Source organism: Peromyscus leucopus, chromosome 18 (assembly GCF_004664715.2).
Source record: "Peromyscus leucopus breed LL Stock chromosome 18, UCI_PerLeu_2.1, whole genome shotgun sequence".
Lineage (NCBI taxonomy): Eukaryota > Metazoa > Chordata > Mammalia > Rodentia > Cricetidae > Peromyscus > Peromyscus leucopus.
In genome coordinates, this window is record NC_051078.1 from 44,896,600 (window position 1) to 45,040,778 (window position 144,179).

The 144,179-nt window shown below is 45.8% G+C and overlaps 1 protein-coding gene and 2 pseudogenes across 1 annotated transcript; 2 read left to right on the forward strand and 1 right to left on the reverse strand.

Annotated features, from left to right (window-relative positions):
- The first annotated feature begins 9,920 nt into the window (after positions 1-9,920).
- Positions 9,921-49,779, forward strand: C18H12orf75 (chromosome 18 C12orf75 homolog). The gene is made up of 7 exons (XM_037196893.1): positions 9,921-10,095; positions 28,860-28,884; positions 44,698-44,733; positions 45,338-45,417; positions 45,692-45,724; positions 46,530-46,592; positions 48,931-49,779. Exons 1-7 carry the CDS (start codon positions 10,050-10,052, stop codon positions 48,939-48,941), a joined length of 294 nt encoding a protein of 97 aa, XP_037052788.1. The 5' UTR covers positions 9,921-10,049; the 3' UTR covers positions 48,942-49,779.
- A 13,460-nt stretch (positions 49,780-63,239) lies between these two features.
- LOC114703019 lies at positions 63,240-66,002 on the forward strand (annotated as a pseudogene).
- A 30,877-nt stretch (positions 66,003-96,879) lies between these two features.
- Positions 96,880-99,775, reverse strand: LOC114702985 (annotated as a pseudogene).
- Positions 99,776-144,179: the final 44,404 nt, after the last annotated feature.

Consider the following 144,179-nt stretch of genomic DNA (forward strand, 5'->3'; position numbering starts at 1 on the left):
TGCCCACACAAAACAATGGCTAGTAATGGCAACCGTATCCCTACACTACTTTTCTCCTGCAATCAAATCCTCGTTGGTATTTACCATGTGACCTCTACAAACCCACCCAATTCTCAGAACTTGATGCAGGTACTTATTTACCCTTTTGACAAATAGGGAAACCGAGTCACAGAATGACCAAGTAACTTACTAGTAGATGGTGAGGTCAGAATTTGGACAAGGAGATCTGGCTCTTGAGGTCTTGGTCTCATGGGTTCTGTCCACGCTGTAGGCAGAAGAGCAGAGGGACTGTAGGTCGGTCTGCCACCAGTGGTGACTGCTGTCTCTGTGGCTCCCAAGTTCTAAGCCTGAAATTTCCTGCCCTGTTCTAGTGTAAACATAATGTGAGCAATCACCAGGGTTATTGCAGAGACACTCGGAAACTGGATTTCAACTGAAATAAAGCACCACAGGGAGAAAGCTGATTCATGATAGGGATAGAAGCAGCTGGTTCTGACTGCTGTTTACAAGCTTCAGTGAGGAGGGCTGAAGAAAATCAAGATGGGAAACTGAGTCTGTAGGGACATGGGTAGAGACTCTGGGGCTGAGGAGCTGGCTCAGCGGGTACAGTGCTTGCTGGGTTCTGGTGAAAAGCAGGCACAGTGCTGAGGCTGGTGGAGATAGGCAGTTCCCAACGCTCAGGAGCTAGGCCATCTAGCTAAAATAGTGAGCTCCAGGTTCAATGAAACAGCCTGTCTCAAAAAACATTAGGGGTGAAGTGATAGAGGAAGACTGTGATGTTGACTTCTGGCCTCCACACACACATGAGTAAGTGTGCCTGCATGTTCACGTCTGCATGGGTACATGAGTACACACATGCATGCGCACACAAGCACACAGAGGCATGGGGACTCAGAAGCAGGAAGCTTTGAGCTAGGGTTTTCCGCCTGAAACAGGTCTGGAATCACCTTTTAAGGTCCCTAAGCTTGGGGACACTGCAGTAGTTTAACATCAACGTCCTTTTATGCTCTCCGACATCTGCTGTAGCATTTCAGATTCGAGAAGAATGTCCTCATTCTGCCTCTACACCCGGCCCTGTCGCCTCTGCTCACAGGACCTGCCTAAATTCGGAAATTGCTTCCTTCGGAAATCCCTCTAAATCCAGGTTCCCGACTCAGGGCTCCAAATGCCTTCTGCTAATGACTCAGTGGCAGCTCTCCACCTTTCCTTCCTCCCTTCCGAGCAATTTAATCATCACTGTCCCCGAACATTGTTTACTTAGTCATGGCAACAGAGCCATTTCATAGGCCAATTAGCAACACAGACACGATAGACATTCTGGCTGTGTGAGGCGAATTTATGAGATTCTAGCATAAACGTTTGACTGATTTCCATGCAGCTCCTAAAACTCGGCTGATGAGGGTGTGGCAGCCAAAGGAAGACTCCATCACATGCATTTGCAAACCCACTTGTAAGGCAATCATGAGGGGTGAGAATGCCGCTCTCTTGGTCTCCTTTAAAGTAGCCTATGAAATAAGGATGTATGGGGAGGGAGTCCTTTGAGAGAGGAGGACTTTCCAGGAGAAACGCCTGTTCTAGAATTTCAGGACCAAGCTTCTTTTCTTGTCCCGAAAAGAGAAAAGAGAATATGAGAGAGAGAGACGAATATGCAGCTGTTAAAATTAGGTTTTTGAAAACTGAACTTATAAAATAACAAAACACTATGATAAAGACTTCAGCGCATGTGCATTCCAGCTACTGCTCTGGCTCCTTTTAAGATTTCGTAGTATTTTGCTCTTTAAATATTAGAGCTTAAAATGAGATTCGAATGAAAAGGCTACATTCAGCAAATAGTTGTAGCTGAATACTAAATTTGTTAATGGACACACACAAATATATGTATTATATAGACAAATTTATAGAGTTTTTGTACCTTTTTTTATCATTAAAAATTATCCAACCATATTTCAAATCTTCCACAATAACATGTGAAAATGCATAAATAGAAATTAGAATACAAGATTTTTTTAAGACAGGGTTTCTCTATGTAGCCCTGGCCGTCTGGAACACAGAGATCTGCCAGCCTCTGCCTCCCGAGTGCTGGGATCAAAGGCATGCTCCACCACTGGAATAGAAGATTTTAAATGTGTTCCATTCTGTGTGTGAGAAGACCAGTACATTTACCATGACTTAAACATTATATGATGTACACATGTCTTGAAATACAACACGGTAACCATATGCATGAACAATTTTTAATGTAACCAAGAGCTAAAATTTAAAAATGTAAACAAAAAATGTTCAGGCAAATTCGTTCCTGTCCTTGGTTTGAATCATAGCTTGATACTTCTCCAGTTTCCATGCACTTACATGGGCTAATAGATGCCTATTATATGGTGAGCATCCAGTGCCTAGGCAAACATGCTCTCAATGCCTCAGAAAGGAATATTTCCCAAGTAATTTACTTCCAGGAAAAGGACATGATGTCATTTATCTTACAAGAGTGCTAAACCTTCATCCAGGTGCTGAGTGGAACCAGGCAATGGGTTTGTCTAGCTGCCTGCTGGGAACCATCCCTCCTTTCCTCTCTCCACTCCCCTGTTAGAGAAGCCCAGCGACGGTGAACAAACCTCTCACTCCAGATCTTAGTTTGCCCTGAGAGTCAGTGAGTTCATAGGAGCACAAACAACATACAGCTTTGATAGGGTATAAATTCCACATGATCCACGTATAAAATGTAGCAGCATCTCTACTTGTATGAAACACCCAGAACAGGCAAATCCATCAAGACAACAAGTGGATTGGTGAGTGTGGAGTGAGGGGTGGGGTATGATTGCCTGGTGGGTGCAGTCGAAAGTTTTCTCCAGTCCCACCCTGCCCCGAGTTCCTGCAGCCTGCTTATAAAATAATCACTCAGAAACTTATATTAATTATAACTGCTTGGCCATTAGCTCAAGCTTATTACTGACTAGCTCTTATACTTAAATTAACCCATAATTCTTACCTATATTTAGCCACGCGGCTTGGTACTTTTTCTCAGTTCTGCCTTGTCATCTTGCTTCCTCTGTGTCTGGCTGGCAACTCCTGACTCTGCCCTTCCTCTTCCTGTCTCTCTCCTGGATTTCCTGCCTGGCTATAACCTGACTCACTATAGGCCAGAGTAGCTTCTTTCTTAACCAATGGGAACAACATATATTCACAGCATACAGAAAGACATCCCACAGTAGGTGGGTACCAGGCTCCCTTTGGGGGAGGTGGCCATGTTCTGGAATTAGATTGCGACTTTGGAAGCACAACGTTGAGGATGTGCTAAATGCCACTGAGGCATACACTTCACATAGATTAATTTATGCTTTGCAAACTTGTGCAGGCTGGTGATACAAGGATATAGATGCTTGGTGAGGGGTCTACTGCCTGGTTTGGGTCTCCACTTTGCTCTTTCCCTTTCTGAAATGGCAAACCATGGGGACAAAGTAGACAACTGCCTAGACATTGTGGGACTGAAATGGAATCCCAGCAGGCATCTCATGTCAGAATTCTTCCTAGATCTCTTTTTCTCCATTATCAGGGTCTACCTGAGCTGTGGTTCCAAACCTTGCATTCTGGATTCTCCTGGTGTGTGTGTGTGTGTGTGTGTGTGTGCGCGCACACACATCATTTGATTAAAAAAGAGCCAAGGGGCTTTAAGAACTGTTGATCTAGCTCTTTGAATCCTCAGATGTCCCTTTAAATGTCCCCATTACTACCTGAGGGCCTTCTGACCTTGTATTCCCAATCTTAGCCCTGTGTGTGGCCAAATAGCTTCCATGCACTCATTCCAACAAGGTGGTTTAAGGTCACTATTTGTATTCCTTTGTTTTCTTGTCTGTCTCCTCTAGAAGGTGGCCTTGGTGGGAGCCAGATAAAGGCTCTCCTCCACTATTGAGGTCCTGCCTTGGCAACATGCTAGTGAGACCACAGAGAAGCCAACCATCCTGGTCTTGGCATCCACTGGGAGAAACAGAGTCACACACTGACAGGAATGCATACTGCCCTCAGGTTCAAGCTGTCACTGGGAAAGTGGGACAAAGTTTTTCAGAAGAAATAACTCCCAAGCAAAGCTTGAAGTGTGAGCAGAAATTAATTTGGTGAAGAGGAGAGGGATAGATATTCAAGGCAGGAGACAGCTTTGTGTTGAGGCACAGCGGTGGGAGAGTATGGAGAGTCCAAGGAGCTAAAAGATGATGGGAGGAAGGAGAGATGGATGTGAGCTTATCGCCCAGCTAGGCACTTTCATTTTGCTCCTAAGAACCATGGGAGCTAGAGAAGACGTCAGGAGAGCAGGAAGTGGTAATTCAATCACATTTGCACCCGAGGAGCGTCTCTGCAGGAGGAAATGCCAAGGGAAGGACTTCCTGTGCCTGGATGCGAGCTACCATTTGTTTCCTTCTCATTCTCAGCAGTCACACAGTCTGAGTGGACAAGCTGCAGGAGATTCTGGGTTCAAGTTCTTGCTCTAAATGAGGGGGTCAACCAAGAGTGAGACTTCTGTGGGCCTCTATTTCCTCATGCTCAGACGACAGTGCCAGAGTCAGTGTTCTTAAATCAACATTACACACTATGGGGCAACAGCCTTTTTAACTACCCAGAAAATGAACTTTTTTTTAAGGGTTTGGGAAGATTGTCTTGTCCTGTTTAAGTCACCGTTGGTCCTCTAACATTTTGATTTAAGGGATGACAGTTTGTCTTTCTTCCTGACCTCAGAAAGTGTTCACCTTAGGCCTTCCCTTTGGGATTTTGAATCTGGAGAGAGTAGCATGTGGTTTAGAACAGGTGGCATTGGGTTTGTGCGGGTGGTAGAAGCTGAGTGTGGTGGAGAAGCCTGAAATCCAAACCTTGGGAGGCTAGAAAAGACCAGAAGTTCAAGTCAGCCTTGAGCTACAGCAAACTTGAGAGAAGCCTGGGTTACACAGGACCCTGTCTCAAACAATCCTCCCTCTAAACTAACTACAGTAGTTGCTATATCTATGTTTATCTTATCAAAGACTCCTGTGGATGCCTGAAAGCACAGCTCTGCTGTCTATGTTTTTCATAGATGGTACACAAACACACACACACACACACACACACACACACACACACATGCACGCACACACACGCACACATGCACACACACACACACATGCACACACACACACACATGCACACGCATGCACACACACACATGCTCATGTGTGCACGCGTGCAAGCACTAGAGTTTAAAAGAAAGCACACTGAGAGCTTATCAATAACCAATAACAAAATAGAACATTAAAACATTTAAAAGCATTTATTGATTTTTATTTTATGTTTGTGAATGCTTTGCCTGCATGTATGTGCACCATGTACATGTCTGGTGCCCATGGAGGTCACAAGAGGACATTGGATCCCCTGGAACTGGAGTTGGATAGTTGTGAGTACCATGTGTTCCGGGAACTGAATCCTCCCTCACCTGGAACTGGGGTCATGAATGTTTGTGAGCAGCCATGTGTGTGTGGGGAAGTGAACCTGGGTCCTCTGCAAGGACACCAAGTGTTCTTCTTCACACCAAACCCTCTCACCAGGGCCAAATGAGGACAATTTTAATCACCTTTAATCATCATAAGATGTGAGCATGCTGTCCCTGGTTCTCAACTGTGGCTCCACACGCCATGTTGGTACTTTTCCTTGTGAGGGTGTGAGATGGAACCACCGTAGAGACGACAAGATAAATGAGAAACATTGGGGCCCAGTGTTAGGCTACTGACCTTCTGAGGATCCCTCAGAAGAAGAATGATGGAGAAGTATGCTGGGGTCTCCCAACTTTGAAGTGTACACAGAATAGGAACTCTGATTTACAGAGTGTCTTACATTCATAGCAGCCAAGGCAGCCATCTTGCAACTTGTCAACAAAGAAAGAAAAATGTAAACAAAATCCAAGCCCTCCAGCATGGTTGGGAGTCCTGTCTGGGGAGGAGAATCAGGAAAACAGACTTCCTGTGCCTCACACCTTCTTGTCTCCTACTCAGCAGACTCAAAATCTTTTCTCTCCTTTGCACAAAGCAGTTGCTGTTCGAAGGCAGGAAACCACAGCTGGATGGTGTGGTTTTCCCACCACAGAGAAAGAAGCTGGCAAACGGGGCGTGCAGTAATGATTTTCTTTGGACTAATTATGTTTAGAAGCATTCCAAATGCAGCAAACCTTTATCTATAAGATGACAAGACACAACAAAACAAACACATCCCTAAAGGGGGAATGAAAGGCACTGTGCTTGCTCTTCCCTCCATATTTCATCCCTTCAGAACTTTTCATGCATTGTCTCTCAAATGATCCACACCTGTACTAGCTGCATGAGGTCATGCCTGCTCCCCAGCCTCACCCCCTGCTCCCCAGCCTCACCCCCTGCTCCCCAGCCTCACCCCCTGCTCCCCAGCCTCACCCCTGCTCCCCAGCCTCACCCCCTGCTCCCCAGCCTCACCCCCTGCTCCCCAGCCTCACCCCCTGCTCCCCAGCCTCACCCCCTGCTCCCCAGCCTCACCCCCTGCTCCCCAGCCCCCAGCCCCTGCTCCTGTCCTCACCTGGCCTCTAGCCTGGTTTCTCTACTGAGGGAGCATACTCAGCACTCTCTGTCCTCAGGGCTCCACACTTCTCATTCTTTTCTTTTCATGGATCTTGGAGACTACATTCCCATCCATCAGACTCTCTAAATACCCATGCCTCTGTGACCACCTACTCAAAATGGTGCCACTTCTCTCTCCATCCTGAGTCTCTATTCCAGCGACTCGCTGTACTTTTTCCTACATCGGATTTCTAGTATCTGAAATTGCCTCATTTGGTTTGACTTCATGTGCTCTCCCTAGATTTTTTTCCTCTGTCTTGCTCACAGCCACCTCTGAAGCACGTAGAGGGGTGGCTTGCCCTGCAGGAGATACTGAGCAGTGTTTGTCAGAAGAATGGAAAGATTACACACGCTACAACCTTTTCAGGTGGAGTGCAAGGGTCAGTTACATCCTTCTAAAGATCCCCAGGAGTGTACCTATAGTTGAGCAGGTTGGGTCTATGACTGCTCTTTCACACACACACACACACACACACACACACACACACACACACACACACACTCACACACACTCACACACACACACACTAGCTTCATGGAGAGCCATCCATAAGAGGTTGTGAGGCAAGAGTTTACAGGAACTCACTAGAACTTTAGGTTTCTGTTGCTCCTAAGCCTTTTAACAGTCATTTTGCTGGGATTTAGGAAGCAGAATTTTATTTTTTTTTCTGGGTTGGATATTGTCAGGATGCAGGAACAATCCCATGGATGTTCTGAATACACCTCCTAAGTAGGTCAGGAAGACTAGACCTAGAAACAAACTATCAGCAGTTGATAAGGTGGCAGCAGCCGCTCATACTGCCAGGACAGGGCATGCTCTCTGCTCATGCAGTGACTCATTGGCAGTACCTAGACAAGATTACTGCAAGGTTGTGGTTTGTATTTCTCATCTTCAGTTATAGCCTTGGTGGTATTGCTGTACTGTGCCACCACACTGAGTGGATACTGCAGAGGACTAGCTGGGGGTGTTGGGCCAGTTTCTGGATCTCCTGGTCTGCTTTCACTGTTCTCACAGGTGTCTCCAGAATGAAGCCCAGTGTCAGAGACCATAGAACTAAGGAACAGTCATTCCTCTGGCTCGCTGGTGTGGTCCCACCCCTCTAATGTAGGATTTATTCAAGGGTGGTCACTGAACCCAGACAGCGGAGGCCGAGGAGGAAACCAGTACACTGTGGTTCAGTCTCAGGTGGGGTGTTACTTTGGAAGGCTGTGGGACCTTTAAGAGGCGGAGTCTTGCTGGAGGAAGTGGGTCATAGGGTGCAGGCCCTGAGGTTATCTTACAGCCCAGCCTCTTTTCCTGTCTAGTTCACAGTAGGCCAAAGGGAAGAGGGCTCATAGTGCAACTCCAAGTGACGCACGTATGTTACAGTGGGAATGGATGCTAGAGTTCAAATGGAATGCGAGGTTTGCAACAGTGAAGCCAGGAACACCGAGTACGAGAGACAGAGACACGTGTAGCTAGAACAGTCAGGAGGACTTGATAAGACTCAGGCAGACAAGCCACGAGGAACAAGACCAGCCTTGGTAATCTGGTTAGATAGCTTCCATGAGACACCAGACTATCTATCTGGTAGACAAGAAACAGACACTTGCTGCCACTTCTTGGTAGCTGCGAGGGCAGAGGGACCTTAGAAGAATGTGCATTTTAGGACATCCGCAGGGTAATGCTGAGAGCTCTGCTTGTTCTTTTTACTAAACGTATCTTGGGAGCCTGCCTCATTTTCCCTTAATTTCTTACTGTTCTGTGTATCTCTTAATAAAGTTTACCTTCTTACTCCTTCAAGTGTCTGCATCTTTAATCTTTATTGGCATAAGACAATGACCCTGGGCTGGCTGCCTCAGGTGGACATTTGGTGATGTTAAGTGTCTGGTACCTTAAGCCCCTGGGTCAAGCCCCACTGGCTGAGAAAGGCTGTTGTTCCTAAGGCTTGCAAGAATCTCACGCACTCTTACCACCAACCCTTCCCCACCAAAATGGACTCTATTCCCATCTAACCATCAGTCAGAATAAAACTTTGGCTTCTTAAGTCGCTGCTTGTCAAGCGTTTTATCACAATGACTAGAAAAGAAAAGTAATACATAGCTTTCTTCCAGAAGCCAACTAAAAAGTGCCCCCATTTTGTCCAAGAATAAACAGCATCTCATCCCAAGGTCACAGATGCCTAAGTTTCAAATGGAGGTGGCAGCATTTCTCATATCCTGATTAATAAGGTTCCCAAGATCTGGTATCACAAAGGCCGTGTTCAGAAGTCCATCGGAGCTTCTGGTCTATGTGTTTCCCCCAGACATCTACATCATGGTGCAACTTCAAGTGACGCACATATATTATAGTGTTAAGCCTTCCCTCCCTGAATCACTCTGTTGGTGTCCCCGTTGCAATGTAGCTAATCTGTTTATACTCGTCCCTCTGAGGAGACTGTCTCCCTTGTGTTTGTAACCCCAGAACTTAGCAAAGAACTTGGCACATCCTGGGCTCTCTATAAATACCAAGCGAGTTTAAAATGGAGCATTATTTCCTGGCTTGAGTTCACCTCTCAATGGGTTTATTGATTCTGCACTGTGAGCCAGGCGGACAGTAAGAAAGGAAGGATCCTCATCTTTAAGGAATTTGTATTCCTGCTCAACAGTCCGGGATCCATAATAGCAGCTGACAATGACCGGGCACAGGCGTTGAGCCAGTAGTTTACACACATCTGTGATTCTACCACTCCTGAAGCCACACAGCTGTCAGGGGCTGTGATCCCAGTTGCACGTGCCCAACAGTTAGGTTGAACGCGACCATGGACATTCGCAGCTCTGCCTTAAATCAGAAAGCCGGGTGAGCCTCTAGTTTCAGGTCTGGTAGACACTGATTTTGAGGAAGACGTGGGTCTGACCAACCTGGGGGTGGGGGAAGTGGGTTTTCTAGGGGATGAGGTTGTGGGGACGGAGCTGTCTCTGCTTTCTTGGAAAGCAGGAAAGGTTCGGGTTTCCGTCTTCAGATTTGAACACCGTTTAGTCTGTCAACCTTAGCCTTACTAGACAGGCATCCACAATGTTCAAAGCAGATGTTCCCTGTCACGCCCTCTCCTCTACACATCCTGAGGACAGAGAGGGGAGGGGAGGAAAGAAAGGGGAAGGCGCAGCGGAGGGAGGGCAGGCTGGTGAGCATCCCAGGCTTAGTGAACCTGCTGAGGACCACGCCCTCGGCCTCAACCTGGTACCCCAAACCCCACTTTAAACTCCCGCCCCCTCTGAGCCACCACCAATGCCCGGCCGAGGAGCGCGCAGGAGGCTGCGGATTGGTGAACACGGCGGTTGCCGCGGTGACGGGTGGGTCCGTGGGGGTCCCCGCGCAGGGCGGGGCTAGGGCTGTCCCTGGTCCCCGGCGCCTCCTCTGTCTGGGTCTCCGCCTCCGGGACCTGCGGCGGCGGTGAGGTCCGGAGCGCGGCTTCCCCGCGGGCGGGCGGCGCGATGGGTTGCGGGAACTCCACGGCCACCAGCGGGGGCGCGGGCCGAGGTAAGCGGGGCGGCGGGGCGTGGGTCCCGCGGGAGAGGCGGCCGCAGCGGGGGGCGCACGGGTGCCTTGCCCCAGCCCCATTTTCCAGACTGGAGCGTTTCCCTTGCTTCTGGAAAGACCGAGAGGGAGCCGGTGCCCCATGCGGGGGCGGTCATTCCCGAATTCAGCGAGGACTGTCGCCTGGGTCCTGCAACCGAACTCTGCACCCTTCTGGGGACCTGTCTCGGGTCCCTGGTCTCCCCTTTCCCTGGCGCGCCTCCAGGCTATGCCCCCGACCCCTTGGCTCCCCGACCCTGCACCTGGAAAAGTGCAGCTGAGCGAGTCAGGACTTTTCTGGGGATGGGGGTGGGGCCGAGTGCCAGTGGCTCCAGAAAAGCATCCTGTGGGTCTGCTTGCTTAAGATCCATCCACCGGGCTGCGCGCTTAGGCTCCCACTGAGAAGCTACCTAGCTAGGTGCTCCGATTCGAGTGACAGAGCTTCGGCATACATATATATATATACTGATATATTTTCATGTATCCAAACTTGTCTATGCACTGCTTCATTTCGATGATTGGCAGGGCAGGGCTTCGAGATTCCCTGGCTAAGCCAGGCTTTGTATCAAGTGACTTACTGTAAGATTCAGTACTCTGATTAAACTAGCCAATGTTGGCTTTGTTTAGAGGTATTCTCTGCTGACGTATTTTAGCGTGTTTTTGGACAGGATTCCCTGGCTTCTCTAGCTGAATTCAGTTATGCCACAGTCCACCCTAACCAGCAAGTGCAAACAGTGCTCCGACCCTGCACTGTTCATCAAGCTGATGAGGATGCCCTGCTAATGACTTTGAAACCTTGAGGCTGCCAGTTCCCTTAGTCAAGGCCTTGAGACTTGGCAGTTATTATTATTATTATTATTATTATTATTATTATTATTACTATTTTCGTTGATTGAAGAACTCAGACTTGAACTCAAGGTCTGATATTGCACATGTTGGGCAGGGCTTTGATGATGGAGCTGTTATTCCCTGTATTGCTTTTTATTTTGTGATAGGGTCTCACCAAGTTGTCCAGACTTGCCCTGAACTCATTTTGCTGTGCAGGTTGGCTTTTAACTTGCAGTTCTCCTGGACCAGCTTTTCATGAGCCAGGATGAAAGGCCTACAAAAGCCAGCCTGGCTAAACTTTCAGCATTTGTAGTATGGGAGCCAGCATGGAAATCTGCCCAGATCATTGACCAAATTTGGTCTATCCTTTTTGGCTGTCGGTGCCATACTTGTGGACCGTTTCAAGAGCCACAACTAAGACACTTGAAAGTCTAGACCCAGGAAAGTTATCTGTCCCGTGTGGCCTTCACTGTCTTGAGTTAAGGTCTGCCTCTGTGTTATGCAGACAGCCACTGGGAAGCCAGTCTTAGATTTCCTACAGCAGTGACTCAGCTTAGTGTCATATGCGGATGAGAGCAGGATTCGAGCCAGGAGTGGCTGAGCTTCCTTGCAAGGTGGAAGTCAGTAAAGTGTCACAACCTCAACAATTGTGTATGTCCAGGTCCCATACAAACCTATTGCATATGTGCTAGGCTGGGGAAAAATGGTTGAGAATGTTAAAAAACAAGCAACAACAACAACAACAACAACAAAACCCACACAAAAACTGGAAGAAGGATCCATAACAGATTTCCTTAAAGGTGGGGCAAGTTAAGTGCATTACATTTTTTTTTAAAAAATTTGTTTTTATTTTTATTCATGTGTCTGTGAGTCTGTGTCTGTGCTATGTGCATGCAGGTGCCTGAGAAACCACAAGAGGGCACCACACTCCCCGGAACTTTAGATACAAGCTGTTGTGAGCCACCATGTTGGTGCTGGGAGCCAAACTTGGGTCCTCTGCAAGACCAGTAATGCTCCTAACTTCCCTGTGTTTTTACATTTTCATTAACAGACCCCTTGCCAAATTTTTGGGGTAGAGGGAGAAATATCATTGTTAAGTGAAAACTGGACCCATGATTAGGTGCAAATTGCATTTCAGTGGCAGTGTGGCCAAGCAGTCTAGAAATTGTATTCGGGGCCGAAGATGTAGCTCAGCTGAGAGTGCCTGCCTAGCCCACACAGAGCCCTGGGGTCTATCTTCAGCATAAACTGAGCATGGGGTGTGGGTCTGTGAAGCAGGAGGATCAGAAGTTCAAGGTCATCTCAGTTGACCCTCACTTTGTAGTGGGTTCAAGCTATCTTAAAAACAAACAAACGCGCCCCCCCCCAACCCCAACAAACCATGAATCCTGTTTCTTCTGCCAGTGTTGGCAATCTGTGCCTGTAATCCTGTACTCAGGAGACCGGGGCAGGAGGTTCGCTCCAAGTTCATGGCCAGCCTGGTCTATATGAGGAGTTCCAGGCAGCCAGAACTGTATCTTAAGAAAAAAAGAATACTATTTCTGGGGAGGGGGTGTGATTCTCTTTATAAATATTCGATTGTTTTTTTTTTTCTTTTTGAATAGATCTCTTGTTGGGTAAAGGAAAATATAGTTACATTGAAAAAAAAAATCCCTCAAAGTGCATGTCCTTAACGATCGCTTTTGTTTGTGAAGGACGAGCATGCGAGAGCATGCTGTTCTCTGGCTTGCTCTTCACTGAAAATTACTTTATGTTCAGAGAGAGCAGGGTAGGGCGTACACGCTGTTCACGGGCAAGGAAGGCACCGTGAGTGGGTGTGTCTGCATCATCTCTAAGCAGGCTCTGCCCTTGGCTTTGAGAAGTTGTTCCCAAGTAACCCCCAGCCTGTGTGTCCAGCTGGCTAGTTTCAGGATTCGGTCATTGTTATTTTCTGTCTGTCAGCTGGTGGTAGGGATTTGAGTTTCTGAAAGGAAATGCATCAAGATGAGAGCTGGAAAGGCAGGGAGGAATGCCATAACACAGAGATAAATCGGTCCCAACCGTGAGCTGTGACTTTGGTGTCACAGTCCCTAATGACCAGGCTGCGAACCTGTCCCAAGCCTGTGAGATTCGGTGAATAGATGATGATGTCCCAGACCTCTAGGTATGAACAGAGCACAGCTTCTAAAATGTCCCAGAAATCCTGCTTTCAATATTTCATGCTTTTCAGGAGCCACTGAAAACAGTTAAATAATTGAAAAGGCAGAGAGAGGTGAAGGAGCGCTGGTGACCTTGGACCCGGGGAGTCAGGCTCACTTGGCTTTGATGCTCTTCCTGAGCCCTGGTTCCTTTATCTATATTGTTGGGGATAATTGGATGTACCCTGTGTCCTAGGGCCAGTGTGAAACTCAAATCAGATAATGGAGGGAAACACTGTAAAATGAGATTATTATACTGCAGTAAAAAGTTATTAGTATGTTGAAAAGAAGATGGCTTCTGTGAATATTTTTCTAAAAGAAAATGACAAATCTACTTTTGTCTCAACAGGCCTGAAATCACCATTATAAACATCATTATAATTTTTTTTTAGACAGTCCCACCATGTATCTCTGGCTCACTTGAAACTTTGAACTTGTTATGTTCATCGGGCTAGCCTCGAACAAATCCTATTTTATTCCCTACATATTCAGGCAGATCCAGATAACTATTTCTCTTTTCTGGAAGCTATCTGGACCATCGCTTTTCTTGGCCGTGGCCTAGTGAACTTAGCTTATATAACAGATTGGTATGTCGCCATGAAGAAGGACACACATCGCAGCCTCTTCACGGTTCAGGTTCCCCTGCGGCCTTGACTTCAAGCTTACCCGTGGTCCACGTCTCTGTGCAGAGTGCTCTGCCGTAGACTTTAGGATGGGGTAGGGCAGCCAGCAAGAGAGGATTGGAGAATGGAGTCAAGCTTTCTGGCTGTTGAGGGGCTAAACATGGAGGCTTAGTGTGAGAGAGCAATTGCAGAGCAGTGTACAGTAGAATACATGGAGAAGATCCGCATTTGGGGCTCACCAGAGAAGGCTTCCTGGAGGAGGCTTGAGCTGTCGATGCAGATGTGAGACCCTTTTCAGCCTGGGGAGCTCTGTATTTTAAGGGCATTTTTGGTTTGTTTTTCATTTTCCTTTGTAGTGCTGTCCATCCCACTCGGGACATTGTTCATTTGTACCCGCTAGACCAGCACTGTACCAACCACCACTTTGCGGAGTTATCTATTTGCTTATTTGATTGTGGATCCCCTCATTCTCTTGCCTTAGTCTCCACATGCTGAGTTCCAGAATTTCCCCATTCCTCTCAGGCACAGCTCATCTTAACGTTTTGGTAGGAGCACTTTCTCCCTGCAGGAATTTGATTTTTCTCAATGCGGAGCTATAGAAGGCAGATGCTTATGTTTTCTGTTTTGTGATGTTTTAGCACATGTCTCCAGAGAAACCTCTGTATGAAGTGGTCTGTCCGGAGGTGTTTGGTATTTATTCCAATACAGGGAGCTTTGGGGGTGCCCTGTCCAAGCAGCCAGGAACTCTTCCTGTGCGTTTGGCCTCCAGCTCTTCCCTCAGGAGGCAAAGACTGAAGTCCAGGGTGGTAAGTTTTAGGCCTCCTGAAGGCCTCTCCGCTGATGGAGCAAACCAAATCAGACTGAATTGGAAAGCCCAGCTTTAATGGGTAAAGCGCTCAATCTGGGGTGATCCCCCAGCCCTGCAGAGCAGAGAGGAAAGGGGACGCAAGACGGGAAGAAGCACATGTCTGTGTTCTGGGATGCCGCTTATATCCCCTGTGGGAGTGGTCTTGAGCCTCTCTGGGGGAGGAGCTGTGTTTGGCAGGCTTTGAAGGGGTGGGTTTAGGGAAAGATATGGGGAGAGGAGTTGAGGTGGATCTTCCACCAGACTGCTTCCAAACATTCCAGACTCTTTGAGTGTTAGGGATGCCAGGATGCCAGGGGTTGAGGTGGAGCTCCCACCCAAACACAGGGGTTACTCAATCTCTTTAAAAAAAATCATGGAGAGGGCCTGCACAGTGGCATATTCCTTTAATCCCAGCACTCTGGAGGCAGAGAAAGGCGAGGCAGATGGATCTCTGTGATTTTGAGGTTAGGCTGGGCTACACAGAAAGTTCTAGACCAGCCCAGGATTATATAGTGACATCTTGTCTCCAAATTAAATAAATAAATAAAAGGAAAGAAATTACACGGAGAGCTGGGGTTTGGGCTCAGCTGGTAAATGCTTGCCTTGCAATTCCCGAAACCTGAGTTCGATCCTCAGAACCCACTTAAAGAAAGCTAGAGGCTGGTGGCATGCATGACCCCAGCACTGGGGGAGAGGAGACAGTGGGGTCTCTGCTGCTTGCTGGCCTCCACTTCCCCATACCTTGTCAGTCCGGGCCAGTGAGAGATCCTGTGAATAAAGATAGATGAGTCTTGAGGAGAACCACCTGAGGTTGACTGACCTCTGACCTCCACATGCACATGTGCACTCACACATACAAGTCACGTAGGTATATCCTGTTAAGTGAGTCTTTGGAATGTAAGCAAGAAAATCCCTTTTTATGTAAGTCAGAAAAATTCTGTAAAAGTTCCAGTGGGAGCCTGGGAAGATTGCTCAGTGGTTAGAGCATTTGCCACATGAGTGTGAGAACTGGAGCCCAAATAAGAGCTGGGTGAGTGTGGCAGCCACCTGTAACTCCAGTTAGCGATTCTTCCATCATTTTCCACTTTATTTATTTATTTATTTATTTATTTATTTATTTATTTATTTATTTAATTATTTATCCATTCATTCATTCATTTATTTATTTATGTGTTTGTTTGTTTGTCTTTCGAGACAGGCTTGTTCTTTGTAGTTTGGGTGTCTGTTCTGGATCTCGCTCTGTAGACCAGGCTGGCCTCGAACTCACAGAGATCCGCCTGGCTCTGCCTCCTGAGTGCTGGGAATAAAGGTGTGTGCCACCACTGCCTGGCCCTCCACTTTATTTTTTAAGTCAAAGTTTCTCTCTGAACCTGGGGCTCACTATTTTGGCCTGGAAACCCCAATGAGCCTTTTGCCTCTGTATATGCTCCACCCCCAACAATGCTGGGGTTACAGGCGAGCTGGCTAGCCTCAGTGATAAGGTGGAGAGGAAGACACTATATCAACCATGGGCTTCCACATGCATGTGTACCCATACACATGAACATGCAAACGTGTGCATATACGTGCACACACATGCATGTGAAAAAGGTCCCAGCATTCCTAGATATCTGCAATGCTCCATTTCAGTGCAGACTAATTCTTTACCTTCTGGGCAGTTATTTTAGATGCATTTGGTGTATGACATTTGAACCAGCTGCAATTTTACCAGAGGTAGGTAATGGGCAACCATCTGGCCTTAATTCTGTGGGCAGTTTATTGTCACAATGCTTCTGATTTGTAGATGAGAGTACTCAGAAGGGGAGGAGCTTAGCAATCACCTCATTTTATCCGTGTACCTGGGGAGTTGATAGAATGCTATCAGGTCCCATTATTTAGTCCTCACACTGCCCTCAGTTAGCTAGGAATTGTGTTCCCTTTCATGTAACCACAAAGGTCTAGCCTTGGCTGGTGACAGCAGCTGGCTTGATGGTGTTGGAGCGAGGCTGCCGGTGCTTAGCATTAGCCGATGCCTGGTGGGAAATGGTAGAAGACCCTGGTGATGTCATCACAGTGGCCATTTATGTCTCACCTCACTCTCTCCTCCTGCCTCCGATGCTGAAAGGGCCGGTGGCACTTCCTTCTGCTCTGTGAGCAGCTGCACTTCATTTTCCCTGGAAAGCACGTTTTGCTGGAGAGCTGCTGTTTTGTGATCTCTTGTCTCTTGTGTTTTCCTCCCCCATGGGATATCCTCCTGAGATCCCCTTATATTTTATTCATAGCAGTATCCTTGGCTTCTAGACCAATCTCTAAACTTAAATAATTTGTATTTTAATCAAGCAATCAATTAATCAATTAATTTGTGTGTTTGTTTGTGTGTATGTGTATGTGTGCACATGTACAGATATGGTGACCAGATGTTGGGAGTCTTCCTCTATTGGTTTACACCTTACTCTCCCAACTCCCAGCCAGAGACAGGGTTTCTCTATGTAGCCCTGGCTGTTCTGGAACTCGTTCTGTAGACCAGACTGGCCTCAAACTCACAGAACTCTGCAGGCGTCAGCCTCCCGAGAGCTGGGATGAGACACGTGCACCTTACTTTTTAAGACAGTCTTCCTGAGCCTGGGGTGCAGGTTTGAACTAGACTGGCTTCCAAGAACCCTTGACCCTACTTCCCCACAAAACTGGGGTAACAGGCATGTGTTTCTGTGCCCGGATTTCTGCATGGGTCAAATTCCTTACGTTTGTGCAGCCCATCTGCCCAAACCCCTCAACCTCAAAACTTCCAATGGAATTTTTTTTTTTTAGCTTTCTAAAAATATCTATTTGAATGAATGAGTATGTTTGGGAAACAAATAAGATGGAAAATGAAGTTCTAAATTGTGTGAGCACACTGTGACTGATGAAGTAATTGGGGGAATGAGATGAAACCGTGAACAGTCAGGAAAGCCTGCTTGCCAGAGGCGGGACCTGATGGGTTTTGAACAATCTGTAAAATGTGAATAAATAGAATATGGAAGGGAGAGCACCTTTTGGCTGTGGCCTTTCTAGGGTATAGGGATCCAGAAGTCAGCCCAGGGGTTCCCACACGCTAGGCAAGAGTTTTACTGCCGAGTCCCATCTTTGGCTGGGGGGCGTCTATAGTGTCCTCCGGTGTTCTGGAGACAGAAGAAGTGGTTGTGGGTCATGTCTAGGCAGTGAGAACCTGGCTTAGACGGTTCAGTTGCTTTTGGTGATGGGACAGAAGTAGAAATGATTGGGGTGGTGTGCAGATGGAGAGGCACTGAGGCCTCATCACTAAGAGCGAGTTTTGGAGCCCCGAGGAGCCCTGCTTTTGCTGTCCTTCTGCTGTGACCTTGGCCAACCTGTCTAAGCTATCTGTGATACAGTGTCTTCACCTCTAATACAGGGAAGTAAATAACCAAGTCTTTGTAAATGAGTTCATGTTGAGAACCGAGCCTCCTCCATTGAAAGTGCTGAGTGCACTCGTTAGTGTTCTATAGGAAAGGCATTTACACTGGCATTGAAGGACAGAGAACCACAGAAAGTGTGTGCTTACAGAAGGGTAAGATTCATGCTGAGAGCATCTGGGCCAAGGCCAGGGGGTGGAGGTCCTGAGCTCAGAGCTGAAAGAGGGATGCAGATGTGGATGGAGGAGGAGGGAACAAGTAAGTAAAGCTGTTTGGGGAACAGGAAGGAGGTGCTGCCCACGGTGAGACAGAGAGGAGGGACAGAGATCTGCCTGTTCTTGGATATATACACATCAGAAATGGCAAGAATGAAGAGTGACATGGTTACCTCTGCTTGGCAGTCATCTCAGATGGGCAGAACCAGGATATTCTTCCATCACTCATGTCATCCAGAGCTGACACTGTGACCATGTGAGAGCTTCCTAAAGGTGTCCTGCTGAGTTTACCTGTCCCACTATGAGGGACTTGCTATGGAAGTTATGTTACAGCAGCTAAATGTCATTGTTTTGCCTTATCTGACTGCCTTTGGTGTGTGTGTCTGTGTGTGTGTGTGTGTGTGTGTGTGTGTGTGTGTGTGTGTGTGTGTGGTGTGGTGTGCCTGGATGCTTGAGAAAGACATCAAATACTCTGTTCTCTCATTCTCTACCTCATTCGAGTGGGTCTCTCACTGAATCTGAAGCTTGTCACCTGGGTTAGACTGGCTGTCTGGCAAGCTACAGGAATCGACCTGTCTCCAACTCCCCAGTGCTGGAGTTGAAGTCACACTTGGCCACACCCTGTTCTTATGTGGTGCTGGGAATTTGAACTCAGGTCCACATGGGTTTGTAGCAAGCTCTCTTGCCCACTACACTATTCCCCTAGTCCTGCCTTTGTTTATTTTTCTGTTTTACCAATCTAAAATTAAAGTGTTTAAGAAGGACAACCTAGAGACATGGAGTTTTTTATGAAAGTGTCTACACTCATCGACATAATTGGCTATTTCTAGGACACATTGACCTGAAATTTTCTCCTCATTATTGGAAGAAATACAGCTTATGAATCGGTATTGTTTTTACTGGCTTAAAAAAAAATTGTTTTGAACTAATGAGCTGTTGTTTTATTTCCTTTGGCCAAACTGAAAATATGACCTAGATTTAGAACCATTGCTGGTCAGAGGGACCAAATTTGAAAAAAAAATGTTAATATTAAAGAGAAAGTTTATTTTTCTGTAGATTACACAGTTCTCAGCAGGATATTTCTTTTAGAAAACAGAGTGAGACATTCTGCACTTCTTTATCTTTTCCCCAAAGTACCAAAGGTATTTGGGTTTCTTATTGCTTCTATTCTAAGAAGGTTTGTGAGGCTGTACTAGATCTTTTTCTAATGTAAAAATAAATGTATGTCATTCTCTTAGAACTGATAAGGGACTGGAGTGTGGCTCAGTGGTAGAGGTCTTGTGCTGGGGTGTGGCTCAGTGGTAGACCTCTTGTGCTGGGGTGTGGCTCAGTGGTAGACCTCTTGGGCTGGGGTGTTGCTGGGTGACAATTCTCCTGCCTGGCAATGCATGCATATGGTCTACTTTTGCTGCCCAATGCTTCATATTGAAGTGGGAGGGAAGACAAGTATTCTTTTGGCTAGTATGAGGAATTTCTCATATTAACAAGTGTGCAAATTTTAACAATATTAAGAATATTCTGGGTAGCCTGACTCATTCTTCTTCATACTTACTTTGTATGGAGGAGCCTCAAAGGGGCCTCTGCCCATTGGAACCAAGATGATATATGTTTCTTCCAGCTACCAGGCTGATATGCTATCTTGCTGGCCTAATGGTTCTCTACAAATAACATTTTGTTTGTGTCCCTGGAATGTGAGACATGTCACAGTAAATGTAGTTCCTCCAAATATGAATTTTCCTATGAATTTCTTTCTCAAAGGGAAATAATTAATTAACTAATTAATTTAGTGATACTGATGTTAATCCCACTGGTCAAGAATAAGACCACTACCACAGCTTAAAGCCAAATTTGAAGCAAGCTTTAATTAAATACTGGCCAGGTGGATGGGCTCTGGCCAGATCCATACTTAGGTTCCCAGGAAATGGCCCTGAGTCATGGTTTGCAGTGTCTTAAAGTATTTTCCATCAGGTCCAATTAGGGGCAAGTGTATATTTCCTGATACATTTCCTTCCTATGTACCTCCCACCCACATGTGATCAAGTTCATCTGGTGCAGATGGGTCAAACAAACTTGTTTAGGGGAGTGGAAACATGTGGCTTGTTATCTCCCACAAACAATAGCCTCCAGCATTTCAGGAACTATCAGTCCTTGGGCGAGGCTAACAGGTCAGAGGCTTTTTTGCTTCATGGATCTCTAAGGTACAATAATTAAAATTTAAAATGTAACTTTGACTCTCACATTCCCCACTTGAGTTGTATCCTGAGTCAAATTCTTGACTCTGTAATGGGTACCTGTTTATATTTGGATCTAATAAACATCAGCTTAATGGTACCCAGACAGGAATTATTTAGTTAAGGCATCGATGATGCAAGAGCCAACAGCAATTAGCATAAGCAGAAGGGCCAAAGGCCTTGTGATGGCTGACATCAGAGTTACTATCTAGAAGGAGCCTGGAAAGGAGAATGGGGACCAGTCAATTACTTCATGTTCAGGTCCCCTTTTATGCAATGATTTTTTTTTTTCAGTACAGCAAAATTATTTCTAATGATTTCTGAATGGTTTATATAGGAACAATTTTCTTAAAACTATACAATAACTATTTTACATAGAGCAAGTTGAGTACCCTATTATATTGTAGAACTATATCAGTTAATAAATCTATCTGTTGATAGATCTGGGTCTATTTGTTTTTAACAGGTACCTTTCCTGGTATGCCATAGGCACTATAGGTAGCTTTCCCACCCCCCCATACTAGAGAGTTTCCTTTGGAGCTAATATTCTAGCCTGTTGGGGTGAAGTACTGTCTTCTGTAACTACTTCCTGCTGAAACTAGGATGTTGTTTTCAGGGTCCAGGAAGCTGGAATGTTAGTCAGAGGTGGAGAGGGAATTCAGGCAATGAGGCATTCATCAGAAACACATGATTCTCTGACCCAGCTGAAGAGACAGGGAGAAATCACATCAGCTGGACTGGTCCACATCAGCTTTCAGCAAGTCCAGGGCTCACAGTCATTTGGAACAGGTTGTAGTCAGCAGCTGATTCCTGAATGGTGTCTGTCAGCCAAGTGGAAATCTGCTGAGAGAGATATAGACTAGGGACAGAAGTTTAAAATTTAGGAACATAAAGGAAAATATTACATTTGGAACTTTCAGGTCCATTGTTCTGGTAGTTGGGGGAAGGGAGGAGTCCCAAGACCAAGAAAGAGAGAGAAAGAGAGAGAGAGAGAGAGAGAGAGAGAGAGAGAGAGAGAGAGAGAGAGAGAGAGATCCAATCCTCAAGAATAGACAGGTGAGGAAACTCAGGCTGTACTTATCTAGAGTCCATTTGACATGTGAGAGGTGGATCCAAGTCTTATGACTTCCTCAATTCTCTGAAGCTTACATGAATTTTTCAGTTTACAAACAGACATAAAACTTTTAGATATATTAACATTACTAATATGTATTGAAATCCACATTGTAGAGAAATCAGGTAACAGGTGTCTGTAAAACATCAGGAGTAGACTCACACCTTTGAGTTCAAGCAAAAGCTATAGACTTGGGCTAAAAAGCATGAAATTTTTTCATCTGTCCAGAGATTGAGATACAGATTAGACAACAATGTCTTTAGCCTGAAGAGAAGCACCTTAAATCTATACTTAGAAGACAACCTAAAAGAATTTAAAATCTTGAGCTTGTAGGTAGTCATTGCTCCACCAGCTTATCAGAACTCCATTGATCAACACTAAAACTCTGAACTTTTGAAATCTTAGTGTAACAATAGCATAGGAAGGGGAAAGAAATATGAAACATTTCCATTTTCACATTCCTTTAATCACTTATACCTTTAGAACTTGCATTTACACACCTTAAATCATTTTCTGAGACCCTCAGAACTTAAGCTTTCATAACCTCAGACCTTTATACATCTTAAAACATTTTCTTAGACCTTCAAAACTTGAATAGACCTTTTTCTTTCCATCTAATCATTTACTAGAGACACAAGTAGTTATTACTGAGAACAGTCATTGCAAAGCATGTTCCTTCAGTGATCTGTTTATCTTTTAATATGAAGCCTGTTAGCAAGACAAACCTATCTGCCTTTTCTCAACAGGAGACCTAGTAGCTCCAGAAAAAGTAAGGCTTGATTTTTACTTATGAAATGAGCTAACAACATGGCAGCAGCCTTGGGGAAGAACCTGGTTGTCTGCTACTGCTGAGCTGACAAAGCTGTAGGTAGCCTAGCCATCAATACCATCAGAGATCCAAGAAGGATAAATTCTAGTAGAAAGTATAATCCAAATGGCCTGTATATCAATTAAGATGACAGAGACTAGTCCATTACTTAGACAGTCATCCAGGCTGCTGTGATCTCCATGGTGTTGGGGGAAGAGGCCAGGACAACATCAGTCTTCAGCCACCAGGTCCATAAGGTGAGAGTTTTTCCTGTGTAGAAGGAACATGGTGGGGACTGACCTTATTTTGTTTAGGCAAATTGTCCTGCTTGTCCACAGTTTGGGCCAGGTTCTGGCAACAGGTGTGGCATTGCGGTGTTCTTGCCCTGTGGTTAGCGTTACCAAATCCAGGTGAAATCCTCATGGCGCCACATCATCTCCTTTGGAGATCATTGGGTCACTGCTAGGAGCTGGGGTCTCTGTCATAGTAAGTTTTTCCATTAAATATTTTAAAGGCCATGTTCAGCAGATCTCTGACAAGTTTGAGGACCATTATCTATTAGTATATCTAAGCTAAACAAACCTTGCTTGTTTTTAGTTACTTGCTTTAGGCTTAACCTTGAAAACACATACAGGAAGCTAAATAAAGCTTTTTCCTGTAGTTAATTACATTAGTGCTTAGCATGACTACAAGTACAGTTCTGAACACATTAAATAAATTTGGTCATTTATAAGGTGACTATTAACTTGCATATCTTAATTATCTTTAACAGTTTATAATTATAAGTTTTTATAAGAATAGGACTTTATAGCTTTATCTCTGTTAAGCTTGAGCCTTAAAAAATAACAATTTCTGAATTTAAGTTTCTTTTAGTATCAAAATAATTAACTCATATATGCCGGGCGGTGGTGGCACATGCCTTTAATCCCAACACTCGGGAGGCAGAGGCAGGCGGATCTCTGTGAGTTTGAGGCCAGCCTGGGCTACCAAGTGAGTTCCAGGAAAGGTGCAAAGCTACACAGAGAAACTCTGTCTTGAAAAACAAACAAACAAAATAATTAACTCATATAAACACAGTGATAGACTGGGAACTTTTCTTGTTCTTTTATAGTACACTATTATAGAATAACAGTTTCTTATATGACTCAGTTTAATAAAAAAATAGCTTAAGCTTAATAAGGTTAGCAAAGATAAGGAGGCTAGACATACGTTTGTAAGTGTAAATAGACCTTAGGTAAGGAGAGACATTTCTCTGAGCCAGTGGCTCTCAACTTTCCCAATGCTTCAACCCTTCCATACAGTTCCCCATGTTGTGGTGACTCCCCCAACCACAAAATCATTCCCGTTGCTAATTCATAACTGTAGTTTTGTTACTGCTATGGGTCTCAATGCAAACATCTGACAGGCAGGTGGTCCTAGGCTACCCCTGTAAAAAGGTCTTTCAACCCCCAAAGGGTCGAGACTTATAGGTTGAGAAGCTGCTCCAAGCCCTTTGCCAGACTGCTTATATCATCATCCTACTGCATCATAAGATAGGAACATCCCAATTTCTAGTGTTTAGTATTTGGTGCTCATAGCTGTGGTCCTAATTTTTACCTTTTTAAAATTTCAAATATTAATAATATGAAACATTTTATAAACTTAAAATGTCCCATAGCCTTTAAATTTAAATATCTTAAAGCTGTTCCTTTAAAAAAAATCCAGTTTTTTATTTAAATTTTCTCTAAAACTCCAAAATTTTCTCTTAAAAAAGCTTAAATTCTCTCAACCATGTGCTCTTATAATATCAAATATAAAGTACCTTTATATACTTAAAGAAGGAGACAACAGAGCACAACCATAATCTGTATGGCAAAACCAAGCTCCAACAGTGCAAACAATTCAAAGATCAACATTTGGGATTCATTCACACCTTTTGGTTTTCTGGAGGTGCTTGGATTACCTCTTTGGCTCCACCCTCAGCAGCACACACATAGCCTACCTTCTAGGTCTCAGCCTGCTCCATTTCACTGTGGCTGGTGCTTCTGGTGACTAGCACATGGCACTAGCATTTCCAAAACTACTAAGGTCCACCATTGCAACTGTACTCTCTTTAGGAACTCTAGCCCTGCCATACCTTGGTAAGCCTTGGCTGTTCCCCATGACCCTTTCATGTCTTTAAAATCAATATCACCTGGGTGACTCTTATGTTATAAAGTCTGGCTGCCAGCACAAGGTATATTCTTGCATAAGAAAGCATTGAATTGCAGCCTTAATACCTTCTTAAACAAGCATTGTTTTTAAATTCTCTTTCATAAGCCTTGTTTTTAGGACAGGACAGAAATTATACAAAAATCCATCCTAATCCAAAATACCTTGGAGAACTGTCATTGCCTCATTGGTAGTCCACACCATGTGGTCACCTTTAATCAAGATGGTAGTGAAATCACATGACATCCATTTTCTCCAATCATAGCAAAGATGGCTGCCAGCAATGTGGCTGCCTAAAGATGGTGGCAATCCATATCTTACTTATATCCCAAAATGGAATCATGCCACATAGTTCCTTTAAGATTGCCTATGCATAGATGTATAGATTTTTAACTATTAAATCCCAGTGTTACTAGTTTTGTTAACTTTTTCCACATATTTTACAGATTTTTAACCATATCCAATAATATAAACTTATAAATCTTGATTTGTAATTGTACAGAATGTTCACATAAACCAAGTCGAATGTTTTGACTGTTCTGCTTCACTTTCTTTCCACTGTCAGAGTGTCAGGTAGATCAGCTGGCAGATCTTAAATATGCCTGGGTCTGGAGAAGGGAGAGCTATAACCCAAATCTAGAGTCAGCTTTCCAATGAAGTAGAACAGCATAAAACAAATTTAATGCCATCCATACCAAAAAGACATCTGAACTCCTGCTAACCTGCTGTGGATATTGCTCTGTATAAATAAAACACTGATTGGCCAGTAGCCAGACAGGAACTATAATCGGGACTAACAGAGAGGTGAATTGAGGGAACAGGAAGGCAGAGAGAGAGAGAGAGAGACACTGCCAGCTGCTGCCATGACAAGCAGCATGTGAAGATGCCGGTAAGCCACGAGCCACGTGGCAAGGTATAGATTTATGGAAATGGGTTAATTTAAGATATAAGAACAGTTAACAAGAAGCCTGAGCCATTAGGCCAAACAGTTTAAATAATATAAGCATCTGTGTGTTTATTTTATACGTGGGTTGTGGGACTGCGGGGACTTGGTGGGACCTGGAGAGAAAGACTCCAGCTACACTAACCCAAACCCAGTGACGAGAGAGCTCAGAGATAAATTCTGAGCCCCAGCCATAAACGCAGCCATGGCAGCAGTGGTGACTGGTGGCTGGCAACAGAGACAGCAAAAGTATCCGACCCATTTCTGTCTCAGCTCCAAGTTTGCAACAATACTTACAGACACACCAGGAAACACACAGACAAAACTTTCCATGGGAAACAAACAAAATTTTCTAACCAACCAGACCCAGGTGGGCAGGCGACATCTCACTGTTTGCCCTGGATGAGAAAACAGTGGGGCCCTGTCAAACCCCCTCCATGTCCCAGATAGGGATCTCACAGAACAGAACCAGCCTGCAACTCACCAAGAGGCCTCTGTAAATGCTGCATTCCTCAGTGTGGCAGTTGACTTTCATAGTCCTCAAACTGAAGGGAGCCTTGGAGCCTTGGAACATCTCAAGGCTCGTGCCTCCTGAAGCAGCCCCTCAACTCCGGATGGAGTGAAAGTCCAGCTTTAGAATTTGGGTGGGTGGTCTGAATCTTGCTGGGGGCTCCAGAAAATGTTAATCCCATCAGCTCAGAATAAGACCACTACCATAGTTTAAAGCCAAATTTAAAGCAGCTTTAATTAAATGCTGGTCAGGTGGATGTGTGAATGTATGTGTGCTTACCCGTGCTTACCTGGTGTCCTGTGAGGTCAGGAGGTATCATATCACCTGGAACCAGAGTTATGGATGCTTGTGAACCATCATGTGGATGCAGGTGATAGAACCTGGATCCTCTACAAGAGTAACAAGTGGTCTAAACTGCTAAGGCGTCTCTTCAGCCCCTCCCTATCCCTTGCTTTTTCCGAGGCCTGTGACATCAACTCACAAATGCTGTGTTTTAACAGGGACAAGTCAGTCTGGCAGAAAATGAGGTTGTTTTAACAGAGATCCATGAAGTTTGAAGGATCTCTAGGGATGATGAGGGATGCCCGGGACCCATGGAGAGGTTGATGCACCACTCTATTTGTTGAATCAATTACAAATCAAATGGCTTGGAGACATGGTTTAAAGCAATGGGGCTTGGTTTGGTTTGTTTTGTTTGCCACTCTCTGGATGATTCTTGTCAAAGCATTTTTGACATAAATTAGATGAGAGATCTTGATCTAGTTTGTTGTAATTAAGCAAAGCAGGATGGGAAGGCTACTGGCAGGGCAGCCACTGTCTTTTTCATCATTTTGTGATTTGTCACTTTTCTAGGATAAAGTAGGTTTGAATGGCACAGTTCAAGTACCTATGTGCTCTGATAATTTCGTCCTAGGTTTCCAAACATTGTACAATTATTTTAAGAAAAAAAAAAAAAGAAGAAACTCTGAAAAGAAGCGTATGTGGAGTCATATTCTCCCTACCTGGTTGTTACTTGGCTTCTCAGAAACATGATTCCTTCCCCATCTGAAAATGAGGTGCACTTTACAATCCTGCCTGCACTTGATGTAGTGTGGCTCGGTCCCCCTCACCCCAGCCACAGTCATTAAACAAGCTGCCTTTCCCAGTGAGGCACATCTTAGAGAAGAAAAGGGCCTGGCCCTCCTTTCGGAAGGTGACACCACTCATTCCCACTGAGCCTGCTGCTAGCTTGCCCAGCAGTGAGCCCAGCAGGGAGACTCTCTAATGGCACCCAGGGCCTGGTGCAATCAGGGTGAAGCAGATGGAGAGTTCCTGGTGGCTGATTGAAGCGAGTACTGACTGATTACACAACATGCTGCAGCTTTTAAAATCCTCGGTCCACACGCGCTATTGCACTGTGCCCTAAGCTGCTCGGTCTGTCCAACGTGTCCCCATTCACTGGACACGGGAGCATAGTGATTTAGTGACTGTTGGACAGACATTAGGAGGACACAGACACCATGTGGGTCAGAATGTTGCCTTCTGCTTCTATGCTGAGCCTGCCCTGCACACCTCTGAGACGCCACAGGAGACTTCTGTTGCTTGCCCACCGCAATAGTCCTATGTCTCTTCAGCAACTGTGGACTCAAGATGTGTGTTCTTTGTAAGACTCTGAGAATCACAGTTTCCCACACATCTAACTGTCCCCTCCCCCACCACAAGGAACAGGAAACCACTTTTTCCCCTTCCCATGAATAAAACTAAGGTTATTATTTCTTTCTGGTCTTTCTTCGAGATCCTCTGCTTGTTTTAACTCTGAAATAGCACATTTCTGAGGCATTGTTTATTATTTATTTATATGATCAAAATACCCTGTCGCTGGATATTATAGTCTTATTTTTTAATTTTAGGGTGATGTTTTAAAGGATTTTAAATTACAAAGTGTCTCTGCCCACTTGTCTGTCTATCTGTCCCCTTTTTCTCCCCCCCCACACTCGTATACACACATATATGTGTACATAATATATATATGTATATATATGGATCCTCTCTTGACGTTGCATATATATGTATATATATGGAAGACACAGAACTTGTTTCAACCCTGTCTGGTTCCATGGCATTCAGTATCTCTTCCGTATTCACCTACTCTGTAAGCACACCTTCCATTCTAGGGAATGCTGTGACTGTTACAGCTCATTTTATTCACTTTGAGAGGGCAATCTTTTTGCCCTTGTTCGATTCAAGAGGGAAAATTAGATCTCAAGTTCTGTAGGACAATGTGATGTCTTAACTAGTAAGGGCAGGAACCAAGGTCTGAGTCTTCCAGGTAAAGGTGGGTGCAGGGCACAGAAGAGCCTTGGGCTGTGTGTGATCTGTAGCTAGAGTCAAAGGAAAGTCCTGGGGCCAGGCTGGTGTCAACATGGCTTATGTCATTGTGTCCATCCCCTCGGTCTTGTTTCATGATTAGTGTGTAGTGTGACCCCAGTAGTTCAAAGTAGACACCAGTGAAATGGTGAAACGGATGGAGAGGTTTTTTTTTTTTTTTTTTTTTTTAACATTATTTTAAAAGTAGTTTTGGGCCAGATGTAGTGGCACACACCAATCCCAGTACTTGGGAGGCAGAGGCAGAATGATCTCTGTGAGTTGGAAGCCAACCTTGTCTACATAGTGAGTTCCAGGCCAGCCAGAGTTGTGTGTCATCTTCAAATTCTCTCTCTCTCTCTCTCTCTCTCTCTCTCTCTCTCTCTCTCTCTCTCTCTCTCTCTCTCATGCACATGCACACATGCACACACATTTCAATCCATTTAGGTACTGGGCTTAATTTGTAGAGGTACTATCACATTAACAGAAATCTTTTCATTTCCCCCTAGGTCCAACAGGAGCAGTTAAAGATGCGTAAGTACTTGACATTTTGCTATTATAACCCCTCTCTCTGAGAAAGGCTGTTTTTCATGCTTCTGACCTTTAGGAGTCTAGATATGACTGAAAAGACATGGGACATTTTCTGTGCTGTGTACTTGTAGACATCATTTGATTGACAGCTCAGTGTGATTTGAAGGATGTTACTAATTTTGACTTTTCATATTAGCCCTTCAGTTACACTGGCTTTCTCACTTAGCATGTCAATAAGAAGGAATATGTTTGTCTGTCCATCTCAGCATGTGCAGAGACTTGAGTTAGCAACAAGTGATGATGAGACAGCCTAACATGTCACCCCTAGGACTCTGTTGTGTCTGAGAGCCGTCCAGGGAGGAAAGATTACTCATGTGAACACTCACTTGTTTTGGTGGTAATAACTAGATAATCCTAGATACACTGGAGGTCTTCCAGAGTTCTTGTGTTGGAGAGTCAGTCCTCAGATTCCTGTGTTAATACTTGAAAGCTTTGGGGAGCTAATTAGGGTTCGTGGGGTTTGATGCTGGAGTCACCTTCTTGTCATTAGTGGGTTTCTAAGAAGGGGAAGAGAGACCAATCAAGTGTGTCTTTGTCTCACGGTGTCCCCAGCAGAAGCTGAGCATATGCCACATTGTGCTCTTGGACCTCACAGCTTCCAGAAGCACAACCCAAATATACTTCTATTATTTGAAGGGTCTCAGGTGTTTTGTTACAGCCATGGAAACTGGATCAGTTTCCTTCTGTATAATCTGTGTTGAACTGATCGTCAGGCTGTAGAACTTAATAATCAGGCTCCTCAGTGTGAGATTTCTCCTGCTCGGGATTGTTGTCCGTGTCTCCATTGCATCTTCTCTGCATTCTGCTGAACTGTATCTGTAATCTAGGTAGCATAAGGCTGGGACAGGAGCTCACTGTTTCAGGGGGTTTCTGGTTACAGTGCTGCCCCAGTTTCCTTTCTGTTGTGGTTATAACATACCCTGACAAACAATTCAAGGGAGAAAGCGTGACTTTGACTCAGTTTCAGAGGGACACAGTCTGCCTGGGCAGGGAAGGCAGGCCGCAGGGACAGGAAACTGACTGGTCACCATGCATCAGCACTCAGGAAGCAGAAGGAATAGGAAGTGGGACCCACCCTCAGGATAGCACTTCCTCCAATGAGGCTACACCTCCGGAAAGTTCCACAATCCTCCCAAACAGCATCACCAGTTAGGGACTGAGTGTGCAAACACACCAACCTGTGGGGACACCTCACATTCAAACCGAAACCATGAAGGTTGGGATTCACCTTCCCGTCCTGAATTAGTTAGATGATGGAGCCATGCAACGTCAAGAGAGGATGCAAAGGTTTGGTGTTTATTTGGTGAGGCTTTCTGGGGAGAACAGGGTTGCACACAGGTGGTCCACTGAGATTGGGTGAGGGATGGGCATTCCTTTGGTTTGTATTGTGGTTGGGAATGGTTAGGGTGAGAGATCCTACACAAAGACTGGGTTTGACTTTCCTGAAGGCCAGGGGGAAATGTCCAGGCTTTCATACAGCATGTGCAGATATCATGCTAGAGGGGGAGGGATGAGATTTGAAAACTGTCAGTTTTCCAGTATTAAAAATAGTCAGACTTTTTTTTTTAATTACAAAGGAGAATTCAGAGAAGACTAGAGTGGGGTTATAAAGACTTCTGGGAATTAAATAGCCATTACCTATGAGACTTTTGGGCACAAAAAAAGCAGAAATCACTTGCTTCAAATTCCTGGCATAGCGCTTGAGTTTCCAGTGGTTTCTGAAATTACTCTAAATACATTTCTGCCCTTGTATATTGTGTATTAAATGAAGTGGCAGTCTAAGTGGCATTTATTATTATAAAATAGAATATGATAAAATGGAAACTGTTGAGGATCCTGGATGTCCTGCAGTGTCAAATAGCCTTTTAAAAAAGTTTTTAATATGTTTATTTATTTATGTGCATGTGCACGTGTGTGTAGTGTGTGTGTGTGCGCGCGCATGTGCACTTGCGTATCACGATGGACATGTGGCAGTCAGAGGACAACCTGTAGAAGCTGGTTCTTTCATTATACATCAGCCTTGGGGACTAAACTCAGGTCTTCAGGTTTGTCTGTAAGTACCTTTCCTGCTAAGCCATCTTGTTGACCCAAGATTTGGTTCTTTAGATAAAAATAAATAAGCACACCCATTTTATCCGTGAACCATTTCCCATTTTTAATATATGGGAAAATTAAATGAACTTTAAGAATAAATTTCTTTAAAATTTATAATCAGTGAATGTTTGTACACTTATTTTATGTTCCAGTATACTTGGGGTCACGTGATGATTTCTTAGGCATAAGGGGGCATCAAATAGAAAATGTTCTAGAAGTCTAGCTTTAGGGAAGGTCTCTAGTTCTTACCATCTTTTCCTTTTCCTATTCTGCTGTCTGTTTTCTGTGTGCAAGAATCCAATATAACAAAAGGTACTTTAGTCGACCACTGTCTACTGGTGGCCAAGATATAGTGATAACGACTCCTCATGAAAATAGGCAGAATGTATGCTGGGCTGGGGCTTCCTGCATGAGCAAGAGTTCATGCAGATAAGAGGAAGAAAGGTGAGCCGTGCAGAGAGGAGAGCATGAAAAAAGGGTGCAGGCTTACAGAGCCTGGCCATCTTCTAAGCCCCCCTGGAGCCTCTGGTCCAGGACAGGAGAGGTGTAAAATGGGTTTGAGAGTAGCCCGTGAAGGGTCTCTCCTAACAGGCCAGTCATTAGGCTTCATTTGTGAATGTTTCAAGGGCCACTGAAAGTATTAAGTGGGAGGAATTAAGTGGTTCTGTTTGTGGTCTAGGGTGCTGACTTCTGGGATTGTGTGATATGGGGAAGAAGGAGGTACTGAGGTGTTCTGAACTTGGAGCCACAGAGGTCAGCCAGCAAGCGGGCTGTGAACGGAGAGGGGCTGTATCATCACGGTGCATTAGAGACAGTCCCTGTGCTGAATGACCAAATGGAGAAGGAAGAGAAGGAACAGTTTCTGACTTGAGCCAGGGATGTGGGTGGTGATTGCTCTAAAGAGGGCAGAAGGATAGGTAAAAGAAGGGGACCAGCTGGCTGTGGCCATCACCACATCTATCCCCTCAGCATGGCGGTTTCAGCTGAGTGGAGCGAGTAATAACTGAGTCAAATTGAAAGGAGAAACACTTTTAACATGCGTAGCTTTACTCCAGAAGAAATAGCAGGTTCAAATTGATGTTTCAGGCCTGTAACCCCAGTGACTTGACAGGCTGAGACAGAAGGATGGCAAGTTCAAGGTCATCCTGGGTAACTTAGTGAGAGCCTGCCTAGAAAAAAATGTACAGAGCAGGTTGAGGCTGTGGCTTCTGTAGCTCCATGGTAGAATGCTTGCATGAAGAAGAAGAATATGCATGAACCTTCCATCCCAGTACCACCAAAACCAGAACAAAAAGCAAGAATATCAGGAAGATTTGGAAACCATAGAAAAATACTATTTTTTTTTAAAGTGAAAAAAATCAGCTATGCCATGACCACTAGAGACATCCATGATGAACACGGTTAACACTGGAACAGTTAAACACAGATTTTGTTAGTGCTTCATTGTGGTCGTGCATGGCTTTTGACATTGAAGTCTGTAACTGATCCTTGTTTTACATACAGGAGATGTGTGTAGACCTCCAGGCTAAAGAGTAAGAAAGGCTGTTTAAGTTGAGGGTTGTCTATGCTGGAGAGAGTAATTGATAGAAGTAGGTCCTAGGCTTGAGGAATTAAAACGTAAACCATAGATAAGTGACAGCCTGTGTGAAGGTATCTAGAGGGTTAATCTCCCTGAAACATACCTGCTTACAGATGTAAACTCTTTTACTGGTTAGCTTCCTGTCTCTTTAAATCATTGTGCAGCTACAAATAACAAAATATTTGTAATTCCCTTGGCTGATTCACACACTTGCAAAAATCAAATGTGTGTGTGTGTGTGTGTTTTTCTTTTATTTAGTGTGTTATCTGAGCTACTTGGCACCGATAGGTTGTATTGGGATATTTTGGTTGGCCATGGCAGAAGTCCAGCTTAAACTTGGTCAAAACAAACAAAGGAATCCGCTGGCATGTGTTGGTGGACAGGCTCCAGGGGTCTGGCTTCAGCCACAGCTGGATGCAGGTGGTCAGACCCAGGAAGCTGCTCTCCCTAGCTGACGGATGCTGACAGCTTTTCCCAGGCCATGGGGGAGATGACCATTGGTGCCCTGTTAGCTTAGCAACCCTGTGGGAGCAGTCCCCTTTCCTTTAGTTTCATCTGAGACCTCATGGGGGGACACTTTGCTGGTCTAAGTCAGGGGCCTGGAGAATGTGGAGTTCTCAAGGGCCAGGGCCAGGCCATGTGCTTGATTTTGGGACAGCCTCATCTACCACATGGCCAAGGCTGGGGAGGGGAGGTTTCTCAAATGAAATGTGGTGGTGCGGGGGAAAAAGGGGGCAGTTCTGAACCTTAGCGTCGATGTGTTCCCAATGTCTGTCACTTTTCATACTTTAAAAGGCATTTGATTAACAAAACTATTACATTAGTATTAATAGTATTAATATTAGTGATACTAATGATAGTACATATATTAATTATGTATGATAATGTTTCCTTATGACACCTTCACAAAGGTGTATGATATATTTTGATCATATTCACTTTCTGTTACCCTCTCTTGCCATTGCTCAAGAATGTTGATTTTTAAAGATTAAGCATTGTTTGTAAGACTATTATGAATGTTTCAGAGAAGATACTATTAAATAAGTTAACTCAAATTTAATATTTGCCTTTGAAAACAAACAAAAAATCATAGCCTTCAGATTTAAACAAGCTAACTCAAGTTCTTTCACTTAAAACTTAGAGAGTGAAATTTTATTATGATTCTTTTTTAAACAAAGCTATTTTATTGCCACTAAAGGTAGTGAATATAGAAAAAATATTCAGAAAACACATTGACATGTAGCCTTAAAAATTAAATTATGAATATCCAATCTTGATTTGTGTTTTGTGCCGTGTGTGTGTGTGTGTGTGTGTGTGTGTGTGTGTGTGTGTGTGTGTGTATTGTCTGTCTGTCTTTGTGGTGCGTGCATGTGACACACCCATACACATGGAAGTCAGCAAGATGTCAGGTGTCCCCACCTATTGCTGTCTGCCTTTCTGTCTGGAAACAGGTCTCCCTCCCTGTTTTATTAGGCTGGCTGGCCAGCAAGCTCTCTGGATCTGCCTGTCCCCTCCCCAGTGCTGGGCTTACAGACACACAGAGCCATGTCTAGGTTTTCACAAAGGTCCTGGGGGGGGGGGGTTAAACTCAAGTCCTCATGCTTGCAGAAGACGTCTTAATGTCAACGTCATGGCCTCTTTATGTACACCCATGAATGAATACACACACACACACACACACACACACACACACACACACACACACACATTAAAGTTGTTCTGTATAATGGCTATTTCTGGTTGTCAAATTGAGTACACCTGAAATTAACTAAAACCTAAAAATGGAGGACATAACTGAGAGATTTTTGGTTAATTTGAAGTAGGAAGATTCACTTCTAATCTAGATTTTTGAGACAGTAAGACATGTCTTTAATCCAGATCTTTTGAGCTGGGAAAACCCAACTCTAATTCGGGCCATGCCTTCTCCTGGAAGTCTATATAAGGACAAGGAAGAAGGCAGCTTTTGCTCTTAGCCTGCTTGCTCTTGCTCTCTCAGGGAAAGTTCATTCCTTCATAACCAGCCATTGTTGGATTAGCTAGACCACAGCCTCTATAAAGAGGATATATATATATATATATATATATATATATATATATATATATATATATATATTCATCCTATGAGTTCTGTTACTCTAGAGAACCCTGACTAATACATTCATTCTGTGTTCTGCAATATCAAATATCAGCCAAGACTTAATTCATTATGGAAGATTATGAAAGCACATTCATCTCAAATGTATACAGATTTATATTCATCTTAATACTTAAATTATATTTATATCAAATAATTATTTTAAATATACTTATTTATGATCAGTGAATGTTTTATTTGTATATTTATTTTATATACCTCTATACCAAGAGTTGTGTGAAAATTTCTGGGGAGAAAAGAGGCTGGGAGGTGATACATGGCCTCAGTGTGTGTTGACCTGGTGAATGGTAGCCATAATTATTAAGGGCTTAAAGACTGTTGAACACAATCATCTGAGGTTCTGTCATGAATACCTCATGGCAGAAGGCACAGAACAAGGAAGGCCTTGCTGTGAGTGGAAGCCATAATTCTCATTGGTCGTCATTGTTGGGTTTCCATAAGTAGGACCCAGTAGAGTAGGAAGAGGGAGGGAGGGAGGGAGGGAGGGAGGGAGGGAGGGAGGGAGGGAGAGAGAGAGAGAGAGAGAGAGAGAGAGAGAGAGAGAGAGAGAGAGAGAGAGAGAGAGAGAGGATCATTAGGGATGGAGAAGGATAGACGGTGACCAACCAATGTCTGACTGTAAGCGAAACCAGGCAGAAAAGGAAGGGGAGCCCAAAGGGCTGATGCATGGGGGAAATGGGACGTGGTGGACATGGACTGAAATGAAGGCAGAGCTAAGAGCATGGCTCTAGGAAGATCAGAGAGAGAACTGTTTTCTCCCTTCGGGTGGGATTTTTTACTCCAAAATGTGAAGTAGTTTCATGAGTCAACCCCATGGGGCAGCATGGGATAGTGTCACTAGTGTTGTGGGAACATTTAAAAACCTGTGATGGGTGTGCTGATGGACAGGTCTTGGTGATCAAGTAGCACAGTTGTCTTAGTTAGGCTTTTTATTGCTGTGATAAAACACCATGACCAAAAGCAACTTGGGAAGAAGAGGGTATTTGTGGCCACACTGTGTCACTGAGGGAAGTCAGGACAGAAACTCAAGGCAGGAACCTGGAGGCAGGAACGAAAGCAGAGGCTGAGGGCGATTGTTGCTTACCAGTTTGTTCCTCGTGCCCTGCTTTCTTACATTCGCTAGGACCACATGCTCTGAGGGTGGGGTGGGGACAGGTGTTAGAAGAGCACCTCCCACGGTGAGCTGGGGACTCCCACATCAATCATGGGTGAAGAAAATGCCCCCAACAGGCCAGTGTGGTGGGGACATTTTCTTAATTGAGGTTTCCTCTTCTCAAGTGACTCTAGCTTGGGTCAAGTTGGCAAAACACTAGGCAATACAATGTCACACTGTTCTCTATAAATGTGTAAATGTCATTTTAAAAAATAATTTAAAACTCCCGTGATTTATGTAATAGTTAAGAAAAAAAAAAAGGAAAAACAGAGGGGCTTAAATAGTGAGACAAAGGTTGGATGATTTTCATGGGTTTCAACACTAATAGAGCCAGTGATGGAGAGACAGGCTTTGGGTAAGAGCCAGAATCTTTAGTGCTTTTGGAGTTTTTATAGCAGGAGCAAGACTCCAAAGAGGGGATGTTCTGAGTGTTGGTGGAATTGGCCCTGTCTGAAGCTCAAGGAGCTTAGGAGCACTTGGCTCCGTCTTGTGTTTGGAGATCCTAGGCTATTTGAAAACAGCTGTGTCCCTGAGGGTTTGAGCAGAACTGGTCCTGCAGAGGGAAAGGCGAGGTTTCTGAAGGTCAGGAGACAGCATTTTCCTGCCTTGCTCAGAGCAATTGGTACCTCTGTCACCCACCTGAGATGACCCCTAACGCGGTAGGTCTTCCTCATGGAGAGAGCAATCAGTACATCAGGGGAAGGCTGGGGATGCCGGTTAGCTCTTGAATCTCTCTCCTCTGGGCAGAGGTTGAAAGGCCTGGCTTTGACCTCAGCTCACCAGGAGAAAAAAATGCAGCCAGTCTTGCCTGAGGAGCTCGTCCAGGAAAAGAGTGAGAGCTAGAGGAGCTGAAAGAAGTTTTGAAGTTTTAATGAATCGCTCCGATACAGTCCATGGCAGCAGAATAATTCAGTTGGAAATCACCTATAGCCCTTTGGTGGATTTGATCTGAACCGCAGTGTTGGTTACGTTTCTCGTGACCGGTGTTGCCTGAGCATTAGTCCCTCCTGGCAGGGAGGGCGTGGTGGCAGAGCCTGTTCATATCACTGGGAAGCCGGAAGTGAAGCAGGAACAAGAGGCGGCTCTGCCTTCAAAGGTCCACTCCTTCTATCAGCTAGCCCTACCTCTTAAAGTGTCCACAGCCTCCAGAAATTGTGCCTTCATGCAGGGCGGGGCACAGGTGTTTAAAACATAAACCTATTGGGGGTCAATTCCAGGTTCAAACCTGAGGAGCAGGGGGCACCATTCATGGAAAATTCTAAAGAAAGTGAAATGATTAGGTTTGCACATGGAGAATTATAGTATAATTATAGCAAATACAATTTGGAAGCAAATGTATTGTTAAATAATAAGCCTGTTCCAGCTGGCTGTGATGTTCATGCCTGCCACCTCAATGCTCCAGAAGCAGAAACAGAAGGGTTACAGAGGGTTTGAGGCTAGCCTGGGCTACCATGTGAGACTTTGTCTCAAAAACCAAAACCAAAACCAAAGCAAAATAACCTCCCCTTCAACAAAACTAAAAACTCTTTCAAAAGATTATCATGGAAAATAAAAAACAGACAACCAGAATGGAGTGCTGGCTCTGGCAGCTTCTGCATACATCTGTACTGTTTACAAACTGAGGTGAGGTGAGCCTCCACAGTGCCACAGTCATGGACGGGGGAGGCGCAGTCAACGGCTTGTTTTTCTGCTTCTCAGAGCAGCTCTGTAAGCAGAGCTTTATATTTAGAACGTTTTTTTCTTGATGAATAAGTAAAAAAAAAAAAAACATATTATGTTTTTGCCCTGTAAATGTTTGTTCTGGGAAGTGAGAGCCTCCTGGTTTCCAGGCAAACTGGAGAGGAGGAATTAGAGATCATTCATTGGAATGGCTGCTGTGTTAGTGATTTGCCATTTGTTTGGGAACATGACATGGTTTCGTGATTTTACTATCAAAGTCTTTTAACTGTAGTTCATTCAACTGCAAAGCCAAGAAAATACAATGATGAAGATATTTTGATTATCAGATATTACTGGTGAAGAAAAAAATGATGTGTACACATATTTTAAAAATATATGCCTGTGTATTGGCGGTTCTGGGAATTGAACCGAGGGTTTTGCATATCCTAGGCAAGCTGAGTTATAGCCCAGCCCCTCTTCTTATTTTCAATTTTGAGACAGTGTCTCACTAAATAGCCCAGGCTGGACTTGAACTTGTAACCCTCTAACCTCTGCCCCTCTTCTGAGTATTTGGGAAAATGTACTTGGGTCTCCAGGCCTGCTTGTAGTTTATATTTGATGGATTAATTCTGAATAAAGTTTATTTTGGTGAATGTGCTAGTTGCTGATAGAATGAAAATCATAGTATAAAATGATTGAAAGGTTTTTTTGTGTCCTCTACAGATGGCTGTTTTTCAACGGTTGTGTACAAAATACATATTGAAAAGCTGGGTGAAGGGAAGCCCACCTTTTGCTGAGCAGCCACAGTCTGTGCCCAGTTGGAGGTGGTCTATCTTCTGGAAGCCAGCTTACCAGAAAATAGAGCTTATTTATGGCCAAGGAGACGTTCAGTATCTGCTTCACTTAGGAACAACCTACAAAATGAGGATGGAGCAGAGGGGTGTGTAATTATCTGCAGCCCCTGGGTCAATGTATGATTGACTTTGAGACAGAGAAGACAAGCGCCATGCTGGCTTTGGCAAGCTCACAGGAAGTAGCTGCAAGCAGGATCAATAGGCACCATCTATAATCTTAGACGGGATGGTTGCTCCGATACTCGGCAGAGTGAATCATGTTCCCACAATCCCAAGACGTTAAAAGCAGGAGGGATTTGAGTTACAGTGGTCTGCTCTGCTTTCAGTAATACCTGCTTTTGCAAACAATCTCACTGACGTTGTGACTGGAGTTCTGAGTCAGAGTTCTGGGAGCTTGTGATCTTAATCTTGGAGATTATTATACTCAGTGGGCGACTTGAACCTCGACATCTTTCTCCTTGAAAACATATTCTTTGGTAAAAAGAAGCTAAGTTGTTGCCAACAAAAAGAGACCTCATCTCAATGAAATGCTCAATGTATTTTCTAAGCTTGGTTCCCAATGGCTAGTGGTTGATTCTTTGAAATGTTTCTATGGTTTAGAACATTTTAGGCTTGCCTCATAAACTGACTAGGAATATTTCACTCATTTTTTTTCAAATATTAAACCACATTCCACATAGTTTTCAAAGGGTGGGGATGATAAAAATGAACCACAATTTTGATACAAGAAAAAGTGTCATGCTCCATCTGGGGAAGAAGTGTGTCATCCACATTATTTTCTAGCTTAGTTGTTTATGTGTTACTAGAGAATGGAGTAATACCTCATTAAGACTGATGTCAAGTCCTTTGGTGTTTTTGCTCTTGGAGAAATAAGTCTTCTTGGTAAGATGGGTTCTGGGTGCAGCTGTAGATGTTTACACCAAAGGCAGCTCATGGTTCCCGGCCCTGGGCTCTTCCCTGTCTCTTGCTGTCTGGCCTCTCCCTTTATTGACTGAGACATTCATGACTGATAATGGCTGACTTGAATTTGTATCTTTGGCCAGTCAACAGGTGATAAACTCCATTCAAATCTCCACCTCTCTAAGCCTTTACAGTTACTGAAATATGACTGGTGAAATGGCTCAGCTAATGAAGGCACCGGTCACTATGGCTGAGGCCCTGGGTTTGATTCCTGGAACCCACATGATAGAAGCAGAGAACTGACTCCTGGAAGTTGTCCCCGATCTCCTCTGCATACCAGGACCTGCATGTGCACATATGCACACACAGAAATAAGAACACAACAGCAATCTTTACAAGTACTAGGATGGGCAGTCACTGAGATCACTGCATGGACAAGGTCATCCTGTAGGACTCTGTTCATCTCCCCTTTACTCTGTGCTTAGCATGGGAGATAGAAATCAAGGTGGGCTTGTGGTATATGGTCATAAAACTGTGTCAAGTTGGGAGTGGGGCATACTCAGTGGAAACACGCAGCTTAGCGTGGGCAAAGCCCCGCCTTCGATCCATCAGGCGCAAACCCAAACCCCAAGCCAAAAGACTCAAACAACAATAGTGCTTCCCAAACCCCAGCTCTGACACCACAAACAAACTGAAGGGCAGCTTTAGATTCTGTGCCACCCACGCAGCTGGGGTGTCCGGAAGCCGTTTAGGCTCTGGTTAGGTAAAGGACAGCATATGTGGTTTCCTCTCTCAAGAGTGCTGGGCGGGCCTAAATTAGAACAGGTGAAATGAACAGAGACAGCTGGTTTCCTTGCGTCACTCTGCCAGCCAGCAGTCTTAAGTGCCTGCCATGCAGCTGCTGATGGACAGTGTCTCCCGGGGTCCCTCGCTGGGGCAGAGGTGGGGGCGGCAGGGCTCGCCTTGCTTGGCCTGCTTAGTCTCCATAACAGCGGCTCCAGCGTCCTCATAGTTATTAGATTCGACAATCACCTCTCTGACCCGAGAAGTCAGGGCCATCGAGGTGGGCGGAATTGAGACCCCAAAATGAGAGTGGGGATGTGACCGTGGACAGACAGACTCATGGGGCCCGGGGTGTCCCCCGCGCGGCCGTGGCGGGGACAGCGTTTTGGTGATGGCCGTGGCGGCTCCTCCCCCAGGAGGTTCCTCTGCATCAACCAGCCGCTCTGCTCCGCCTCAGCTCGGACCTGGTTTTTCCAGAAGGTTCTATGGAAACAGCCGTCAGGGCAGCCCTGGGGGTGGGAAAAGGACTTTGTGAGAAGATGGTTCAGGCTCCAGCTGCTCTGTTGTGGCTTTAGTCCCCGCAAGACCCACGGAGGCCCTGGAGCAGCCGGGGAGTCGGGGAGGTGGGAGCCAGGGACACTCGGTGCCTCCTTAGCTGGGTGCCTCCTGAGCTGGGTGTCTCCTGAGCTGGGTGCCTCCTGAGCTGGGCAGGCACGGAGGCAGCTTCACCTCGGAGAAACCCACAGTGATGTCCTCCTGAACTTGGTTTCCGGTTTTTCTCTCTCCACCTGACAACATATTCGAACTCCAGGTTCTCTGCACTAGTTTCTGTAGAAACTCAGAGCTGTTATGGGCAAGAGCACAGATGTATCTCATGATACCCTGGAGGGACTGGGTGATACTGGCGTGTTTTGTTTTAAATTTAGGCACAAGGTCTCTCTGTCCCAGGCTTGCCCTAAGCTCACCGTGTAGCCCAGGATGACATTAAACTCCTGACCCTCCTTTTCCCAAGTGCCAGAGTTCAGGTGTGTGCTAGCACACCCAGTGTGTGTGGTTCCGAGATCGAACCCTGGACCTAGGCACACGAGACAGACATTCCATCAACCAATTCCATCCTAGCCCCACTGAGGCGTTTTTTAAAGTCCAAGGCTCCAGTCTGAGAATTAAGAGTAATTATGTGTGGAAAATGGATGAGTTGGCAATCTCATACACACAGATGTGTATGCCAGACTTCATAGCGTTCTCTGAAGGTTTAGAAGAGTGGACATGATGTGTGTGTGTGTGTGTGTGTGTGTGTGTGTGTGTGTGTAGGCCCGAAGATGACATCAGGCTCAGTCCTGGACTGTTCCTCATTTTATTGAGGCTTCCACTGTCTCCCACTGAACGCAGGCTCCCTGCTTCCAGCTCTAGCCAGGCTGTCCTGGGAAGTTCCATGTTTCTGCCTAGCTCTGGCATTGCGGCATACCTGCCCCGTTTTGAACATGAATGCTGATGATCCAAACTTCAGCCCCCACATTCACACGGCAAGCACTTTATGCAGAGTTCCCACTCCCCAGCCTGACATTGGGTGTCTTATAACTCATTATACATGTGTTTTTAGAAAATTTACATCTGAAACTGTGTCATCATTTCCTGCCAGTCATATGTGTGCAGGTTGTTTATACTGAGAACACAGATTGGGGTTTACACAATTGATAAGAGAGAGATTTAAAATATGGACTGGATCCTGCCTCATCCAGCCTTCATAGAAGAGGAGGTGCCGGGTGTCACTGCAGCTTGATTGGTGGATGATACCATGGGAGGCTCCTCTGGATCTGAAGAGGAACAGTGGAGGTGTGGCTGGATGGTGGGGAGAGGGGAGCTTGGGTTAACTGGGTGGAGGGGATTGAGGGGAAACTGTGGTTGGAAGTAAAATAAAATATGGGTTGGAGAGATGAAGAACACTCACTTTGGACGCTCACAACTTCTAATTCCAGCTCTGATGGATGATGCCTCTGGCCTCCAAAGGTACCTACCTATACTCATGTGCACATGCTCACAGACAGTCACACACACACACACACACACACACACACACACACACACACACACAAAGTAAATCTTTTTAAATTGTTTTCTTGTATTTGGGAAAGTTAAAATTTGAGCCAGAGTTAGGCAAAAGAAGAAAGAGCTAAAACACACACGTGGAAACCCGATGTGAAAAGGCTGTGGCTGAGTCCGTGAGACATCACATGTGTCCAAACCTACCAGTGACATACAGCTTTACAAACGAGGGCGTCACAGTGGCATGAGCCGTTCTGCGCCACAGCAAACAGTTCTGATAGTCGTAGCCACCGAGCTTCTCACCACTCCTTCCCCTTTATCTGTGCTGCAGATTATGAGTCCATTTTAATTAAGGTAGTAAACACCACCTTATTAGGCCACAGCAATATGCACAACGCCATTTCTAATATGGTGTGACTCCGATACGCCCTGATGACAGAGGATTTGACTCTTCAGCCAGGGTGACTGAAGCTAATGATTGTGTGGTATGTAAACACTGGGCTCAGTTCGGTAAGTGACATCTCAGGATGGACTTAACACTGGATCTCAATGTCTCTGTGCTCGCTTGTCCCGTTCATCCGTGATGGTCAGATCCACTGACAGGAGAGCAGGAGCGTGCCCAGCTGTTGTTAAAGCAGCCGGCACTGGAGTGAGGCCACCTCTAGACTCAGAAGACTCGGGGAGGGGATTTGTGGGGTTTGCTGTGTTTTGATGGAGGACTCTTCAGATGACCTGAGGTTGTCATGAGTATTGTATTTCTCTAAGAAAAGTAACCCATGTGTGCTAACCAGGGCTTCCGTTAAAGACGGGCAGAGGAATTTTGGTGGAATGTGCGTTCCTCTTGAACAAGGACAAAGTGTGATAAAAGCATCCAGAGGCCTGAGGTCAGTTTCAGGTGTTGTTTCATAGGAGGTGTCCAGTTTTGTTTTGTTTTTTCCTTTTTGAGTAAAAGTAATACAGAGATTGGGTGTGAAATCCATCCTGAGATGTCATTTATTGAGCTGAACCCAGGATGCAAACGTACTGTGTAAACAGGGTGTGTGTGTGTGTGTGTGTGTGTGTGTGTGTACACATGTGTATGTGCATGCACACATCCATGTGGAGACCAGAAGTCAAGCTCTGGCATTGTTTTATGGGGGGGTGGGGGGTTTCCATTTTGTTTTTTGAGACAGTCTGTCCTTGGCAATATGGCGAGCCTGATTGGCCAGCAATCCCGAGGGGTTGGGCAATCTCTGCCCTCTAACTGCTGGGATTACAAGCACACACCATCATGTCTGGCTTCTGGGGGTCAAACGTGGGTCCTGCTGCTTGCACCCCAAGCCCTTGAACAACTGAGCTATGTGTCCAGCACTGACTATGCCCTACGAAGTTCCTTTAGAACGCTTTTCCCCTCTTTGTAGTAGAATGTGTGTTAAATGTCTCATCTTCTGAACAAAGGGAAATGAAATTGGAATGCTGGGGCATGGTCTTTCTGTACGCTGTGAATATATGTTGTTCCCATTGGTTAATAAATAAGCTGCTTTGGCCTGTGGTAAGGCAGGTGGGAAATCCAAGGAGAGAGACAGGAAAGAGAAAGGCGGAGTCTAGAGAGAGACCAGCCACCACCCAAGGAACAACATGCCAGCTGACCAGTAAGCCACGGAACACGTAGCAAAACATAGATTAATAGAAATGGGTTAATGTAAGATATAAGAGCTAGCTATCAAGAGGCCTGCCATAGGCCATATAGTTTGTAAATAATATTAAGCCTTCGAGTGATTATTTTATAAGTGGCTGTAGGACTGCAGGGTCGGGTGGGACGAGAGAAAACTTTTGACTACATTGGCATTTAACTCTCTCACTACTGCAGTTGGACCTCTCAAGTGGTACAAGGACTTCCAGGTCACACATGCTAGACCTCTTCCTTCATGGTTGAGGTTCAGGCAACTTGTCCCTGAGCGGGTGACAGCCTTCTGACATCTGTCCTCTATTTGGTCTGACAGTTGGGCTTTTTAGCATTTGCTGAATTTATCTATGTTGATATGTAGAAAATTGCCCAGTCTTAGGGGCTGGGCAGCGGTGGTGCACGCCTTTAATCCTAGCACTCAGGAGGCAGAGCCAGGCGGATCTCTGTGAGTTCGAGGCCAGCCTGGTTTATAGAACAAGATCCAGGACAGGCACCAAAACTACACAGAGAAAAACCTGTCTCGAAAAACCAAAAAAAGAAGGGAGGGAGGGAGGGAGGGAGGGACGGAGGGAGGGAGAAAGAGAGAGAGAGAGAGAGAGAGAGAGAGAGAGAGAGAGAGAGAGAGAGAGAGAGAGAGAAAGAAAGAAAGAAAGAAAGAAAGAAAGAAAGAAAGAAAGAAAGAAAGAAAGAAAGAAAGAAAGAAAATTGCTCAGTCTTTAGTATATGGTCAGGCAGAGTCCAGTGCTGGAGATGCACAGGGTGGTAATAAATGTGCATTAAGGGTGCTGTTACTGCAACTTTGCCTGTAACCGAAGAGGAGGTGTCTGGTGTAAACGGACAGGCTCATGGCAGGTGTTTCTGGACTTTCAGGACGGAAGACTCCATAACAGAGGACGACAAGAGGAGGTACGTGTGCTGTTGAAGCCAGTTTCACGTGAGTGATTTTGGTCATAGTACATGGATGTAACCCACACTAGCACAGGATGATGACAGATTCCATCAGGTGGGATGCTCGTGGGGATGTGCGGTCAGCGAGCTTGTGCTGTCGTGTGAGTGTGGCTCTGTGCCGTCCGTCCGCCTTGAGTCAATGACTCCCTCTTCACCTCTGCTTCATGTTCACTTTCGCTCTGCCCTGCTCTGCATTCCTGGGCTCTCTGTGTCATATTACACGTCTTTCCCTGTGAGGAAGTGACCTTTGAATGTCCACATTGCCTAATGCCACAGGGATCTCAGAATTTGTATAAACGGTGACTGACACCTGTCACCTTACTTGACACATCACTGTAGCTCACTTCTTTTCTTTCTCATTACAAGTAAAATATTTAAAAATGTCACTGATTTAATAGAGTCATTGTTCCCAAAGCTTCCTTTTAACACAGAAAACCAAGAATCTTTGAAAGGTCCTGAGTTACCTTTGTGATCGTATAATTGTTTGGAGTGGTTCACGCTTTACTGTCTGATGCTTCTCTCTCTAGCAGGCTTTAAATTGATCTCACTTCTTTTCTTAAAGAAACTACGGTGGCGTGTACGTTGGCCTGCCCTCCGAAGCAGCCAGCATGGTGTCTAGTCAAGCCAAGACAGTACGGAAAAGTAAGCAAGGGTTACATGGGGCTTATGTCCTCAAAAAAAGTGTGTGTGTGTGTGTGTGTGTGTGTGTGTGTGTGCACGTATGTGCATGTGTATGTATGGGTGTATGTTTATATGTGTTTATGTGTGTGTGTGTATGGGTGTTTGTGTATGTGTGTGTGTATGGATGGATATGTGTGTATGTGTGTGGCTATTGTTTATAGCTTTGTGGGAAACTATAATGAGCTTTTAAAATGATCTAAACACTAACTGTTCTTAATTTTCTCTCGAAGATTAGAGGAAGAAAACAGGATGACTGGATACTCAAGAGGTACTGTGCATTTCCTGAATTGTCCATGTGCTTCATCTTGATGAAGGAGCTGCTTATATTTCTATGTACATCTCACAGATGTTGCACGCCAGGGCGAGTGTCTCCTCCCATGACTGTGATTCATCCTAAAGAGATGGACGTTAGCTCCATTTTCTTCTTATCTACCACAGTTTCACTTCACCTTTCCACAAACACAGTGTAATTTGTTTAGTAAGAGCAAGCTGCGTGCCTGCCCAAAACAGCAGGGCTCCCCAGAACATGGGAGGGCTTAGGACTTGAGTGACAGCTGGGAGATCTCGGTCAGAGAGTCTCTGTCTAGGAATCAGGATTCACACACCGTGTATAGCAGCAGAGTTAGAGATGTGTCCATCACCGGTTGGGATGGGCAGTTATCCTGGTCGACACGGGAGCAGGTATGTGGGGAGGGAGAATGTCTATTCACTTGGTCCCATGGCACATCGTGTGTTTGGCTCTCCACTCGGTGCCGCTCCTGCCAAACACACGCAGCCTCTTTTGCATCCTCCACGTCCAGTGTTGTTCCCCTGAGAGAGCCCATTCTCTGTTGGAATCAGCCTCTTCTACGGGCTGGCTGAACAGGTTACCTTTCCTCCGTGGCCTCAGTCTTACAATCAAAAGAACGGATCTTTTGCTTAGACTTCAGGGTTGTTGTTTGGAGTAAATGAAATAAGCGGCAGCTTTTGCTTCCATCCTCTCACTCCTCTGCTTTCTCTTCCTAATCCTTTCTCTCCCTCTTCCCCTGCCTCCTCCTCTTCCCCTCCCCCTCTTCATCTACCTCTCCTTCTAGAACCCAGACTCCAGCAGACCAGAAACAAGAGGTCTTTGATGCTGAAGCAACCTCTTTTCCAGGGTCAGTTCTGGAGTGGGTATTTGGGAAGGGGTGGGCTGGCAGGCTCACAGGCAGAAGTTGAGATGTTTCCCTGCAGGAGGGCTGGGGCACACAGCCTGCTTCTTAACGGAAGCCACAGCAGCCTTGGAATCGTTCTGTGGAGAGTGGCTCAGCAGAGAGGCATCACAGAGGTCAGCCTGGAGTTCCCACTGACAACTCGCCAAAATTCACCAAGGTTTTTTTTTTTAAGTCTAGTATGCAAATAGAGCGAATCCCTTTCCCACATAGAGCTCTGGGTTTGCTGCCATTTTGCCCCAAGTGTGTGATGTGTGTGATCTGCCTCCTGTGTAAGCTGAGCCAGGGGAACACCAGCCTGTCATTTCTCTTGTGAAGGGTTTCAGGAGCGTAGGAACTGAGCAGAAGAGGTGTCCCATAGTCCAATCCCAGGAACCTAGTTATTGGAATTTTCTCAGGGGCCTGCCCTGAGAAAATCCTTCCCAGAGTCCTGGGGAAGAACACTACGTCTGGCATGTGGTTATCTGAGGGAAAAGAATCTATGTACACCAAAGCTCTTTCATCTGTTTATTTTTCTGTGACAAAATCCTATCTACACAGCTTCAGCTCCGTCCTCACATTCAGCTCCTCTCTGTGCCTACTGGGCCTGCCTGTCATAGACCTAATTAAGCTCCTGTGCTTTTGACCTCATCTTTGTCCTCTGTTCCTTCATCCTCCATCTTTCCTTCCTTGTTCCTTACCCCTGGCTCTGAGAAACTGCCTTTTCTTCTCTCCAGTGGCTCTGCCTCACCAGAAATTCTGCTCCAATCTTTACTGCACCTGGTTATGCAAAAAGCCCTATTGTCCTGAATCTATAGCTCTTGGATGCTACTAGGCCTGAAGGCAAGGGTCTGAGCTTCATTTGCACAAGAAACAAAGCTATGCATCTACAGCCCACCTGTCTTCTAGGCCCTGCAGGGATGTTACCTAGTGAATCAGCAGCAGGTCTGAGAAGCTTGTTCTGTTTGCCATATGGCCTAGTAGTATATGAGCACACAAGAGTTTCATAGCAGAAGACAGCTGATATATATTAAAAGCTGAATAACACCAACTATTCCTTGATAAATGGCTCCCCTCTTCAAGGACTCCTTGGTTTATCAAGGTATAGCTTATTATATGCAGCTGAATCGCTATACTATATTCTTGTGGCTTGCTGCACCTGGCCACCTCTGCTGCACACAGACCCCAGGTGAGTTCTGCTGGGCCTCTCAGCTTTCTCACTGAGGAGGAGACTTGATAGCTGATTGCCTTTGTGTGAGGGTCAGAAGTTCCCGCAGTAATAGTTTAGCAGTTGCTGCTCACGGCCCACATGGTTGTACATAGTGGCTGAAATACCCCTTCACTGCTCATGGATCCCGTGTTTTCTTTTTCCCCCTTCTGTTGTCTCTGTTCTTTGATCGCATCTCTAAGTAGTCAGTTTGATTTTGGCTTCCATTTTGCCTGGCCTTTGAATTACCTGAAAAGTCTTGACCATCCCTGTTCCTGAGTGGCTATGTGTCCATTGTTCCACTTGTCTGTGACACACCTACACCTGTGACTTTGCAGGCTAGTCATTGGGCAGAATCTTGATGGGAAGATTGTCCTCTGGGGGCTTTTGAAACAAAGAAAAAGCTACACTGTTTTTAGCTAACACCACCATTCCATTTTCTGAATGGAATTCACGCCGTGAGCTCATGTGGCTATTTTTTGGACCAAATCAAGGAATGACTTCAGCATCTGGGTGATATGGATATGTAGTTTCTCACACACCTGACTCTAGAGTGGAAGCCACACACACGTAGCTGTGGTTTTTTCAGAGGCACCTCTACCCAGGAGGGAAGTGGTAGCATAGGCCCACTTTCAACTAAGCTAGTCAAAAGGAGCTTATGTGATGGCTCTCAGATGCTAGTGTGGACCAGCTCCATCAGTATCCCTTGGAGAGCTCCACAGGCTCTGTGGTTGGAGCTTCTCTCTAGTTTAATGCTGGGAAGGGATAGCATTATGACTAGTGATCTGTGTTATGAATGTGGTGCTGATATGCACACAGCCTGGTTTGACCATTGTTATTCTGTAGTTTAATTTTTAATTGTATTTTTATAAGTTTCCCAGCATCCAATTTTATCTCTTTATATAAATATTACCACCATTCAGAATTATGCTGCCCAGTAATAAACCTTAAGTAGCTGTTGATTGGCTATTGAACATGCAATCTGCTTAAAAGTAAATCCAGTAGATAATTTGCAGGCTTGAGACACGTGCTTTTATCTAAGTTGTGATATTTGAGTGTGCTGATTCTTTCCCCCTCTTTTCTTTTTTCTCTTCACAGTCTGCTCATGAATTTGGAAGGAATTTGGCTCCAGGGACATCGTGTCTTCAGACAAATTCTGAAAGGTGTCCCCTGCTGTGCCAGCTCCCCCAAATCCTAAACGTGTAGTTAAAGCCTTGGGTACATACTGGATGTTGTGGCCGTGGAAGGAAATTGTCAAGACTTCATGCTCAATGGGGCAACTTGGTGTCGTCCACCACTGAGGGCCATAAAGGCTGTGGCTACCGGCCTGATCCACCAGGCATCATAGCGTTTCCCATCCTGGCCATTCAACACAGTCCACAGAAATCATGTCTTTTCACTGATACTCTTTTGATAGTTTTTATATAATGCAATTCTTATTGTATTTATAACATGATCTTAGGGCCGCATAAAGGGATTATCTGAAGTGATATATTGCCTCGTCCTTGGATGTTTCTACTTTGTTGTTTTTAGCTGTGAAATTGGTAAAAAGAGTCTCAGAACCATCTCCCTGTCTTACTAGCTGGTTTAAAATTTTTATTTAAATGTAAGAGAATTCCCTCTGTTGAGAGCATCTCAGTATTTGGAAATGAACTAGTTAAGATTGCATGCCATCCACACGTGTGAATTAAATTCCCGCTTTCTTTAGTCTGAAGCTTATATGACTATAAGTGATCTCCATCTTCCCAGTTGTCCATTCTCCCTGTGTGTAATCAGAGCATCTCACCATGTTAATTCCCTACCGTCTTGAAGGTCTTGCGGTTGATGTTTAGTGGGATTTCTGTAAAGTTCCTGATTTGCTGACAACGTGTATACCTACTTATGACTGCTGTAAGTGACTTGGTTTACCAGTGTACTTCAACAATTAAATATTTTTATCCCCCTTTACCTGGATTTCTTAGTTATTTTCAAGAGAAGTCACATGTAGTATTATCATATGTAAATACAGTATATCAATATGTACAGATAACACTGGTTAAATAGATTACTACGAGAAGTGGGAGGTTTAACCTAAGTGGAAAGCTCTGTCTTCTATAGTTGGTTGATAAAGATAATTGTAGAGACATCAAATTGCAAAACAAAAAAGTAAAAATTCCTAAGAACTTATGAGACAAATATTCTCCTCAATGTCCACAAGCTTAATACCCATAGCATTGGGTAGGGGGGACATCAATGTTTATGTAATTAACAATAAAAGCTCCGAGGAGCCTTAGGCAGGAGCATCAGGGGTTCAAGGCTGGCTGGTTACACAGTGAATTTGAGACCAGAATGAACTAACTACATGAGACCCTGTCTCAAAGTCATTAAAAAATGACTTTGGAAAATTTAATTAACAAATAGCTTTAGATTGATAGAAGAATGTAAGGATGGACTGGGGATACAGTTCAGTCCCAACTGAACTCCATTAGTTTTCCTAGGCCTCTTTTGTTATGTTCCAAGCCCAGATTATACTATGTCACAATTATATTGATCTATCTTTTGTTTTGTTTTGTTTTTTTGAGACAGGGTTTCTCTGTGTAGCTTTGCGCCTGTCCTGGATCTCGTTCTGTAGCCCAGGCTGGCCTCAAACTCACAGACATCTGCCTGGCTCTGCCTCCCGAGTGCTGGGATTAAATGCGTGCACCACCACTGCCTGGCTATATAGATCTTTCTTGTTCCCTCTTCTTCCTGGTGACATTTTCCTCAGCTTTTCCTCGTTTTCCATGACCGCCAGCCTGTTGAAGCCTACTGTAGAGGAATTTTGGAGCATGCCCCTAATGTGAATCTATCTGTGCTCCTACGTTGGACTGAGATCATAGATCTTGAGCAAGACCCCACTGAGACAGAATGGCCCCTCATCACATCACATTGTGAGATCTCAGGATCCCAACTCATTACTGGTGACACTGACCTTGACCGATTGGTTGAGGGTCTCAGCTCTCTGCACCATAGTTCTTAATTTACCTTTTCCAATCCCTCTAAGCCAGCTTGATGGCTGCGACCCCTTAACACAGTCCCTCATGGTGTGTCGACCCCCCCATAAAATTATTTCATTGCTACTTCATAACTGTGATTATGTTACTGTTATGAAATATAATGTAAATACCTGTTTTCCGATGGTCTTAGGTGACCCCTGTGAAAGGGTCATTTCAACCCCTAAAGGTTGAGAACCACTATTCTAGTGACTCATGAGTTTAGACCATGTTCAAGACAGGAGTTGTGCTCCACCCCCTGGAGGAATTTGGGGGTGTTTATTAGAAGCTTGATAGCATTTGACGATCTTCTTCTCACCAGAGTTCCAGTTACTGTCTAGGTATCTGGAAGATGGTGCATCCAGTGTGTACACTAAGCTGATCACCATTCAGCTCCCCTCTCCGCAGCTCCCTGCAAGAGAATCACTGATCTCCCCGAATGGCTCGCACATTGGGTCACAGAGGAGACAGCTGTGGGGCACGCTCAGGCTAGCGTAGACTCACCTGATGGTCCTTCCCCTGGGGACCCCAGCAACAGCTGTCCCCCTCATGTAGGAAAGGGGAACTTTGAGGTAATGGACTCCTTTACCTTGTGCAAACAAATGAGTTCTCCTAGTTGCATCAGCCATGTATACATTTTGATAGATTGTGTAGTGTACACTTTATGGCTTGAGAGAGAGAAAATCTCTGCTAGAGGGGAAAAAATCCTGGTAATTGAATATTTCAGGAGAGCCACTTGGAGACTGCAGGTGTTCTGTTTTTCCTTAAAGTTCCCATAGCTAATATGAATACCGTATTTGGCTCTTGTCTCCCGGGGGTCCTGGGGATTGAACTCAGGGCCTTGGGTGTGCTAGGCAGATACACTGAGCTACACCCAAGACCCATTCTTGGGACCTGTAGCATACGTCCTGGGTATTCCAATCCCCATTTTTTTTCTCCTCATTCCTTCAGAAGGTACTACTAGGAATTCTCTAGAGTATTTATTCATATCAATAAGAATATATGAGTATTTCTCTTGCTCTTCAGGTTGCAATCTACTAATGCCATGCTTTCTTAGTTTTGTCTAGCTTTGACCATTGGGAGTTTTTTCAGGCTAGATTCTGACATTCCCTATACACCCCTCTCCCCACTTAGGTCGACTCTCAATAATGAGCAGTGCCACGAAATAAAGGCGTCATTCAAAAGTTAAAACTCCATCAAATTCCGTTACAAATTAACACTACCTTCCACATTATGACAAGTTTTAACATTTTCCTTCCACCAGGGACTGGCTACATTTAGAGCCTCCTAAATCTTACGTGTTAATAACCCAGCCACCCACCTCCTGTGTCTTAAGGCAAATGATGAACATCTTTATAAGGTACAGTAAGAATCTGGGAGACAGAGAGGATAAACTATTAATGTGGAAGTTAAAAAGGAAGAAGAACAGGAGCTGTCTGTGCTGCTTAGCTTGATCAACTAGACACAATCCAGACTCACCTGGGAAGAGGGAACCCCAACTGAGGAATTGCTTCTATTTGCTGGCCTGTGGGGGTGTTTGTGGGGGCATTTTCTTTATTAATGGTTGACATAGGAGGGCCTCGCCTTCTCTGAGCATTCCTGGGCAGCAGGTCCTGAGTTATATAAGAAAGCAGGCTGAGCAAGGCACAGAGAGCAAGCCAGAAAGCATCATTTCTCCATGGTCTCTGCCTTCGCTTCCCTGAATGGTGGACCATCACTTGGACGTGTAAGATGAAGTGAAAACCCTTTCCTCCCCAGCTTGGTTTTCATCAGTATTTTATTGCAGCAAAAGAGATGCGAACTCTGCACTGGTAAAGCTTAAAATGCCTGAAATGTAAGAGTTTACACCTTCTCAGACAACACGAGCCATTAGCTTATCGGTAAAAAGATAGCGGACATGTATGTCAGAGCGTTTCTGGTTAGGAGGCTGTTGGATGAAAAAAGGACTCCTTAAGCCTTCAGAGCAAGGAGACATTGTCACTCAGTTGCAAAGACTGCTAAACCCTTCTAATGTCCTACAGAGGTGTTCCTCATCAAGAGGGAGTGATGGAGGGAGGGCGTGTTCAGCAGCAGACGACTGCCTTTCAAGCTTCAGTTCATTCACACACATACTGTCATAGAACATGTGAATCCTGGGAGGGGAAGTGAAGGAGGAGAATCTACCACAGCGGTGTCGGAGCATCAACAAATCCACGGCAGCCATTCGGGCCCGTGGAACCTGGGTGAATGGAAGAGAAAACATGAGAGACCATGCATATAAAGTTCATGGAAGGGAAGTTTTAATTTTTAAAGTTAAAGTTATTTCTGCGCACATGTGTGTGTGTATGTGTGTGTGTGTGTGTGTGTGTGTGTGTGTATAGTGTGAGTGCCTACAGAGGCCAGGAGACAGCATCAAATCCCCTGGAACTGGAGTTACAGGCAGCTGTGAGCTGCCTCGTGTGGGGGCTGGGAACCAACCACGGGTCCTTTGGAAGAGGAGCAAGTACTTTTGACTGCTGAGTTTTGTCTGCCCTTTGGGTTTTTATTTTTAATGATGTAGGAGACAGGGTTAAAAAATTTCAAGTTTCCCCTGATACCCAAGGAACAGATTTGAATGAATTTGAACATTGAACAGTGATGAAACCATAAAGCTGAGGAAAATACTGGCAAATACCTGACCCAAGACTGGAAACAGTTTTATTTGCATGAAGCATGAGGTCCAATCCATAAGGTAAAACATTGCTAGGCTTGATTATATGAAAAATGAAAACATGTTTGAAACCTGGAAACATCTGAAAAGCAAATGGCTGGGAAATAAGGCAATGTTTGTGGTAACCATGGTTCTACTGTGCTCTACATCTGAAAACTCTCAACTTTTGTGATGACCACAGGACTACCCTACTCTACATCTGAGAACTCTCAGCAACGTTTGTGATGACCACAGGGCTAGCCTGCTCTACATCTGAGAACTCTCAGCAACGTTTGTGATGACCACAGGGTAGCCTGCTCTACAAAGAACTCTTAGATAAAGGGCCTGAGAGTATGAGCAAAGAGTAAAAAGATGGTTCCTAAAAGGATTATAAATGGCCTTTGAGCCTTCTGAGAGGGCTCACTCACATCCAGATGCAATGGCTGGAAGTAGCCATGATGAGGCAACTCCTCCAGTCAACATCATGTCTCCTCCCCATGTCCTGTGGCTGCCAGTGTGATGTCATCATCACTATTTCATCATGAGGATGTCGGCTCCCAATGACTGCCTTGCCTGGGTCACTGATGAATTGGGGGTCCACAGACGAGAGCTTCCCTTACTTATCTATTGGTTAGTTTTGGGTCACTGGGACCACGTATCTGACAAACCCCTAGAGGGAGGTGCTCTGGCTTAACTTGTTGCTGTGATAAGATACTCCGACAGGAAACAACCGAGGCTGGTGGGGGTTGGGGGGTGCTACGCTTTTACCTTCAGGTTATAGTCCATCATAGCAGAGAAGTGAATCAGGAGTCTGGTCACCTACCCACAGTCAAGGGCAGAGCAGGGTAATGCATGCATGCCTGCTTGGCTGCTTTCTATGCAGAAGTGGTGTTACCCACAGTGGGATGGGTGTTCCCACACCAATTAACAAGACAACCCCCTCCCTGCCCCCATCGGTAATCCAACCTGATTTGGACAATTCTTCAATTAAGACTTTTCCATGGGTGTCAAATTGACAGGTAAAAACTAACCATCCCAGGGGCTGGAGAGATGACTCAGTGGTTAAGAGCACTGACTGCTCTTCCAGAGGACCCAGGTTCAATTCCACAGGGCAGCTCACAACTGTCTGCAACTCTAGTTCCAGAGGACCTGACACCCATGGCAAAACACCAATGCACATAAAATAAAAATAAATTGATTAAAAACTAACCATCCCAGATGAGAAGATTAATTTTGCCTCATAGTTCTGGGGGGGATTTCACTCCTTCAAACTGGGGAGTCAGGGAATTCAGTTAGGAGAGAACAGGCAACAAGGACTCTTTATGCTGTGGTGGGACAGGTGGGGGGCCTGAGCCAGCAGCTACATGACCCCTAAGACTCGCCCTTAGTGACCTGCTCCTACCAGCCGGGCCCCACTTTTTATAGGTTTGAATCTGAAGTGTCTCCCATGGGCTTGTACTTTAAATGCTTGTTCTCAGGCTTGTAGTGACATTTGCAGGGACAGGCCATCTCTCTTCCTCCCCTTCTTTCCAAAGACACAGGGCAGTCTACACTGTACAGTCCTCACTACAGGACTCTACACTGGGGTCCAGAACAGTCTCTCTCTTCTTGGAACATGCTGAGCTCCTCTGCATCTCTTAAGACCTGAGTGGCCTTGTCATCTCCTGGCAGGTTCGGTCCTTGCCAGTCCTGCACACCGTCACCAACTGTGTGGTGACCCCAAGCAAGCACTCACCGAGTGACCCTGCAAGCTCAGCTGCATACCTTTATTCCAAGGGTTTTCTGAGTCCTCCTGTACCTTTCCCTCTCCAGCGCTGCAGACCACATCAGCACCGTCTTGTCCCTGGACCTCACTGTAGCTATTCAGCCGAGAATTAGGCAGGATGGAGGGCGGGTCCTTGTCTCTCAGTCCGCAGTGAATTCGTTCTGTGCTCTGAGGGCTCAGCCCAGGTGGGGCTCACCTAGTGAAGCTGCTATTGAATGTTGGTGGCAGCATTCATCTGCTGGACAGCTCTCTAGACATAATGGTGGTCATATTGGATACTCACAGCAAGTGTCTACTCTTTAAGGTGATAGAAAAAGTGTTGAGCCAACTTCTTTAACTGTTGGTATAAAATCTACGATAAAACTTTGAGGTTTCTGATTTTTTTTTTTAAGACAGGGTCTCATGTAGCCCAAGCTGGCCTTGGGATCACTACGTAGTGGAGGATAACCTCATTCTTCTGCCTCCACCTCTCAAGTGTTGTGATTACAGGCATGGGCCACCACGTTAGGCAAAACTTTCAGTTTTTAATGTATAAAACAGACAAGGAAAAAAAAAGCAGAGAGCGCCAATCATGCCTTTCCAATGCGTGTATCTCCTGCCCTCTGGTGGGCTGAACATCGAATAGCAGCTTGGTTTCTCGCTGTTTTGATAGGGACATTCCTGGTTTCCATTCTAGGGTAGCAGGCTTTGCTAGTCACCAGCTCTGACTGTTGGGCAGTTTATTTAACTTTCCTCTGGCTTTGTTTTCACCAGACACAGTGTTTATAATAAAATGTTACAAAGTCTATGTATGAAATGCTTAGTACATGCTAGTATTAACCTGTTGGATTCCCAGGGCAGTCTTATTATAGAGCACTGGTTCTCAACCTTCCTAATGCCGCAACCTCACGCGGTGGTGACCCCCAACCATAAAATTATTTTCCTTGCTATTTTGTAACTGTAATTTTGCTAGTCATGAACCATAATGTAAATATCTCTGTTCTCCGATGGTCTTAGGCAGCCCCTGTGAAAGGGTTGGTCGAGGCTCCCAGAGGGGTCATGACCCACAGATTGAGAACTGCTGCCCTAGAGCACCAGCTATTTATATCCTACAAGAAAGGAAAACAAGGGCCCACCGACAGCTAGCTCCAGGGTGAAATGACTTAATACGTGGACAAGAGAGTAAGTGTGCAGAGGTATCATTGCATCGGTAACAGGAGTGACAGACATGGCTGTGGAGGACAGGGACCCTTCTCCATCCGGGTCACTGACGTTCTTAACTTTCGACGGTCTCCTGAGTAATGAACCGTCGGTTTGTGAGCCGCTATGTTAATGTCTGCGTGCTTTCTAGGCACATTTCTCAGCCGGGCCATGATTCCTCACTTCCCCAGGGGAGATGTGTGGGCCTCCTGCTTCTGGAGAAATACCGGCTGAAGGGAGGAGAGAGTGTGTTCCTGTGTTAGCCCATTTTTCTGGAGCTGTAACAAAATACACGAAGCTGTGGACATTTTACAGCAAGAGGTTTGTTTAATTCACTGCTTTGGAGGCCCAAGACTGCTGAGCCCCGGTTAAGGCCCCAGGGCTGCATAGATGATGAATAGCATCATGGAGGGAGCCAGAGAGGAAGATTATACCTCGTGTGTTCAGAACCAAGGCCACCGAGGTCCTGAGATCCACCACTGGTGGACAGGAGCTTCTGGAAGCGCCTTGGACTCATCCGGAAGTGCCTTGGACTCCTCACAGGTTTGATTTTGGGTCGTTCTTGTGGCTTTGGTCTTGAGGGCCACTGAGGCAGTCTTAACTCCAATTCAGGGAAGACGCACTTGAACACTGAGGTTTGGCCGCAGCTGCCCACCCGAGCCACATCCCTCTTATCACATTGGCCCGTGAGAATGCAAGCATCTGATTGGTGGAGCCAAGGTCACATGTCAGGCCCTGAGCCGAGAGAAGAAATCAGGCTCCTACAATCTGCTTTGGTGGTGTGCTCCAATGGCCTAAAATTCTCTCACTAGGCCTCACCTCTCCAAGAGTCCATCACACCCCTGTAACACCACTGGATTTGGACCAGTCTTTAACGAAGGGCTGTCCAGGAGCCATTTCCGATCCACAGCAAAGCACTGCTCTTATAGAGCCGTTCACCAAGCCCTTCACCAAGACACGTCCCCTTCAGTGGTGTTGGGTGCTCTCTGTGATGCTTGTGAGCCCACGTTTCTGAGGAGCAGACTGGTAGACGGGAGAGCTGTTGTCTCAAGTCTCCACCAATGGCCTTCGTACACCGTCTACAAAGGGTTTGGCCTGTAGAGCCTGGTAGCCAGCAGCGAGCATAATCCCAAGGCTTTTCTCTCACAGCTTGGAAGCGTTTTCCAGAGCTATCTACCAAAGGGATGGCCAAAAACACCAAGGAAGAGAAGAGAGAGAGAGAGAGAGAGAGAGAGCGGCGGGTTGCAATGGGCGACGCTGAAGATGGCTGTGGCAGTTTCGGGTGATAAATGCCTGCCTTCATCTGTCCCAGTGGGCCACAGTATAGAGATGAGGTCTGGAATTGGATGGGGAAGAGAAAATTATTTCATTTCTTTTCCGTGTCAGCGTACAGGTGTATACGCACGGACATGAGTGTGGGGTCAAAGGAAAACATGCTGGAATTGTTCGTCTCCTTTTACCCCATGAATTCTGTGATTCAGTTTTTATTGTCAGGCTTGGCTGAGCCATCTTGCCTCCCTCAACACCTTTGTCCCAAAATATTAATTTTTAACGAAAAAATTGTTTATGCCTGCTGCATGAGAGTGGTGCATGTCTGTAGTGTACATCCTGGAGCCTGCTGCAGTGGTGCATGTCTATAGTGCACATCCTGGGGCCTGCTGCAGTGGTGCATGTCTGTAGTGCACATCCTGGAGCCTGCTGCAGTGGTGCATGTCTATAGTGCACATCCTGGGGCCTGCTGCAGTGGTGCATGTCTATAGTGCACATCCTGCAGCCTGCTGCAGTGGTGCATGTCTATAGTGCACATCCTGGGGCCTGCTGCAGTGGTGCATGTCTATAATGCATATCCTGGAGCCTGCTGCAGTGGTGCATGTCTATAGTGCACATCCTGGAGCCTGCTGCAGTGGTGCATGACTATAGTGCACATCCTGGGGCCTGCTGCAGTGGTGCATGTCTATAGTGCACATCCTGGAGCCTGCTGCAGTGGTGCATGTCTGTAGTGCACATCCTGGAGCCGGCTGCAGTGGTGCATGTCTATAATGCACATCCTGGGGCCTGCTGCAGTGGTGCATGTCTATAATGCATATCCTGGGGCCTGCTGCAGTGGTGCATGTCTGTAGTGCACATCCTGGAGCCTGCTGCAGTGGTGCATGTCTATAGTGCACATCCTGGGGCCTGCTGCAGTGGTGCATGTCTATAGTGCACATCCTGGAGCCTGCTGCAGTGGTGCATGTCTGTAGTGCACATCCTGGAGCCTGCTGCAGTGGTGCATGTCTATAGTGCACATCCTGGGGCCTGCTGCAGTGGTGCACGTCTATAGTGCACATCCTGGAGGTGGAAAGAGGAAACTGGAGAGTTCCAGGCCACATAGCTGGGCAAGAACCATCTTTTTTTTTGCTGAGGTGAACAGCCCCTGATTCATGTCCACACAGAACCTTCCCATGTGTCCTAATTTGGAAGCTGCGTAGGTAACCAGGGGAAATGAGGTAATGACAGATGAGGGCAGCTGTGTCTGATCTGTGACCTGTATTCTTGCAAGAAAAGAAAACAGATGCCCAAGAAAAGCATCGTGTGGAGATAGAGGCAGACCTGGAATGAGGTCATGAAGGCCAAGGGAGGATTAGAATTTTGGGAGTTGAGGAGAGCAAGCCTTCCTTCTTCAGAGTGAGCAGCCCTGCCCATGCCTCGCTTTGGGACTTCCAGCCTCTAGACTGAAAAATAACACACTTCTGTTGTTTCAGATTTTTGTTTTGTTTTTCTAGACAGATTTTTGAACAGGCTTGGCTCTCCTGGAACTTGCTCTGTAGACCAGGCTGGCTTCAAACTCAGAGGTCAGCCAGCCTCTGCCTCCTGAGTGCTGGGATTAAAGGTGTACAGCACCACTGCCTAGCTGTTGTTAAGTAAAATGACACTTTATTTACATGTGTAAGGGCAAGGGGCATTTGTGCTATGGGTCATGTGTGCAGGTCCCAGGGGAACTTGATGGAGTCTGCTCTCTCCTGCTGTGTGGGTCCTGGGGACTGAACTCAGACTTGGTGACAAGCACCTTTACCTGCTGATCCGTCCTGCCAGCCCCAAGCCTTTATTCTTGTAACTGGAATACCTTAGCTCAGCCTTGCGATTGAGAACACTTTCTGAGGCATCCAGTGGAAACAAACTGATCAACCAAGCAGCCCGAAGATCATGGCTGTGTATGCCTGTTCTCCACATAGACTTGCCCATCCAAAGAAACAGAGGCTGCACTTCCTGTAGGCAGGGTGCCTGTGAGGAAAGTCAAATTGAGCATGCCCAAGGGGGAAATCTACCTAAAGTTCTTCCCACAGGAAACAAGAAGAATGATAAATAAGAGTTCTTATCTGGTAAGGTTGTGGCACACACCTTTGATCCCTGTACTCAGGAGGCAGAGTTTGAGGCCAGCCTGGTCTACAGAGAAAGTTCCAGGGCAGCTAGGGCTACACAGAGAAACTCTGTCTCAAAAAAACCAAACTAAATTAAAAAACAAAAGTTCCTAAGCCTACCTCCAACCACCACCCCACTCCTCATCACCATATCCCAGCCCACAACTCCCACTGAAGCCCCCTGCTTCACCTGAGGCCATGACAGCACACAGAACCCCAGGTAAGACCCCCACCCACACAGCACCAACACTCCCTTAGTGCCAATCCAGCCTACCTCCAACAGCACCCCCTCTCCTCATCATCATCATCATATCCAAGCCCAAACTCTAGGAGAATCCCCAGCTTTACTAGAGGGTATGGTGGCACCTAGAACCCAGGAAAGTCCCCGACACAGTGCTGACAGACAACCAACACTCCCTCAGTGCCCTCTCAGCCTTCCTCCAATATCCCCTTCTCTCCTTGTGACCATATCACCACCCACAATTATGGTGGGAGCCCCATGCCCCACAAGAGACCACTTGGGCGGCCAGAATGCCAGGTAGGCTGGTGGCCGATGGACTGTCTCCACTTTCTCAGTTCTTGGCCACCATATCCCCAACCAGCCATGCCCTCCTCATAGCCTGTATTCTGGCCCCCAGCTCTGATGCTGCACCCTGCTGGACCAGAGGACACAAAGGCCACTAGAACTGCAGGTAGCCTGCTTGCCCCAGCACTGTTCCTAATCCGTGCCCACCCAGCCTACCACCAACTGCTCCACCCCTCACCATCACCATATCCAGGCCCCTAACTCCTGCTGAGGATCTCTGGGTGGACCAGAAGCCACACAGGCAGCCAGAACTCCATCCCTCAACTCGGGTAGAGACCCTCTACTCCACCACAGGCCACTCCAGCCAGAAGACCAGGAAGAAAACAGAAACAAAGGGGAAAAAACCCATCCAACAAAGACAAACTCAGAAATTGGCTCCTAGACCTATAATTACCCCAAACCCAGATGCCTAGACACCAGTGTAAGAATGCAACCAACAACAACCAGGGCAATATGTCACCACCAGAGTCCAGCTACAGCATGCCCTGAATATTCCAACAGCGCTGAAGCACAAGAAAACAACCTTAAAACCAAGTCTATGAAGATGATCTCTAAAGACAAAATGAATAAACCCCTAAAGAAAGCCAAGAAAAAACAAAACAGTTGAAGGAAATGAATAAACCTATCCAAGACCTGAAAATGGAAATAGATGCAATAAAGAAAACACAAACTCAGGGAATCCTGAAATGGAGAATCTAGGTAAGTGAAAAGGAACCATAGACTACAGAACAAACATCACCAATGGAATACAAGAGATGGAAGAAAGAATGTCGGGCATTGAAGATACAATAAAAGAAATAGATACATCGATCAAAGAAAATGTCAAATCTAAAAAAAAAATCCCTAACACAAAACATCCAGGAAATCTGGGACACCTTGAAAAGACCAAACCTAAGAATAATATGAATAGAGGAAGGAGAAGACTACCAGCTCAGAGGCCCAGAAAATATTTTTTTTAACAAATTTATAGAAGAAAAATTTCCTAACCTAAAGAAGGACATGCCAACAAAGGTACAAGAATCTTACAAAACACCAATAGATTGGGTCAGAAAAGAAAATCCCCATACCACATACTAATCAAAACAATAAATACACAGAACCAAGAAGGAATATTAAGAGCTGCAAGGGGAAAAGGCTAAGTAACATATAAAAGCAGAACTATCAGAATAACACCTGACTTCTCAATGGAGACTCTAAAAGCCCTGGTCCTGGACAGTTGTCTTGCAGACTCTAAGAGACAATGGATGCCAGCCCAGATTTTACTATACCTAGTAAAACTTTCAATCATCATAGATAAAGAAAACAAGATATTTTATCAGTAAGTCAAATTTAAACAATATCTATCCACAAATCCAGCCCTACAGAAGGTGTATGAAGAAAAACTCCAACCCAAGGAGGTTAACTACATCCATGAAAACACAGGAAATAAATAATCTCACATCAATTAAACCAAACTAACCAAAAGAAGAAACACACACACACACACACACACACACACACACACACACACACACAAAACCACCACCACCACTATCAAACAAAAAACAAAACAAAACAAACAATGCCCCCCCAGATTAACAATCATTAGTCATTAATATCCCTCAATATCAATGGACTCAATTCCCCAATAAAAAGATACAGGTTAACAGAATGGATTAAAAAACAGGATCCATCCTTCTGCTACATCCAAAAAACACACCTCAACTTCAAAGACAGACATTACCTCTGATTAAAGGATTGGGAAAAAGATTTTTCAGGCAAATGGACCTAAGAAACAAGCTGATGTAGTTGTTATAACATCTAACAAAGTAGACTTCAAACCAAAATTAATCAAAAGAGACAGGGAAGGACACTTCATACTCATCAAAGGAAAGATCCACCAAGATGATCTTTCAATTCTTTGTTTTGATTTTTTGAGACAGGGTCTCTCTGTGTGACCACCCTGGCTGTCATTTAACTTACTCTGTAGACCAGGCTGACTTTGAACTCAGAGATCCACCTGCTTCTCCTTCCCAGGTGATTAAAGATGTGCACCACCACTGCCTGGCGATCTTTTAGTTCTTAACATCCAGGCACCAAACACAAGGGCACCCATGTTTGTAAAGGAATCGATACTAAAGCTTAAATCACACATCAACCTTCACACGTTGATAATGGGAGACTTCAATACCCCACTCTCACCGATGGACAGGTCATCCAGACAAAAACTAAACAGAGAAATAATGGAGCTAACAGATGTTATGAACTAAATGGAGCTAACAAATGTCTACAGAACATTTCACAAAAGAATATACCTTCTTCTCAGAACCTCACTGAACATTTCTCTAAATTGAACATATATTCAGTCATAAGGCAAGTCTCAAAAGATGTATTAAAATTGAAATAATCCCTTGCATCCTATGAGATCACCATAGATTAAAACTAGATTTCAGTAACAGCAGAAACAACAGAAAGCCTGTAAACTCTTAGAAACTGAACAACTCTCTATTGAATGGCTGCTGAGTCAAGGAGAAATAAAGAAATTAAAGGCTTCCTAGAATTCAGTGAAAATGAATGTACAACACACCCAAACTCATGAGGCTCAATAAAAGCAGTGCTAAGAGGAAAGTTCATAGCACTGAGTGTCTGCATAAAGAAATTGGAAAGATCTCATACTAGTAACCTAACAGCATACCTGAAAACTCTAGAACAAAAAGAAACAAGCTCACCAAAGAGGAGTAGATGGCACAAAATAATCAAACTGAGGTTTGATTGAAATAATCAATAAAATAGAAACAAAGAAAAATACGAAGAATCGGGCAGCGTTGGGGAGCATGCATAAACTTAAATCAACTCAGAAGGACAAAGTCCGCCAGTTCATGGCATGCACCCAGGCTAGCGAGAAAACTGCTATCTACTGCCTGACACAGAATGAGTGGAAACTAGACGAGGCTACAGACAGCTTCTTCCAAAACCCAGAGGCGTTCCACTGAGAGTCTATGAAGAGCACTGTGGACCAGAAGAAGCTGGAGCAGCTGTATGGAAGGTACAAAGACCCACAGGATGAAAACAAAATCGGAGTTGATGGGATTCAGCAGTTCTGTGATGATCTGAACCTGGACCCTGCCAGTATTAGTGTTTTGGTCGTAGCATGGAAGTTCAGGGCAGCCACTCAGTGTGAATTTAGCAAAAAGGAATTTGTGGATGGCATGATAGAGCTGGGGTGTGATAGCACAGAGAAACTGAAAGCTCTTCTTCCCAAGCTGGAGCAAGAGCTTAAGGACCCAGCCAAGTTTAAAGACTTTTACCACGGCAGAAGGGTTTGGGTTCTTCTCCATTTCCCAGTGTGAGTGCTTTACATCATTAAGATGAGTTGAATATAGATCTCACTTAATGTTCTTCCTCAGGGATAAGGATGTAGACTTATAAGCAGGACAAGACTAATCGTCTTAGCCTTACACTGCGGGTCCCATAGATTTAGAAATGGCTGTTGCGTATTGGAAGTTAGTATTGTCTGGAAGGTTTAAATTTTTAGATCTTTGGAACACATTTCTGTTGGAGCATCACAAAAGATCAATTCCAAGGGATACTTGGAACCTTCTCCTAGATTTTGGAAACATGATTGCAGATGGTTTGTCTAACTATGATGAAGAAGGAGCCTGGCCTGTCCTTATGGATGACTTTGTAGAATATGCAAGACCAGTGGTCATGGGTGGGAAACGTGGCCCTTTCTAAGTGAAAAATCAGATAGATGGAGGGTAAGACAAGATGGACCCTGAAAGGACAGCTGAGTTGATTGCTGTGTGCGTTTGTTGCTGACTTCAGAAGTCTTCCTCATCCATTCATGAAACAAATCCTTACTCCGCTTAAAGGCTGCAGTGGCTGATGTGTAGAAATGAAGAAGCTCCTCAGGATGCTAGGGATGTGTCATCAGAGTTATTGCTTTAGGAGACGCCTGCATGACTTGTCTTTACAGAAAGCAACATAGAATCTGTTGGCAGGGCTGAGAACATGCTGTTGAGTTCATGATGTCAAGGTGAGCACCAGCGGTTTCCAAAGCTGTGGAGTCACATTGTAATTATGCTTCAAAATATCATCTGTGTCTGCAGAGTGATGGATCTCTTACACAAGTCCAAGCTGTTAAAAACGTGCCCTGATGAAGATGGCCTTGTCAGAGAGCATACTGCTTTTAATCTTGGTATTCAAGATTGATAGTTTTGAATTCTCAGATCTCTAGATTTACTAGATCTTTTTATTTTCTCTAGAAGACATTGTTGCAATTTGCACAGGGATGGCACAGGATGTAATCCAACAGGTTCATTCCAAACTGTTTACAAGCTGGTGGGCCTGTTTTACTTCTAATAAGGTTATTATTAGGTCTGGATGCTGCCTCCTGAGAAGTTTCTTATTTTTTTAATATATTTTATTATATTTAAAAGGACATTTTTCCATGAGAAATACTTCTTTTTGAGTGATAAATTAGATTTACAAATCAAATGCACTGGTTCCCTTCACCTGTCTATAATGTCTTCAGTGCCCAGTGTCCAGCCCTTGGATAGCCATATGCATTTGGAAGCAAACACACACGTCATCTGAAAGAGTCTACACCCAAAGCCTCCGTGCTCCTCGTCCGCACCATGGGACTGCACCATGCCACTGTGCTGTGTCACCGCCCGCTTTTCTGGTGTTTATGTGCTCCAGAGCCACTCATGTGCACAGGCATGGAGGACCTGGATACTGTCTGCTCCTCTGGTGTCAAGCTTTGAACATCACTGTGCTGACCCTACCTCACACTTGCCAAGACTTGGTGTCACAAGCGTGCCTTGCTGCCCGGCCTTCAACGCGGCCATGGAGCAGATATGCTGGGCCCACTTCAGGACTCGGGACTGGTCAGATGCCTATGCACAGAAAGCATGTCCCAGATATGCTGTTGGGGCAGCCTCTGGTCACGGGACATGCTCCTGACTTAGGAAACAGCTCTGAGGCGTGTGTGCCCTGTAATGAGGTGGACTGCTGATGCTAAACAGGGATCTCACAGAGGAGGAGGAGGATTGGAACAGGAGTCCAGTCTCCACAAAGCCAACCCTCACTGTGTGAGATGACGTCATTAGTGACTTGTCAACACAGGTCTCTAAAGGGAAAACTGGAACATCTTTGAGGGTGGATATAACCAAACTGACCTAATGAAAACCTGGAGAAAAAAGCATCCTTCCAGGCTTTGTGGGTTCCTGACATGTAGTTAACCTTTGTTCAGAGAAATTTATAGATACAAATAACTAAATTCTGAAGGTCTGCAATACGCTCTTCTTTTTAAGATTTAAAATTCTTCAGGAAGACCAGTGATATGATCCAGCAGGTTAAGGCACCTGCTGCCAAGCCTGACAACCTGAGTTCAATCCCTGGGAATCACATGGTGGAAGAGAGAACTGACTCCCACATGTACCGTGACATGCATGTATTCCCCCTGCACACACATGTACTTACACAGTAAGTTAAGTAAATAAGTGTAACTTAAAATTTTAAACTCTATGGGATTGTCAATAGGCTATGAAGTACTAGTAATTGATAAAGGCTTTTCAAAGAATTGTGCTTCTTGTTCTATTATTTACACTTATTTAACCTGTGCATGTTACAGAAATGCTGAAAACTTCAGAAATAGTAAATAAAGTATTTTCCCTGGTTAAAAAAAAAGAAAAATATGAAAAATCAATTAAACAAAGAGTTGGTTCTTTGAGAAAATCAACAAGATAGACAAACCCTTAGTCAAACTAACTAAAAGACACACAGAGAGAAAATCCAAATTAACAAAATCAAAAATGAAAATAAGGACATAACAATGGACACTGAAGAAATCTAAACATTCATTAAGTCTTACTTTAAAAATCTGAAGTGCACAAAATTGGAAAAAGCTGAAGAAATGGATAATTTTCTCTATAGGTGCCACTTACCAAAGTTAAATCAAGACCAGAAAAACAATTCAAATGAACTATAGCACCTAGTAAAATATAAGCAGTCATTAAAAGTCTCCCAACAACAATAAAAAGCCCAAAGGCAGATGGTTTTAGAGCAGAATTCCACAAGATTTTCAAAGAAGAGCTAACACTAATCCTCCTAAAATTTCATAAAATGGAAACAGAAGGAACATTGACAAATTCATTTGATGAGGCCACTGTCACCTTGATACAAAACTACATAAAGACCCAACAAAGAAAGAGAATTTCCCTCATGAACATAGATGCAAAAATACTCAATAAAATACCCCCAAATTGAATCGAAGATCACATCAAGAAGATCGTCCACATGATCAATTGGGTTTCATCCCAGAGATGCAGGGATGGCTCAACATATGGAAACCAATAAATGTAATCCACCATATAAACAAACTGGAAGAAAAAAAAACCCACATGATCATCTCACTAGATTCTGAAAAAGCTTTTGACAAGATCCAATACCCCTTCATGATAAAAGTCTTGGAGAGACTGAGGATAAAAGGGACATACCTAAACATAATAAAAGCGATTTACAACAAGCCAACAGCCAACATCAAACTCAAAGCAATTCCAGCAAAATCAGGAACAAGACAAGGCTATCCACTCTCTATATATCTATTTAATATAGTAATTGAAGTTCTAGATGGAGGGATAAGACAATTGAAGAAGATCAGGGAGTATCACTATTTCAGATGACATGATAGTATACATATGTAACCCCAAAAATTCTACCAGGGAACTCCTACAGCTGATAAACACCTTTATTGAAATGGCTGGAGACAATATTAAATAAGAAAAAATACTGTAGCCCTACTATACACAAATGACAAATGGGCTGAGAAAGAAATCAGAGAAACAACATCCTTCACAATAGCTACAAATAATATAAAATATTTTGGGGTAACTCTAACCAAGCAAGTGAAAGACTTGTATGACAAAAACTTCAAGTCTGAAGAAAGAAATTGAAGAAGATATCAAGATGAAAAGATCTTCCATGCTCACGGATTGGTAGGATTAACATAGTAAAAATGGCCATCCTACCAAAAGCAATTTACAGATTCAATGCAGTCCCCATCAAAATTCCAACATAATTCTTTACAGACTTTGAAAGGATAATATTAAACTTCTTATGGGAAAACAAAAAACCCAGGATAGCTAAAAAAATCCATACAATACATCCTATCAATCAATACAACCTATACAATAAAAGAACTTCCCAAGTATCACCCACCATCCCTGATTTCAAGCTGTACTACAGAACTATGGTAAGAAAAACCATATTGTATTGGCATAAAAACAGACAGATCAACCAATGAAATAAAATTGAAGATTCAGACATAAATCCACATACCTATGGACAGCTAATTTTTTATGAAGAAACCAGAAATACACAATGGAATAAATAAAGCATCTTCAATAAATGGTGTTGATCTAACTGGCTGTCAGCATGTAAATAGATCCATATCTATCACCATGCACAACACTCAAGTCCAAGTGGATCAAAGACCTTAACATAAAACCAGATACATTGAACCAGATAGAAGAGAAAGTAGGGAAAAGCCTTGAATTCATTGGCATAGGAGACACTTTCCTGAATAGAACACTGATAACACAGACACTGGGATCAACAGTTAATAATGGGACCTCCTGAAACTGAGAATCTTCTGCATGGCAAAGAACACCATCAATAGGACAAAATGACAGCTTACAGATTGGGAAAAGATTTTCACCAACCCCACATCTGGCAGAAGGCTAATATCCAAAATATATAAAGAACTCAAGAAATTATGTAGCGGTAATGCCCGCATTACCGATACCCGTTCACCATGTCCGAGCGAAGGGCTGCGGATTAAAAAATAGAGACAAAAGACAGCGGGTCATCCGTACGATTGGATGTCGAATGCCGTTTATTGAAAGAGGGAAGAAACCTTAAATACGTACAGGCTTACAGCACAAATGGAGGAACCCCCGGATGGCAGAAGTTCGCTGTCAATGGTCCACATTCCAGACTCAATGTTCTACATTCTAGCATCTAAGTAGTTAACGCCCAAAATGCAGGATACACAACAAGGAACTTCCCTTAAGCATTCAGAAGGGTGGATACCGGTAGGGAATCTGAATAGGGAGGACATCTGATCAAGGTCAAGCAAGCAAGGCTGCAGCCACTCCCAGTCAGGGGCCGGGGGCCAGGGCCCATGGTGCCCACAGTTCCCCCCTTTTTATTAAATGAGCTTCTGACTTAGGTTGCATGGGACCAGCAGACCACCTTACCCGTCATAGAGACACTTGCCCAGGCCACACAAGTGCTCTGTCTTAGGTTGGTGGCAGCCCCCAAGCATTACCCGTCTCTGAATACTCATTATCATACAGACTCAACCATGTGAGCTGTAGAGTGACTGCTGCCAAAGATCTCAAAGTGGCACTGGGCTTGCAATCTGTGCGACACAGAAAAGACCAACAGAAGTCCGAACCCACCCATAGCCAGGAGGCTAAAGGCAATTGAACCATTCCCTTCTTAAACGAGCCTTACTGCAAATTGGATTCCTTGTAAGGTGGTATCCCATAAGCAAATGGAACTTGAGTTTTAATAATTTTACAACTTTCAAAGCCAATTATAATGTATAAAAGTGGAATTAAATTTGTCATGCCCAATAAGAAGAAAGATTAACTAACTGTGGTAGCTACTTTGCTGCCAAGGTCTCCATTGTGCTAGCTGTAGTAATCAAATATGAAATAGCAATCCCAGAAACAATAGCAGCAGTGGCCACCACTGCTATAACAGCAACAACGGCAACAGCGATGTCAGAGTCTCTTCTGGAGCGTGTGAGCATCATCTGTGTCTAGCTGCTACGGTCCACTGGCATGGACACGGCTCCAGGAACACGAACCACCAAGGCCCATTTTTCTTGATCCCAGCACTACTTAGGCTGGCAGGTCTGCAAGAGAACAACTGAGAAACAAAGAAAACAGAAAACAAAAACAGCAAACAAGGAGCAGAACTAATGGCCTCAATAATGGCTATATTCAGGCTCACAAATTTTGAGGTATCTTCAAAAAGGCTAGATGAATTTTAGGAGGCAAATAAATGTTGCACAGAGCCATTCCTGAAAAGTAGGTACTACACCAGCTTGAGGGGGGTTGCAAAATGTGAAAAAGGCTTAGCTGGTATGCTACTGTTTACAACTGAAGTTCATTGACCTTCAGAGTTATCCTTAATCTCCAAGGTGTGGTACATTCTCAATGTTTTTTGAAAAAAGTTACCATACATTACCTTCTGAGGAATCCAACCACATGGCTACAGTTCCTAGGCTAGAATAATGTTTGCCAAGGCTGGCCGTATTGGGCTCTCAATCCCCATTGGCATCAGAAGGGGAGAGTTTTTTACGAAGGCCCAATAGGTCTCTGCCATGTTGGAATTCAGCAGCAGCCACAGGGCGCACACAGCGTTCAGGAACCCACAGAGGAACTTCATTGTCCTGTGGAAAGACACAAACAGATCCCCGGGCCCACACCAACACCGGATCGGGTCCCCTCCAAGTGCCAGTAGAAAGATCTTTCCATTGCACCAGAGGATGATTTGCAACAGGAGCCCTCCAGTGCTTATCTGCAGCAGATACTCCAGCAGAATCCACCGATAAAAAATTTAAAATATATAAAACAAGGGAAAGAATAGAATGTGGAGAGGAGAGATGAGCCCCTTAACTCCCCCCTTTTTACTTTAGCAATAAGTTTTTAAGGTACTATGGCAGCGTTCTACTATAGCCTGCCCTTGAGGATTATAAGGAATACCAGTCTTATTAACAATAGAAAAATCTTGGCAGAATTTTGAAAATCCCGTACTACTGTAGGCAGGACCATTATCAGTCTTTATGTATTTTGGCACTCCCATGTAAGTAAAAGCATGAAGACAATGATTTTTTACACAAATACAATAAGGGAGAATTAAGATCTATATACTGTACGTGAGCCTGTTTCAGGGCCTCTTGTACACGTTGTAGGGCTACACGTCCTTTAGCTGTTAATTTATGGGGAGATGAAGGGTCAGGGTCGCCCTTTAAGACATCATACAAGGGGCGAAGCTGACCTGTTGGAATTTTTAAAGTGGGCCGAAGCCATTGAATATCTCCCAGAAAGGTTTGGAAATCATTAAGTGTGCGTAGCTGATCCATACGCAGAGTAATCTTTTGTGGGCGTATGCCCGTGCGTAACAATTCATGACCTAAATAATGATAGGGAAAAGATACCTGTACCTTTTCTGGGGCTATTTGTAAGTTAGCCAAGCTAAGAACCTCTTGTAAATAAGAAAAGGCATCAAAAACAAGTTTTTTATCTTTAGCAGCCATTAATATATCATCCATATAGTGAATTATATAAACACCTGGAAAAGCTTTTCGAACTGGAGCTAGGGCCAAAGACACATAAATTTGACATATAGTAGGGCTATTAGCCATTCCTTGAGGCAATACCACCCACTGAAATCTCTGATAAGGTTCCTTAAGATTTTCTGAAGGAACACTGAAAGCAAAGCGAGGACTGTCCTCAGGATGTAAAGGTATGGTGAAGAAACAATCCCTCAAGTCAACCACAATTAAGTGCCAATGCTTAGGAATTGCCACAGGGGCAGGCAAGCCAGGCTGTGTTGCTCCCATGAGAAGCAAGGTTTTATTTACAGCTCTAAGATCCTGTAACAGCCTCCATTTTCCTGATTTCTTTTTAATGACAAATATAGGTGAGTTCCAAGGTGAAGTGGAAGGAATGATATGTCCAGCATCTAACTGCTCCTTAACCAATGCATACGCAGCCTCCAATTTTTCCTTAGCAAGGGGCTACTGCTCCACCCATACAGGGTCATCACTTTTCCAAGTGATTTTTATCGGTTGTATTACTGAAGGCTGCTGTGCAGTGACCTCTATGGAAAAGACCCTAATCCTCTAGTATCGCCAGGACCCCTAGTGACACAGTTTTTGTCTGCCGCAGGGAGCGGGTCTCCTTGTAACATTTTCCCTAAGCCTTTGTCCAGGCAGTAGCCCTGACTCTTTAGCATCTGTTGTACAGGCTGTGTAGTAAGTACAGCTCCCATGTCATCCAACACATCCCGTCCCCACAAGTTCACTGGAATGTCAGGTAGCACAAATGGTTGAAAAGTTCCTGTATGACCTTCTTCATCCTTCCAATTTAAAAGTAGCTTGTTCTGCAATGGCGTCTGAGCTGTGCCAATACCTTTTGGTTAGAGGTAGAACTTTTAAGGGGCCAATTGGGATCTTAGGATTCTTGTGAAATTATAGATATATCCAGCACCAGAATCCAATAATCTTTTAATCCCACATAATTTTATTTTTAATTTAGGCTGTTTATCATTGATAACTGTTTGTCAAAACACCTTTTTTCCTGTACTTTCAAAGCCTCCAGTTCTATATATCGGCACCATTTTGAATTTAAAATATGAAAGCAATAATAATTGAGCAATTCTATCATCAGCTTTTGTTTCCATGGTCCTTTTTTACATATGCCAATTATAAAAGCATTAAATACAATCTCTATAGGATTTGAAAAGGTAAACTTTAGGTAATACTCTTGAGTATTTTATAAAATCTTAAAAAGAGGATCCTTTTTTATAGATTTCAAGTAACACATTAACACAAATAGCCAATTATTAACAATGTGGACCAAACAATTTACCTGTATTTTATTTACTGGAAAATTAATTTTGTAACCTCTTTATCAGGAAGAAATTATTATTTATGGGTTTATCTTAGCAACATTATTTAATAGGCTAACAACCCAAACCATTTCAGGTGTTATATTTTTATAGAACTAAACCAAGAATTTCTAGAAAGCAACTTAAATTGTAGAGCCAAATTTTTAGTAATGATCAACAGACAAGACCATACCTAATATATAGTTTAAAATTATGAATTTTGTTCCTTTAGTTTATTTACCATGAAAATCCAAACATTCATCCAAACATTTATCAAGACAATCAAAAGAACAGACCATCCTTTATTCAAACAGCATTGACTTAGCATTCAATGTCCTGACCGAAACCATTTTTCACCAGAAGTTAGGCCCGGTTTAAACTTTTAGTGCTAGTCCCTTCCCAGCCTCTGCTCGCTGAAGCTACAGCTTAGCTTTGCTCTGCCCACTGCTCGGGCTCTATTGTCAGCACCTGCCTGGGCTGCACTCCATCACGGCTCTGTCTCCTACTGGTGTGTACCTGTCCACCCGCTGCTTCGGGCTATCTCGTGCACGCCTTTGCCTTTGTCCGCCACAGCCGCTGGGTGCGCCCCGCACACACAAACTCACATTTAAACTTCCTACTCCTATGAAGGGACTACCTAATAACGAGTTATTCCCAGCATAAGGGAAAAACAGAAAAACATTTCCCACGAAGGGATCCTAAATATTGAATTATTCCCACTCTGAGGGAAAAATAAAAAAAAAACATTTGAAACAAAATTAAGCAAACAGATAGCAAAACTTCTAACCTCTGGGCTCGCTTGCTGTTCAGCCAGCAGCAATGAGGCCTACCTGCCGATTCTTTGTAATTCAGATGTTGCCGCTCTGCACTTGCAGGCAGAAAGAGCTCAGAGTTTCAGCTATCCTGAAAACTCTACAACTGGAAAAAGTCTTTACATTTTTCATTACCACTGGGAAGAGGCTTCTCTCTTTCCTTTATCCTTCCTCTACAGGGCCCCAATCTTTAGGCCTAGTTTCAAAAATTTTTCCCCTTTTTACCGGGAAAATTCTTTTTTTCTTGATTAAAATTTTTTCTCCCATTTTTAACGGGAAATTTCCTTTCCTTCCCTCTTTTTTATTGGGAAGATTTCCTTTTTTATTTAAAATCTTTAGCTGTCTTGCCCTTACTTAACTTTGGTACCTTCCTGCTTCAACAGTCCAATTAACTGACTGTGAGCTAGCTGTACCCATTTCAATCCACTCTTACCTGTAAAATGCCAGCCGGCCTTCCAAGAGTGTCCGTCAGCTGGTCCTTCTTACTCAGATCTCGGTGGGACCTCCATTTGTAGCGGTAACACCCGCATTACCGATACCCGTTCACCATGTCCGAGCGAAGGGCTGCGGATTAAAAAATAGAGACAAAAGACAGCGGGTCATCCGTACGATTGGATGTCGAATGCGTTTATTGAAAGAGGGAAGAAACCTTAAATACGTACAGGCTTACAGCACAAATGGAGGAACCCCCGGATGGCAGAAGTTCGCTGTCAATGGTCCACATTCCAGACTCAATGTTCTACATTCTAGCATCTAAGTAGTTAACGCCCAAAATGCAGGATACACAACAAGGAACTTCCCTTAAGCATTCAGAAGGGTGGATACCGGCAGGGAATCTGAATAGGGAGGAGGACACAAGGAACTTCCCTTAAGCATTCAGAAGGGTGGATACCGGTAGGGAATCTGAATAGGGAGGACATCTGATCAAGGTCAAGCAAGCAAGGCTGCAGCCACTCCCAGTCAGGGGCCGGGGGCCAGGGCCCATGGCGCCCACAAAATTAGACATCAAAACACCAAATAATCCATTTAAAAATGGGGTACAGATCTAAACAAAATTCTCTACAAAGGAATCTCAAATGGCCAAGAAACACATAAAGAAATGTTCAACATCCTTAGCCATGAGGGAAATGCAAATCAAAACTACTTTGAGATTCCATCTTACACCAGTCCAACTTGTGACTCATGCCAGGAGAAGGAGCCCATGTCAGAAAATGCCTGGCTGGTCAGGAACCAGAGGCAGGACAACCCAGACACCCAGGATAGAACCAAACAGGACCGGAAAAAAATACAATGAAATTATTCCTAATGCTATTCTGCTATGCTCATAGATCGGTGCCTAGCTCAATTGTTATCAGAAAGGATTCATCCAGTAAATGACGGGAGCAGATGCAGAGACCCACAGCCAAACACTGGGTGGAATCAGGGGAACCCCAAAGATGAGGGGAGGAAAGATTGTAGGAACCAGAGGGGTCAAAGACACCAGGAGAACACAGCCCACAGAATCAACTAAGTAGGGCTCATAGGGGCTCACAGAGACTGAATTGACAGACACGGAATGCTGCATGGGTCTGAGCCAGGTCTTCTACATAGACCTTATGGTTGTTAGCTTGATGTTCTTGTGGGAGTGGGGGGTGTCTCTGACTCTTTTGCCTGCCCTGGGGACTCTTCCTCCCACTAGGTTGCCTCTCCCAGTCTTAATAGGAGGGTTTGTGCCTGTAGTGCCTTTTCAAAGTTAGTGATGTGGGAGGGCCCAGCTCACTGTGGGCAGTGCCACCCCTGGCAGGTACTTCTGGGTACAAGAAAGCAGACTCAGAAAGCTCTGAGGAGAAAGCCAGTAAGCAGCATTCGTCCATGGTCTCTGCCTTAGCTTCTGCCTCCAGGTTCCTGCCCTGACTTCCCTCAGCGATAGGCTGTTACCGGGTAGTGTCGGATGAAATGAACTTCTTCCCAGTTGCTTTTGGTCCTGGTGTTCATCACAGCATAGAACTATTGCTGTCTAGCGGCCCAGCCTCTAGGCAGCTCAGGGCTCGGAGGCAATCTGCAGCCGGCGAAGCTAAGACTTTTCCCATCTGAGGGGGTTAGGAAAAAGACACTCACACATTCTCTTGATCATTTCCTTCCATATTCATCAGCCTCTTCTGATGGACTGACTGGGCTGGACTCGGCTGCCTTGGGTTTGGCTGGCTTCTGCTTGCACGAACAGTCATACAAAGGCATATTTATAGATTGTTACATAAGGTATTTCCTCATACCAAGGTCCCCATCCTTAATTTACATGGCTTGCTGAGGGGAGCATCACAGGCCTCCATGGCTCTAGCCCTTCATTATGCATTGTGTGCAATGCACAATAATACAAGAGCCCCTGGTGTACCTGAGCTGTCCTGTGACCAAGGTCATGGGATGGCCACAAGGCCCCCTCAGTGAAACATCATTGCTTTCCACAAGGATTCTTTAAGGTCAAGAAAAGCATCTGTTCCTTCTAATCTCTGTCCCACACAGTGATTTTGCTAAATTCCTACAGAGAACAAGTAACATGTTTTTCATCTCCCTTACATGATTACAAACAAATCCACCCCAATATTCCATATACATTTACGTCTAAGTAACTTACTGCAGTTTAACAGTGCATAAGCAGACAGAAAGCATCTTTTTACAGACAGCTCCCTTGCTGGCAGGGCATGTACCAGACTACCATGAAAGAATTCTACTGTCTATCTTGAAAGTTAATCTTACAGGGAATCCTAAAGGAATCATAAACCTAAACTTTTGTAAATAAAAGACAGTCAATTGGCTGTAGTTTAGCTATTCAGGGTATATACCCATCTATTACTAGTTTCTTAAAACAGGGGATCAAGGGTAGGAATGGGTACAAGGACACCAAGACCTGTGTCTGTATCTTTTAAACATTAAGAGAATTACAGCCAGCCTGGCTCCTAGAGAATTCAATTGTTCTTCTTAAGCATCAAGCTGAACTGTGATCTAAAGCAGCTTCTAAGGTGGAACTCAAAGGTCTTGGCTGAAAAACATATCTTTGTATAAACTTTTATTCATCAAGTCTCTGTATAAGCTAATGTTATTATTATCAATTAGAAGGTACAGCTTAGGGAGAAAGCCATCTTCTTTAGAATTCACAGGTAAAAATACCCAAAAGAATGGGATGTTTCCAATGAGATCAACACATTACCTTACAGGCAGTGGGGAATTTCCCCACACCCAATTCAACCATGCCAGATAACAGAGAAAGACAGCAACAGCAAGCATGCAAAGACCGAGCAGAAGCAACCGACATTCTGGGGTCTGCGATCTTGGAGGGGGGCTTGCTTACCTGAGATATCCACCAGCAGGTTGCCTCCTAGTGGGCCGACACCCTGAACCTCAATTGTCACCTGCTGCCCCTTGACATGGCTACTGGCATAGAACCTCTTAATGAAGACAGGAATTAGTACCAGGAATGGGGTATCTCCCTGACAGACCAGACCATATGATTTTGGGAGGATTGTGGTGGCATTTGGACTTAGGGCTGAAAAAGCTGTATGGTTCTCAGAGCTCAGTAGGCTTTTGTGTGGGAGCTTGAAAAAATAAGCATTTTGAGAGCAGTGCATCCATGTTCAGTTTAAAAGTTGGCCACAGATCTTGTTCAGTAAATCCCCTAAGTCAACACCTTATCAATCAGGAATATGCAGTATTGTTAGTGGTAGTGGTTGTCATTGCCCAAAGTGTTCTGCTATCTCTGGATGAGGGTCATTAAAACGTCTACTGGGGCCAGCCAGATGGTTCTGTGGGGAAAGGCACTTGCTGCCAAGCTTGATGACCTGAGTTCTATCACTGGTCCTGCATGGCAGAAGGGGACTACTGACTCCTGTGAACTGTCTCTGTCCTCCACACAGGCGCACTCTGACACACACATGTGGTGGTATTTTGTTTGTGTTCTAACAAATAAATCTTACCTGCAGATCAGAGGGTAGAGCTAGCCACTAGTCAACCATAGAGGCCAGGTAGTGGTGGTATACACCGTTAATCCCAGCACTTGGGAAGAGGAAACGGGAAGTGATATGGCTGGGTAGAGAGAGGAAGTGATAAGGGAGGAGACAGGAGCTTGATCCTTTCAGTCTGAGGATTCCTAGAGGTAAGAAGTCTTTTTAGTGGCTGGCTGCTCTGATTCTCTGATCTAGCACTTAGGAGGCTGAGGCAGGAGGATTGCCATGAGTTTCTGGCCAGCTTGAACCTTCCAGGAGCAAACAAATCCATAAAACAAACAAGAAACAAAACAAAAACCAATACTGCCACCACAATAAATCCCTCCAAACCAAAAATTACTCATGCAACCCTAGACAAGTTATGTGCTGTAGTGGTACTGAGTTTCACTGCTCTGCCCACTCTCCCTTTCCATCCTTGGCTACACAGCAAGTCCAGCTAGCCGAAGATACGTGAGACCTTGTTGAAAAAAGTAAAGGGGGCAGACAAAGAGCTCTCAATTATACTGACACACGTCTGAGAGATGAAGGAGAAGTGGGAAAAGACCTCAGGATTCAAATAAGGAAACGGGATACTGTGCTATTATATTTTAGCATAAAAGACGGACCCCAGTGGCAGCTGTCTCTGCTCTATTGGGGCCCCAGTCAAGACGTGAGAGCCCCTTAGCTGGAGAGCCCAGGCCACCCTTTTGGGGGGATGGAGCCCGGCAGGCTATGTTGGTGGCTCATGGCTTCCACATCCCAGAGGATCAAGGGCCAGGGTGCAGGACAGAAATGAGATCAAACTAAAATCCTTGAATGCTTGTCCCAGTGACCCCTGATAGCAAGGCCCACAAAGTCTCCAAACAGTGATGTCAGCTGCGATCCAGTTGTCTAAACACTAGCCTTAGGGGTTTTCAGAGGCAAACTGTTAACACTTCTACTTTTTAGAAATGCATCTGGGGCTGCAGAGGGAACTCAATGGTTAAGAGCACTGGCTGCTCTCCCAGAGGACCCAGGTTTGATTCCCAGCACACCTGCATCCAGATCACAACCATCTGAAACCCCAGTCCCAGGGGAGTCTGATGCCCTCTTCTGGCCTCCAAAGATGTTGCACACATGTGGTACACAGACATACATGTTGACAAAACACCCATACACAGAAAATAAAAATAAATACATCTTTTAAAAAGGTGTTCAAGGGTCCTCTTGCACTCGGCGTGACTACTGAATGTCATATCAGTCTGACTGCTGGGTCAGCTAGACTGATGCATCCTCTCTGTTTCCTGTCTCCTTCTTCATTATTTTTAAGTACCATCGATATATCTGGGCAACAATGTTCTATTAGATCGCTATGGTTCTGCTCTGCGATGACTCCTTGTCTTGACTTCATTCTATGCGTTTCCCAGAATGTCTCCCCCTATCTTTCAGTTATTTCTGATAAGTTTTTTGCTCGACGATAAGCCTTTCCACTGATGCAACAATCCAAATCAGACCAGATCAGACCCAATTAGAAAAAGCCCCGGTTTAATGGGTAAAGCATTCCTGGGTGTTTCTCCAGCTCTGCAGAGATGAGAGACTGGAAAACCACTTGTCTGTTTTCTGGGATGCAGCTTAAATACCCTGTGGGAGTGGTCTTGAGCCTTTCTAGGGGAGGAGCTATGTTTGGCAGGCTTTGAAGGGACAGGTTTGGGGAAAGAAATGAGGGATGGGAATTGAGGTGGATCTTCCACCAGAACATTCCAGACTCTTTGGGTATAGGATGCCAGCGTGCCAGAGGCTGAGGTGGATCTCCTACCCAAACAATTTCTTTGTGTGTGTGTGTGTGTGTGTGTGTGTGTTTCCCTCTTCCAAGATTCTTTTCTAGTTTTCTTTCTTTTTTGGTTTCTTGAGACAGGGTTTCCCTGTGTAGTCCTGGCTGTCCTGGAACTTGCTTTGTAGACCAGGCTGGCCTCAAACTCAGAGATCCTTCCAAGAGCTGGAATTAAAGGCATTGGCCACCACTGCTCGACCTCTCAAGATTCTTAAAATCTAGTACTTGACACATTTTTACTCTCTGTATCCTTTACATTCCTACTTCCTGTGCTAAGAAGTTTGGTTCTCAGAACCCTGCAGTCCCCTGTGGCCCTGAGAGGCTTTGCGAACACTGCCACCTCATTCACTGATCCTGTTTTCATTTGTGTCTGATCCACTGCTTTAACCAATACTATCAACTTTGATGCTTAGACCAACATTCCCACTTGGTTCTGTATTTTCTTTTATAGTGATATTTTAGTCTCTTGTCTAAATAGAGGTCTTTGTTGTGCCTCCTTGAATGTCCTCCATCTAATCTCACAAGTTGGCTCTGAATATCATGATTAGTTGTTTTGTTTTTGTTTTTGTTTCTCCTCTTCTTTTAAGGTAATTTTACTCTGTGTTGTGTTTCTCGATTATTTCATTTTGGTCCAAGTTCATAGGCCCTGGATCTCATCTATTATGCTACCTACAAAAGGGCTGAAGGTCCCTATCATGGCTGCCATGCCCCAGCATCCTGCTTACAACATGGCGGCGTTGCTTCCGTCAGTGAGAGTGCCCTGCATGGGTGTGTCCACCCCAGTGAGTGCTGCCTACGCTTTGACTCACATTACTTCATGCAATGTGTTTTCCTCTATGCATTGGGAACTCAGTGCCAGAGCTGAGGGCCTCCTTGGATCTATGCTCTGTTGAGTCTCTTCATAGGATTTTGCAAACCTTTTGGAGGCAGGGGGATGTCTTCAGAAAGGGGCTATGCAGCTGTGGTGCTCTTCTGGCTTTGCTCCTTGCTCACTGTGTGTCCTTAGGAACGTTGGCTGACCTCTCTGAACTTCTCCCTCCCTGTGTGTGTAATGGAGACCGAGGAGGTTCTGAGGCCATTGCTGGAGGTGGAGAATTTCTGAGATAACTCATTTAAACACGAGTAGACAGCATCACCAGGAAACTGAGACCTTTTATCCCTTTCTTCAACCAAAGCAGCTTGTTTCCTGAATCTCTCTTGTGGTTCAAAGCCGAGAGCCCAGGCTCTGCAAGCTCCAGGTTCTCAGGATCGCAGGCTGGCCAGTACTTCGGTTGTGGAAACGCACATCTTTCTCAGTGTTTCTGCTTTTCTTTCACAGCTTTGCAGGATTTGCTCAGCGTTAGAGGACAGACACAGTGGGCCGGCATCAACCTTGGCCTTGCAGTGGGACTCTGCCTCCCACACCTGTGTGACAGCCAGAGGAGGGGGTGTACCTATGCTGTGCTGGCTATAGTGTCTGTAGTCATCTTCACCTGTAATCAGGCTAAGAAACAAACCAATATGGCCTGGGAAACACAAACTGGACGTTTATGCCGAGAGACATTTTCAAATAATCTCGTGAGACCAGTGCTGACAAAGGCTTCAGTACAAGCCCCATTCTGCAGATAAATCAACCAAGTCTATTAATTATGTTTCTTGTTACTGTGACTAAATAGCAAACAGAAGCAACTCAAAAGAACAGGGTTTATCTTGGTTCATGGTTTGATTGTTGTGGCAAAGGCATGGTGTGGGAAGACGAGATGCCGGCCACATTTGTCTGCACCGGGAAGCAGAGGGGTGCATGCTGGGTTCAGCTTTTCTCTCATTCCCCGTCAGTCATCCTGAGATCCCTGCCATGGGATGGTGCTGCCCGCACTCAGTGTGGGTGTTTTCTCCTCAGTCTGGAAACCCTCACTGGGGATAAGTCTCCTAGGTAGTTCCAAATCCAGTCACCTTGACAGTGAGGATGAGCCGCCACCCCATGGCTGGAGAACAGACACAGCCGTGTGTGGTCACATGACAGTGCAGTGTGGTCATGGAGGCCCATGGGTGGGCAGCCTGGTTCCTCCACTTTCTTGCAGTGAGATCACAGGATGCCTGGGAATCTCAGGCTCTTCGTCAAATGAGAATGTTAGTAGTACCTGTTTGTTGTCTGGTCGCATAAATGATGAAGTCATAGCGCATGTGTGTGTGTGTGTGTGTGTGTGTGTGTGTGTGTGTGTGTGTATGAGTTCATAAGTGTGTGCGCATGTTTTGTGTTAGTGTGTGTATGCATGTGTGTGTATGTGTGTGCATTGTGTGTGAGTGTATGTATGTGTGCACATGCAGATGTATGTGTGTGCATGTGTATGTATCTGTGTGTATGTGTGTGTCAGGGTGTGTATGTGGTGGTGCACGGGTGAGTGTGTGTATGTACCAGTGTGCATCACTCTCAACCCTATCTCTGAGACTGAGGGAGTCCTCAGCTCCTGGCCTTCCTCCTAACTCCACTTCCTCTCTCTTTCCATTTCCTGTTCTTGCTTTTGCTCTGAAGGGCCTTCAGGAGCCACAGCAGGAGACTCTCACCTTTCCCAAAGCTGTCTCCACATTCCAGTCTGGGGAACTGGGGGACGTCTGCATAGTTCAGGCTTTTACAGATTCCGGAGTCAGAAAGGCTCTTAAGCTTTGGGGACAACTTTGTTTCCAGACTTCTCTGGATAAACTTTCCCACACTAATAACAAAACAGTTACAAATGATGTTTGCTATAAAGAGGGCTACCTGCTGAGGGCATTTGATACGGTCATGTGAGGGCCTTTACGGCAGCTCTCAGGCAGGCTCTATTTTCAGCACTTTAATTGCGAAGAAGAAGGAACTGGGATGCTGAGAGGCTGAGGAACTTCCTGGAGTCCCTGGCTGCTCCAGTGTCCAGAGAAGGCCCTAGAGCCATTGATGCCGACGGGACAGTTTCCCTCTGCAAGCTCCATCATCATGGCTTGGCTACACTCACTTCTTGCCCTATTTAAATTTTTTTTTATTATTATTTTGCGTGTAGGTATTTTGCTGCATGTAGGTCTCATGCACTGTGTGTAAGGGGCCTGTAGTGGCATTGGATCCACTGGAGACTGATAGTGGGTGCTGGGGATGGAACCTCGGGTTCTTTGGAAGAGCCCAAGTCCTCTGAACCACCGAGTCATCTCTCCAGCCTTTGCCCCGTTTAGAAGGGCCCATTCTCTCCTCCCTTGCCTTTTAAGTCCCTGTTGGTTTATGAACTGCTGTGGTTTCCCAGATGGAGATCTGTAGGGCAGATGGAGGTGAGGGCCTGGTGGCTTCTCTTGGGTGAATCTGGGAATTAGCTCCAGGTACTTGAGAATCTGTAGCCTTTGTTACATGCATTGCTACCAGCTAATGACGCTGTCTCAGATGGGAGAGTTTATGGTTTTGTTTTTTAAAATCCTTGAGGGTTGGAGGTGGTGGGTGGAAAATCAGGCAAAGCAGAGGGAAAAGTTCTCGATTTTCTGGTCTGGTCTCATTAAAGCAACTCTTTCCTTTGTCCTTAGCATTTTGGCTTCCTGTTTTCACTTGTTAGTTAGTGGTTTTGGCCAGTCTCTGTTTATTCTGTAATTTGTGGCGGGAGCGATACTTTCTCAGAAGGGAATAATCTGCACTGCATCTCATTCTGGCCACGTGCTGACCACACTCTATCAAGGCCTTCTTTGTATAGACGCTGTTTCTTCTGGTGAACAGGGATGCCATCCAGGGAGTCCATCCATGGGGCAGGAACGGCATGGAGTCCCATTCGACAACCTGACATTTGAGACAATCCCAGCTCAAGATTTTTCCCTGGTGCAGGGCCACCCAAGCGGAGGTTTAACACACAGGATCTTAGTGTAGATGACGGGAACACATTGATTCCTGTTGCTCTCCCCAGATGCAAGGGCAGAAACCGCCTCAAGGCGGATCCAGTCAAGGGCTAATTTCAAGCTGGCTCAGTGGAAAATGATGGTGCTTGGGCTCTCAGGAACGGGGCGGGCTTTGGTGGACACAGATTGCACACTCAGTTCAAGCCATTGCAGGGGTTTGCTCACCCTCGAGTTTCTCTGGGACTCTCTGCCTTCTTGAGTCTCCTCATCTGCATAAAGAAGCATCATGGGACAGTGATGTTTGTCTTCCCCATCATGTCCTGAAGTTTCAGTGAGCAACTCAGTTTGTCCCTCTGGTCCCATAGTGTCACCAGTTCTCAGTGTGGCTGTGAGTGCGATTAGGTGGATTAGTGGCCTTCTGTGGCTCGGCTTAGGGCCTGGTGCTGACATTTGTCTCTTGTTACTGTTTCTCCTTGTTTTCAGGTGTCTGAACATAGCCACAGTCATATGACCTTTAACTCACTGGCAATGACCTTTTACCACATGCCCTTTGTGTGTGTGTGCTTATGTTCATGGGTGTGCAGGTGCACACATGTGTGAGTGTGTGGAGGCCGGGGCCAACCTTGTGTGTCATTCTTAGGTTGTGTGTGGTTCAAACTCAGGTCCTATACTTACCCAGAAAGCTCTTTACTAATGGAGCCATTCCGCCATCCCTGAAACACTTGCTTTTTACATTCCTGAAAATCACTCTGCCAGGTCTGAGGCAATGGCTCAGTTGCCAATCGTGTGTTTGTTGTGCAAGCCTGAGGACCTGCGTTTGGATCCGACATAAAAACCTGGCTGTGTTAGTTCACGCCTGTGGGGAGCGGAGACGGGTGGGTAGGTGTTTCCCCTTTGCCCTGGAAGTGCTGCCCTCATTGAGGTTTCCGGTAACTGTCACGCCTATGAGGCAGGGCTGAGACAGGAGCCCTTAAGACCTGAGATCTGGATGTGCAGGCTCTCTTTGTTCCTGGATCCTGGATGCTGGAGGTAGATCGAACAGAATTTTCCAGAGAACGCTGTTGGACTGCACTACCTTTCCCGGACTCTGTAACCTATCCCTTTACTTGTAAGTTACCCCACAAAATAAACCTCCCTTTTAACTACATGGAGTTGCCTTAATACTTTCACCAATAAATGGGATCCCTGGGGATTGTTGGCCACCCAGCCACCTGAATCAGTGAGTCCTGTGGTCAGTGAGAGATTCTATAAAAAAAAAATGGAGAAAAGATTGGTGGAAACAGCTTTACCCTTCCCATGCATATCCATACATGTGCTGTTGAACACATGCATAAGCACACAAACACACAGAACTTGCTCACACTCGCCAACATTCACTCTGCACATACACCATGTACACATATGCACACCTCCCCCCACAAACCCCACACACATGTACATATATACAAGTTAAATTCTAGGATCCATGTATGAGGGAAAACATGAGCCCTCTTCTTTCAGAGTCTGGATTACTTCTTTAAAGTAATAATTTCTGGCTTTACCCATTTTCCAATGAATATTATTTCATTTTTTCTTTACAGAAGGGTAAAATTCCTGTGTGCTTATACCACATTATCTTTATCCCTTCATTCATTGATGGCCATCTGGATAGTTCCATTGCAGCTATTGTGAACAGAATGACATGCTAGTATCTCTGTGGTAAGACATAAAGTCACTTGAGTATTGAGGTATAGATGGAAGCATAGTACCTAATCCAGAGTCACCCAGAGCCAGCCCTGCCTCTGTTGGACCCCATTGCCTATCTGGGTCACATGTCCCCCAAATCTCCTGAAGGTACTGTTCACAGCTCTCAATCTTGGCTTCCTAGTTCAAGTAGTGGAGAAGAGAACGATGGGCTGAGTTCGGTGGAAAGACAGTTCTCTACTTGGATCAGATGAGATCCTCAGTTCATCCACCTGTGGCCAGAGTGGTGGGACCATGCGGCTCCAACATAGTTATCTCAACCATGAAGGGCTGGAGAGTTCTGCTTAGAAACTGAAGTTGGGCAATTGTGGTAGTTTGGATAATAACACCATAGGTTCATGTATTAGGATGCTCAGTCCTCAGTTGGTAGAACTATTTGGGAAGGATTAGGAGGTGTGGCTTTGGTGGAGAAGGCGAGTCACTGGGGGTGGGCTTTGAGGTTTCAAAAGCCTGCACCATTCCCAGTGTCTATCAACCCCCAGAGTGCATGTGGACCAAGCTCTCTAGTGTCACGCCTGTCTGCTGCTGTGTTCCCCACCATGATGGTCATGGATTCTAACTCTCTAGAACTATAAGCCCCAAACAAACTCTTCTCTACTTGCCTGGGTCGTGGTGTCTTATCACAGCAGGAGAACAGTAACCACCACCCATAGAACCTTCCTAAGATCCCCATATTGTCTCGGTCTGGAAACGGTGAAGAGCACTTCAGGTGGTCTGGTCTGCCTGTCTGCTCCTGTGCTGGGCTTAGGGATGGTACCTTCACCAGCAGACTCAGTCCTGGAATCAGTCTGCTCAGCATTGGCAGTACATCCAGTGCCCGGTGCCTGCCAGAGCGTGGGGGCTGGAAACTCATCTGGCAGGCCGAGGGGGCAAGTGTCTATGTGTCCACCATGCTCAACCTTCCTCATGTGTTCATGCCTTGTTGTTTGGACCCTGGTTCTAACACCCCATTACAGGGAGCCTGACTTTCCGCCTAGCACATTCTCTTCCTTCCTGCTCCCCACGGCCCCAACCACCTGCTGACCAAATCCTGTCTAATTGCCAACACACAGCTGTGAAGGCACAGACACACTCTGAAGAACCCGTCTACCCCTCCCCCAGTCCAACTAGACCCTTTGCATATCTGCTTTTAAATTTTCACTATGGCAATTTACAAGCACAACATTCAGAACCATATGGTGTGTGTGTGTGTGTGTGTGTGTGTGTGTGTGTAACTATCTCTGAGTTTCAACAATGATCGAGTAAAAACCAAACTTGTCTTATCTATTGCTCGTAATCCCCACCCCCAATACCATTTCAAAACATTTGAGACATGGAATCATCGTTACTGTTTCGGCATGTATTTCTAAAACCTAGAACTATTGGTTTCTCATGTCAGCATGATCCCATTATTGCACCTAACTACATTAGCAATGATTGCTTCATACCACCAAATATTCCAGCTGGTGTTTGTATTTCCAGTTGTCTTAGAAATGGTTTAAAGACTCCCTTTTTGTTTTTCTTAAACAATCTGAGTCTGTATCCACATAAGATCTGCGTTTTGTGATTTGCTGACAGCATCTCCAGGTTTTTGTCTGTATAGCTGTTTTCCTTGTAATCTGTTTCTTTGTGAAGTCGGCTCTTTAGTTCTGCAGAGTTGCCAGAGGGACATGGCTGTGTCAGCCTGTATTTCCAGTTAATTTTCCCTGGCAGGCCCTCCTCAGAAGTGGTGCTGGGCTCTTCCACCAGGTATATTACCCGCCTGGCTGTGTCGGATAATTCTATGTCAACTTGACATGAGCTAGAGTCATCTGAGAGGAGAGAGCCTCAACTGAGAAAATGTCTCCATATGATCAGGCTGTAGGCAAGCCTGTAGGGCATTTTCTTAACTAGTGATTGATGGGAGAGGGCCCAGCCCATTATGGGTAGTGCCATCCCTGGGCTGGTGGTCCTGCATTCTATAAATAAGACAGTAGGCTGAGCAAGCCATGGGGAGTAATCAAGTAAGCAGCACCCCTCCATGGCCTCTACATCAGCTCCTGCCTCCAGGTTCCTGCCCTGTTTGAGTTCCTGTCCTGACTTCCTTCAGTGATGGACTATGGATGTGGAGGCATAAACCAAATAAACTCTTTCCTCCCAACTTGCTTTTGGTCATGGTGTTTCATTACAGCAGTAGGAACCCTAAGACCCTAGCTGCACCTTTTTTGTAGATAGAGTAGCTATTAATGATCAGTTCTGAAATTTATTAATTAATTAGGACATGGGAACTGGAGAGATAGTTCAGTGGTTAGGAGTGCTTGCTACTCTTATAGAGGACTCAAATTTGTTTTCTAGCACCCATGTTGGTTGGGCAGCTCACAACTGCCTGTAACGCTAGCTCCAGGGTATCTGATACCCTCTTTTGGCTTCTGAGAGCACCCACATGCACAAGAACTCACATATAAAAATGCAAAATAAATAATTTATGGGGGCTTATACAATGGCTGGCTCTTGGGCTGTGCCCTGGTTCTAAGGCAATTGTCTAAACTTTTCAATGATAATTCACCCAGCATATTCCCTCCCTCTGAGTGGCTAAGTTTGGGTTCTACAGTGTCTCCTCACTTGTGAGCTGGACTACGCCAAAGAGTCTTCACCTCAGCTGCCATTTGGTTACCCAGCAACAGAAACAAGCAGAGTAGATGCTTGACTCTTTTCCTTTCCTCTTGAGTGTTAGGAAGACAGAAGAGTTCATTGGCATCCTTCAACAAGGAGCACTAAGGATTTGGAAATGCATAGAATTAAGTATGTGATGTGTTCTGATCCATCACCCATGAGGGACTACCCTTGTCTTCATAGAGGATCACTCTTGCTCTTTGCTCAGGGTTAGACCAGCAGCAGAGGCATCCATTCTATTTGGCTTTTTATACCATGAGATCTCTTACCTACAAACCAAGGGACGTATGTGTGTGTGTGTGTGTGTGTGTGTGTGTGTGTGTGTGTGTGTGTGTGTGTGTAATGTGTAATTCAGGGACAGAGTAGATGCCTACTGGGTAGCTCTTGGGATGCTGAAGACCTACTATGACTCATACCTTCCATGAGGGAAAGTGATTTGGGGTCTTCCAGTGTTAATGTCAATACAGACCCTGTGTCCTTCTCCAAAATGTGTGGCTTTGCTCCTTTCCTGAGTATAAATGAGCATCAATGTCTATGGGGAGGTGGGAGGAGCCATGGTCACACATTTACTACAGCGTTGAAATGTCAGACCTCACTGTAGGAGACATGGGGTGGACAGCTGGCTCAGACTGGACAGCAGTTGTCCTCAGCTCCCTTACCGCGTCTTTGGTTTGTTCTGGCTGTATAGACTCAACGACCCCCTTGTGGGCTGCCCCCTATCTTTTCTCTAGGAACTCTGCATTCCACCAGCTTTCTCCCTAACTGTCTTTGGGTCAGGCTCCCTGGAAGTCAGTTTGATCTTGTTACTTTTTTAAAAAGTGCCAATTCTGCTTTTGATAAGCATGTCCCACTACCCTGTGGACACTGTTTTGGAATCCTTATTCTCATCGATAGAATGAGCCCCTCTCTGTAAAGGCATCCTGTGTTGTCCCTGGTCTGTCCACTGAGCTGCTCAGTGATATGATACTATTCTGCCAGATGTTTCTTCCTACTTCAGCAAATGGGAGACCTGGTTCTTCCATCAGACCAAGGTCACTAGTCAAGTGAGCACCCAGGTTGTCATAGTATATCTACGTATTTGTTAGGGGGTTATTTTGTCAGCTTGACACAAACCGGCTGGGAAAAGTACCTCAGCTGAGAAAACAGCTCTGTCAGACTGGCATGCAGGCAAATTTGTCATTTTCTTGATTAGTGATTGCTGTGAGAGGGCCTAGTCAGCTGTGGGAAGGTTCCCCCTGGGCAGGTGGTTGCATTTTAAAAAGCAGGTTGCATGAGCTCTGAGGAGCAAGCCTGTAAATAGCATTCTTTACTGGTCTCTGCCTCGGCTTCTGCTTCCAGGTTCCTGTCTTGAGTTCCTGTCCTGACTTCCCTCATGGTTGGACTGAAAGTATAAGCCAGAGGAACCTTTTCTCCCCAGGTTGCTTTTGGTCATGGGGTTTATCCCAACGTCAGGAAGCAAACCAGGACACCTCACTTTAGCACGCTCACTTCCCTAGCCTATTGATCTTTCTCCACCATCTTTCATAAAGCCCTGGCATTCCCTGTGTTAGTATGGGCCACCATTTCTCCAAGCATCTAGGGATCACCTTAGCAGCACCTTTGCCCTGATCTCGGGGTCCTTGTCAGGGTGTTCAATCCTACACCAAGAGGAAGTATCCCCACATTAATAAACACTCTCTTACCCAATGTTATTTTCTAATTCCTTTGCCCCCTGGAGCTAGCGTCCTTAGAGTTCAGTTCCATTTGGACCTTCTGGGCTCCAGCCAGCACCTTTAGTCAGCTCCAGCAGCTCCTTCAAGCTGCTCTTTTCTTCAGTGCTTCCCGGGCTGCCATGTGTTGGGACATACCTGGTTTGGATGCCGGGGGGAAGTGAGGGCACATACATTCTCCATGTGAGAGAGCTTTTGCACACTTTCCAGGAAGCACACAGTGACTGTGCATCGCAAGAATTACGAACATCACTGAGTTGGTAGACGAGTTGGTAGAGCGTTTGCCTAGCATTCACACGGTCCCGAGTCCTAGCCCTAGCACTGTAGAGGCAGTCCTAGGAGGATCAGAAGTTCAAGATCATAATCTTGGACTACATGAGATCTTGTTTTTAAAAGATTTCGAACACTCAGGAATCTGAAGGTTCACGGTTATTTGAAGGGATTGGCCCGGTTCTCGTCTCATGCTTTCCCGATGTCCATCCTCGGCTTTGCACAGCAGATCTTGAGACGTAAACCTCTTTGTTGCTGCAGATGAGTTTTTCTGTGTGGTACTGAAGCCTCTCTTGCGCTCTCACCTGTTTGTAGTTGGCTGCTCATCAGTCGGTCTTCTGACAAGGTTTTTTTCCAAAGTGCATGCTGCTGTTCAGCATTCAGTCCTGCTGGCCTCATTACGGTGACTACTTCCCCACTTCTTATTTTTTGGGTTGTCCTGATAGGTTGACCCTCCCCGCTCCTGCCTTTCTCTTCACCTATATCTTATGTTACCACTGGCGGAAGCTTAACCAGTTTCACCTCCATCTTAGGTCAGGGGCTATGTTAACTTCATGTACCAACAGGATGGGCTTCTCCTTGATTTGGCTGTTGAGTAGCAGCTCCAGGTTCTGTCTTAGCCTTTACTTTCTCTAAGCACTCATGCACTATCTATCCACTGTTCCAAGGGAGCAGACAGGGAAGAGATTAGAGTGAATGGGTCCCCTGGGGTGTGCTTAAGATGGCCACCTGCAGGGCAGGGTGGTAAGTACACCCCAGCAGAGAGTGGGATCAGACTGTTCACATGGTTTCCACAAAAGCCTCAGGGGGACTCTGAAGCTGGAAGGAGTTGCCCTGAGTTTGGTAACAGACCAGGCCTTTATATTCATTTACTGATAAGGACATGTTTGTCCATTCTAGCCCGCCCTCACTTATATGTCAAAATTGAAACCTCAAGTGTGATGGTGTTTGGAGATAGAGTAGAAGGTGAACATGCCCTGAGGGTGTGTCCTTGTGAATGAGGTTATAAAAGAGACCTATCAAAACTTGCTCTCTTTCCTTGAGGGGGTCACTAAAATAGAGAAGGTGAGTTGGGCATGATAATGCAGCCTTGTAATCTCAGCTACTTAGGAGGCTGAGGCAGGAGGATCAATAGTGGGGGGTTAGCCTGGGCTAACATTTGGAGACCCTGCCTCAGAATGAAACAGACAAACAGGGGCTGTGGGGATGGCTCAGTGGTGGGGGCTTGCCGAGAAAACCTGAGGAATGGAATTCTGATCTCCAGAACTCACCGTCAGGCAAGTGTGGTCGCCTGCTTTTGATCCCCCGGGGCTGGAGATGGGTCTCTTCAGAACAAATGGCTAGTCTAGTCAGATTGGTAGGTTCTGGTTTCAAACAGGAGATCCTGCCACAGTGTGCAAGGCAGAGATCAATTGAAGAAGACACTGGAATGTCAACCTCTTATATTCACATAGACTCACTCTTTCAATGCCCACATACATTGGAACATGTGTACACCACACACGTTTATAAATAAAAAAAAATCCCCCCAAACAAATAAGATCAACACCAACTAAACATCACCACCACCACCACCACCACCACCACCACCACCACCACCACACACACACACACACACACACACACACACACACACACACACACATGAGAAAACAGGCTATTTTGATCCAAAGGAGCGGGGGGGGGGGGGGGGGGGGGCTTCAGGACTTTGGACTTCTAGATGCTCTCCAGAACTGTGAGAAAAAAATTCTATTGTGTGCTGAGCTGTGACAAATTTCTAAATGGTCTTATTAAATAAAAAACATGGAGCCAAACATAGGGGTGAAAGCCTTAGAGATGAGGGAAATAGTGAGTGCCACCAGCCAACCTTACCTCTCTAGCTCTGCAGCTTCCAAATGCAAGCTGCTTCCTGTCTTACCTGTGCCTTTATTGCCTTTCTGTTCTGCCCTCTCATTGGCTCTTAGTCCAGCTACCTCACTTGCTTGTCACTGCCTGTCTGTACAGACCTCCAGGTCTCTATGGTTGGTACCGGAATTAAAGGTGTGTGTCACCACGCTTGGCTCTGTTCCCTAGTATGGCCTTGAACACACAGAAACACTGCCTGCCAAGTGATTGGATTAAGGGAGTGTGCTACCACTGCCTGACTTTTGTGTTTACTTAAAATGGCTTGCAATTTCCTCTGATCTCCAGACACACTTTATTAAAGCACAAATGAAATACCACCACATCTCAGCACAAACTAAGTATTACCACATTGAGCATTACAGCACTCTATTATTCCTATTTTACAACAGGTCAAGACAGTTTACCATTCCATGATGTCCCCAGGAAGAGGAAGTGTCCCTGAGAGAGGGGGAATGTTAGAGGCAATTTCTGGAGAGGGCTGAAGCTTGAAGGTATCAGTTGGCACAAATCTATGCAGTGAAGATGAGGAGCTGGTTTTACCACCTGATTACTGCTGCCTGTGTCATTTGATCTGGCTAAAGAGATAGGAGGCACCGCTATGCAGAAAGTCTCTAAAAGCGTTTGTGCGTTGTTGCTTGCCCTTCTGTGGTGATATTTTGCATGTGCTCTAACAAATAAAGCTTGCCTGAAGATAAGAGATCAAAGACAGCCACTAGTTAGCCATACGGGCCAGGCAGCGGTGGCCCATACTTTTAATCCCAGCACTTGGGATCTCATGCCTTTTCTCCCAGTACTTGGGAGGCGCACAAGCCTTTAATCCCAGCTGTAAGCAAATTGCAAAAACTCTGTGTTTGGTGTCCCAGGTTTTGGCACCAAAATGTTAGTAAATTGATGGCTGAAACTGCAAGGAGATAGTTCAGCCCTAGAGGGTGAGGTATCCCGGACACCTCGAGCTACTTAGGACAAGAGCTCTGCCCTGAAGGTGTCCAGGACACCTGGAGCTGTTTAGCACAGCTCTGATGGCTGGGACTGCAAAGAAACAGCCCAATCTTGGAAAGGAAATGTAGTGGGTAGCCATTCCAGCTTGGATCTGGAAGCTCCAACCCCCATTGAGACTCTGGCAACTGTCACGCCTACGAGGCGGGGCGAGGGGAGGTGCTGGAAACCTGAGAGCTGGATGGGCAAGCGCTCGCTCTGGGCGCTCTCTCTGCGCCTGGACCCTGGATAGTGGAGATTGATTGTGCAGAGCTCCAGAGAACACCGCTGGATTGCGATACACTTTCCCCAGACCCCCGCGACCTATCCATTCCTTCATTTGTAAGTCATCCACTAAATAAATCTTCCTTTTAACTACGTGGAGTGGCCTTTATAATTTTCCCCAATAAGGAAATTTCTGACTTCTCGGGAGAGTCAGGCCTGGAACTGCTTCAGCAAAGAAGGGTATCCTGACTCTTCGGGAAGGTCAGGATATATCTGGTATGATGGGGGATGGTTCCCCGCAGGACACAGCAATCCTGCTCCTCTCCTAGAGAGCTACAATCTCTGGCTCAGTGTTACCAGCTCTTTCTCGCTCAGTCCACTATGGGACATCCCAGCAAGTTTCTTCTGTTCAGCTCCCCCTTGCTCAGTCCACTATAGGACATCCCAGCAAGGTTCTTCTGTTCAGCTGTCAATGAAGGTCTTCACCCAATACTCTTTTGAGAAAGAGGTTTATTTGGGAAGGAGGAGTCCAGGAGAGTAGCTGCCTCTACCAGGGTGGAGAGAAAAGCTCACAACTGACTGGGCAGAGCGGTTTATATAGGATGTCTAGGGGGTGGAGTCAACTGTGATTGGTTAGTTTATTTTCTGCCCAGGGATTGGCAAGTTTTGTGAGCAAGGGGCAGAGATGGCCCTGATTTCAGGGCCAAACTGTGTTTCTTTCACTGGCCTTTCTTGGCTTTTTGACACTACCTCTAAGGCCAGGGCACATTTCTTTCACTGACTCTGATTCTAGGGGCCAAGAGTGTTTCTTTGGTCCTGGTTTCAGAGTCAGGGCATGTTTCTTTGGTTCATTTCTCTGGACCAGGTCCCAAACACAGGCTGTGTTTCTTTCCCTGGTCCTGGACCCTAGGGCCAGGATTCTGCTGTCCTGCTATGTGATTGATTGATTTCACAAGTCAGTTGGACAGGAGCAGAAATGGCTTTGATCTGAGCTAAACTGTGTTTTTCTCACTGGCTTTATCTGAGCCATCCTTCCCTAATTCTGGGCTCCAGGTTCAGGGTGGGTTTCTCTAGCCAGCCCCTTTTCCCTACACCAGCACTAGGGAGGCTGAGACAGGAAGTGATATGGCTGGGCAGAGAGAGGAATATAAGGCCAGAGAAGACAGGAGCTCAGTTTCTTTCAGGCTGAGGATTCGGTAGAGTTAAGAACTCTAGTGGCTGGCTGATCTGACTCCGGGTTTTTATTACTAAGACCAATTAGGATTCGTGCTACACCTTCCCTTGCTAGTAACATCTCTCTCATGGTGTGAAGAAGCCCAGGTTAGCCCCTTGGAGGAGAGCTGCTCCACTCATCCCAGGTGAGTCCTCAGACACGCACATATGGTATCCTGGACCATCTAGGCCCTGGCAGAGGAGCATGTGGATACCACCCAGCAGGCACACAGGACCATGGGAAATGATGACTGTTTCCCATGTTCAGCCACTCTGCAGACATCAGTTGGTCAACATGAACCTGGCACTTGGTCTCACCCATCTGGTCAGAATGTTTTGGCATTTGACAATTTTATTTCATGCCCTTCACCCAGGTTTTTAGATTTCTAATAAAACCAGTCAAATCTGTGTTGTTGGTTTTTCCCCCTCCAGAGCTTTCTACAAAGCACTCTTTCAATTTCCTTCTTCAGTTCAGAGAACAGATTATAAAGAGCCTTCACTGTTCATATTTGTAAAGAAAAGGCCTTCACAGCTGCCAGAGTGACTGGAGAGAACGCAATTACCGCAGGGAAAAGGACAGGGCTGTTAGGCCATCATAAATGTTTTAAAGAGCAGGGCGTTGATTATTAACTGAGCTGAGGCTTTGGGGGGGGGGGTCATGTGAGGGCCCGATGCAGCAAATTAGGTGGAAATGTTCTGAAATGACCAAACAAAAGCAAACCCTAAGCGACCACAAACCAGGCGCTTCTTGGTTGTTTATCGGAAAAATATTTTCATAGTGTACAATCCTTGGCAGCAAATAGGGGTTTGATAAATGTCTGTTGAATGAACAAATGAATATATGGATTGTTGGAATATGTGCTACTGGGCTTGGAAAAACTATGTGCTTCCCTTCTGCCTGGGGTTCCAGGGCTTAGAAGCGTCGAGGTGGAATCGAGATGAAAGAGCTGAACTGAGGAGCTGGCAAGGTTTCTCCTTCTAGACTGGACTCATGTTGAAGTCCGAGGCCACCTCTTCTGAAGGGACCATTTGTTCCTGACCCATGCCTGTTTTCTTTTCTGAAATCAAAAAAGATTGGACCATTTTGAAAGCCTACATTTTGGGATTTGCCACGAGAGGGAAAAAGGGTAACCTGGGTAGACTTCCTTCCTTGGCTACTTGTCAGTGACTTATGTGACCATGGATAAGTTACAGTAAACTCTATGTGCCTCAGTTTCCAAATCTGTCAGAGGGGGGCAAGAATACTAACTTGCAGAGTGGTTGGTAGAATTAGAAAGAGCATGTGGGAAGTGGTGGGAATGAGGGCGTTAAGTGGCTGGAAATTGTCAAGAATTTATAGCATTCCTTGTTGTAGGTTGGCATGATCCCAGTGAGTCTCATGATCCAACTAGAACTTTGACTTTCTTTGTAATTGTCAAATATTGGGGGAAAGCCGGCTGGGCTCCTTCACTCTCATGTCTTCATTTAGAATTCTGAACTCTCTCTCTCCTAAGTACTCGTCCTTCTTCCAAATGCCCACAGGGACATGCCATGTCTCAGTCTGCTAAACCCAGTGCCTCTGACCCCACATGTTTCTCATTCCAAGTCTTTGTGTCAGTTCCAGAGCTAAGCACAAATACTGGCCTCTGTGTGTACATGTACTACTGTGATTTTTTAACATTTCAAGTGCCTGCTCTTGAGTTTTGGATTATCCTGTGGTTTCCTACCCATTTGCCCCACCCTTTAATTGCTCTGCCAGTGATTAGTCTGTTCTCTGCCAAGGCTGCCTCCCCCTTTCCCTAATGTCTCTGGGTCTCCCCAGAGGCCTTCCCTAATCTACTGGTCTCTCTGATGCTCTGCAAAATTGAATGGCCTCTGTTTGTCTTGCCCCTCCCCACCATGTCCAGGGTGGTTATCTCACTGGGTCTCCCATTTCCTCTTCTTATTCTTGGCTCCTGGCCAGGCATCACACATTCATGTGAAATCCCGCCTCTTCTAGCAGAAGGGAAAGGCAGTTTCCATTCATGGAAAGCCCATTTGCGGCAAAGATGCTACACCCTCACCCTAGGCTGGGGCGTTCTCTTTTTCTGACGTACCCAGGACAAGGTTGGAGGGATCTGGTCCCTATGGTTATTTGTGCTAAAGGCCAGTTAAGGCAGCAAACAGTGTGGTCTTTGTGGTGAGGGGGAGGGAAGGGGCCTACCAAATCTATGTGACCTGGAGCTGGGTCCACATTTCATTTCTCAGCCTCAAGTTGTTTATTTTGTGAACCGAGAATACCCGCCTCACAGCATTATGGAAGGAGCAGGCTTAGCACATGGCCCAGAAAATGGCATCTGCTCCATAAATATTTGATTTTCTGCCTTCTTACTGGTTGCAAGGACCTCCAGGCAGGTCTGGGTTTTAACAGAAAGGATTCAATAGAATGTAATGAAGGGAAGGGTGATTTGCTAAGGTGTGGGCAGGGGACGAGGAGCATTCTGGTCCCTACAACAGTCAGAGGCTTTAAGTAGCTACTGTAGGGCAAGGACAGGATGAGCTCCCAGTGCCCCTGGGAAAATCTGGAGCCATGAACCAGGGGTTGCGGCAGAAATGCTTGCAAAGGGCTCTGGGGTTTTTTAGTAAACTGAGAGCATTTGTTCCCATCATTCTTATAAACTTATGCAAGTCCAAGGGGTTTTGTTTGTTTGTTTCAGTTGAGGTAGTTAGATGTAGGGCTGCAGCTCAGGAAAAGAAACGTAGCTAATGCTAAAATTATATCCCATTTGAGGAGGCATGTGGGTTCTAAGTACCCCCTTCCTCTCCTTTTCTGCCTAGGTCTTCTATAGGTTGAGCCCAAAAGCAGGTCAGGGATAAGAGGACTTGAGTGGTGTCATTGAGAGGTGCTCCAAAGGGCAGAGGAATGGACCTGAAGGAGCGGAGAATCATTCTGTCAGGGTCTTCAGTAGGCAGTCAGTTTTCACGAGGCCCTAAGCCTCAGTTTCCTGCCAGATGGGCACCAAACTCACCTGCCTGTCTGCACAGGGCTGATGGAAAGATCCAGAGACAGGGCTGTGACCACTTGCTTTTCAGGGAAACCCCCTGTTCATTTGGAATGTGCCACTTGGTTCGCCAACAACCAGGCAAGTTACAAGGTAGAAAATCCAGGAGACCAAACTAGCAGTCCAGGACAAGAAGTGCAACTTTCCCAGTGACTCAGCTGAGGCCCCCACGGTTGGGCATGGCTGAGCATGCCCGGCGGACCTAGTCACTTCTGCCCAGCCATTTCAAAATGTCTCACGTGACCAGGACCCCATGGCTTTGTGTGGTTGTGTAAAGCACACAGTGCAACCATGTGATCTACATGCATGCATGGAATAGCCATATGGGCCTGTGTGCGTAGGCGCGGCCCAGCCTTTATAAGCTGGCGCCATATTCTCAACTCCATCTTTATTCACGTGTGTTTTCTGTAGGCTTGTGCACATCTGTCTCTCTCTCTTATCTTAATAAAACTCTTGTTAGTGGATTCTGTTGTGTTTCGTGACATTTCCTCGCAGGGTAAGAGTGCCGCTAAATAACTAACAGCAGGTTTCTCACCCTCAGATGCTATCATTCTTTGCATTTGCCCAAAAGCAAGAAGCTTTTGAGTGCATGAAGGCCATCTGGGGTGGGCAGGGTTGGGGGGACCACTCTCAGGTTGGAGAGAGAAGGAAGCAGAGCAAAGAGGGTGGATGACAAGATCTTGACTCTACAGGGCCACTGAGATTGTGTACACAACATCCTGGGTTGTCTTCTTGCAGAGAAGGTCCGTGCTGTGTTCACCAGCTTTCAGCTCTTGTTGGCTGAGTGTTCTTCCTGGGGTCTGTAATCCCTGGCCATTCCGGGGTACCTGATGTGGTCACGCTACTTGGAGCAGCCTGTGAATAACACCAGGTAGCCACAGGCGGTCAAATAAGTGAGTAAGGAGGGGGTTGCTGTGCACCATCGGTGGCGACCTTTATCAACGGGACACAACCTACTGTCACCTGGCAAGAGAGTCTCCTGAGCCACTGACCTGTGGGCACATCTGGGAGGGATGGTTTTAACTGAGTTAATCTTCGTGGGAAGATCCATCCTGACTGTGAAAGGCACCATTTCCTGGGCCGGTTCCTGAACTGTATGCGAGTGAAGAAAGAAGGTTAGCTGTGCATAAGCAAGCCCTCGAGCCCCGAGCATGCATTCACTGCTCTCTGCTCTTGACTGCAGATGATGTGACCAGCTTCCTGGACAGAGCTCCTGTGCTGTGATTCCCCACCACGGTGGACCGCAGCCTGGAGTTGTGAGGTCAAATAAACCCCTAAGTGGCTTCTTGTCAGTTTATTTATTTATTTTTTTTGCAATTAATTAATTATTTTAAATCACAACAACAGAAAAACAAACAAACAAACAAACAAAACTAGAGCAGACAGGGTGGCATCCACCTTGGTTTCCTAATTTGTGTGACAGGGGTCACGCCTGACTCTCAGGACACTTGTGAAGACTGAATGATGCTTGAAGCAGCATGTGTGTTCCAAGTGCCCGGCTATCACAAGTGTGTAATAAAAAAGGTATCATGATAGAAGTGGGCAGATACTGTTCATGGATGACAGGATGGTGAAGGGCTCAGAGAAGGAAAGACATTTACCTGAACTCACACAGACAGATCCTATGGTGCCAAGCCGACCCCTGACTCCCCACCCACCGCAGTACCCTCCATTTACTACACAGAGCATTGAGAAGCCATAAACATAAAATGTTAGTGGTCTCAGACTCGCTAGCTCAGACCCAAGTCAAACCTACTCCTAGGCAGTGCTTCTCTCAGACTCAAATGTACGCGCATTTTCTTAGTCCCTCAGGTCTTCTGTTTGGCTCCCGGCCCCTCATCAGCAATGCCTAGGTGTCTGTGCATATTCCAAGGGGTGCCAGAAAGTCTCCAGACAAAATAAATGACGCTGTAAAAAGACCAAGGGTGTAAAACTCTAGACACCTTGTTCTTCTTCTCATAAGTATTTTCTTTTAAAAATAAACAATTTATAATGCTCCCTTTTCTGTCTTGCTAGTACACACACATACAAACCATAAAATGCACAACTCTTTAAAAGTTGTGGTGAAATGTGTATAGCATTTTCCCCACAATTTTAATCAGTCTGAAATGTACAGGTTTTTTGTTTTTTTAGTTTTTGTAGTATATGTGTGTGTATATGTTTGTGTGTGTATTTGTGTATGTGTATGTTTGTGTATATTTCTGTTTGTGTGTGTATGTTGGTGTGTGTGTTTGTGTATTTTTGTGTGTATATGTTTGTGCATGTGTTCGTGTGTGTGTTTGTGTATGATTTTTTGTGTGTGTGAGTGTGTAGGTCACAGGTTGATGTCAGATGTCTTCCTCAATTTGTTTCTACTTTTTTTTTTAATTAATTTTTATTTTTATGTATGTCTGTACTGATACATTCTGGTATTATGAAGTCTAAATTAAGAGGAAAGTTTTTCTTTTCATGGTGAGTCACCTGAACACAAAGAGAACTGCCCATTTGAAAAGCTCCCCTTGTCTGTAGGTGGACACGCAGGTGGACCTAGTCACCTTTCTTTTTAAAAGCCTCCAAAGACACGGGACAGCTTGAAATCTAACTAACGTGAATAAACGTCGCTTGTTAAACTCTGGCACCGTTCTCTCTTTTCTCATGCTTCTCCGCGGCTTCCATCCTTCCTCCCTTCCTTGGTCCTGCACCCTGCGCTCCCCTCCCTGCCCCCCAACAAACCTTGTCTTCCTTCCTTCCTTCTTCAGCTGCCCCATGGGCCACTTGGTCTCCCTGTTTTGTTTCCTTTAAGTCTGTGACCTCTGACCTCCACTTGTTTAGGGATTCTTGTTGATCCTGTATGATTTTCTCTGTCCTTTAGGTGGATCACTGCTGTCTGCATCCATAGCTTTCCTTTCAAATGAATCATTGCTTCTCTGACAACATCAATCTATTTTATTTCACTGTGATTTGAGAAAAGGGTGTATAAATCCTTTTCTTTGTGCCTAGGCATCTAAGTCACTCCAAACCTCCAGGAAGTGTTCTGTGTTCCCTTTTAGAGAGCTTATACTCCCTGACTTACGTCTGCCTTGGTGTTCTTGTTCAAACTCTTAATCCTGCCTCATTTTGCCTCTCTCTCTCTCCTCTTCTTCCTCCTCTTCTTCCTCCTCCTTTTTGCAAAGTCGTATTTAAAGAGTATCGGCAGGTTTGCGTCTTTGTGCTTCTGGCCGGAAGTCTCCACAGACTTCTTCACAGATTAACTACAGCTAAGACTGACCCCTTACTCCGGATATTTAGCATCTGACCTTTACCCCGTAGCCATTCTCTTACATCATCAAGTTGGGAAGCCTTTAACGTAGGCGGATGTTTCTCACATCATTTTTATGCTTGTCAGTCACTTTAGGGTGGGGTTTGCGTGGAGATACTGAGTGTAGTTTTGTCTGCACTGACTTCCATGAGTTCTGTCTCTGACACACTCAGTGCTCACATGATTATGCTGAAGCCCTTTAGACAGCTTAGCCCATGGAATTTCGTCATTACTTCCAAAGATACCTCATTCAATTTGATCTGTTCCTTTAAAAATTTGTCCCATGGCAAATTGAAGTCTCCAAATAATGTTTAATTTGATAAGAGCGCTTGGACTCTGGAGCAACCCTTTTCATCATCTCTGTCTTCAACTCTTGTGGCTGTCAGGAAAGTTTCTCACTCCAGGTCCCCGTCCTGCAGATGGTTTCCTGTTCTGCTCCCTGAGATGGGCTTTGTGGGACACTTCCGTCACAAGCACGGCTCCTCAGTTGTCAGTCCAAGGCACTCTGTGCGAGCACAGTGCCAACCAGTTTATTTAACTCACGGTTTTGGAGATTTAGAATCACGGCACCAATGTCTAGTCTGGGGTTCCCCTCGATGGCTCACAGCACAGCAGAGAAGCAGAAAGGAGAACACCGAGAGTGTGTGTTTGCTTTGTTGTGTAGCTCACTCTTGTGAGCTTCATTAGTACCTTCTGGGGGTGAGAGCCCACCTCATGAAGGGTCGACCACCTCTTAGCATTCCCACTGGGGACCAGGCTTCTAGATATTTTGAGCAAACACTTGAGCCAGCAGGGAAGGGCTGCACATAGGGGCTTTCCTGGCCGTGGCCAGTCTCTTGCCCACAGAATAGAAAGGACCTTGGTATGAGTCTGCCCTTTCCCTAAGGACAATCTGAGGTCTCTGGTCAGCAGCTTAGTCTATGGAAGGCGTTGTTTTGCTGATTGCATGAGGCTCTGGACATTGGAGCCATTTGACTGGATTTTCTACATCAGGCTTCAGGGACACCAAGAGGTCAGCAGGGATTGTTGCTTTCCAAAAAATGGTGTCCCGGGAAGCCCCCTTGCCTTTGAGAATAACCCTTCCCTCAGGCTCCAGCAGCCTCTATGATCAGGAAAAACAGGAAGTTAGAATTCACCAAGAACTTTTGCAAGTTGGGGACAAAAATCTCTTGTCATTCGTGGCTAATTTTCTTGTCTTTATTTGACTTTTTATCAGCGCCATGAGATCAGTCTCAGGCACAGTGCCCCCTCTGGCTGGCTTTCAGGGGGGATAAAAGTATCCTCCAAAATGTTAGGAGCCTCAGCAATGTCTCGAGCTTAGTGGTGCTCAGGGTGGCTGTCACACACTGATTTCCCTCACCGTCAGCCTCATCTCAGGCCTGTAAGTCAGTCAGATACTCTGAGCTCTGCCTTGACAAACATTTGGTCTGGCCACAGTGTGAACTGGGAGGGTCTTTCTATTGCCTCCTTGGTGCTATGCCCCTCTTAGATGTCCTAGACACACAAGCACAGGAGCTGTGGATAAGGGAATGAATTTCACTGACTCCCTGGAAGTCATTCAAGCCACCATCATTCAGTTCTTCATTAGTTGTTTATTTATAGATCCTGTGTGCAAATGGTCTCCCTCATGCAGAGCTTGCTCCATGGAGCTCAAAGCCTCAGGAAAAGAGAGTGAGAGCATTAGAGTGTGTCTGTGTGGTGGGGAGTGTGCAGGCCTGTGCACGGAGGTGTGAAAAACTCTGCACGAGGGCTTGGCAGGAGCGACTGCCTTCCTGAGTCCCTGCATTGGAGCATCAATGTCACAGTTTCATCCCTTGATTCTGTCCCAACTATCAGGCACCATTGGTGGGGAGGGTGTGGGGTGAGCCTCACTCCAGTGCAGGTGGTCGGGAAAAATGGACTCTGTGTTGGCTAAGTGCTCGCACAGTTGAAGAAGCTTGGGTTGTGACTGTGCCGCCTCCTGCCCGCTGCTCTCCTGTGTCTGCAATGAGTCCCCTTCTCCCTTGTCTAAGGAATCTGCCTGCCACCTCTACCCCAGTCCACCCAGGGGTGCACTTAAGGCTTTGGAGTCTCACTCTCCTTGCTTCCCGGGGCACCCGATGGCTGTCATCAGCTATGCCCACCGGCTGGGTGTGTGTCCTGTTTCTCGGTGTGACTGTAAACACTTCTTTTAAGGGCCATGAGATGGCTTCATGGGTAAGAGTACTTGCTCCACAAGCCTTTGGACTCTAGGCCCCTAATTCCATTCACTCTCCTGACAGGTGTGAGAGCAGCAACGCCCGACTCTGCCTGGCCACCGTCCTTGTGAAGCTCTTTCAGAGGCTCTGGTGGTAAGTGGCTGTGCATGTCATGCTGTGAACACACTCTTCTCAAAAGGTCCCTCTTGTCCTGGCGACATCACGAGATGGGCAGCGGCACACAGCGGAGCTGCATCTCTTGCTCAAGGTTCTCCAGCCAGGAGCTGGACGCACTCCAGCTCTTTCTTAGCCATGAGCCACGCCACATGCAATGAGCATATAGGACTCTTCTGACCTTTTAGGGATGCAAACCCAGCTCTTTGTTCTGTGTCGCTGTAACAGAAAACCACAGGCCAGGCAATTTATAAAGAGCAGGTCTGTTCGGTTCACCACGCAGGAGGCTGGGAAATTAAGAGCTCTGTGCCAGTGTCCACCGGGTCTCTGAGCTGCAGAATAACAAGGCAGAGGCTTCAGATGGCAGGAGAAGGCAGGGACAGGAGACTGGGGATGGGGATGACTTAGCTTTTCATCAGAACCCATTCCTGTGACTACTAATCCACTTGATTGCTAAAAGTGATACTCTGTTCATGAGGGCCTAGTCATAAAAGTTTGCTCTGAACAGTGGCAACTACATGTCAGGGCAAAGTGTGTATGTGTATGTGTGTGTGTGCATGTGTGTGTGTGTGTGTGTGTGTGTGTGTGTATGTGTGCATGTTTATGTGTGTGTGCGTGTGTGAACCAGAGGACATCTTTGAGTGGTGTTCTTAGACGTTTTGCCTTTAAATGTCTTTTTGAGACTCAGTATCTCACTGGCTTGAAATAGGCTAGCCTAGCTGGCCAGCGTGCCCTGAGGCCTGCCTGTGTGTGCTCCTCGGTACCGGGACTGTAAGTGCTCACCAGTGCTCAGACGGTGGCCGCTTGCTCTGCTGACTGAGCCGTCTTCTCATTCCTCCCTGCGTGAGTTTTCCAAGGGCATTTAAACTCAGTGCGGCACTAGCGAGGGTGAGGAGTCGATTCCCGAGCCATGCAGTCCTCTGACCTGCACGTAACTCCGCACCCTGCCTTCACATCGCCGCCTTCTGTCGCTGGCTGTCCTCCCCAGGGCTGCTGATGCTTTTGGCTGAACTGGATGTAAGCAACACGAGCATCCTATCAGTGCCCTTCACCGGGATGAATACCCAAACCACCCGGGAAAGATGGAGGGAAGAGAAATGTTCCTGGGGTGACCTCAGATCATAGTGTGGATCTGACATCTGCCAAGTGAAGGGGGGGAGGGGCAGAGCTGCCATGTGGTTTTGAGAGAGCCCCACGAGGCCCCTGGAGCCTCCAAGCAAAGGACCCCCATGGGCATAGAAGGCTCATGGCCAGTTGATGGCAGAGAGGCCCAGGGAAGGCATGGCGTGGGTGCACATGCTGCTGAGGTCCTGAGGGTGGGGCATCTGACCGTCAGTCAACCACACCGTCCCGCAAGGCTCTCCCAGGGAGATCTGAGCATCTGGTGAACACCATGGAATAATGGCAGTCCTGCGGATGGACCCAGAAAAGGCCCCGTGGCCACAAGGCAGTCAACTAGCTTCCCTTTCCCAATTAATTGACTTCAGCTGGCAGATTAAATGAGAGAATGTATGAAAGATGCTTGCCACAGTACAACTGTGCAAGAATTGTTAGCTGTCTTCCTCCTGGGAGACAGCAGAGCATAGGTTTTGGAGAGAGGTGGCCTGGGTCAAAGCGTTTCTGTCACTTGTTAGTGGGAGGACCTTGGACAAGTTACCTAATCTTGCTGGGGCTCAGATTTATTCTCTGGAAAAAGAAGATAATAACAGTCCTTAACTTCATGGGTTGTTGTGGGAATGAGATGAGATAATTGAACCAAAGGAGTCCAACCGACAAGCTAAGTGCCATCCGACTTCTTTCAGAGGGCTGTGTGCGGCCATGGCCTGCAGGGGGCAGCATCCTCACAGTAATTCAACGGAACTCCGTGTTTCAGAATGAGGCGTTCGGAGGAATGCCAGAGGACAGTGTTCTAAGCAATGTAGACAGCACCAGCAAAAAGAACCTTTATGGGGGTGGGTATGATAAAGCAGGGTCAAGAAAAAGAGCAGAAATTTTCAATAAAGAAGCGCATGCTTACCCGAGGGTGAGCCTGAAAAACGAAGGCTCCCTGATAGAAGGAAGCAGGCCGCCCGCTCCACTCTTTTGGGGCGCCTTGGAGAAGAACCCTGGGAAAACACAAGCCAGACTGCAACTAAAGAGCAACCATCCAGAGAGAAATCGAGAGAGGAAGAGCTTTGGGACTGCAGGACATGTGGAGCCTGATGCCAGCGCAGTCCCTGAGTAGAAAAGGGACTTGAAACCATGCAGGTCATTTCACAGTGGGACCCAGACATCCTTTTGGGCAGTTGGAGTAGAGGACCAGCCAGAGACAAGTGGTCAATACTCTTTATTTCATGCCAAGTATCCTGGTGTCCCTTTCGATTTGTCCTGCTCTCCCGAAGGACACTTCTCTCGGTTCTCTTCTCTTGAGTAAGAGAAGGCATTTTTCTACACCGTTAAATACCCATCGCTGCCTTTTACCCATAAGTACAACTGAGATGTCTGCCTCCTGGCCACTTAGGCATCTCTTAGAATCGCCATTAATGTCACCGGGGAAACTCTCTCCAGTTTGCCGTATATTATTTTGTTTTATGTTGTTTTCAACCTGACTGTTGAGCCCCCCCCCTCCTTCTTCAGCTCCCCTCTTCACCCTGGGTTTAGAGAATTTCTCACACCACGCGGAACCTTCGCCATCACAGTTGACTGGCCATACGCCACTCACATGTGCTAGAGTGAATTCTCACATGGAGCTCACCGTGCCCTCTCTTGCTCTGTCCGCTCCAGCCATCTTTCTGCTGCGTCTTGACTCTTTTACACTGTCACGGTCAGTTTGTCTTTTACTGACAGCTCACTAAGTGCAATGAAGAAGCCACTTCCCTCAATATATGAATCTGGACTCCCCCTTTCCCTGCCTCCCTCCATCTCTCTGTCCCTCCCTCCCCCTTCCTCCTTTCCTTCCTCTTCCTCTAGAGAACCCAGGGCTCCTTGGGCAAGCAGCTTACCACTGAGCTACAAACCTAGCCCGAATTTTAATTTTTGGACTGTGTCTCTCTGTATGGCCAAGATGGGTTTTGGACTTGTGATCTCTGTGCCTCAGCCTCCCAGGCAGCTGGGGTTAATTACAGGCACGGCACCCTGGCCTGTTATTTTCTCGAAGCCCCTTTTACTTCTGCTGGAGAATGAGGGCCATCTCTATCAGGTGGCAGCAAATGCTAGAAAGTTCATCTTAAACAGAACTGTTGGCTCACGTGAGCGGAAAGGCTCCCATTTTAATCCTATGTGTAGATTTAGGATTCAAAAGTTCCACTTGAATCTGATGTTTTCCTCTCGACTTTTACATTTTATTTATTTTTACACTATATACTCTTACATTTATTTATGATTTAATATGTGTGAGCAAGCAGGCACCATGGTACGTATGTGGTAGTCAATTGACAAATTATGGAAGTCAGGTCTCTCCTTCACCACGCGGGTTCAGAGACAGAGGTCGGGCTGACAGGCTTGGCAGTGAACCCCGTCACTAGGAGTCCCACGGCTTCCCCTTCCTCTTTGTTCTGACCTCTCTGTTCCATGCTGTCGGATTTAATGGCAGTAAGAAGGCTGCACTTGCTCCACTCCCTGGGACCCTCTGATTAAACTCAAGTTTGTCTGTCTCACGTCTCAGCTTTCCCAGCAAAGCTTCCCCGGGGCCCACTGAGCCCGTGAGGTCTTGCAGCTACTCCCCAGCCAGTCACCAGGCAGGGGATTTGGGGATGTTCTTTGGCTTGGCTACGTTCGCTCATATGGCCAATCCATCCTGGGATTTCAATAATCCCAAACTGTCCATGTTGCTAGAAAAAGAGAGCTCAGCTGCAGGAGGCAAAGGGTGGATGAAATGTTCATAGTTTTCCTCCTAGGCTTGTGGTGCAGACAATGAGGGGAATAAGACATGATATGGCTACCTAGCAGGAGTGCAGGAAGCTGAGTGGTTAATGGTAGCTTGTAGCTCTTCACTGGTGACCTCTGTCTGGTTAACGGTAGCTCTTCACCGGTGACTCCTGTGTGGTCAACAGCAGCTCCTCACCGGTGACCCCTGTCTGGTTAACGGCAGCTCTTCACCGGTGACCTCTGTCTGGTTAATGGCAGCTCTTTACCAGTGACCCCTGTCTGGTTAACGGTAGCTCTTCACCAGTGACCTCTGTCTGGTTAACGGTAGCTCTTCACCGGTGACCTCTGTCTGGTTAACGGTAGCTCTTCACCGGTGACCCCTGTCTGGTCAACAGCAGCTCTTCACTGGTGACCCCTGTCTGGTTAACGGTAGCTCTTCACCGGTGACCTTTGTCTGGTTAACGGTAGCTCTTCACCGGTGACCCCTGTCTAGTTAACGGTAGCTCTTCACCAGTGACTCCGGTCTGGTTAACGGCAGCTCTTTACCAGTGACCTCTGTCTGGTTAACAGTAGCTCTTCACTGGCGACCCCTGTCTGGTTAACGGTAGCTCTTCACCGGTGACCCCTGTCTGGTTAACAGCAGCTCTTCACTGGTGACTGTCTGGTTAACAGTAGCTCTTCACCGGTGACCTTTGTCTGGTTAACGGCAGCTCTTTACCAGTGACCTCTGTCTGGTTAACAGTAGCTCTTCACCGGTGACCTCTGTCTGGTTAACGGTTGCTCTTCACCGGTGACCTCTGTCTGGTTAACGGTAGCTCTTCACCGGTGACCCCTGTCTGGTGGTGCTTTGGGTATTGTCTCTTTCCTATCTAATTTGGAGATTTTGCTCATATTGCTGTAATCCTCAGTTCAGACATGCATCCCCGGCCCCTCCCTCTCCCCATGGACTGACTTCCGTGTCTCCAGCTGGCTTTGGATCCTGTTCACTTACTCATCTTGGGCAGCCCACACGACACGTCATCTGGATCCTGCCCTCAGACCCCACCCTCGACCCCATCGTTGCTGCCCAAGGCCCTAGAACGGCTCAGATTCTGTCCAGCTTCCATTCGCACTCGCTTCCAGATCATTTCAGTGACCTCTTCCTTCTGCTGCTTCAGCCTGAGCCTTGCTGGGAGTCCTGGACCTCCGAAGATGGATGGTGGCATTCTGCAGTCCACTGCCTGGAGTCCCTTCTCCGCTGTAAGTCTCACAGCTATGTGGACTTGAGTAACTAATACAGTCCCCATGTCCTAACCCCTCATCTCTAAAACACAGTTTTGTCTTTTGAAAAACACTTTTCCTTTATTTTCAATTTATGTGTATGGCTGTTCAGACTGCATGTCTGTGTACCACATGCACACCTGTGGAGGCCAGTGAAGGTGTGAGATCCCTTGGAACTAGAGTTACAATTGGTTATAGGCTACCCTGGGTGCTGGGAATCAAACCTGGATCCTCTGGAAGAGTGATCTTAACCACTGTTACAATTCTTAGTACTAATCATCAGAGAGGCTTCCTCCTGCCTAATGAGAGCAGATGCAGAGCTCACAGCCAAATATTAGGCAGAGAGAGCCCAAACTAGAGATCGCTATTGGGTCCCTCCCCTGGAGCTTGGGGAACCCAACAGAAGAGAGGGAGGAAGGACTGTAGGAGTCAGAGGGGTCTAGGACACCAGGAGAATATGACCCACAGAATCACCTAAGCAGGGCTCACAGGGGCACACAGAGACTGAATCAACAATCACAGAGCCCGCACAGGTCTGTGCTAGGTCCTCTGCATGTATGTTATGGTTGTTAGCTTGATGTTCTCGTGGGGCTTCTAACAGTGGGAGTGGGGGAATATCTTTTACTCTTTTGCCTGCTTGTGGGACCCTTTTCTTCCTACTGGGTTGCCTCACCCAACCCTGATATGACGGTTTGTGCCTAGTCCTATTGTAACTTGTTATGCCATGTTTGGTTCATGTACCTGGGAGGCCTGCTTTTTTCTGAAGGGAAATAGAGGAGGAGTGGATCTGGGGGAGAGGGGAGGTGAGAGGGGGATCTGGAAGGAGTGGAGGGAAGGGAAATTGTAGTCAGGATGTATTGTATGAGAGAATAAAAAAAGTCTTCAGTGCTCTTAGCCACGGAGCAACCCCTCACCCTTCCAGTTTACTTATTTTTGACGACATTTCAATGGAAAAACCTCACATCCCTTGATAAAGGATCCTCCTTCTGAACAGTGTGGGGGCCTGAGGTTTGTAAGAGTCACTTGTTGGATGGTCTCTGCTCCTGTCCCATGCCACTGAGTTTTTAGTGTGTGTTTTTCAGATGGCTGTGATTTAGGGAGTGTTGGCCAATGCTGGAGCGACGCTGCTTTCGCACCTGTATGGTATCGTATTGCCTGACACCCACTTCTGTAGCACGTTTAATCCCCTCCGGCTTGGGTGTGTAATTATATACACCTCTTCTCAGCTCTGCCTGCCACGGTCCCCCGCCAGATCATTGTCGGTCTCTCCCTCACCTTCCAGTGACCTCTGAAGGAGTTGTTACCTGGGAGGTAGATTTCTCAGCATTGAGGCAATCGCATTAAGAACAATCATACGAACCAGTGGGTATGTGTTGAGTTATCTGTGGGGCTGGTCCTCACTGTGAGCGGTTAAGCAACCCCACATGATGCAATGGTTGGAAGTAGAGACAGGGAATACACCTAGTTGGCATACTGTGTCCATTATAATACTCATGAGCCATAGACATATGTTGTGATTAAAATTAAAACTAATGACAATTTCCATTCCTTAATTGTCTAACCAAATGTCAAGTGCCAAGTAGAATGTCTAGCCATGGGCTTCCGTCTTGATGACACAGATGAAGAAAATTCTGTTTAACAGTGCTACTCTCAAGGGGAGAGGGAATGAGGTGGGAATACTGAGACCTTTGCCAAGGCTGCCAGGGAGAGAGCAGAGTCTGTCCCCTTTGATTCTGTTAACAGGTCTGGGAAAAGTGGCTTAGTATATGAAGGTGGGGTAGGCACTGTGCACAGCAGGGCACAGTATCTAAAATCCATACAAAAATGAGTGAAGCATCCTTCATGCTATGTGGGGAGCTAGGCTCATCCTTCCGGGAATGCAATCTCCAGAGAGGAGAGGTAGAGGGGACCCTCCGGAAGACACACCTTGCAGGAAGTGCTTATGGAGATGGTCTCCCCTAACCTTAACGGGAGGTAATACACCTGCATGTTATCGATGAGGAAACAGAGTCTCAGACAAGGATGCCCAGCTGGAGGCTTGTTACGGCTCTATATGGCCGTAAGTCAGGCAGGAGGGAGCTGAGCACTGGGACCTGAGAGCCCATGGTGGCTGCATGCTAACAGGGCTCACACTGGGGCATGAGGCAGCTCTTTGGCTTTTAGAGAGGGCAGAAAGGAGCAGACAGATCCAGACTGGACAGCTCGAACCTTGTGGCTGAATCAGATGGCGGGGGGCCATGAAGATTTGACAGGTGACATATTCTCTGGACTGCATGTCCCTTTGAAGGTGGGACTGTGCCACAGTGATTACAAGTGTGGATTCTGAGGGTTAAACCGTTCTTCTCTGAATCCCAGTGTCGCCCACAGCTGAGGTGACCTGTCTGCAAAGTGACCATGATAATGGCGGTTATTACTGCCTTCATTATCTCTGCAGCCTGGGGTGTACGTACCGTCCTAACACACATATACCCTCAATGAAAAAGAAGGGTTCAATTGTTTAAAGTGCTGAGATTGAACTCAGGGCCTTGCACATGCTAGGCATGTATTCTACCACCTAGCTACATCCTGACTTCTGGAACCTAGAGTGGAGTTGCATCCAGTTATGAGGGCTAGGGACCATCAGGTCAAAGCAAATGCCCCTGTGTGAGGGGAAAGGCACTACAAAGGCCTGCAGTAGGGCAATGGGTGTGGGAATTTACTCTGGCCCACTAAATCAATAATAATTTTTGTTACCGGGACACCCACGAATCTGTCCATTTTACTCTAAAAGATGACCTCACCACACCATCACTTTGTGGCTATTGATGTTATGACTGTTAGGGCTGGAGGTCACCAGATGTTGTCCTGCATGTGAGAATTACAGGTTCTGCATACATAGAATTCTCATGGCAGTCGGCTTTCTGTTACTATAACAAATGTCTAAGGCAGATCAACTTAAGACGAGGAAGGATTGGTTTTGGGTCACAGTTTCAAAGGACTCAGTCTGTGGCGGGTTGACCCTGCTGCTTTGGGGCCTGTGGTGAGGTAGCACCCTGTGGTGGGTGGTGGGTGGTAGAGGAAGCCGCTCACCTTGCAGCAGCCTGAAAGCAGGATAGAAATGAGGCTAGAATTCCACAGTCCTCCTTAGGCACACTCCCCCTGATCTAAGACTGCAGCTGGAGTTTTCTCCAGTCCCGCCTGGGCCTGCAGCTGCTCAGACCAAAATAATAATACACAGAGGTTTGTATTAATTAAAACTGTATGGCTCAGGCTTCTTGCTAGCTAGATCTTACATCTTAAATTAACCCATTTCTATAAATCTACACCTTGCCACATGGCTTGTGGCTCACTGGTATCTTTACATTTTGCTTCTCATTGCAGCTGGCAGCTTCTCCTGACTCAGCCTTCCCTTCCCAGAATTCTCCTCTCTGCTTACCCCACCTATACTATATTTCCTGCCTGGCTACTGGCCAATCAGCATTTTATTTATCAATCAAACCAGAGCAACACATTCACAGCATACAGAAAGACGTCCCCAGCATAAGACTACTCGCTAAGTTCCACCTTTCAAAGCTCTGACCCCCTCCCAGCAGCGCTAAGCCGAGGGCAAAGCCACCTGCACAATAGCAGTGGTTTAAGACCATCTAATTCACTGAAACAATCAGATAGTTTGAGAATAATTCAATTTCTAAATTTGAGCAAAACTTCCAACTTTTAAATCCATACTGTCCTATGAAATGGCACATGGACATTTCTTCAGGGCTGGCCAGACCTATATTCGGTGTGGCTGGTAATGCTAGGAGGCTGTAGGTAGAGAGTCAGTTTTATTCTGTGTGCCTATCTCAGAGTTAAATTTAGTGTTAGGCATTGTGATCAAAGTCACCAGGATCAGCATTGCCAACATGTCATTGAATGTTTATGGTGGACGCCAACCCTCACCATGCAGTATCATCTGGACAAATTATAGGCCTTATTAGAACCTAGTTTCCAAGCTAAACACAGTCTGCTCCCAACAGATCCATTCTACCGACTTCAGTTTTTAAGTCACATAGGCTGCTGTGTTTCTGGGACACTGGCTCCTCAAGAAGGAAAGCTTGTGGGCTTGAGAGACAGCTCAGCCATCGAAGGCAAGGCTCACAGTGAAAACGTCAAGAAGTAAGGCTTCTCGTTGTGGGTCCTTCAGTTGAATTGAGCGCTAAAAACAAAGCAGCTAAATCCTGCCTTCTGTTCTCGTTCTCTCTCTCTCTCTCTCTCTCTCTCTCTCTCTTCTCTCTCTCTCTCTCTCTCTCTGTGTGTGTGTGTGTGTGTGTGTGTGTGTGTGTGTGTGTATGAAAGCTAGACATGTTCTTTAGTGACAGAGACACACCTGTACCAGGACTCAGGCTTGTCTTCAACCTGAGCTGACTTCACACAGTTCTGTTACCTTGTGTGGCTTCATGAGGAAGCCCAGGCATTTTTAAATCATGGTCTCCTGCAGGGACCACAAAAGCAGCAATTCCCCAGTACTGATCCTGAGATGTGTGTCTGTGCTGGTCCTGCAGTCATAGCCCACCTTATCAGCATGCTCTGTGTTGCCTGGAGGAGCCTTATCACTGGGTTTCTGAATATCAGTCGTCTGTCATGATGAATGACAGTTCATTCATCATTGGCTCCAGTTCACATGAATAGATTTGGCTTTAGTCTTTTGATAGAACCTTTTGGTATTTCCTTTAGAAAAGAGAGGTTTATTTTTAGCTTTGTATACTTGTGTGTGGGAGTCCTGGGAGGACAGAAGCGGGTACCGAATGCCCTGGAGCTGAAGTTAACAGGTGGTTGTGACCTGCCTGATGTGGGCACCGGGAACTGAACTTGGATCATCTGCAAGGGTAGCACGCAGTCTTAACCACTGAACAATCTCTCCAGCCCCTTCGTACTTCCTCTTGACGGCTCTGATCTCCTTCCTGGGCACCTGTAGTAACTTGGCTTCCAGATAGTTTGTTCCAGCAATTCCAGATAGGTGGGCCATAGCTTGTCCCCTACTCACGAAACGCACATGGTGCTGATGTGTGGCATTTGAAGAGCAAATTTAAGAACCAGTGCACCCCCTGTCTTCCACAGTGTGACACTGTTCTCAGGAGGAAATGTGCAGAATATCCCTGTCAATGGGATGACTTGAGAGAGATGTGGAAACTAGACAGGATTGCCCAGTTAGAGAATACAGAGAGATGAGGTTAGGTAGAGGAGAGACAAAATGGAAAGGGGTGGGCCTGGAAGGGCCTGGAACCATGCACCCCAGAATCTGCAGGGTGGGGGCTAGAAAGGCCTGGAACCACACATCCCAGTATCTGTAGGGTAGAGGCTGGAAGGGCCTGGAACCATGTACCCTAGGCTGGATTCCCATCTCATCCCAGTACCTGTGCCTTGGATACACAGCTATGCTTTCCCAGGGATGAGGCCTGCTCTTCCTATAGGAAGCTGTGGATTCCAGTATGGAAGCATTGCTTTATACAGTGAACAATGCTAACCCTCTACTGCCTTTTGTGGCTGTAGAAGGGTAACCATGAGCTTTGTCCTGACTTGGTCCATTTCCTCCAGCATCCGTTAGCTGTGATGAATAACACTGCACAGGAGGTGCTGTGAGCAGGAGAGAAGACGGGGAGGAACAGTGTGCTCACTGTGCGTGCTAGCATGTCCTCATTCTCCTGGGCTGAAAAGCTTCCTGATCCATGGAACTTTCCATGCTAACAACTGAGAAGTTCTAGGTAAGTCGGGAGACTGTGTGTGTGTGTGTGGGGGGGGGGGGAGTGTATGTGTGCATGTAGCCTGGTGCCCTAGGAAATCTCGGCAGTGAATGTTAAGATGAGCTGAAGTTGACTGGAAGAACATGGCGTCATTGATGCATGGGGTCCTGAAGCCTGGATGGAGAGGGAGGGATGAAAAGAGAACCATTGACATCTGCTGTGTTTTAAAGCAAAACGGGTGAGCTCTCCAAATAACTCAGATGTATCCCAGACCACAGCTTGTGTTTGCTTACTGTATTAAAGTGAGTGATTTATTACCCACCTGAGGCTGTGAGAGAGGCCTAGGGATACAGTTCAGCAGAGCACTTACCTAGCATTCAGTATGCCCTGGTTAGAGCACCATTATCCAGAAATAAACAAAAACCGAGGTGCTAAAGGGGCACAGGGCTCCAGAAATTCAAGACTTTCCTTATGGTTTGGAAACCATGTTGACAGTTTTCTCCCCCTCGATGTTCACCTTCAGTGACTTGGGGGAAAGACAATGGGGCACAGGTAGGGGGAAGGTCATCTCTTGTCATCTATGAAGTGATGGCTGACACCCCATCTTCCTCCACTGATCTCTGCCATGCTTGTCTGTTGGAGGTGACAGAGTGCAGGTCTCTTGCCTGCATGCTGCTCTGTTCTCCTGAAGCAGAGGGTGGGAGGTGGGCTGACTCCGCCTCCTGCCCCCACTCTCTCTTTTTCTCTCCAAAGTGTGATCATTGAAGGCTGTCCCTGAGGCTTGGGCACGATTGGGGAAAACTAAGGGGGGCATTTGAAGATGGAGGGTCGACTATTGATAGTCGCATCCTAGGGAAAGCCCCTGGAAGTTAAAGTCACCCTGTATTGCTGCTCCCTGATGTCAAGGCCTCTCTGAGCACGGATCACACTCTTTCTATGCTGTTCTCCAGGCCAGTTTTCATCAGACCTGCCTCAGCCTCAGCCTCCACCCCTCCATTCCAAGTACCTAAGGTCCTAAACCTAAATTACCAAGACAAGCACTAGAACATAGCCTGCAGGGGCAGCCTCGGAAACCCCTGGGCTTTGTGTGCTTAGCACAGCAGGGGAAACTGGGATGAGGCTGAGTGGCTTGAGCTCCATGGTGGACCCTGGGTACCCAAGGGAGATGATACTAGAGAATCATGTTGTGTAACTCAAGCCATTTTGAGTAACTTGAAACAATGAAATAATGATGCTTGAGCTTGATGCTAGCAGTCTCCTAATTAATGTGAGTAAGAGCTTCACCAGCTGTTCATCTTTCTGTCTGCTGTCTCTAAACACAGAATGTGAGTCCAACCAGCCATTGCCAGTCCTCAAAAAACATAAATGTCAATCCTCAGTGCCAGGTGCCCTCTCGATGGAGATCCTGCTCACTTCCTTTGACTTGGTTTTAAACCTTGGTCCCCTCCAGCTTACTGGGAATAAGAAATGTGCCTGGTCCCAAGTCTAGCCAGGATACAGGGGGACACTCCGGCAAGACCAACAGCATGAGCCCCAGTGCACTCTCTGGAGCCATTTCCTCCTCTTCCTCCTTCCTTTCTGAGAAAGGAAGGCGACTGGCTGCATCTTTCCTGACTTAGGGCTAATCTCACCTTTATTACCCTGAAATCTGATTTTATTTTATTTTTGAGACAGTGTCTCACTGTGTAGTCCTGGCTAGCCTGGAACTCACTAAGTAGACCAGGCTGGCTTCACCGCGATCTGCCTGCCTCTGTCTCCCAACTGCTGGATTGAAGGTGTGTACTGCCACCCCAGCTCTGAGATCTGGATTGAAGGCATACGCCACCACCTTAGCTCTGAGATCTGATTTTAAAGAATTCCAACACTGCTCCTATTAAACATTGTTTAGTTGTTTGGGCCCATGCCTATGATCTGCTGATTTTAATTTAATGTAAGTCACGAACCTATTGAAATCATCGTTATAGGGCTCTAAGTTTAATTAATAAAATGGTTCCTCTTGGTCACAAACAACAACAACTACACTAATCTTCAGAGAAACGGGCCTGTAAAGCCTTTAGCTAGAAGATGATTTTAACCTAGCAATGACTGACCAAACCAACCTCTTTACAGCTACTGCAGAGGCAGGCTCTGGTTAACCCACGGCGGAGAGCTCCCTTCACAGGGCAAGTGGATTTTCAACAGGGAAAGGGTGGTGTGGGGAGTTGGTGTCTGTTTCCTGCCCTTTGAGACCCCTCACTGCTTGAATTTGAAGCCAGAAGAGAGTTCCGCTCACTGCCTTGCAAGCTATTGAAGTCTTGGCCCCCAAAGGAAACCTGATCTTTGTCTAAGTGGCCCTCAGGTGTGGGCTGAGAGCTGCTATGCGCATTCAGAGGAAGGCTCCCTAAAACTTCCTGGAGCCTGTGCCTGGGTGACCTCTGAAATAAAAGCCCAGCCGGGGAAAGATAAGGCTTCATGCATGATCTACAAGATGGTTTCTGGCGATCTTCAAGATACCCTTGTCTAGAGTGCCTAGGGCCAGAAAGGCAGGGCTGGACGTAAGGTAGGAGGACCACCTGGTGTTCCAGGGACCTTGAAGATGGGCTCTGGACATTTTTTTCGTTCCTCTCGCTCCTCCCCCTCCCCCCAGTTAGCCTTTTCACTTTTCTGATTTCTGGAAGAACGGGCTTCTGTTTTTGAAACCATCACAGTGGAGTAAACTGGGCAGTGGATGGCTGCTGCAGAGACAGGCTGGATTTGTCAGTTTTCCACGACTGAGTCAAGAATCTGGCAGAAACAGTTTAGCAGGAAAGCCGTACTTGGGTGTACGGTTTCAGAGGTTCCCATCATGGTTGCTTGGCTCTATGTTTCCAGGCAGATTGTGAGGAAGTCTCACCGACTTGGGAGTGTGTGATGGGGGGAAAGTGGTTCACCCCTAGATGGTCAGGAAGCAGAAAGAGGGGACACAGGTAGGGACCAGGGCCACAAATAATCCCCAACGATATGCCCTGAGGGACCGACTCCCTCTAAGTAGGCCTCATCTCCTACTTCCTGTTTCAGCCCTCTGAAGATACCATCTCAAGGGATCAAGACATTCATTATGTTAGAATCCTCAGAGTTTAATCATCTCTGGAATGTGTGTGATCAGTATTGGACCTGAAGGTGAACCCAGCACTTCAACTCATGTCCACTCTGGGAATCCCATCTGTTGTCCATATTTACCATTGATGAGTTTCTTAAGAGATACAATCATGACTCTAATGCAGGTATAAAACAAGTGAAAAATACTTCCTCTAACTTATTAATTAAAATGGAACCAGGTAAAAGAGAATAAGATAAGAGTCTGTATCCCTAGAATCTGACGTATGCAACCACATGTGTCCCGGATGGGTATGAGTGTAGCCTAACACAAAACGAAAAACTTACTTAAAACATTACAAGATTTATTTTATTTTATTTTTTGGGGGGTGGTAACTCAGTGGTGTGGTCCTCAGGCATAACTTTAACCAATGACAACATTGTGCTGTTCTGTTGGAAGGTTGGACATGCCTGGTACATGAATGTGACGGGGCTGTTCCTCTGTCTTCTTTGGCATGGCTTCTACATTTCCGAGAAAATGGTTTGACCGTTCATTCCGAGAGTGTGCGGGAAATGATAAATGTGTTTGGGATGCTGTGTCTCAACCCTGCGGTGTTACATCGTGATTTTAACAAAGTCCTCATCAAATCTTTGGAAGATCGGCCTTACATCAAACTTTCAAATCTCAGGAAATTCTGGTCTCACCTTTGATCTTCTGAGATGCTATGGAAGCAAGCTTTGCATGGCCAGGTGGGTGAGGTTTGCTGCGCAGATATCTCTTTTGAGATGGGGTCTAATGATGCACAGCCTGTGATCTTCCTGCCCCAGCCTTCCAGCTGCTGGAGTTAAGGATGAGCTACAAAGACTGACACGATCCTGCCTAATACAGTTGTTCTGGAGCCCCCTTTGTAATTAGAGAGTTTTCTCATACTAGGGCAAGGCAAGAACTTTTCTCTGTGTGGAGTTTCTCACTATACTCTCCGGGTCAAAAGGGCATATTCTGAGGTAGCATAGTTTGGTCTCCTACCATTGTGTTGTGGGTGATGGATCAGCACCCCGTTCGAGGGGAAATGAGCTCACATTTGTTGGCGCTTCTGTTTCCTTCATTGATCTTCTGGATCCTGAGTTGATTCCGTTTCTTAAGATGGAGAAACCCTCCTTGTAGTCCAGACCTGAAAAACAAGCAAACCCCAAATCCTCGGTCAAAATCTGCTTAGTTCCTGTGCTGTTGTTGTCTCTGTCCCTGTCACATTTGAGGAAACTCTCTGGGAAGAGGATGGGAGTTGGCCCTTTACGAGCCCCTTCCTTAAGCTGGCCCAGGGGACTGGCAAAGTCAGTTCAAAAGAAGATCAAACTTCAAAACCACTAATGGTTTTTCTTAATTGCCACAAGGAATCCAAAAAATCCAGAGTCCAAAAAAATCTCTCCAGATTCCTTGGCCAAAGCAGAAGAAACAACTTTAAATTGTCTCGCTTTTAGACCCTCCTAAATCGCAGTCTTTATCCCAGGCCTATCCCCCATCCCCGCCCCTTCCTGGCCCTATCTCACCCTCCGGTTTCCTCCTCATCCCATCAGCACTCCAGAATCCCTGTAAGCTCAGTTGTCTCTTAAAATTAAGCTTCCTGAAGAACAGACCAAATACCTTTCTGAGGACTGCAAACTCTGGCCTCTGAGCTCAAAGTCATTGTCAAATCTCTACAAGGCCCAGACGGGATAGAGAGAAATTTGCAGAGGGACTTAGGTAGTTTTATCAGTGTGTGATACAGGATTTACCCATCTGCATTAGCAGGTTTGTGTGTCCGTGGGAACCTCGGAGCAGCCACAGATACCCTTGAGGATGATTTAAAGGACCCTTGACACCATGGGAAACATGGTGTTTTAGCAGGGGCTTTAGCAAGGCAGTAAATGCTGAAAAAGATCTTTGCATCTTTATCCTCCAAAGGCTTGCCTGTAAATATAGACCAGACTAATCCAGGTGCAAAGCAGAGTCCCCGCAGGACTTCAGACTGGCTGGTTCCAGACAGCATTCAGGAGGTCCTGAAGCTGACAGGCCAGCTCTCTTCCTACATTTTACAAATACGCACTCCAGGCCAAAAGCTGGCATTGGCCATGGTGGCACAGAGCCATGCAGGAAACCACCCACTGGCAGCAGCACAGGAAATGACACACGGACAGACTGAGTACCTTGCTGGGCACTTTGAAGACAGTTTAGGACAAAAACCAAGGCAGAGATTGGAAGAGATGTAAGGTCTTATGGGGACAACAGTAACTACCAGACGTCAGGACACTCCCACTTCAGTCAACTCTGAAGAAGGGACTCTGTCGCTAAGGGCGATGGAAAGGAATGGCTCTGGTCTGCCTCAGCAGAAAAGAAAATGAGGGGAAAAAATGAAGTGATGGGTCAATGTCATCTCAGAGAGACGTCTAAAGGTGAAGGGAGTTTCCCCGGTTGATTTTCTTTAAATAAGTACTTCTACCAGTTGGGTTTTCAAAAAAGATTGACACGTGCCACTCAAAACATGCCACGCTGGCATAAGGGTCATTTTGAGCTGAGACAGTTGAGAAACAGCACATAAAGGAAATTTTGCCCTTCCAAGTGTTGCCTAAAAACAAGCACAGATGTCTTTCTGTAAAAGTGACACAGGTTTCCATTTGTTAGTGTGTTTCCTTCCCCTTCACCAGAAAGAGAATGGGCTTCTTTTTTTGTTTGTTTGTTTGTTTATTTTTGTTTTTTGAGGCAGGGTTTCTCTGTGTAACAGCTCTGGCTGTCCTGGAACTCACAGAGATCCACCTCTGCCTGCTACATGCTGGGATTAAAGTCATGGGCCACCACCGCCTGTGAGAAAGGACTTCTTATCTGCATAACATGACCTATCATGTACCATGAACATCCCACAATTGATTGTCCTCACAGTCCCACTTTCATTTTGCACACAGTTTAGTTGCTCTTTTCAACAATACTGTGCAGGGCTGGAGGGATGGTTCCCTGAACAAACTGCTTGCTGCTCAAACACAAGGACCTGAGTTCAGATCCCCAGCCTTACGTAAAGGCAGGAGTAGCAGTTTGTACCTGTACCACAAATGCTGGGATGCAGACAGCAGCCTTGTGAGGCCTCACCTGGCTACACAATCTAGCCAAAGCAGCAAGTTCAGCTATGGTGAGTGATCCTGCTTCAAAAAACAAAGTGGAGAGTAAAGAGGAACACACTTCATATTAATCTTTGATCTCACAAGTTGCAAGCATGGGCATAAGCACCTATATACATGTGTAAGTGGGTATACAAAATACACATACACGCACACACATTAGAAAAAAGTATGATATGCAAAGCACAGGAAGATCATGAGTTTGAGACCAGCCTTGGATAGCAAGTTCCAGGCCAGTGTGAGTTACAGGGTGAGCTCCTATCTTAAGAAAACAAAACACAAAGGGTTTTTTATCATCTCCATCACTTATGTTCTTCTGTGGGTATTATTTCATATCTATAAATGCCTCCCATGCACGTACAAATTAAAATATTTGCATCAAATACAATTATATAACATTTTCTTTTGAACTGTCTTTTGCCTGAATAATTCACAAACTTCAGTTACTGAACATTAGAGACTCCAGAAAAAGCTCTTTTTCCTTTCCTATGCCAATGTAATTCTCATCCAAGAGGATCATGAGTCAGAAATGTGGAGGTGAAGAACAGAACTGGTTAGACATAACATGGGCTCTTGAGGAGGACCCTGTACTGTCTTAAAGGACTGTCATACTTAAATCCATGAAAACACACTTTTAAAACCCGGGAGGAAAACAAAGAAATCAAAAATCAGGTAGCAACTGTATACCCAGTTCTATAGATTCTTCAGACAGGGGTGGGATCTGTTCACTTGATATAAACGGTGTACACTTGGATCTTGACTGAGAAGAGAACAGTAAACTACAGTCCTTCATTTAGATTTGTCTGTGTGGTAGTGTTCTCAAGTGTGACCTCCAGCGTTACAAAAGCTGGATAAAATACCCAAGCAGAGGGTCAGCTGTAGGAGTTGGGCCATCTAACACAGGTCAGAACTCTGCTGCAATCTTGGATGGAAATACGGCTGCACTCTTGATATGCAGTTGTCTAGGCCCCGCTAGAAATTCAGATTGATAATGCCCTCACAGTAATGGCTGTTCTTCAGGCTAAAGACCAGCCCAAGGGGGTTGAGCAGAAAACACCTATCCTTATATTTGGCCCACTATTGGTGAAATTATTGAGGCCACTCCATGTAGTTAAAAGGGAGATTTATTTAGTGGTGTAACTTATAAATGAAGGGATAGGTAGATTGCAGGGTCTGGGAAAGACGCAGTGCAGTCTGGCGGTGTTCTCTGGAGTACTCTCCTCAGTCTACCTCCAGCGTCCAGGGTCCAGGAATCAAGAGAGATGGCACATCCGGATCTCAGGTCTTCAAGGTCCTCTCTTAGCCCTGTCTTGTAGGCGTGACAGTTACCGAAGCCTCAGTGGGGGTTGGAACTTCCAGATCAAGGTTGGAATGGCTACCCAGCCCATGTTAGCCTGATTACATAGTGCTGGGGAAAATGCCTGAGAAAAACAAAGGTAAAATGACTTTATTTTGGTTCATGTTTTGAGCCCGTGGTTATTTAGCTCCACTGGCCTCTGGTGAGGCAGAATATCAGAGCAGAGCAGTATGGCCAAGGAAGATTGCTCAGCTTATGGTGGCCAGAAACAGGACAGAAAGAATCCAAACATTTATGGGCAATGTCCCCAGTGAGCCACCTCCAATCAGGCCCCACTTTTTAGTTCCCACTATCTTCCAATAACAGCATAAAAGTAGGAATGCAAAAATGGACCCATCCATTGAGTAGGTCAGAACCCTTATAATGTAATTACTTCCTGGAAGTCCCATCTTTGAACATTTCACTAGGGATCAAGACTTTCAGTCCATGAGTTTTGGGAGAACATCTCATATACAAACAAACCATACAGGCCTAGACCCTGGGAACCAGCTACACTATACTATCTACAGTCACATGACTTGGTGCTGGTCTTCTGTCTTCACTGGCATGATCATTTTGACAGCTCTCAGGGGAAACTGTAACCTAGTACCATAGCTTCCTGAGGTTTCTTTGAGTCTTTTGTTTTGAATTTGTTACAAGGAGCCCACCAGAGATGACCACTAGACACAGTTTATAGCAAATTGAAAGTTTTTATTCCAGCTGGCTGGGACTACCCTTGGGTATTTGGATACAAGTGTAATGCTGAGCACTTAGAGCAAGGGACTTTTAAAGGCAAAAATACATTATAAAGGCAATGATGCATTCTGGTATCTTGATCCACAGCTGCAGAGGGAGGTTTGCTCAGGCAAGCAGCTTAACAGAAGCTAAGATAAGCAGTTAGATGGAGGGGGAGGTTTGCACAAGCAGGCATCTTAAAAGAAGCTAAGTTAGCTGGGCCATCTTGATTTCAGGTTCCTAGAATAGAGCTGGGAAATTTTCCATGGAATTCTCCATGAAGGAGATCAAATTCTGGTTAAGCCTGAAATGGTTTCGGCAAGGATACAAGATGGAGAAACCTCTGCACTGTCTTGCACTGTTACAAATTTCTTGCCTTGTTGCTTCTATTGCTTCTCAGCTGTTGCATTATGGGCCTTCCCCAATCCCAATCACGACCTTGCTTTAAACCTTCCCTCAATTAAAAACTTCATCTTTGCCTTAAAGCTTCTTATTGTACCGTCTATATGTTTTCCTATAGTATACCTTATTTCTCCAAGAGTTCTGATCTTTGTAGATGTTGTTCTTCTTAACCATGATATTTGGATTTTGCTACATTTTGTCAGATGCTACAACTGGCTTATAAGGGAAGTCACAGTGTAGGGACACATGTCGATCAGGAACAATGGAATGTATTTGCTAATGGCTGCAGAAATAGCTTTTTCTTTCTTTTTTTTTTTTAAGGGAAAACAACAGACAGTTAGGATTTTTTTACATCTAGAGACAAAAATTACCAGCATTGTGAGAGAGAGTCGATTTCAATTATTTTAACAAATATTCCAGATGATCAACTCAAAAAGACAAAAAGTTTACTGTGGTTTCCTAGGTTTTGATGTTTGTTCTAAGTCCTTACATCAGACAAACAGGCTTGAACGGAAAGACCACTGACCTAAATCATGGTCAAATTAAATAAAGCAACTCTTATTTGTGTACCCAGTTTGTCTCTCCCTAAGGTAGGGTTCAAGAGATCAGCCTTGGACATGGGGAAAACAAGGGTTTTTATAGCCTTAGGATTAGGGGGTTTCCAAATGGGGGATTTGGCAAGCAAATAGTCAGGGTTATAGAAGCAGAATATAAGCATAACAAGTTGGTCATAACAACCCTGAAACAAAGACATGGTTGCAAAGTGGTCATAACAAGGTGATCGTAATAAAGGTGATCATAACAAGGTGGTCATAACAAGGTGGTTATAACAAGGTGGTCATAACATGGTAGTCATAACAAGAGGTGATCATAATAACCTTTTGAAACAAAGACATGGTTGCTGTTTCATGGAACAGGCAGGCAGTACAGAACCATTTCTAGTTAAGGCTGTATGTGGGGCATAGACCAATCCTTGAGAAACATTTAACCATAAACAGGAATGAACCTCGTTTGTCTTTACTGTAAAGATGGCCTTCAAGTCTAAGATGTGAAATGTTTGGAATTTAGGGTGGTAGTACTAAAATCTCTGTCTTTCGTAGCTGAAGTATTATACTTACAAAGTTCTAATAAATTATTTTTCAGAGAGAGAGAGAGAGAGAGAGTGAGTGATAAAGAGACAGGGAAGAAGACAGGGAGGAAGGAGAGAGGGAGAGAGAGAATGAATATGACTGGCCACATTACCTTTGGGCCATGTTGAGCCAACCCATCATAGCAGGAAATACAGTGAAGCCACCCAGCTCATGGTCAGGACACAAAGAGCACTAGAGAGCAAGAGAAAGAGGTTGAGGTCCCACAAATATGTTTGAGGGTGTCCCCAATAACCTAAGACCTCTCACTCAACCTAACTTCTTAATAATTCAGACCACTTTCCAACAATGTCAACCTGAGGACTAGCTTTAGCACAAAGGTCTTTGGGGAACATTCTAGATCCAACCTCTAGCACACAGCTGTGGGTAATCTAATGTTTGCAAGCCCTCAAACTCTTCAGAACTGATAACAAAATACAGGATGCTGAGTCTGGATCAGATGAGCCGCTCCAGGTGACACTGACTTTCATACACACACAGCCTGCTCTCTGGGTACTTGCTGCATGGTTAACGGAGTTCTAGGGCATTTCCCAGACATTGCTGCATTTCATCTTCACACCTTAAAACAGTGATTATTACAATTTCTTCTTTTCAAAATGAAGAAACCAAATCTCAGTAGATTTTTGAAAAACAGCAGAAATGCTCAATTCAAATGTTCAGTGTGTACTTGGTTAGTGTAGACATTATGGGCTGAGAGAAAAATTATGGAAGCTGTCAAATCATAAAAAAAAAAATCCCAATGGCAAAGGAAGAAAGCCATTCCTGGATGCCCCGTTGCCCTCTGGGTGCCACTCAGTACTGTGACTGGGTTCTTCAGCCATCTGTGCCTTCCACCGCCCTTGTGCTACTTTGGATCTGTGTAAACGGAAAACCACACAACCAAGCACAACTCTAGCCCACAGCCAATGCCAGGGAATTCAGGGCGGGGGACTCTGGTTGTTGAACCCCTTCGCAGATGCACGTACATTAGCGTTACAGAACATTGCTGATAGCCTGCATATGTGTCTCCTCTTTGAATTCTCCTTTGAACCAGTTTAACACCTTCCAGGGTCCTAGTCATTGGTGGGTACACTTAAAAGCTGAGGCACGTGTGCTTTTTATACTTGTATGAAAGTCATTTTTTTTAAACCATTTTGAGAAAAAAATGTCTAACAGTGTGAAAAAAGTTTAATGCTGGAAGCAATTCATGTTTTGAGCCCCAGAAAAGATTAGCAGGCTCACCTCAGGCTCTCGCTGCTCTCAAGTGATTAGGTTTTATGACCACATACCTTACATTCCTCAGGCCATGTGAAGCCTGATTGTTTTCCTTCTGGAGTTATCTGATAGCAGGGCTGTCAGCTAAGTGCTGGCCGAGCAATTAGGCTGCTAACGTCTTCCTGACTAAACCGCCAGTGCAAATATTTAACAGCAGGAAGGGACTGGAGAGAAATAGGGGCCAATTAATGGGGAGATAATTGGATGTTACAATGGAATGAAGGTGTTTGAGTTCAGATACAAGGGTTTAAATTAACCCTTTAGGCCTTTGGGAGTTCCTCAGCCACCATATCTTCAAGGCACCCTTAGGGCCTTTGGGGCCTTGAGACTCCTGTAGTTCAAATACTAAGCACAGTGCAGTGTAGATGGGATCAGGTCCTTAGCACAAAACAAAACAAAGGGGACAAGCTCGGATGCATTTAGAAGATGATCAGTCGGGGCCTCCAGGGTCAATTCAAAGTTGTTGAAGAAAAACAAGACTTTGTCAGGTCACATGGTAAATGCACAGGGGCAGTGTGAGTTTTCAGGTGTGGCTGAGAGGCTAGAGTTAGACAGGCGCCCATGGGGGAGAAGGGTCTTGGCTAGGTAATAAAGGTGGTGAGTTTCCAAGACGGCTGCTTCTTCCCCCCCTCCTTCCCCACCCCCTCATTTGAGACACAAGCCTGGCAGCTTAAAACAAAGGCTCTGTAGGTTTGTCTCCTACCAGCAGGCACACTGCTGACAGACCAGGGGGATCAGGACGTGTTACACAACAGTAGTGGCCCAACCATCCTGTCTTTCTTCAAATTGACCAACCCTTAGTCAGGGGAGGAAAAGTCTTCAGAGACAGTCCGGCCCTTGGAGAGGAGACGGGGTTCCTGGCTTCCAGAGTCTCCACTCAGCTTTGCAGAGGGTCATTTCACACTCTTCTCTTCACCTCCTGGGTCTGCCTGCTCCTCTTTGTGATGTTTGAGATTCCTCCAAGGCGACCTGTCCCACTTGAGATTTTTCTGTCTTTTAATTCTTTAATTGGCAGAAAAAAAACGAACCGGATCAAGATCCTTACACTGCACTGTGTTTTCATCAGGGAACTCCAAAGATTCAGAAACCAGTGCGTCCTCTTTGTTGTGATACCTTGGGGTTTTAATTTTTAAAGACTATCCCTTTGAAGGCCTCAGGCCATTCCTATCTTGCCATCTCCTTCCCCAAGTCAAGGGGGAAAGAATCCAGTTCTGACCAGCTCCCCCCCACTGCCTTCCTTGCTTAAAGCAAAGTCTCCCGATTTATTTCAGTTGGATGCGGTGACTGGACATGGCCCAGTCACTATGTCCTGGAAGATGTAAGTAACGTTTGCATGGGCAGGTGAGGGTCACATGTCTAGTATTGTGGCTCATGCTCAAATATTCCCACATCCTATCCAACACACAAAGGGTGGGACTGCGGGGAGGGGATCACAGAAGAAAATCACGAGACTTAACTACAGGGAGACCAAAACCACACACAGAAATAATAAACATGATTAATTGAAGCTTTCAGCTTAAAGTTTTTGTCAAGTGACTTTTCTGTGAACGACATCATTTTATTTTACATTTAATTAATTAAATAATTTATTTAAAGTAGTCCTACCTCTTAGGAGTCACAGTCGCTTCTAAAGTTGTCTGGTTATTTGGTAGCTAAAAACCACCCACCCATCTATCAACCACTACTTATGAAGCAGTTCTTATAGGTTGGGCCCTAAACTGAATGTTGGGGGAATACAGGAATAAAAACTGCATCATCACTGCCAAGGAGAGAGAACATTATTGCCTTTTTATTGTCTTTATTCTTAGCCATTAGATAATCTGCTGAGAGTAGAATTCTGCCAGAAATTCACTAATGAGTTATGGAGAACTTGATGATGTCAAGGATGTTGGAGAGCATTTGTTCACATCACACATTTGTGTTGGCTCTCTCAGTTCAGATTTTCTTCACTCCTCCATCTGTACCATCTCTCATTCATTTGAGAATACCAAGGGTTCAACAGTGTCTTCTGAGATTGTTGTAGTGAAATATTCCTGGCAGAGTCATATTAGATCCATACCACCAGTATACATAACTGAAAGTCAGCTGGTGGAATCCTCAGTTAGCCACAGGTTGCCTAGGGAACCGTCACTTACCTTGCAAATCATTCTTAGTGAGTCTACAATACTGCTGAAAGTCCACAGAAAGTCCGTTAGATATAATTCTGGGGCTTGAACTCATTCATTGTCGGACAGGTAAATACTTTGGTAATGCAGTATGGTAAGATTTAGTTTTTGTATGCTCAGAGCAGATCTGGAAGAAACATGCATAGGATACTGCAGTTCTGTAGCACAGGAGCTCAAGTTGGGCTTACAGTCAAGGAATCTTGCGAGACACTGAAGATAATAAAGGGTGAAGAATGAACTAGGTGGATAGCAAGGTGACAGGAGGGGTAGAAGCAACTGTGGGAGGTGGGAGAAGGCCAAACGGCTAGAAGAGGATTGTTAATACTGAGGAATTGGCCTCAGTGACTCTCACGAATCATGCCGTGTAATACAGCAGTTTTGTAAAGTATGACTTATTGTTATCACCGTTTTCCAGATGAGGAAATGGGCCTTCCCAGCGTCCCACACCCACTTGCACACAAAGATTAAGTTACTCAAAGTCACACAGCTAGAAGGAGCTGGGATTTGAATGAATAGTGTTTGGTTCCAGAAGCTCTGCTCTCAACTGCTTTATTACAATGACTTCGGGGGGGGGGGGAGTGGCGGGGGAGGGAAGCCAGCATGTCAGGAACTTGGAGAAGTAAAGGGAAAAGAAGTGAGGTAAGACAGCTGGAAGAGAAGGGGAAGGAGACAACGGAAGACTCAGTAGGTCAAATAGAACTGGGCTTTCTGAGGCTGTTAAAGAGTCTAAGCAGGCCTCGAAGAGGTTTCTGTTTTCAGAAGATACCTTTACTCGGTAGGCTGAGCAGAGACTGTGGACTGTTAACATTCTGACCCGCCCCTTGGCGCCGCCCTGTGAACTGATGTAAAAGCCTTTTAAGGCAAACTCTGCCCCTTTCTCTCTCTCTCTCCCTCCACTCACACGAAGTGTGTACCCTTTGACTCTCTCTCTTTCCTTCTCTCTTTTTCTCTTCTTTCCTATATTCTCTTTGTCTCTCTATTATAATAAACCATTTCTGTGAGGATGTAGCATCTGGGTTGTGAATGTCCACCCCCCAACCCCCACCTGCATCATGCCCACATGGAGTGGGTCGCCTGCCAGCCTCCTGTCCATCTGCCCAGCATGCCATCGTGGTTCCCTGCACGTGCAGGATACCCTCAGGGTCCTCAAGTAATAATTCAAAACATGGATGGCATGACTTGAATCAGGGAGATTGGTTAGAGGAATGATAATACAATTGTCCAGGTGAGAGGAACCATGGAGTAAAGGCGCTCATAGTTAAAATCCCACAGATGGTGGACTCAAGAGATAAAGTACAAAATCCCCTGTATGCAGTGACTGGTTCTGGGGAGAAAGTGAAAGTCTAGTGTCGGTGGATCACAGACATCCACAGCTCATGGATGTGTATGGGCTCATGGTTTACAAAACTGGATGTATGATTCATGGTGTATAAAAAGGGATGGACCCATGGTTTACAAAAGTGATGTAACCAAGGTTCATGGAGGTGGATGGATCCATGGTCTATGAAATTGGATGTACCTATGACCTATGGAACTGGATGGGCATTGGTCCCATCCTCTGAGCTAGGGGCACAGAATATAAAAACTTAGCAAAACAGTTATTTTTGTATATCACGCAAAGCAGAAATACTTTGATACAAAGTTCCCCTTTCAAAAACTTGTATTTTGTAAAATTTCTGATTGTCTGTTGGATTGAAGGCTGAAGCTTGCTTAGCGAAGGGACTTCCTCTTTAAGGTGTAGTGATGCTTCCTGCTCTTGCCCAGAGTGCTCTCCTGGAGTTGGGGGCTAGGGAGATGGAAATAGAGTACATTCTAGATGGGGTAGTGAAGGGATCCAGGGTATCTATGGCCTGAAAAGGGACATCTCAGACAGTGTGTACATCAGAGGTGACAATGTGGAAAGATGGGAGTGTGAGTCATACTCTGGGAGGACCTTGAACTCTCTCAAGCTTCACACTGATTCCAGGGTTTGAAGACAGTTTATACTTTGGGTGTCAGCCAGATTTCCTGAAGAAATGAATCCCTTGGCTTCACATTTTCTACCTCAATATCCCTCCTCTTGACCATATATGTAAGTATATAAAATATTCACACATATACATACATGAATGCATTGTTGCATGTATGTGTATCTATATAATTTACATGTAAATAGTAATAAACCCAAGAAAGTCCTATATGATGATCCATTTTAAAACCAGTGTCATCTTTGACATCCTCATGACTTTCTTACCTTTGGTCACACAAGACCATCTTCAGACTTGCTCCAAACCAGAATCATTGCTGGAAGAGGGTGAGCACACAGAGAGGAAGCCGGTGTAGTTGGAGTTTTCTCTCTGGGCCCCGCCGAGCCCCGGCAGTCCAACAGCCCACTTATAAAATAAACACACAGATGCTTATATTATCTACAAACTGTATGGCCATGGCAGGCTTCTTGTTAACTGTTCTTATATATTAAATTAGCACATTTCTATAAATCTATACCTTGCTATGTGGCTTGTGGCTTACCAGCATCTTCACATGCTCCTTGTCATGGTGGCAGCTGGCAGTGTCTCTCTGACTCAGCCTTTCACTTCCCAGAATTCTCCTCTCTCCTTGTCCCGCCTATACTTCCTGCCTGGCCACTGACCAATCAGTGTTTTATTTATACAGAATGATATCCACAACAAGCCAGCCCAGAGGAACCACTTTCTTTTTAAAACTCCTTCCCTAGGCTAGAGATTCTTGTGTTTTTCTTGGTGGTGTTCTTGCCTTGGTTGGAAGGAAGAGGAAGGGACATGTGACAGTTGGTTACCAGCAGTAGTCTGTGTAGAAGGCAGGCCTGATCATGGAGTCAATTTGTAGAAAGCAGAAGTTGGCAGCTTTTTTTGCAAAGAGCCATAGAATAAATCTCTCCCACTACACATCATGCGGTCTATATTACAGATGCTCGCCTCTGCAGTATGGTGTGAAAGGAACCCTTGCAATACGTAAATGAATGGATGGAACTCTGGTACTGAGAGAGGCCAAGGGCTAAATCTGGAAAAGGGCTGTGGCTTGTCAATCTCTTGCTTATAATCCTTTAGTGCTGTGACTGCACCCTTTCAATTGAAAGTCAAATTCCTTGCCAGCAAGCAAGGCCTGCTTGACTGGTCTCTGCCACACATAGTGAATTTTCTTCTCACATTGCTCCAGCAGCCCACAGACTCTCCTGCTGCTCCTCAGACTTTCTTCTCTCCTCCCACCTTGAGGAATTTCTTCTTCCTTAAACTGTCTTCCAATACTCTGTCTTTTCTTGCTTATTTATATCCAACATATTCTCTAGATGTTGGTTTACCTCTTCCTCAGGAAATCTCCATCTGTTTCTGAAAAGGTTATCAAAAGCTCTTGATAGCAGATACAGAAATTAGGGCATTAAAAACAAAGGACATATTTTGGCTGAGATGAACAGCATAGAAGCCAGGTGTGGTGGCGTACACTGTTAGTCTCCACACCTTCCCAAACAGTCCACCCACTGGAGAACACGTGTAGAGATGCCTGAGCTATGGGGACATTCTCATTCAGTCCACTATGGAGCATGGTCTCTTTGGTCTTTGTTTATTTGTTTTCAGGGCGAGGAAGAGCAGCCAGAGCAGAGATAAGAAGGTACCACCTGGGAGTGGTAGATGAGTAATAAGGAATGTGGAGAGAAAAGCTTTGAGAAAGAGAGGCGGCTAGGACCATTTACTAACAAAGGCACTGTTACTCTCAGAGGACACACAGGGCCACCACTGTTTTCTATCAATACCAAGTTATAAAATGTACACACTGCTTCTCAAAGAACAGGCCCTGTTTTAATCACTGTGAATAGTTGAATCTTTTTTTTTTTGAGACAGAGTTTAATTTTTCAATAACTGTATGCAGCAAATACTTCCTTTGGGTTATATTATTTAACTACAAATGTGCAGCCAAAATTTAGTGCCCTAAAATAACAAATACTTGATTCTTTGTCTTTTTTTTTTTTTTTTAATGGACCAGCATCCAGGTGTGGTTTGGCTTGTCCCCAAGCCCAGGGTCATTTGTAAATTTGCAATCCCAGTATCAGCCAGGCTGGGCTGAGGGAAGGAGGAGTCCCTTCCATGCTATGTAGTGGAGGGGTTGGCAGAATTCAGGTCCTCTTGGCTGTGTACTCTCCCTGAAGGCTGTTGACTGAAGTTCATGGGTAAGGCTATCTCCCTATGACACTTACAACATGCCAGTCTGTTCTGTCAAACTTAACCAGTGAGGAGACTCAGACAAGCCTGAACAAGTGTTTAGTGACTGTTACTGATGACATCTGCTACCATTTTGTGTGTTACAGCACTGGGGGCAGAACCCAAGACCTAGTGCATGCTGGGAAAGCACGCGGCTCTAGTTTAATGATGGTGGCTCCCCCAAAATTCATGCAGAACCCTATGTACGAGGTGTGGGACGGGGGGCTGGGCTGGGGTGGGGTGGGGTGGGGTAGGTGTGGCCTCTGGGAGGGTCTAAGTCCAGAGGACTCCTCCCTCATGAGTGGGATTAACCCCTCATAAGAGAGCCCAAGGATGAAGGTAGTCCTCCTTCTTCTGCTTTGCTGTGTGAGAACACGGTACACTTTCCTTTTGCAGGAGGTAGCACCTAAGCGCCATCTTGAGAGCAGAAAGAGCTCTCAAGGACACTGGACCTGCTAGAGCTTCAGTGTGGGATTTCCCAGCCTTCAGGACAAGGCAGGAGAGTTCTAACAGTGTGCACTGCCCAGCTGAGCTGCATTGTTAAAGCAGCAGACACTGATGAGGATCACTCCAGTTGCCCTTTGGTGTTAGGAATGAAGGCACTTGGCCCTCTTCTCCACGCTAAGAGGGGTTGATGCATGGGTGCCTCTGCATCCCCAGTGACAGGAAATACTGGAGCCCTGCTAGGAGTTGCCTACAACACAGCTGAGGGAAAGCCATGGGCTTGACCCGAATCACCACCGGTAACCTCAGGGAACTTGGCAGTCTGATCTGGGTCCTGTACAGTTAGTCTCCAAACCCGGATTGGGCAACCCGTATTTGCTAAAGGGCTTTTAACCTGTAGTCCTCATTGTGAGGCAGAGTCCAGACTTCTCTGACTTCAAAGAGCATGAGGACCACCCGTAGTGAGAGACTGATGCTGATCTGATGGGTCTAGGGTGGGGCTCCAGAGCCATGTCTCCAAGTTTTGGATAATGGGGACATCAACTCATTCCCACTGTAGCACAGGACAAAAGAGCAACTCAGGGCTAAGACATGGACAAGTGTTTTCTGTTTGGAAGGAGTCTGGTGGAAGATCCACCTTGGCTCCCTTCCCCAGCTCCTCCCCTAAACCAGCCCCTTCAAAGCCCACCAAACACAGCTCCTCCCCCAGAGAGGCTCAAGATGATTCCCACAGGGGATATAAGCAGCATCCCAGAACACAGACATGTAGTTCTTCTGTTCTCTTTCCTTTCTCCTCTCTGCGGGCCAGGGAATAGCCCCAGAGCACTTTACCCATTAAAGCTGGGCTTTTCCTGATTTGGTCTGATTGGGATTGTTGTGATGGCGTCGGAGAGGCCTTCAGGAGGCCTAAACCTTATCATTTTCTATTTCTGATCCATTCTGGAATTGATGAAATGGACCAATCATTTGTACTTTGTGCTTTAACATTTTTAAATTTTATTTTTAACTCTCTCTCTCTTTCTCTCTCTCTCTCTCTCTCTCTCTCTCTCTCTCTCTCTCTCTCTCTCTCTCTCTGTGTGTTTATTTGTACCCATAGTACCTTTGGAGGCCAGAGGTGTTGGATATGTCTGAAGCTGGAGTTATAGGTAATTTTAAACAACCCAGTGTAGGTGCTAGGCACTGAACTTGAGTAAGTGCTCTTAGCTGCTGAGCCATCTCTCCAGGCCCCTAGGTTGCTATTTTTCCTGTGTACATCCATTTCTATCCAATATTCAATAGTTGACCACCCCATAGCAAGTGATCCTAATTTTTCAACCCTTTTTTATATTAGTATAATATAATAGCTATATTTAGTAAATATAGTAGTTATTCTTTTTTAGGTTTGACTTAAATGTGACCTCCAGTGGAAAGCCCCACCCTCCCAAAAAACAACAAAAACAGACAAAACCCACAACTGTTGTGGGTTTCACCCTACCAGGCTTTTGTCGCTGTGTGTGTATTTATAAATTGTCTGTAATTGCTCACAGCCGCTGCTGGTGACTGTGGATTGCCAGTCGACTGTGAATTTGTGAAAGACACTATGCTTTCATCTGCTGGAGACCACGACAGTGGCTGTTGCAGCTGCCGGCTTTGAAGTTGCCCAGCATGCCTTGCTTTTCTATGTGGGGTGACAGCTACAAGGGCTGCGACTGTGTCTGCTCCATCTTTGGATCCCTGGAACCCGGCACATACCTAAGAGATTGAGCACAGGCCAAAGAACATTGAATGAATAACTCTTCATTATAAACAACATTAAAAAGCAAAAAACAAAAACAAAGTGAAGAGATCGCCTTTAATTCCTTCATCATTTCCATTCATCAATTCCCACACTGCTCATGTCTGCATAGGCACCCCTGTATGTAATGTATCCTTTCCTTTTGGATGACAGCATTTATTGATGCCACACTAAATGTTTGGAAAGATTCACTACAGTAAGCCTCCCTTGCTACTGTAAGCCCCTGGGACCTTAGAGGCTAGGGACAGGGTCACAGTCACGGCTAAGGAGGCGCTGCTGCCACACAGCTCAATGTTTGGAAATGGCTCTTGGCATCTTCAGTATGAAGCAAGGGGATAGTTAGTCCCGCCTTGTCTTAGGAGTGGAGATGACCCTTAGGGACCTGTCTGGTTCTGAGACCCTTTGAGAGCCAAGACAGTTCTCTGTCTCTCTGTCTCTGTCTCTCTCTACATGTGTGTGTGTGTGTGTGTGTGTGTGTGTGTGTGTGTGTGTGTTCATATGTGTACAGGTATACATATTTGTGTGTGCATGTGGAAGACAGAGCTCATCCTCTGGTATTCCTCAGGAGTCAGGCATCATTTAAAATGGTTTTCTTTTTTATAAACTTTATTATTGAAAACTTGAAACAAAACAAAACAAAAACCAAAAAAACAAATACAACAAACATCACACATCAAAACTAACCAAATCCAAAGTCTATATATTTCAGTGAACTTCTATGCAATTATAATTAATAGTTATTTGAAATGGAAGCTATGTAAACTTTACATTGAATTTTATACTATCACTATTCAATATATTTTGTGTACTCATCTACAGCTAAAAATAAAAAAATACATTATATTCTCTGAACGATGAATATCTCTTGGAAAAAGGTAAACAACTTTGTTTTTTATTGACAGACTTCTAAGATTCTGCCATGTGAACTCAGTGAAACAATGCCCAGGGTACGGGTACACAACCACCCCCAAGGGACACACAATTGCTGCACTTAGCTGTGGTGTGCAAAAGGCAAATGAATCTTCTAGAATGCAAATATTTTAATAGCTGACAGAGGACTACTAAATAAAATGGAGCTGGGGAGATACTCAATGCACTCCCTCTGTAATTCTGTCCATGTTGTTTAAGGGTTTTCAACTGGAACAGGAACTGGGAGGTTGCCTGCTCTCCCTACTGGATTCTCTTGTCTGAAATGTACTCCTCTCTCCCTCCTCCATTCCCAGGCAGGGTCCGTACCTCCCTGCACCCAGTTATTTCAGTTCATGCATCATCTTGGTCACCTCTTTCCTGTTACTCCTATGCAATTTACCAATAATTCTTAGTAATCTGACCCCCCGATGTGTCTTGTGCCCATCCCCTTCTGTTCACCTGCATTGCCCTTGACCTTGTCTGCATCCTCCCCGCTCTCTGGATGCTCTGGACTCATGCAACATCGTCCCTGCTGGCCTTGTTTCTACTCAGTTCCTCTCAACCCAGTCTCCATAGTGTGATACCCCCTGGGAAGCATAAATTATTCATACTGCCCCCTTCCATTCTACACTAAAGTTTCTAGAGATGGAGAAAGGAGGTTGCTAGAACCTGACCTCTCCATTATTGCTCATTCCTGGGCAATAAAGCATACAACTCAGAGCCAGCTGCCAGCATCCAAAAGCCTTCCATTGTGGGGATTCTGAGGGCAGCAGAAAGTTTTGATCAGTGAGGTGGTGGGAGAATGACTGGGCTGTGTGTGAGTCCAGGTTCTCCAGGCTCTTCCCTCACTTTTCTCTGCATGATTCCATCTGGGGATGCCTAGACAGGCAGAAAAAGAGGAAGGCATTTGCATGGAATGTTATCCTTGAACTGTGCCAAAGGTTGCTGAACCCCAGGGGACTGGTTCACTTTACTCTGGTCTGGGACATTTTTTTGGAGGCAGAAGAGAAATACTCCTTAATGACTTTACACATCTAGTTTGGGAGTAAAGTCCAGAACTCCAGTGTCTGTGCTGGATTCAAGGGACAGGTTCAGGGCTTCCCAGTGGCAGATGAGTTTGAAAGGCACTACTGTGTTCAGTCAGGAATCACAAGGCTTCCTTTGAAAGGCTCCTTGGGAACATCTTGTCTCTGTGTGTGGTATGAAAACATAATTTTCAGAAGGTTAAAAAAGTTGACTTGAAAAACAAGCAAAAAAACCAAAGAGATTTCTGTGTCAAAGACTTTATTTAATTCACTAATTAAAGAACTAGTAACTGTCTGGAAACCTGACCACAGAGTATTTGAGAAACCAGGGATACATATATATATATATATATATATATATATATATATATATATATATATACACATGTGTATCTGTCTGTCTTTATTTTATCTATCTGTCTATATCTATCTATCTATCTATCTATCTATCTATCTATCTATCTATCTATCTATCTGTCTGTCTGTCTGTCTGTCTGTCTGTCTGTCTGACTGTCTGTCTGTCCGTCCGTCCGTCCATCCATCCATCCATCCATCCATCCATCCATCCATCCATCCATCCATCTATCTATCTATCTATCTATCTATCTATATCTATCTTCTACCCATCATCTATCATCTATCTATCTGGAGTAAGCCCCATAGAGTCTTACAGCAGAGTCTGTAGGATACTTGCTCCTCTAGACTGAAGTTTCCTGCATCTCTGCTGAACCAAGTTTAGAGTCTACCTTTGCCCCTAGAGAGTTGTCATAGAACAGCCTAGGAATTAGAAAGCCAGGCCCAGCAGCACATGGAAAGAGCACCCTGTAACCTGTTTCACCTACTTTTAGGATCGTATGAGGGTAGAGCTTTGTAGACTTTTGGGTAATGGGATGGCAGCTGACCCCAAATGCCTGTTCTTTCTGTGGATATTGGAAGCCTGCACTATGGATAGTAATCAGTTAACATGTGTTGGGCACCCAGGCTGTGCATGGGCAACAGAAGGCTGACAGCACTTTCTATTTACCTCTCGGATCTGCATCCTTGTCCCCACCTGACCTCCTGGAAGCAGTTGCCTTGACTGCTCCAAAGGGGCCATATCATGGGAAGCTCTGCTTGCTGAGCTTTTGCCATTATGTGCTGTGCGACTCTCCTGTAGATGTCCATCTCTCCAGCCAGGCTTCTGTCTCTTTTGCCATGCCTTGCTTATGAACGGAGGAGGTAAGCATCAGGCAGGCTGGCCTGACTGACCAGGCTGTGCTAAGAAAAGCCCAGGGTCAGAGCTGGTGGGCCTGGCCGCTGGTTGGGAATTGGATGGATGCCTGCTTCTTGACTCTCATGGGATGTGGGAGATGTGTCAAGGGAAATGAGGAGATGGAACAGAAAGGGGATCTGTCCTGGCTTCAGCAGGAGAGCTCCAGGAGCTGTTCAGCCAGAGTTGTAGGGATTTCTGTTTGTTTCTGATGTTTTCCTACTGCCAGGGCAGAAGTACCCAGAGGTTGTGTCAGTGAGAGCCTAGCAAGAGCATGGGGCAGTCTAGGCACAATATAGAAGATACAAACCTGTCCTACCTGCTCAGACTGTGGGTTTCGAGTCCCCGCCCTGTAAGTCAGATGTGATGGACAAGTTAGATCATGTCTCACTCAGTTTCCTCACCTGCCCAGGACTGGCATTCCCCTGCCTCACAGTGATGGCCCCTAGATGACAAAGGAAACAAGTAAAAGCTCTCAGAAGCGGCTCATGCTGACCATGGAATAAACACTGGTGCTTCTTATCCATGTTGCTGTTCCTGTGATACAGGAGAGACTGAGCATAGAAGAGAAACACCTCTGTGATCTGGCTTTTGCCCATTCCCTTATCTCTCTTCTTCTTGACCTCATACTCTGGGACCAGGTGAGGAATGCTTGGGCCCCATCCCATCCTACATGCATCCTGCAGGCTTGCAGGATTTCTGCTCATACCATGTCTTCTCCCCTGTGCCCCATCTGACCTGTGGAGATGCACTGGGCTTCCTTTGCTTTCCCACTGCTTTGAGTGCTGTCTGTGACTGACATATGACTCTGTTGTCTGTCAGAGTGCTGCCTGTGGCTAGGCAAGCTCATGGAGGGGAAATGTCTACAAGCTTGTGTTGTCTAGCCATGGCCCAGGGGTAGCCAGGAGCCACTGACTGGACACTATGGGGTACCAGGGCTCAGCCTTCCTGATTTGAGGGTTAGTCAGCACCCAGAGCTCCTTATGGGAGCTAACTCATGCTGAGGCATAGGGAACACGTACATGTTCTTTAACCACCCCTTCCAGCTTGTTCCAGTTCAGGTCTCTTCCAAGACAACTTCACTGTCTCTTACACAAGAGCCATGCTTCAGGCTTTTCTTCTAGGAATCTGGTCTGTTAGACTATTTTTACTTAAGGTTCAGCTCTGGTAGTATCTTCTTTCCAGGGTGGAGCCTAGGACCTCTCTCTGAGCTGTCATAACTCTCTCACACACATCAATCATGCTACTTCTATGCACTGGAATGACCCTTTTTCCTGCCACTAGGTTGTGAGTGGCTTCAAGGTGATGACTGCCCCTTTCCACCTTCTATAGTCTTGGCCTATTGCTGTGACCAAACACCATGACCAGAAAGCAAGCTGGGGAGGAAAGGGCTTATTTGGCTCACACTTCAGCGCTGCTGTTCATCATTGAAGAAAGTCAATGGGCAGGATCCCGGAAGCAGGGGCCATGGAGGGAAGCTGCTTCCTGGCTTGCTTCACATGGCTTGCTCAGCTTATTTCTTATAGAACCCAGGACCACCATCCCAAGGGTGGTACCACCCACCATGGGCTGCACCCTCCACCACTGAAAATGCCTCACAGCTGGATCTTGTGGAGGCATTTCCTCAACTGAGGCTACTTCTTCTCTGATGACTCTAGCTTGTGTCAAGTTGACACACAAACCAGCCAGTACATCCCCTTTGTAGGTAAGTATAAAGCAGCAAGGGCTTAAAGGGGGGTTCAAAAGGAGGCTTTATTTAGCTTTGAGGATCACGTAAGGATTCTGGGAGTGACTTTCATAGGTTGATTCTTTCTCTGTGTGTATATGTACCCATGCACACATGCTTTGTGTGCATGTGTGTGTGTGTGTGTGTGTGCAGCCTAGAGGTCAACCTCAGGTGTTACATCATTCCTCAGGATGCTGCCTATGCTGTTTTTGTTTTGTTTTGTTTTGGAGACAGGGTCCCTTGCTGGCCTAGAATTCACTGATTTAGTTGGGCTGGCTGGCCAATGCGCCCCAGGAATCTGCCTCTCTGCACTTTCCTACTGGGATTACATGCCAGGATTCCCATGCCTGGCTTTTGTACACAGGTTATGAAGATCAAACTCAGGTCCTTATGCTCGGGAGGCAAACACTTTGCCAACTGAGTTATCACCCCAGCCCTAAAGGCTGATTTGTATTTTGCCATAAAAACAAAACAAAACAACAACAACAACAATCTGAGTACTATTTTGCTCAGTCCCCACATATTTTTACCCTCTCTTATGGGCCACCTGGAGGTAGGTTATCTATGGTAAGGATACTGGCAGAGATATTTGGCAAAAGGAGAAACAGGCTTTGGGTCTGTGGTCCTCCGTGGTTGGGCACAAACAAGCTTCTGGATTCGTTAGGATTAGAGAGCTGAGTGGGAGAGAAAAGACTGGTTACAGCAGACACGCATGCTCTTTGTTTTCCTTGTAAAGAAAATCCAGAAGAAGGTGGTCCAGGACTATATTACTTTCAAAGTCGTCAAAGACCTGCTGCTATTTTCCTTTCCAATCTGTCATGCGCAGTGCGTAGCTCTCACTCAAGGTCACTTCACAGCCCAGGATGGCTGTTTGGACGTTTTCATCTGCACAAAGGCTGCAAAGTAGAGGGACCAGAAGGTGGATGGTCCACTCCAATTATCCTCTCCAATGGACCCTTTCTGAAAATCCCATGTAACCTGTAACTGTTAGGTCTCAAACCCAGGATAAATGGCTAACTGAGGTGCCTATTTAACACATCAAAGCAGACGTTGTCTGCCAGCCTCTCTCAGTATTGCCAGTACCTAATATGGAGACATCTAGCTGGCATATCCTGCCCCCTACCCTCCAGGCCAGAGACTGGGCTGGGTCCCTTCCCCAGCTTCTTTGATTCCTATATATTCCAGCCATTTTGGCTACACTGGTCTCTTGGCTTCCCGGCTTGCTCCTGGCCTCTTGGCTTCTGGCTCCTCATCCTCCCCTACCCCCTCTCCTCACATGGCCTGGTCTGTTCAGTCTGGACCCTTCCTGAGGCATATCTACTATAAACCTTCTCCTCAACCCATATTTAGGAGCAGCTATGTCCTTATTTCATTCAGCAATGGTCATCTCCTGGGTCAGCACTAGTGACCTTAGGAGGGTGGTACTTTTGCTTCTTGCATCTAAGGAGAGAGTGGGCATCTGGAAGGCACCTGACAGTTCCGCTGTGCTTTCTATACCAGGTGTTCTGCTCAGCATCTTCATGGGCCATCACAAAGTCCCAGCACGCTCTCTGGTCTAGTCCAAGTCACACCCCTAGGCTGTGTATCTCCCACGGTAGAAACCCTTTGCCAAACACATGCCTGTGTTGTTTCTGTAATGCTAGAAACAGCCTTAAATCTTGACCTGAGTGAGACAGCCAGCACAGGCAGGGTGGCCTCTGCTAAGTTTACAAAGGGCCTAGCTGGTGAACCAGGCAACCTCTTGACGGTGAGTGTCCTCTTGGCCACAGGGAGATGTTGCTCTTTGACTGCTTCATTCATTTCTAGTCTAGTCCATAATACTTCTTGCAACTTCGAAGAAACAGCTGATGCTGCTCCTGATACATTCCAAGGGAGAGGAAGGGCCATCTGCAGGAACCGCACATCTTTCTGAGATGGTGAAAGCAAACAGTGCTGCCCTGGTATAAGGGGAGCAGGCTGGAGAGTCCAGAAATGGCCTAGTTTGTCTTTAAATTGGCAAGATGGGTAAACATTTGTTCTGACTCTTCAATCTGGATAGCCTCACAGGCCTTAGATTCTATTCTGTTGTCCGAAGACTCCATGCTCCTTTGGTTTTCACAGGTCTGCATAGGCTGTGCACTCTTGCTTCTGTGCCTGGACTCATGTTGGTTCCTCCACAGGCCAGGTGCCACCATGCAGCTATAGGTCACAGTCTGTGGAGCCACCCGGGGAAAAGCAAACAGGCATCTTTGTTGTTAGAATTTGACCTCAGGCACCTCAGCTTGAACCTCAGAGGGCAAGCACAGATTGAATCATTTCCCCATTTTGAGGCACTTGGTGTATTAAAGAGGAAGAAATGCGCAACCATGTGTAGGGTATGTGTCTACCCAGGTCTTCACTTGATGGCTAAGCACTGTGACGGTATGTATAAACTGAAATGGGAGCAATGTCAGAAATCTCAAACCAAGGACTTTTATGACAAGGAGACTCAGGCCAAAGACTCTCTTGTTTGTCCCGTGAGAGGTCCTTTGCTTGCTTTGATCTGGATCCTGTGAGAGGGTCCTTATGAGTGGACTCATTTAGTGTGGTGATTTTGGCAGCAGATCAAACCTCCTAGGCTTGAGCCTCTGACCAGCCATTTCCCCTACTGGCCAATCAAGACTTCCTGTCTGGCCATCCTGTATCTTTCCCATAAATTCTCATCTTTTAGAGACTAATTACAGAGTGACATTTCTTGAAGATGCTTTATGTCGGGAACTTCCCCAATTCATCTCCTTATTTAATCTTTTCACCTATGCTTGGGAGCAGATGGGATTGACAGAGACTTGGGAATGTAAATAAACTTGTTTGAGGCTCTTACACACTGGAACTCAGGATGCATGGGTCTTGGGTCCATGTTTGTTGAAGACAAACCTAGTGCCCAGAGGCGATTTCTCCATCCCCCAACTCCATTGCCATATCCTCCGAGGCATCTTTTCCTTGGCTTACCTCAGTTGGAAGTTCATCCTCTTGTTCTTCATAGCTAAGTACTTTCTCTTAAGCGTCTCCCAGGCTCTTGTCTTTAAAGCCTTCTGTTCCTGCTTCAAAAAGCACAATGCCTCCATTGTAGGAAAGACTCCATGTATTTATTGCTGGTTGCCCTTGGGGGCTGATATGTTACCCCACAGGGTGTGACTCTCACTCTGTGTGGTGCAGTCAAGGTCAAGAAACCTGCTGACTGGCTGATCAGAGACCCGAGCGACCTCCTGAGAATGACTTTCTGGATTTTATGCCTCTGACAAGTACAAACCTTTCTTTTTGGGGGGTGGGGTCCTGGTATCATTATTCCATTTATAAACATAGAGGCTAAGAATTTTCTCTTTCATGCGATAGGAACTACCCTGTGGCATGAAAACAATGTTCTGCCAGGATCTTTAAGTTCTCAGTGATGGCCTCACCGAAGCGGCCGTGAATCTAACTCCCAGTGCTCCTGACTGAAGCTCCTGTGACCAAAAGGCCTTTCTACAGGATCTTGCTGTGCTGTGTGAGTTCCCCAGGGTGTGTATATGTATGTGTATTTTGATTTATAAATAGAAAAGGCAGCTATAATCTCCAGGAACAAACAAGTTAAAATCTTCCTTGCAGGGGCCCCATAGAGTGGCCAGTGGAGACCACAGGATGTGGCAAGGAGCAGAAGAGAGGGAGCTGGTGCTGGTTCTTGGTAACACACAAATGGTGGAGGTTTCCACCCACAAAGCCTGGCCTTCTCCTTCCAGGTCTCCTGGCCCAGTTAGGTCCCTTCTTCACCCCGCCAACCTCCAGGACCCCCAAATTAGTCCCTGATTTCAAGCATGCTGAAGCATCTGACTTTCCTTCCTCCCACCCTGGACCTTCCTGACCCTCGTCCCACCCCTGAAATGTGGACTTCCTTTCCCGGCTTCCTCAGGGCAGGCTCCTGGAGACCAGCTAATCTGCTAATGTGATAATGTGGATGAATGTTCTTTCCCCAACCCAGAATAACACAGTTGTTAGTTTCTTTTTACTCAGACGCAGACAAGCAGGGAGGTTGTAGAAACACGGCCAAACCTCGCTGATAGCATCAGGCCCAGTGGTTTAGGCTTCTTGTTATTGTTTTTGTGCAACAAGAAGGAAAGAGTCAGCCAACCGACAAAATAGAGCTGCTTTGAAAGTTCAGGTCCAACTTATGGTTCACTGTAGGTCTGAGGGGATCCCCCACCTTTGGATTGCTACATAACAAGGCCTTTCCTACCTTGAGCATTGTATAACATGGTTTTGTTTGAGAGATGATCTACATAAATAAGAAAAAAAATAGTTAAAAATCCTGCTTTATCCCTAGCCCCCAGTTGTGTGGACAAGATGCCCATTTCTTCCCCTGGACAGCATAGAACCAAGGGCAAGGCTCCCAGCTCCCCAAATTCTCACACATCCCCTATGGCTACTCTGTTTAGGTCTAGGTCTGTCTGTGGAAGGGTTGCTCATGCTCAGCAAGCTGTCTTAGCTGGAGCTTCCACCTTGCCCTCAAGCTTCTTTTCAAATGGGAGATGGTTCTGGAAACCTTCTCGGCTCATTTTCCAGTCACCTAAGTCCTTCTTCTTCCTTCTCTCCTCCTCCTCTCTGAGACACAGGATGCCCTGACTAAGAGGATTATTTCACCTCCTCAAGTGTCTGGGGAGGAAGAGGAAGAGCCCAGCCCACCAGAGAGACCCATCTCTCTCGGCAACCCTGCTTCCGGCAGCCTTGGTGTTGACTGCTGCTCTCCGTATGAAAACAGCAAAATTCCTTCTTTGCTAGTGGGGAGGCTTGACAAAAAAGATGAACGTGCTGTAAGTCTCCGTTTTAGACCCATGACAGACATCATTAATGGATCATAATTTTCCCCTTTAGCCCCAAGTTGGGTTGCATCGCAGCAGACATGATCCAGCTTTTGGAGTTTGTGTCAGAGAGCAAACACCCCATCATTCTGTTTCAGAGACATCTTTTCCCATGCAGAGGTGTAGTGATGTGTGGGTGTTTGTAGTAGCTCACAACTAATGAGGCACGGAGTTGGGGATACAGTGAAAACAAAATTCTGTTTTCTTAACCATCAGGTACTTTGAGCTTTAAAGGCAAAAACCTGGCTCGTCTCTTCTGGAAATGAATGTTTTCTCTGCCGAGCAGGAAAGAGTGTAAGAAACCAGCCACCCTTAAGGTAGCCATTGGCATGCTTCTTGTAGGTGGAGTAAAGTCATGCATTATGGTGACTCCAGCTGCCAGCGGGTCTTGGTGGAGGAGGTTTTGGAGCCAGAGGCAGGGGACTAGAGGATTGAGCTGGGGGTATCCAGTTCCTCAGCCTCTTTAGCAGCCCAGGGTTGATCCTCAGAAGAGCACTGATTCTCCATGTCTGCTGCTGCTATTTAGACACTGCTGGAATGTCCTGGCAGAACTGCCTGTCCAAATCCATTCAAAATTGATTTTTTTGTTTGTGTCTTTGATGGGGGAATTTTGGCTGGGGTCCTTGTAGCCCCCCAAGTCAGTCGGATGTTCTCGTCTCCCTTGCTCAAGTTGCTCATTGTCTTTGTGTGGGTCTGGACCTCTGTCTTGCTTCTTAAGCCAGTTCAAATGATCCAGAGCTGTAGGGATCTTTCACTGCAGCCTGAAGGGCCCAGATGCTTTCGTTTAATGTGGCAGTCTCTCAGCAGGGTCAACATAGCCCAGTGTAGAAACACTGGATTCACAGCCAGCATCTCCCCAGTTCTGATAGAGTGTCAGGAAACTGGTAAGAATGTCCTGACTAGTCCAGAAGAAAAGGGACTCGGGGGAGCGGACACTGGGGAGGGTAGGGTGGGCATGAGGAAAGTAGAGATGTAACAGTCATACTTCTCTTTGTTGGAACTGTTTATTTTTATTTTTGTGACAGAGTCTCTTCATAGCCCAGGCTGGTCTGGACTTTGCTATGTTCCCAGGCTGGACTCACGCCCCTCCTGGGAGCAGTACCAAGCCCAGGTTCCCCTGCAACATTCCCTGTGAGCCCCCCTCCTCTATTCCAAGCTCTTTCTACTTCCCTGCAGGGCTGCTCCATGTGAGCAGGGTACAGGGTTCCTACACATGCCACATGCTCTGTTAGCTTAGGTGCTGGGGTAGGAGAAGACCCCATCCTGGAGACAGGCAGCAGAGATAAGCGGGGCATTAAGACAAATGAAAGCACGCACAACACAGTGGACAGTTACAAGGGGTAGGAGTTCTCTGGGCTCCACAGGTTAGAGTTAGGGGTGTCCCTCTCTCTGTCTGTCTGTCTGTTTTTTTTCTCTCTCTGTACATGCCACGGTGTGCGTATGCCATGGTGTGCATATGGAGGTCAGAGGACAGCCGATCTTAGGTCTTCAGATTTGGTTGCATGTGTCTTTATCCATTGGGCTATCCTGTCAAATCAGCACCTTGATTTTTGAGACAGCGTCTCTCTTGGATCTGGATCACTGATTTGAGGGACTAGTTGGCTATGGCCATGAGCTTCAGGGAACTTCTCATCGCTGTCTTTCCAGCACTGTACTGGAGACACACATTGCCACACCTGGCTTTTTAGGTGAGTCCTGGGGATCAGAACTCATGCTTTTGCACTAAGCATTTTGCTGACTAAGCCCTTAATCTAGCAAACTCTCAAATGAAATAAGTTCATTCCTCTCACCTTGACACATATACCCTCATGAAGACTGAATTAAAATACATTATCCTGGTTTTCTTCAACAATTCAGTGACTGAGACCTTCAGCAAGTCCTTCTGCCTCCAGTGTGGATATGAACATCTTAGGATCTGATCTATACCGCAGATTCCTCTCCTCCCTGTCTATGGTGTGTGGACCACTGCCTGACTTTAGCGGCATGCTTAGGTCCAGGGCCTGGGTGTATCACAAACTGCTAAACAGTCTTATTAATAAAAAAAACCTGGAGCCAGATATTGGGATGAAAGCTGAAAGATCAGAGAAACAGAACAAGCCACCACATATGGATGTCCTCCAAAAT

Coding starts and splice junctions, on each gene's coding strand:
- C18H12orf75 (XM_037196893.1), top strand. CDS start 10,050: ATGGGTTGCGGGAACTCCACGGCCACCAGCGGGGGCGCGGGCCGAG. Junction 10,096..28,859: donor CAGCGGGGGCGCGGGCCGAG/GTAAGCGGGGCG, acceptor ATTTCCCCCTAG/GTCCAACAGGAGCAGTTAAA. Junction 45,725..46,529: donor GATGACTGGATACTCAAGAG/GTACTGTGCATT, acceptor CTCTCCTTCTAG/AACCCAGACTCCAGCAGACC.